The sequence below is a fragment of the Haemaphysalis longicornis genome, unplaced genomic scaffold (assembly GCF_048455015.1).
Source record: "Haemaphysalis longicornis isolate Haplotype H1 unplaced genomic scaffold, Haemaphysalis longicornis Haplotype H1 scaffold_8, whole genome shotgun sequence".
Classification (NCBI taxonomy): Eukaryota; Metazoa; Arthropoda; class Arachnida; order Ixodida; family Ixodidae; genus Haemaphysalis; species Haemaphysalis longicornis.
Window position 1 is genome coordinate 38,929,081 of NW_027526445.1, and position 144,179 is coordinate 39,073,259.

The 144,179-nt window shown below is 46.4% G+C and overlaps 2 protein-coding genes across 2 annotated transcripts in view; both read left to right on the top strand.

The window, feature by feature from the left end:
- The first annotated feature begins 436 nt into the window (after positions 1-436).
- LOC144148256 (vitamin D 25-hydroxylase-like) lies at positions 437-48,115 on the top strand. Its single transcript, XM_077679819.1, has 8 exons — positions 437-677; positions 4,445-4,569; positions 10,583-10,689; positions 16,554-16,858; positions 20,107-20,222; positions 20,916-21,174; positions 39,722-39,912; positions 47,854-48,115. The coding sequence occupies exons 1-8, from the start codon at positions 451-453 to the stop codon at positions 48,042-48,044; spliced, it is 1,521 nt and encodes a 506-aa protein (XP_077535945.1). The 5' UTR covers positions 437-450; the 3' UTR covers positions 48,045-48,115.
- A 53,776-nt stretch (positions 48,116-101,891) lies between these two features.
- LOC144148691 (cytochrome P450 2C28-like) overlaps positions 101,892-144,179 on the top strand; it is a 44,161-nt gene continuing 1,873 nt past the window's right edge. Inside the window, exons 1-7 of the mRNA XM_077680207.1 lie at positions 101,892-102,168; positions 106,010-106,134; positions 118,182-118,288; positions 122,211-122,515; positions 124,762-124,877; positions 127,349-127,607; positions 136,944-137,134. Of these exons, the coding sequence (XP_077536333.1) occupies positions 101,942-102,168; positions 106,010-106,134; positions 118,182-118,288; positions 122,211-122,515; positions 124,762-124,877; positions 127,349-127,607; positions 136,944-137,134 (1,330 nt within the window). The 5' untranslated portion in view covers positions 101,892-101,941. The remainder of the gene's footprint in view (positions 102,169-106,009; positions 106,135-118,181; positions 118,289-122,210; positions 122,516-124,761; positions 124,878-127,348; positions 127,608-136,943; positions 137,135-144,179) is intronic.

Genomic DNA, 144,179 nt, shown 5'->3' on the forward strand with positions numbered 1-144,179 from the left:
AAAAAAACGCACAGCAAGCTATAGAAGTGGCGTCATCCTTCGTCAGCACTGAAATCTGAGTTTGTAATATTAGGCTGTGCATATGTATTCGAAAACAGTGAAAAATCCGGCACTCTGAAAAAAAAGAACGGGGATGAGTTCAGCCGAATAATGCCCGCGTGTTACTACGATAACGTACAGCTCACGAAGTATTCGTTTTCGCTGAAGTTGCTTAGAGTCAGGAGGGGTGTTCCCCCTTTTAAGGTCACACGGCGTCAGAAGAGAGAATTTAGCCTAGGGGCATTCGAGCAATCGCCAACGCTAATTAACAGCAAACAAAAAATCAACGTGGAAAGCTGCAATGCAGATTAAATACAACTTTATAAATTTCATGTGTGACGGATTTTTCAGTATTTTCTCACAAACATCGCCTGTATGCAGTGAGTGAGGACAACAACGGAATCAGGTGTCATGGGATTCACTGCATCGGTGGTCCTCAGCCTCATCCTTGCATTCCTTGTGTGGCTCGCTATTCAGTTCTTAAGAAGGCGCCTTTTCGGACGTGAACTTCCGCCCGGTGCACGCCTACCACCAATGCCTCCCTCCAGTAGTTACCGGGGACACGTGGAGATACAGGCACATGATTTCTTCAAAACAAAAGCCCTTGAGTGGGCCTCACTGTATGGGCCTGTTTACAGGTACGTCTGAAAAGGTTGCCCCTTTGCGTTAAATAAACCATAGTTAGAGGCAGCGTAGGCTTAACAAGGGTGCACTGGTTGTTTCTCTTTATATTGCCTGTTGGCTTAGATGTGGTTGAAGAAAATCCGCCCTACTCTCAATTCTACACCTGTTCCTCCGTAAGGCATTAGTGACCACCCTAATATGTTTGGCTCTGGTCTTATGTCAATTTCAGTGCTGTTGCAGTGTAGGAGGTTAGTGGGCGGGAAGATGCAGGATTTCAGGACGCTATATTTGGCTGCCCTATATTTGTCATACTTTTTGATTTGCGGCTGGGTAAAAAAATACAGGAAGGCCTATAGATCACGCAATGCCCTCGTGTTGAATTACGAACGGGAAGGTCACGTCAGTTTTAGCTTTTCTAAAATACAATCGGTTTTTCAGAATGAAGCTGCATAATGTTTTGCCCTCTTTGACTCGTAAAAAAGATGGGCTCCGGAGACTGGAAAAAATTGCTAGAGACACCCAAAGATGGGACGTTGGCGTGCAGATCGGCATATAAAACATTAGAAAAAAACTGCTTGGCGCCGAAAAAGGAAGAATCGCAACGTTAATTATGATTTATTTTCGTCTTGGGTTACCAGTATACCAATACACTCTTCCTTATGCATACACAAGAAATAAAAAAGCACCATTGTTAGTTTGTTTTTAGGAACCTGTCTGTTCAATTCTTAGGAGGTTTACAAAAAAATGGCCCCGTATAAGCTTGTCTAACTGCCACTAAAGTCGAAAGACAAGAGCCATCTCGTGTCCCGGCCCGACACTCCTTCTTTGCTCTTGAGTCCCACCCCTCGCCAGCTTCGTCTCTGCTCTGCATCTCGTGGGTAATTGAGTGTGCGTTAAGTGCACTCCAAGTATCTCAAATTCGCATTGCTCGCGCACCACCTACTGGACAGCGCAGATCTATTCTTTTATCTTTGGTGTATTATTTGCCTGGGGCAGCTCGTGCGGAAGTTGCGCTCTTTTTCCCCTCGCTTTTACCTCGCATGTGTTGGAGCCTTTTTCTGTCATTTTGGACGCGGGCTTTTAAGGTGAAGCTTTCTTTGCTCCTTCGATAAATTCGGAGGGGGCTGGTGTTGCTGTTTCAGACATCTTGCCCTTGGGACAGCGAGGAATTACCTTACACTCAACTGCAGCTAGCCTGAGCTGATCAGTCAGCGGGGCCGACTAAACGACTACCAGTAAAGGGGGCGGGAGGGGAGGCTGCGTATGGTGAAGTTAAATCCGAGTTACACGGACACCCTATAACCCTGGTTAACCTAAGAGCAGTGAGACGTAACCATAGTCGGCCTACGTTACACTGTAGAGCAAAACTGCAGTTAGCCTGGTAATGACCTGCGCTAACTTCGGTTGCCCACCTATGTTTGGGATCGCAAAAAACACACATAGCATCGACTGCGACTAAAGTGACGGCAGAATTCTGCGCCGTGGCCGAAGCAAAGCCCATGTTGTGCACAACGGAGACGAGCAAGGTGCTGACAACACCATAATATATGTGGCGATATAAAGCAAACAAGGCACACTAAACCGTTCACGAGGCGCGACTCAGCACCACGTAGCAGACAGGATTCGGGAGGGGGGCAAAAAGGCAACAATACGCGGTTGAAACACTGGGTTTGGCTGTCCTCGGCTCATTGAATGGCTTTGTGAAGTGTTGTCGCGCTCTTAGTGCTTGGTGAATAAAAAAACCTAAAGTGGTGCGCTCAAACAGATAATGTCGCAACTGTTGATTTGAATAGTTTGTTACAAACTTGTGGTATTTCATTTTCTGTTGTTACTGTAGCTTCAATAGCTTTAATTTTTCCACCGCTGCACAGGCCACGTGGCCACTTGACACGCAAACTCAAAGTAGTTAGGCGGAACAATATTTAAGTGTGCCCATGAAACTAGAGTATCACACCACATAAAGCTATAGTTTTCAGGGACCACGACGGAAAGCTCGGCTAGTGCGGAAACCTGATTTTGGGGAAGGCTCCTGGGGAACCCGGTGTGAGCCTCTCTGATGTTGGCGCTCGGGAAGTCTTTCCAAGGAAGATTAAAACTTCCAACGACTCATCGTCTCAATAATCAGCAACAACGCCAAGCTGAATAACTCTAAAAAAATGTTAAACATCAGTTCATTTCGACACAAATATTTCATGGTAAATGCTGCATGGGAACTGGTAATTGTTTTTATGTGCTATGGGAAACCAAATAACAATGTGTTAGAATAAAATAGCCCAAGAACTACCGGTGACTAAAAAAATTCTGTCTGAACTGGGCCGCGGGTTTTTTCGCGCTACGTAATGGGGAAATGTATGACTTGCAAACGCAGGTTTACGCAGGTTTAGTTGTTTGTATTGGAATTGCCTATATATACTTTATGAACAATCGTTGTAGCTTTTGGACGGAAGGCTGAAGTGATGGATATACTGACAGATAAACCGAAAAAGCCCTTCGTATTTTAAAACTTGGTCGCGTATCTGCTCGCGTATTTGTATAAAATTGGTCGCGTTTGAGTCTTCTGCCGCTCGTGGCACGTAATTGCCCTGCCACCCTCACCACATGCAACTGACGATGTTCCCCTCTAATCTCCGTTCATCCATGATAAACGCAATGAGGCTAAACGAACTCGGTTTAGATTTGAGTACACCCACTTCTGGCGCCCCCTTCGTTGGGATTTGTGTTATTGTTAGGCTTGGTGCCTCGGCAGAAGCATAGGCTCGGACGTGAGCTCTTTTGGTATTGTATAGCCAAATATGGTGTTCAACGAGTTTTCCTCAGCGATATGGCAAAAATTTCGCCCACGTCTATGTGTGCTAGAAAAACTGCCAATATTATTTATAAATTATGGTGGACTCAAATATCCTTGATGTTTTTAGCAGAAGAATTCATGCGATTCAATTTTATGCTAAAAGATTTATACATTAGAATTGTTTTGCCTATGAAACCCCTCATTCAAGAATTCTGCAAAGTTTGGCTGGGCGACTCATTCGGTTTACCGGTACACAGACAGACAGACCAAAATATTCTCTTCGCAGTAGCTAAACCAAGGACCCGGTGTCTAGCCCATGCTTAGTGTGCTGCTGGCATTTTCAGTCTCCTCTCCGTTAAGATAGCGGAAATGCAAGGCATATACCAGGCAGCTGACTCTCGTTTCTCGCAGAGATTGTTCCTCTTGGGGGTCACCTCTTTTTTATATATTCTTCTGAATACTTTCGAATTTGTGGGTTAACCTATGCTTATCTGTGGTTCGTTTTTCTTGCCTTTACTTGCTATGAACGCCCCTCGTACTCTTAATATTATGGTAAATATTGGTTTCGGAAATTCGGAATTCCCTAAGATGAAAATGTATTTACCGACCGCTTGTGTAGCTGTAGTTAGTATATTTGGCCGACTACGGAGCTTTGTGGTGCCCATTTGTTTCAATTTCTCCCACTAGTTCCTCTACACTCCTATACGTATAGAGTTTCTCTACGTGTAGAGAAAAAGGAAAAGGGATCTAAGAAGGTTATAATGGTCCTTACGCCATCATGTCTACCGAGCAGGTGAAGCCTCCTGCAATATCAAAGAATGAAAATGTAGTTACTATGGAATCTCTAATAATTAGGCTGTTGCAAGAACTGAAAGTGCTGTGACTATTAAAAATCAATACTTTTGCGTTAGAGAAATTTTTGCTAGAAAGTCGTTATGAAGTAACGGGCAACATATTGTAGGAATTGTATGTGTCCTTTCGTTGTTTTTCCAGGCTGAAGTTTAACGGTATGAATATTGTTGTAGTTAACGACTTCGAGAGCACAAGGAAATTTTTAAACACTAACGAAATACTGTATCGTTCGAAAACCCTTGGGACTCATCGTGAATATTTCGCAGGTAAGTGCAATGCTTCTCAACCCAAATATTTTGTATGAAGAACACTCTGCCTTTTTCGTTATCGGTTTCGTAGATCGTGCCAGTACAACAAAAGGACATATTGGAAATGCAGTATTTTTGCAGAATCAAGTATGCAGAAAGAGACAGTTAGACAGCGACCACATTTCTCTTCCAAAATTACGAAGCGGTGTAGGAGTGCCTCGTTTATTTTCTGGATAGCAGTAGTTTGTTCAGAAGAAATCTCTCATTTTCGACGAAACGGCACTACGCATTTCTTGTGTACATTAAAGAATTGAAAACATGCTGTACAAGTGTACAGCATGTTTTCAAGTGTACAGCAAGTACAAGTGAACAGCATGTTTTTTTTGTAAAACCCACTCCCCTCTTCAATGCCTCTGGCCCGGAGGGTACATTAAATAAATGGAAGTGTACAAGAGGGGTGGTGTGTTTATTTCTTTTGATTTGTTCACTGATTGTAACAAGTTGAAGCTTTCTATTTATTCTGTATGCTTTCCAGATTTGGAGCGCCGTTGTTGAGGACCTAATGTCAATGTGCCCAAACAAATTCATGTATATTTGGTTTCTTAAAAAATGAATGATCGAACTAGCACATAAATCCTGTGTAAGTCTGCGCTTGTAAACAAAAGTAAGGTTCGTGTGGTAGTCGTAATATGTTGAATAGTGGTAGCATTTCTCGTAAATTAAAGATACGCTTTAAATTTTTGTTAATTTTGTAATGCCGAAACAATAAAAACAATAGATAAATAATATATTGTATATTACATTGTACTTTTGAATGTAACAATAAAGAAACGCTATGAATTTTTTTCTCCCGAGGTTATAAAATTACATGATATAGCATGTATGATACAAGGCACTAGGGCAGTTTAGCCGCGAAAATTGGAAAACGCAGTTGCAATTATTCATAACACGTACAAATACTTTGTATCCCCAGTAGTTCCCCATTAAAACTTACTTTTAAAAGCTGGCCTGATCTTGCAACAATGCCTCTTGTCAGAAAGTATGCACGGTGACCGACTCCGTTTCTTCCCAGTCACACCTACCTGCTTCCTAGTCACACCAGCATACGTTATGTAGGAACGGCCACTAGCGCCATTCATTTTTATCTTGGAGGTGGTCACGCATAACAGCGAAGTGCGCCACCCACTGCGTTCGCTGCAGCATGGGCGAACGGCCGCGCAGCGGAACCCATGCAATCGAACCTGAAATGTATAACACACCAGTTCATGTCAGAGGATAAAACAGCGGGTGTGGTGGTTCACCTCTTTAATTTCTTCGTTTTTTTAAGGGCGTACGTGATACCGGCAATGAAAAATCGAAGCTCTCTTGGTGTCACACGAACTCGCTTAAATGTAGTACAGCACTGGCCGCTGCATCATATATGCTACATCGAGATACTTTTATTGCCTATTGTGTCATATATTATACAGTCAATTTCGATCACTGAACAGCGTCGAAGCGTCGCTTCTACACGGATGGCCTCGTAAAAATCAGTCATATACCTTCCATGTAACTTGTAGAGTCACGCCGGAACCTTACTGGCACCGAGTTACCTTGCGAATTAGTTCTGCACCGCCAAGCGTGCCCACGATGGAGGAGGCCACCTTGCGAACGGTATTTGGGACTACAAGCGGCCAGTTACAAAACTATAGTTTTTTTTAAATGCTCAGGAGGTAACAGAACTGATACAGTGGAAACGCCCAGGTGAGAGTAAAAAAGAACTAAAGATTGCGTATCTTGTGTGATACATTGGGAAGTACAGGGTTAAAATAACGGCATTGCTGTTTAAAATAGCGCACCCGTTTCTAGCGATGTTACGTTCATTGGTAACTACTGTCTTGGTATAGCCGAACCGCTGACCATACATGCTATTGTAATTACCATGCTCGAAAGCAGCAGTCGTAAGGAGTGTAACCACTTCCTGTATAAATAAAACAGGTTTCATTGCTGACCACGCGGCCAAAAAGAAAAATTGGCCGCGTGGTCAAGTCGTAGCGTCTTAGGTTCGTGTTGCGGTAGGTGCCCGATTGCATCCCATTGCTCGGGATGGCTTGTGCTTTTTCTGTGACTCGCTTCCAGCATTTCGTCCTTGGGAAGTATCGGAGCGCACCGACCGGTTGCGGACAACCGTTCGTCCGCTCGCACATATTCCTCGAAGGGTTGAATGAATCTAGGAAATTCAGTTGGTCCTCCAGAAAACCACCGTTAGGTCCTTTTAAATGCAAAGCATTTCAGTAACTCACGATGTCACCCGCGTTAACGTCCGTAGTCCGCACCGTCGTTGTCCATACTATATAAAAAAAATACTATCCGGCGCCCGGTTTCGATCCCTCGACCCTGCGGGCGGAACGCAATGTACATCGTTCTCTACCCACTGCGCCACAAAGCCGACACAGAATGGGAGGCTTCGAACGCGCCTTATATCCTTGACTCATTCAAATTACTGCTGACGAGCGCTCTCTCGTCAGCAGTTGCCACAAGTGCAACAACATTAACGCAACGCAAACTACTTAACGTCGTGCGCCCCCGAAAATGCTCTGCATTTGATCGTGCCTCTCGCGAGGGGGATGTTTGACGCTACCTCTTGCAAAACCGAGTGCAACCGCCGAGAACAAGGTCCCACGAGCGGCGCGCGCGCCGTGGACTGGTGGCGCCATCTTTTGCCTAAGACTACTGCAGCCCCCTCAGAAAGCAATAGGTGAAGTCATGGTTCAGGAAATGAATGCGTGTGGCGAAGCCGACGGGAGACAAGAATACATTGTTAAGGTTTTGCCGCCATACACCCCCGTGACGGGTTTATTGAAGGCTCTCCCCGAAGAACTCACGCCACTAATGCCCCACTTGAAGTTGCGTGGAACCAAGTAGGACAAGAGGGCGCGGGAGGGGTATGGCCTTCTGGTCTCAGCTGGGCATGAGAGGCCGCGCACGTGCTGGGGATAAGGAGGGGGTTATCGGCTGGGGCTGGTGGCAAGTGGCTTGCTTGAACAGAAAGCGTGTCGTGTATTTCACCGCATATTTTACTCGTCATAAAACCAGCCACCGCGGCCGGGTTGGATCCCTGCAGCAGTGTTTGCTTATCTGATGGAGGCAGTCGAAAAACGAGAACGTTCGCGCATCGACTTGATGAAAATGAATGCGGAGCACTCCACTATGGCGCGCCTTCTAAGCAACGTGTATTAGACACAAAGATGAGACGCCGATCTGCTAAAAATGTAATTCTTGACGTTTAAACGTCTAGCACGAAAGCCATGTTTACTATGAGGACATCGCTAGATTTGCTCCGTTTCGAGCAGCAAGCGTAGATAGGGTGCAGGTTTCCGTTGTTGCGCTTAACTGTGTTAGGTTGGCCGGAATGATTATTGATTTTATAAGTAGCCTTGATGCTGTCATTCCTCTATTCCGATGATTCTTAAATTGTCCCAATCAATCTTATGGTAACTGGTGAAACCGTGTTCCGCTAAAGCGTTGTTGCGACTGCTGTTATTCACGTCACGAGCATGCTGCTGCAATCGTTTCTTAAAATTTCTGGATTCCGTGGTGTAAACACCATTGCAACCTGCGGAAACCATTTCGTAGAATATTCGCAGAGTTGTCTAATGGATATCTCACACAATACTTCTTTCGTTTTGCAAGAATCGTGGCAACGAAAAAAATGAGGTCATTACGGCTACATCTGGAATCACTAATAACTCACACCACACAACTAACACAGTTAATCGCAACCTCGCCACCACTGAAATCTACAGCCGATCTAGACTCGCAGTTCGCAGGAATTACTTGAACCATTTACATGAACCAAAATTGGAAATGTGTATGTCTTCATTGGGAACAAGGCTTCCGTGCTAGACGCCGGAACTTCAAGAACAATTTTTTAATTGATCGGCTTCTCTTTTTTGCGTCTAATGTACCCTCGCGGCCGGACGGGATTACGTGAAACTGTGGACTTACGTCACAGTCTCGCTTGTTTTTATTTATTGCCCGTTTTTACACTTGACTAGGGTGTAGCTTCAGCGCGTTCAACACCATAATTTCATTTTTTTAAATGAATCATACAAGCCTGCAAAAAAGGTTGGCTGAGGCATTGTTTATCTGAAACAATGCTGATTATACTTTGTGGAGGCTATCGTAGAATGATTCCTTGAGCAAAACTACTACAATTAAACCCAGATATAACGAAGTCGACAAAAGCTTCCAATTTTGCGTCCCATCCAGGTTTTCGTTGCATGCAGTGTTCGAGGTAAGGCTAGCGTGGATTAAGCAGATGCGAAAGCAGAATGCTTGACATTAGTGAAGGTGAACGGACCTTCAAGCATTTATTTCACAGTGAAACGCTGCGTGATTTGCGCCTGCCGCTTTCGCACGAGCTCAGGCACTACAGGGTGCTTCAAAGAAGCTGGGTCACTTACACCCATATTCACCAACGTAGCTTAACCATCACTTCTGCCTTTTAACACTTTTGGGTTCCAGACGCGCTTCAAAAAACAAACTAATGCTGAAACTGCGCCTTTTTGCTAACTTCGTGCTCTCTTTCCGACTCAAGATTGTTCAGAGGGTGCTCGCTGGAATACTGTACCGGGAGGCGAGGGAATTTCAAAATGCGAACTTCTCTTGCAAAAGAGAAAACGTACCGTTTTCTGGCAACAGGACTCATCATCGCAAACCGACACCACAGGTAGCATTGAAGACGCGTGACTACAGGTCGATAGGAAGACCTAGCATCTCAAAACGTAACGCTCGAACCGACACCGCACTTCCACGTGGCAACGCACGGTAGTGTGTGGTACGGGCGAAAAAAAATTTAGTGACCGAAAATTTTATTGAAGTAGATATACAGGAGAGGCATGTGGGAGACAAGAATGAGAGGGGGGGAGAGAGAAAGACTGGAGACGACGCAAGTCACCCCAAAAAATTGGAATGTAGTTACCTTTTCCCCCTGGTGTCACGCTACACAATGTAAGTTTCGTGTTACGTTAGCCATGAGGTGGCGCTAGCCGCTGCTTTCATCAAGATCATCACGACGACTTTTGTTTTTGGCGATTCTAGACGACTTCATTGCTGCTAGTTCCTTGAAGCAGTGCTAGCATTTGGCAAATTAGTGCATTTCCTCTGGCCGATGATTTAGCAGTAAAAGTGCTAAAAACCATGGCTGTTCAGCTTAGACAGTTCGTAACATCAAGGTTAACCGCCGCAATGCCTCCGTTTCATAGAGGTCGCAAACACATGGGCTTCTATGGGGGTGGCAATGAGGAATTTAAAAACGTCGTTAAATCCAGGAATTCGTTAAATAGAGGTTCGTTACATCCAGGTTTAGCTGTACTACAATTTGAGCCTACCGTTATATACGATAAACTGGCAGGAATAGTAGCTCATGTATGTACACATGAGAAAAATCTCTACAGTTCTGTGCACCACGTAATGGTACCATAGCTATAGATCGAGAGGTCATTCAATGAAACATCTCTGAGCGAGGTGAGTGCGCTACAACAACAGTCTTACGAATTAAAGTTTTGTCCGATGAAAATTTCTACGTGCACATTGTCTTGTAGTGAATTTGAAAATTATTATTTTAATGTATTCACTTGTATATCCACAAATATATTCCAGAGAGCAATTTTGTATGTGCGACGTAGTGCCGGTAATTATTTCCTTCGCGTGTAAAAAAGAAGCCTTCCAAGTGCGAGCACTTGGTTTCAGAGCTGGTGGCTAAAATTGTGGCAATCTACGATAGCATTTCTTTTTGGCGGATATCGAATGAAAATGTGGCATTGCTGCTTGAACGAAATGAAAGAGAAACTGCCGACGAAATACTTATGCTCAGAAAAGATTACAAATTAAAAAATCGTTTGCTATGCTGGAATTTTGTTTTCAGATAAGTAATCATGTTTACAAACACGTTTTTATGCAATACAGATAGCGTGTGTTGGTGCATATTTAATTAAATTGTCTTCCATTGCAATAAAAACGAAGAAAACCTGTGAATATTTTTTTCCAGGAGTTGGTAGCCTTAATGGCAAGCTTTGGAGTGCAAACAAAAAGTTTTGCATGACGATGTTGAGGGACTTGGGCTTTGCCAGGACTACCATGGAAGACAAGATGATGGTGAGACTCTATTGTTGTTTGCACAGGCACCTCGAGCAATCCTTGTGACGTAAGCGGCGGCACCATGTATTTTGAGATCCACAGTTTAGGCCGCGTAAAACCGCGACAAGTCCAAATGTCCAGAAAAGAAACTGCAAGCGCTGGCTGCCGGTGTTCGGACCGAGCCATGTCCGGTGGCCTCTCTGCCTGGCTACCAGGCAATTATTTTGGGGTCCTTAGGGAGAATCCCAGTAGCATCACGTGCTTTTGTGTCCCTGTCCTACATTTAATTATACTTTATGTAACGTTGAATTCCGGGAAGACATGGCTTAAGCATGGGGAGTGCCTTCAGCGACGTTGTTGAAAAACGTTAATATCAGTCAACCGTGGCGAAAACTACCACGCTCTTTTAAAATGTAGTCGGTCAACAACAAGAAACTAGCAACTACCAAGTCAGGAATGATCGCTCTGTTTGGTACTTGCGTGCTCTTGGCAAAACAAGTATCAGGAAACAGCTGTTCGTCAAGCGATATGTATTGAAGTCATTGAAGAGCTGCGAGAACATTTCCGTCATAGCGGACACGTTTAGAGGAAGCTATGCGAATTTCTACATTTCGGCAAGACGAAGGACTGTAATAGATCCAGTGGTCAAGCCTCTTTGGCCAGATGAGCAACAATTTAGCAATTTTTTTGTAGATATAGACCCTTTGCAAAATACTATCAGGCATAGCGGACAAGCGGAAGGCCAGTCGAGCAACGTTGCGCGCGGCTAGGATGAAGGAAACAGCGAGTGTGCCGGCTGCTCGGCTCAGGGCGCTCACGCATCGCCTAAGCTCGGACATGGACTCGCAATATTGTGGTACTGGATGATATGGCGTCTTCGTCGTGGGGATCACCGGGTGGGGCACCAACCGCGTTTGAGCGACGAACGCACCCGTGCCGTTTGCAGAGAGGGACACAGCACTGAGTCGGCATGACTCCTGCAGAACTTGTAACCGCATGTGGTGATAAAATCAAAATAGCAAGCAAAAACTCAGAAACCTATCAGATCAGACTGCACGCCGAGGTGACGGCGAGTGGCTCTAAGAGAGCGCCGCGCAGCCGCGGTATGATGAAGCCGCGATTCCTTTATCATGTCCGACGTTTGCGAATGACCTCAGTGTTGTCATTGTGAAAGCTCGCGTATCTACTATGTTGCCAACTTTTCTGAAAAGGGTCTATCCACTTGAGCATGGGCCCTGCGATACATATGTGGTGCAGGCTTGGAACCTCTGTCCCCCTCACACTCACTCACTCACTCGAGCGTAGCAGTGGCTTACCTTTCCAATGGCCAGATGTAAGTGAATGTCATCAGTCAGTCAGCGTGTTACGTAAATCCTTCACAACCGCGCGTATAAAAAGCAAAACCCACAAATGGTGCACCATGGCTCAGTATCAGTACAGGCGTGCGAAGCAACATCATCCGCGGAAAACGTCTCTTGCTCTATAGCTCTTTTTTGTCCGGCTATCTATGCCCTACCCATTCAGGTATGGAGTGCTGCCTGCTCCGTAGGTAACCATCACCCAGGGTACCCAAGGGACTACAGTAGAAAGGTTCAACCATGCTAGAAAGGCTCTTAGGGACACAAACTGCACTATCTCACCTGAGCAGGATCTTGCCACCCTTGTGTAGTAGTTGGGCGCAACCTCGCAAGTCTAACAAACTTAACTCTCGGCCCTCAATCCCGAGCAGCTGTAGAGCACCTGTTCGTGCTCGCGGTCACACAGCGATACACCAGAAGGTGCTAAGAATCTCTGGATCCGGACATGCCACCTTTGAAAATTGACCCTGGCAACGTTCAACACACGCCCCTTGTTAAGTGAGGGAAGCTTAGCCGAACTACTGGTGGAGCTCTTAGAAATTAGGTTGCATGTTATAGGGTTAAGTATGTTAGAAAGACAGGAGAATGCTTTGTGGAGATAACTAACGGTCATATTCGATACTACAGTTGACCCCAAGAATAGAAAGAACACGGTGTGGAAATTTTAATACACAAGAGAAATAGCAGGTTACGTGGAGCTCCTTTTTAGCGTTAGCGAGGCAGTCCCGGATGTTGTATTCAAGCTAAATGAGCGATACAGGTTAACGATAGTACAGGTCTATGCGCTAAAACCGAGCAGTGATGATGAATACCTAGATAGGTTTTACGAGCAAGCCGAATCAGCAATGAAGAAGGCCACAATGCAGTTCACGATTGGGATGGGAGATTTTAAAGCCAAGGTCGGTAAGAAGCAAATAGGAGAAAGGTCATTGGGAAACGTGGCGATAGACTATCGCAACAGTCGTTAAGATGTACTGGTTGAATTTGCAGAGAGAAAAACCTTAGGTTTATGAACACATTCTTCTATAAACGAAAGAACACGAAATGGACATGGAAAAGTGCCGATCGTAACACCAAAAACCAAATCGACTTCATTTAAAGTGACAACCTGGGTATCGTGCAAGACGTAGATGTACTAAGTAAGATTCAGAGCGCGCTTGGCAATTACTTGGTGTTTGTAACTGCGAACACAAAAAATTGATTTTAAAAGAGGTTTGCTGTCCAAACAAATTGACTACATTTTAAGTGACAACCCAGGTATTGTGTAAGACGTAGGGGTGCTACGTAAGCGGAGAACCGATCATAGGATGATGATAAGCAAGCTAAGGTTGAATTCCTGAATAAAAGAAGCAAACTCGTGATAACCATGAACGCCGCATGAAGTCAGTCAGAGCCATATCTCAGGAGTTTAAAATGACTCCTCAAAAAAAAAAATCTCGCTGCTTTTGAAAGAGCAGACGGGGGTTAGTGTAGGCAGGCTAAATGACAACCTAACACTGGCCCTCCGTGAATCAGCCGCAGCTACGGGAGGTAGAAGGAGTGGGAAACAAACCTTACACATCTAGTCAAGAAAACAAAAAAAACTCTCTGCCAAGCGTAAGAAGACGAAAGTATCAAGTACGGTGGATATCACTGAATTAGCTGATCCGTGGAAGCTGATTCACAGAAGTAAAACAAACGGCATTCGTGCATATACCATGGGAGTGTTCGAGGAAATGCTTCCCACAGGGGGAAGTTAAAACGCAACTAAGAGAAAGCTAGCCATCGGCAAAGACAGGATGAACCCGCTCACACACGAAAAGGGCAACATAACTCCCAACGTGGTCGAGATTATAAATGTAGCAGAATGATTCTTCACCAGGCTGTACGCCAGTGACGTGAGACAAGGGGAAACTACCGAGAGTACGAACTCAAATTGCGATGTCCCACAAGTGACTAAAGATGAAGTTGGAAAGGATCTCAAAGGCATAAAGATAAGAAAAGCTGCAGGAGACGACATCATTACCGTAGATCGTTTTAAGCAAGCAGGAGATATTGTACCGGAAAAGATTGCTGTACCATTTTGAAAATGATTGAACACTCTATATGTGACCATAGCCTTAAAAACGCCAACATTATTCTGATTCTTCAGAAAGTAGATCCGAAAGTCATCACGTATTACAGACCCATCCGTCGATTTTAGTTGTGTACAAGTTGTTCACTAAAATAATAGTTAGCCGCATGGGTGCCAGCCTGGATTCCCAACAACCTCAATAGCAAGCTGGGTTGAGAAAAGGGTACTCATCCATAGATCACATCCGTGTCTTCAGTCGAGTGATAGAAAAATCCGCAGAGCACACTAAACGCCTGTACGTGACATTTATACATTACGAGAAGCGTTCTGTTCCGTACTAACCACAGCCGTTTAAGAAGCACTAAAAGACCGGGGAACAGATGACACCTGCATAAGACTTCTAGAAGACATATATAAGGAATGCAGGGGAGGATAACTCTCCACAAGGAAAGCGATAAATTTCCTATCCGGAAGCGAGTAAGACAGGGAGATGCCATCTCTGCAAAACTTTCACAGCATGTCCGGAGGGCGTATTGAGAAAGCTCGACAGGGAAAACTTAGGATTAAGGAGGAACTGGGAATAATTGAGCCATTTGAGGTCTGTTGACGGCATAGTCTTGCTTAGTGATACTGCAGAACACATACAAACAATGCTTCAGGAACTACAATTAATAAGCATGGCCCACGGCACTGGAAATATATAAGAATAAATAGAAACTAACGAGTAAGCTTCATGCCACAAACGTGCTCAAGAGCTTACGAAACGGAACGCCTGAAAAAATAAAGAATGCAACTAAGTCGAAGAGATGGTTATTGCTGACCCTACGATGACAGAGAAATCCGGCGCCGAATAGGGACGGGTTAGGGAGCACTCCGCAAGCACTCCAAAATAATGAAAAGTAAGCTACTTCTGTCACCCACAAGCAAAATGAGCAACCAGTGTATACTGGCGGTGACGGCATACGGGGCTGCAACTTGGCGCCTTACTAAACAACTAAAAAGCAAACTTACGTCAGCTCAATGGGCCTTTTAATGAATAATATTACGAATACTCAGGAACAGAAAACGAGCTACCTGGATCAGAGAAGAAACTAGAGGTGACGATATCATAGTTCAAATAAAGAAAAAGAATTGCTCTTCGGCTGGCCTTGCGGTGAGACGAACCGAAAATCGGTGGACAATTAGGGTAACCGAGTGGATACCTAGCGGTGGGTGTAGAAGAAGGGGAAGGCCAATAACACGATGGAGGGGTGAAATAGACAACTTCAGGGTGAACTGAGGACTCGAGCAGGACAACACAGAAGCGCTTGATAGTCAATGGGTGAGGTCTTCTTAGCGCAGTGGACCTTAGAAGACTGATGATACTTATGAATATGACGGGGATGATGACACAAAGTTCAGCTAAATAGCGTCGAAATCACAAACGTATTGCAACTTATACGCAATTCGTTGGAAGGTGTCAGGTCGAAAATCTGACTGATGAATGCAACTATCTCCGTCACGCAGGAAGGATTGCGGGACCAGGCTGTCACAGCTCTCGGACTTATCATGACGACCAAAGACAGACAATAAACAAAGCCTAGCGTCCTCAGTAATGCTACCGAAGCAAAATCCCCCCCTGGGTTACCTGACATTCATTTGCAGCCGTATAAGCCTTAATGGGAGCTGTAGAGGAAATCACAACAAAGAAGAAAACAGCTTCAAATGCGTTTCTTATACGGCGAGCAGATTAGTTTGCGCCATTCTGTGCTTGCAATAGCAACTGCTTATTGAGCGCCTCCGTGGAGGTGCGACATTAAAAGCATGTAGCGCAACAGCTGCAAGGACAATTTCTTTTAGTCATTTAGTGGTTTACCTAACCTATGCAGTGGTCGCAATTTTCTGAATGTTTGTTCCTCAAAAAAACTTGAAGTAGCAGGCAGCAACGTCGCCAGCATTGCAGGCATTGCTATATTGGAACGGGAAATATTCATAATTAAATGTTTCAAAATGGTGAAATGGCCGAATTTTTCTTGATTTGAGTTTCCCAAAAATACCCGGACTAGCACGCAGCAGTGTTGTGTGCTTTGTAGACATTGCTACGTTTTGAACGGGAAATAATCATATTTAAATGTGTGAAACCAAGTGGAAGACAAGAGGGGTACGTGTGCGTATGTTAGCACAAGAAACCTTTTCGGCGCAATAAAATAGACATCACATCATATTACAGCAATTATAAATGACGTCACGACGATCCGATTAATTCTGAATCATCATAGTGTCAAGCGGTGAGTCGACTAAGTAACTACGGTTCGATATTTTGGCTTCCATTCCACCAGTTGAAGCAAAAGTTCCGATTTACCCTTCCGCCGCTGTGGCCCCGAGAAAATAAACGATAGCTCAACAAAATGCTAATTAATTCTCAGTCATTTCTCTTAATAGTGATGCCGTAGCGGTTCTAGTTGAAACGCTCTTGCTATTGTCAAAAACAGGAGGAATTCAGCCACCTCGCGGAAAAAATCAGAAATACGAACGGGGAGCCTATCAACGTCAGAGAGTACATCCAGCCCTGCGCCTCTAGCAACATCGCTTCTTTCTTCTACGCCCGTCGTTTACCGCCAGACCACCCCAGTCGCCAGAAACTCCAAAACCTCATTACGGAGCTGTTCGTTCACTTCCAAGCGGGACCCTTGTACCACTTCTTTCCGACACTTCTGCGCCGAATTTTGGAGCGGCTGTCTGCTACGAGGCTTGGTCGGATCAGTGCCAGCATGACTGCCTTGGAGAAATTCACAGAGTAAGACCCAGTTTGTCATCTAGGTGTTAAGTGTGAGGGTGTCGTCGACCATGGTCAAAGACTCCGTTGTCGAGAAATGCAAGTTTTAAAATGTCACTTGTTTCCGTAGTGATCCTAGCTGTTTACAGCGCCAGCACGAAGTGAGGCATGGCAAACGGGGGCTTGGAAAAATAACAAAACTGCTATTCGAGTTATGCACGGTAATTTTACATAAAGGCACTTGTATTAGTATGCGTCACAGGTAAGTTAAGTTGGGCAACCCAGACAAATTTTCTTTGCGCTTTCGAAGCATGGCACGGACATTCAACAGTTATTGCTCAATACTATAATTTCGAACATTATAGAGTGGCAACCATCTGGAGCATATGAAGCGGCTGTTTATGGAGGGCATCTATCATGCCCAGGTTGGAAGCTAACTTCAGATACACAGGGTAGGTTATCGGGATCATTTACTTCAAAGAATACCAACAAGGAGCTGCCCATAACATACAAGTGGTGTGGGAATGAACCACCATATAGGGCAGAAAAGTCTTGGGCACATTGGGAGAAAACAGTAACGCTTACTAGGCCTGAGGGTGGATCATTACATTTTCTTGTGCATTACGAAGCCGAAGAGGTGAGTGAGGAAAAGCAGTACGTTGTGGTTAAACAAAAATAGATAAATTTAAACAGAGAAACGGGCGAGTTTAAACGATTTCACAAACGTGCGTAGTTTTTTAACGCTTGCTCCCAAATGTTTGCAGAGTGGTTAGGCCTTAGGATTGGAATATTGCACACTAACGATCCCCATAGTATTTATTTCAGAGTCAACTGGGAGAGTCTTAGTAGAAGCGCACGGCACAGCGCGCACTAATTGTACTGTCATACTGGGTCGCCTAGTCTGAGACGTATTGCGGACCCATTTTTTTTTGGGGGGGGGGGCGCTTAAAGTTGTCATACACATTTCGTTTAGTATGTTTTACTATAATTTAAGAATACTTGAAAAAATGGGGAATATAGTTATCACCGACGCAATATTCTTTTTTATTGTTCTTTAGATCAGTATAGTGCACGTACCTAGGTACCAATGTTTCGAAGTTTTTACTGCCTGCTACCCCTACAGTTAATCAGGCCACATAGAATACCTGTCTTAGACTGAACGCTAAACTCGCGAAAGGGCAATATAACATTACTTTTGCTTTCCAACCTTTTTCGTTTATACATCCTTAGGTGAAACCTAGGAGGAAGCAAGGGCATTCTACGAATCGAAAGTACAGCCACCACTGAAAGCCTCTTATGATAAGTAATGGGAGTTAAATACTTTAATAAACCATCCTTCGAAGGTGATTGATTTAAGAACATCTATTTCAACTTAAAAATATAAAGCTTGCGTTATAGACCTTCTGCAAAATCAGCTGCCCTGTCGGGGCCCTTGCGAGCGCGGCCGCCAAATTTAAGGGTTGTTCCGGAAAGTGGAACAGCTAACTGAGGAGAATGTTGGGTGATTTGGCACGTGCTCTCGTCCAGCGTTCAAAAACAGGGAACAAGGTTGTTCAGGAGGCAGAGGAAATAACTTTGGAAGTCAAAATGTTATTTATTGTGTCATCGTAGCTTCCGCAACAAGCGTGGACCTTGATACCTTTTTCTTGTATGCGTGTAACGCGTGCTGCGAATCATACGTTTTTACCTTCGTTCCCATAACTGTGAAAAGGAGAAATTTTGTCCATGCAATATGCAAGGTGTTACCAAAAAACTGCCTGCTTGTTTCAAATTTGCCAGCAAGTTCGTGCTAGGGCAGCGGCGACTGCGGGCTTCAAGTTCCGTGATCGTGCGAATGAAAGTAAGCTCCAAAACGATTTAAAGTGATTACGCAATGGAAAGACTATGGCTCTCTATCTGAAATGGGTTAGCGTTCGCTTTCGCTTGTTCGGGGTTGAATATTATGTCTTTCTTGGCAAGGCAAAAAATTTCAACTGACGTTTGAACAGGGCGCTGCAACAGCTGTATTGACGCACATGCTCTGTGACACACAGGCTTAGCCGCTACATTCGGGGCTTGACGTTCTTTATGTGCGTTTGACAATACCAAGCTTTTTACCTGCCCATGACGAAGAAAATTTCCAGCAGTAGGTTTCGTATGCCATGTAAACGTTGCTTGCAGCACATTGCGTGCGTATTGAGCTCAAGCGTGCGCTTGAATTAAATCTGTGCTGAACCACGACCGATGGTGGACCTGTGATTGTTCTTGCACTGAATGACGATTATTGTGTACACTTAAACCACAAGAATGCAGAATATACCCCCAGCGTGGAAAAAAAACAGGCTGTGCAAAGATGCCCTGTTGCGGAAATGAGAACAGGAAATTATGGGACAGTTTCGGTATATATGCGGTTACGTCTGGACCCTTTATTTGAGGGAGTAGCTCAGTAAAAAAGATTTTGAAGAACCTTTTCAGTGCTGAGTGGAGCAGGTAACGCAAAAAGGAGGGAAAAGGCGAGGGGTGGCTGTCTCTTTGACTGTGTGATGACCTCCGTCACACTCGGGTTCATTCTACCATGCTTCAAGGAATTAATCAATCATACCGTAAATGCACCTTCAAGCTCGCAAAAAGTTTCAGTGAGGAAGACAGAACATAAACTAGTGTATTTTTGCCTCCCTCAGAACGATCATAAAAAGTTTCAGTGAGGAAGACAGAACATAAACTAGTGTATTTTTTGCCTCCCTCATAACGATCATATCATCAACTCATATTGCCAGGTGTCATTCCACGGCATTCGTGATGATGTAAGCGCACGTATGGCATTGCCGGAGGTAAACAAACAGCCTGAATTTGTACAAACCACTTCACCGGATACTATTTGTTTTATTCGGTGGCAAACTTGCAACTCCACCTTTGGTGCTGCTGCGATTGCGTTTTGGACGGATAAGATGTCACCACGAAGCCGTACTGGGACGGGGGAACCACTTACAAGTCCACACGCACCATTCAGCAGTAATTATGCACGATCAAACAACACGAGGTGGGCAGTGGTCAGCACGACACCAAACAATGCACGTGCAGCACGCGTGTTCACAGCCGCCGTAATCCTTTGTTATAGAGGCGAAAGGAGATATCGCTTTGGCTCCGACCGAGGGCAGAACTTTTGCATAAGGGCTATAGTAACACAACCACATGGCTTCACAGCGGAAACAATGCCTTCTACTCTGCCTCAACTAAAATGTTTGAAATACTAAGTGACATTAATCACCAGCAACGAACTTATTTTGCAGGAAGCAGATTTTAGATTACAAAGCTGAGCAAACTACAGATGTGAGCCGTGATTTTATTCACCAATACATAAGAAAAATCGAAGAAACAAAGGAAGACTCCAAACCCTTGTTTACGCGTAAGTATTTTAGGTGGTAGCTCCTAACGTGGATTAATCTGCTTTGACATATTTTTCCCGGTCTTTATCAGTCCCTGATTTGGGGCAGGTGACACTTGTATTAATGGCTGATCATCTCTGACATTTGCTGACCATTCTAGGAAGGAAAAAAAGCTGTCGATTTAACCATTACTTTGTGTTAAGAATGGCAATTGCCTCTGCAGCCAAATTCATGAACATGCATAAAATAAATGACTGTTTCTGCCTGCGTCCCACAAAGTGTCTCGGCAATCACGGAAATATTGTATTTGATATGAAAAAGCAAGGAATAGAAAGTAATTTTTCGCACAACCCGAATAATCGTCCAGGGTGTACATTTTAACGCGTCGTTTAGAATAGAATCGGCAATGAAATCGTGGGCACGAAATATTGTGTGATCGCCAAAACGCAGTCAAAATAGCATATATTCTCCGAAGAATTACGGGGGCGGTTGGAGGTTCATGGAAGAGTCCTTCGTCCTGCTCTAGACCTAGTAGGATGTTGATAATAATGGTGTAATAATTAAGTACTTTAAAGACTCCTTACATATTTTAGTATAGCAGGATTTTCTGGAATGAAATGTGTGACATTGCTTTGTTGTCAGTAAGTATGGTGATATTTAAACGACAACCTATTCACAAGAACGGTGTATTTCAACCATGTCCATCGATGTAGACCGCTACCTGGTCGGTAACGTGAACGCCTTCATCATTGGTGGTACCGTCAGCACGACCAACACAATGTGGTGGCTTTTGCTGCTGTGTGCAAAATACCCCGACGAAATCCAAGCTCGAATTCAGCGAGAGATCGATGGAGTGGTCGGGCCCGACCGAAGGCCCACATGGGATGATCGAAAGCAAATGCCGTATACACAGGCCTGCATCTTGGAGGTTGAACGCTGGAAAACGTCAGCTCCACTGGGAGCACCACGAGAGTAAGCAAACGGTTTATTTCACTGATTCCGCCTTTAATCTGTGCTTTCTCGGGAGTCTTCTTTACCTGGAGTTTGCCCGGAAGGACCTATCAAAATTGTTTTTTTTTCGGAATATGTCACAGGAAGAAAATCAAATATAATGGTTAAGCCTGCTCGATGAAGCGGAGAAATTTTCAGAGACTCTGAAAGATTCATTGACCGTAATGGATCACAACAGGCCGCAATAATTTTGCGCCGAGCTCCAAAGCTAACTGTTGTACTCTGTCCTTTTGGGGCGTAAGTGTTAAAAAAACGCTTACTGAGCACGGCTGACCGAGCTAGAGGGGACTGAATGGGGTTCAAATTGAGCGGATGGCGTTTTACGGATTTTCTTCTGAATAATTAAAGAAACGTGATTTATCATTTCATTTTCGGCACCGAGATCTGTACTCGTTAAGGATGGGTATCGTTAGAGGAATTGACGTATCCACATTTTGACGGTGCCTTTTCTATTTATCGAAACATGCATATAAAAAAGAATCATTGGTGTCCTTGAGACCAATGACATTAACTGAAGTGTAAGTTCGATTTGATGCGGGTTGGTTTTCTAACATTCATCAAAAGAGGATACTCCGTCTAATCACCCAGCATAGGAAAGTATACTTTTCATCAAGCACTTACCAGTGCTCGCAGTCACTTATCAAGCGGGATTCCCACGACGGAGAAACCCTCTCTTTTTGGCCCGCGGGACCCGCTCACGTGACCGGTTTTAGGCTCCGCCCCTAGGTGGGGATAGCCCGCGGTGGCTCCGCGAAAGAAAATGCCTTTGCATGTTTTCGCTTGACGGCGATGGCCCTCGGCGGGGATTGGAACCTGTTCCTCGGCGCTGTCGTCTGCTAGTCAGTCCGCGTAGCTCTGCACGTGTGGATGCGCCGCCAGGCCGGATAATCCGGTCACGTGCAGTTGACGTCACATATCCGTCCGTCTCCGTGAGAGGGTTTCTCCGTCGTGTGAATCCCGCTTCACTAACGTTCACCACGCAAGCCCGTTCCAACCGTAGGGTTTGTGCCTAAACATTTTGTACTAACAATAGCATGTAGATTATTTGCAGCCGCACAGACCACTCGAATCCGCCCTGAAACGCTTTCGGTCAATGCGATCCTCTGGCCGGAAACTCACAGGGGCAAACCCCTATACCCAAATGCCCAGTCGTGAGCGGGGCTTGAACCGGCAGTGAGAAATGTCTGGGTATAAGCCAGCAATAATATTTTTCTGGGGCCAATCCAGAAGTGCGGTGCTACCGCAGAAGACACACAGCCCTATCAGCGGGGAACGGTCTCTCGCAGAGTCATGCGGGATCCATGCGTCGGAAATCCTCACGGAGGTCCCCTCCTTTTCCTGCGTTACCGTGTTTTAAGGTATATTGTATGGCGAGCTGTAATGCAGCATGTTTAAAGTGGTAATGCATTAGCAAGAAATGGTGATGGCCGAACCCCACGATCAATCAGATGATAGAGAAGTGCGCGGAGGATACTGGCCCCATTATATAGCGTTCATAGATAATGAGAAAGCATTTGACTCGGTCGAAACCTCGGCAGTCATTCAGGCATTACGGAAGCTGGGTGAAGCCGAGCATTACGTAATAATGCTAGAGAATATTTACGATGAGTGGACAGCTACCGCCATTCTCCATAAGCAGAAAAGTAAAATAACTATAAGGAAGGGCGTAAGCCAAGGAGACACAATCGTTTCAATGTTATTTACAGCATGTTTACAAGAAGTATTGAAAACATTGAATTGAGGAAAGAAGGGTGTATGGGTTAATGGAGAATACCTCAGTAACCTCAGATTTGCTGATGACGTTGCCTTGCTATGTAACTCGGGAGACGAATTTCACAGCATGCTTACCGCACTGGACAGAGTAGAATCGTGGGCCTGAAAACTAATACGCAGAAAACTAAAACTAAATCAATAACCTCGGGACAGCACAGCGTATTAAGATAGGTGGCGTTGCAGTGAAAGTGGTAAGAGAATGTATCTACTTAGGCCAAGTTGCGACCCCGGATCCCAACCATGAGGCAGAGATAATTAGAAGGATAAGAATGTGGTGGAGTGGATTCCACCGGTATTCTTAGATAATAGATGGCAGCCGACCATTTTCCCTGACGAAGAAAGTGTATGACAGCTGCATCTTACCAGTACTTACCTAAAAGGCAGAAAAGTGGAGGCTCACTAAGAGGGTTCAACTTAAATTGAGGACGACTCAGCGAGCAATGCGACTCAGCGAGATGATAGGAGTAAGATTAAAGGACAAGAAGAGAGCGGAGGGGGCTAGGGAAGAAACGCGTGTTAAGGATGTATTAGTAGAATTTATGAATGGACGTGGGCAGGGCAGGTAATGCGAAGGCAAGATAACCGTTGGTCATTAATGGTAACAGAGTGGATCCCTCTTGAAGGCAAGCGTGGCAGCGGGTGGCATAAAGTTAGATGGGCATACGAGATCACGACGTTGGCGGGCATAAATTGGTCGGTGTTAGCACAGTACCGGTATAATTGTAGATTAATGGGAGGGGCCTTTGCCCTCCAGTGGGAGCACATAGGCTGGAGATGATGATGATGAACCCTTCTTGATGTAATTATTATATGCAACAGGGTTACAAGCGCAACACAAAGCTATGTATGATTTTATAGATATTCATAATAGAAACAAAATGAATAAACGTGGTGCAGGACTTTTCAGTCTAGATATCGTTTTTTATATTTATAAGCCCTGATGGGATATCAAAGAATCCTGCAAATACTCATGCTTTCACATGTATTGCCACTGCAAAGTATGTTTAAATGTTCCATGAAGCACATTACCATTCTGTCCATGCTGCCTATCGGAGTGCAAGATATGTCAAATTAGACAATACACTACCTGCGGTGAAAGTGAATGACATAAATAACGTGTAAATGTGTGTTTGCATCTCTGCGATTTTATAGTCAACGTAATTACACGTCGAGTTCCAGGTTCCAGTTGCGGCCAGTCGGGACCCAGAGATTCTTAACACACTCTCCTGTATCATGCTGTGACTGAACTTCCCAGCGCTGTCCCCAATGTTGTGACTGTGCATCCCACCGCAGTTACCAATGTTGCGAATCAGCCATCCCGACGGGGTCACTACTGTTCGGACTGGGCCCTTTCACCGCAGCCACCACCGTTGCGACCGGCCATCCGAGCGCAGTCACCTGTGTAGCGGCGTTGCCTTGCTCTGTCCGCTGCCGACGCGGCGCAGAGCACCGCGACGAAGTTCTCGAGCCGACGAAGAGTTGAAGCAACGTTTATGTACAGTATCTTCAAGGGAACAAAGTTACATGGCTCGCGCAAAGGTGACAGCACCTCTCCACTTGGTGCATCCGAAGAGACTGGTGGCGATAAGTGCCGCTGAAGGATGCCGCGCTCGCTCTGCCTCCGGGCGGGTATTTATACTCCCGGGAGTCCGTTGTAGGTTAGAGCGGCTTGAATCGCTGCAATCGGGACTCTCGCTGGCCGAAGCTTGAAATCCGACGAATGGAGGTGCAGCGGTTTTGTCAGCCGAGCCACCCCGACGGGGAAAAGGGAAGGGGACGCCGTCGCCGTCTCACCGACGCCGCCTCCAAGCATGTAGTGGCAAGACGGCCACCGGTCGTTCACCCGAGGGATGATTCGGCGGAGCCGCCGCGACGGAAAAGGAGAGGCGACTCTGCAGCAATGCATGTTTTTTTTTGTCAGCCGCGGGTGGTTTGGTCTGGTTTGGTTGAGGCGTGAATCGTCCCCGCTGTCGGCACGTCGACCCGTGCAACGAATTTGGGCCGGGCGCTGGGGCACAACAATCGCTGTTCGTATGTTCGCCGTGGACTGGGTGTTCAGGGCTGCAAAGATCGAGTCTGGGTTCCGTGCCGGTGCAGGTTGTGCCAGTAATATTTAACGTTAAAGTGCATATAGACCTGTGCTTTTCTAGTGCCCAGATAGCAAAGAAATGTTACAAAACGTTCATGCTTAGGATACCCATGACGACAAAATGGCTACAAATACACTCGAACAAAACACCCACCGTTGGAACACAACTTATATCTCTTCTAATTTACGCCTGGGTCAAACTTTTCTAGATGGCCTGAATCTGGTTTTGAAAACGTCGAGAAAAATCCGGTTTTGTATTGGGATTAAAAAGGACCTGGGAAATTTGTTTTCGGGGAATTACTGCATCGGCGTGTGAGTCGTCCTCTAAACGCTTTCAAAATTCCGCTTTTAATCTCGTCGATAGGATACCCTTATTATATCTTTGTTGGCTTAATGCAGCGGCATTTCAGTAACCCGATAGGCGACCATCTTGTGCCTTTGTTCTGGCTCTGCACGCCTTTGTCGAATAAAATAACCGAAACACAGCAGTGTGTGACAAAGTAGAGCGCACCGCACGGCATGCGTATTACCCAATTTTCGGAGCATTACAAAAGCAATCCTTTCGAAGAATTTTAGTTGGTTTAGTGCAACACACTTGCAAACACTGGAATATATGAAAAAAGGTTTAATTCTGATTCAGAATGATTAGTGTGCAATGAATATAAATTTATTGACAAGATGCTGCCCTGTCTCGCATCGATCTGTCACTGTCGCATCGATCTGTCGCATCGATCCGCAGTGGCGACAATTACATGGCGAGTTCCTCTGAAAAAGGTGAACGTAAAAAAATGAGATTCAGCACAATGGGGTGCGAAAACACGAGAATTTGAACCTCAAAGTAACACTTTTGAAACCGTTCCGAAACACACTAGAGCCTTACCAGGAAAATACAAATGATGCCTGCCACTCCAGCCGCCAGACGTTGCATATGGCTGAAACGTTTTCAAACCCGGGTCCTGTAGAACTATACAACACCGCCACACTGGGGCGCGAAGAGCACAGGATTCTTAACAAACCGACGCTGTGGCCGCATGTGCAGTCTGTGCTCCTCTCGCCCTGCCGGTAGACGTGTCATGCATGAATGCCCGTTGCGCGCCACGTCTACGATGGGTGGCTGCTCGCTCCCGCCGGCCGGCACTTGACGATACATTCACCGGTTGATGCGCCGCCGCTGTGTATGAAGTGGGCAGGGCTTGTTTTGGACTGCTCGCGCAAGCGGGGCGCGTCGCAGCTGATTAAACGTGCACGGACAAGCGGGGATAGAATATTTCGGACCACGCGAGCACGTGGCCAAAATCGTCGCTGCTCACTGTGGACCCCAATAGAAATTTCAACAGGCCACAAGGCTGTTGGCCTGATAGCCGACCCGGAAATTCGCCATGTCGGTTTCTCGGCTTATCGGCATGTGTGGCTGTAAGCGGGTTATTCGGTTGTTACGGCAGTCAATGCAGTGGTTTCTTGGTCTGGCTATCATTGTAGTAGCCTGTTGGTGCGGATATGGGTTTGTTGGTCAGTCAGTAAGTTTTAAGGTTTTGATGGCCTGATAAGTCTCATGGCCAGTATGCAAGTTGGCGTGCACCGACCCACTATGGAATGTGGTACTGGTTTATAGTACACAAGCACTTAGGCCTTTCAGACTGGAAGACGTAACACCAAAATAGTGAATGTTCTTTTATTCACCTGACTCTTAATTTTCGTGCTGTGCCGCCCAGACTTCGAGCAAGGCGCTTTGTAACCGCCCTCACACTCTTTCCGGCAGGCTTCGCAGATGCAGTCTCTTCAAACACCGATTATACTCCGTTCAGGCCCATACCACGGTCCCCAAGGACTTCTTGTTGAGCCATATAGCGGAACCCTTCTATTCGCATTGAAACTGGACCCTGGCAACATTGAACGCACGCACTCTGTATAGCGAGGGCAGCTGAGCTTTACTACTACAGGAACTCTCTGACATTAAGTGGGATATTATGGTATTCAGCGAAGCTAGAGGGGCTGGAGAAGGTTTCATCGAGCTTACTAGAGGGCATATGCAGTACTACAGTGGACAGGAATGAAAAAAAAGAACAAGGGGTTGGTATTTTTAATCGACGAAGAAGTAGCAGTAAACGTGCCGGAGTTTTTCAGCATTACCGAGAGAGTCACCGCTGTCGTGATCAAACTAAAAAAAGCGATGGAGGTTAAATATAGTACAAGCCTATGCCCCGAAAACCAGCTATGCTGATGAAGCCGTACATAGGTTCTACGAAGACGTCAACTCAGCAATGAAGAAGGCAAGAACGCAGTTCACTATCATGATTGGAAATTTTAACGAAAATATCGGTAAAAGGCAAACGGGAGAATGATCAGTGGGAAACATTAGAATCGACAATCACAACTGTCATGGAGATACACTGGTGGGATTTGCAGAGAGACATAACCTAGGGTAATGAACACAGTCTTCTACATACCAAAGAATACAGAATATACATTGAGGACTCCAGATGTTGCCATCAAAAACGAAATTGACTTCATTAAAAGTGACAACCCGGGTGTCGTGCAAGATGTAGAGGTGCAAACTAGGATTCGGAGCAGCGACCATAATGATGGTTAGATGCAAGCTAAGGCTGAATACAACGAAACTCATGAAAACTAAGACCCCCCATGGAATCAGTCAGAGCCACATCGCAGGAGTAGAAATTAACTCTTCAAAAGAAATTTTCTCCTTTGAATGACCTGAGCGGCACACACACATGGAGCGAGAGATAGATCAAACTTTATTTAAAGCGGATCATGTCCAGGCTGCCAAAAATGGTTTTCTGGTGTACCTGGAAGGCGTTCAGGCGGGTATTCTTCTGGTGTCAGGGCACCATGCGTGGGCAATATGCCGGGCGAGGCGAGGACAAAGGATGGGGCGAAAATTGGCGTAGGAGCGGCCCAGCTTTTCCATGAGTATGGAATGTGGGATGGTAAAAGGTGAAGATTAAGTGAGTGGGGTGATAGCCTGCGCGAGGACGAGTCCAGTAGGTATGTTTAATGTCGGGATAGGCACCATACACCTGACAGTGGGGCGTGCCATCTTGGGTCATTATATAGTGAAGGATTAGGTCGCAAGGGACGGAGAGAGTCTGAGCCTGGCGAATGTTATTGCCTCCGCCGGATGTTAGATCAGAAGTGGGAGGAGGAAGATTGTGGCGGGAACTGCCAACATCCTGCAGCTGTTGCTCCTATAGGCGGCACGTTTTGCTTTAGGGCTGTAGTCCTGGGGCCACGGTTGAGGGTTGGTCGCGTTTCGATTCGCACAAGCAAGGGGATGACCGCTTTCATTCCCTACAATAATCTGGTGTCCGGGGACCTATTCTAGAAAGACGTGCAGAAATTGGGAACTGCCATGTAGTTGTGAGCTCGTGATGAATGTGCACAGGTAAGAAGTTAGTTGCGAATTCTCGGAGGGCTCCTTGACTGTCCGTGTGGATAGTAAATTGGTGAGTTGAATGGTTCTCCTCTATGATCGAATCGGCAGTAGCTTGTATGTCATCGGCTGTAGGAGAATGTGCATTAAAATGTTGACGGATGATCTCTTCACGTGGACCTACCGCGACAGCCTTGGATATGTTGTCAGTAAACGGGGCGTCTGTGTAATATGTGTCACGTGATGGGCTGGAAAGATGAGGGCTCTGCTACGGTGCCAGCCGTAGTCTGAATCCCCCTACGTGATCAAGCAGAATGATGTCAGTGTAGACCGGCCAACTGACAACCTATCATCGGCACTCAGTGAATCAGCAGCTGTGGGAAAATCAGCATATATCGAACGAATGGGAATACTACCTAAGAAAAATGAAGGAACTAATTGCCAAACGTAAGGATATAAAAGTGTCAAGTACCGTGGTTCCAAATAAATTGGACGAGATTTGAATACTGATTAACAAAACCAAATCAAAAGACGTTCGTGCATATAACATTGCAGTGATCGAGGAAACGCTGCGAATAGGAGGAATATTGAAAGCCACTAAGAGAAAGATAGCCATCGGCAAAGAGAGGATGTACGCACTCAGCGATGGGCAGAGAAACCGTACGCACAACATGAAAGAGATAATTAAGGTAACGGAAGAAATGTAGACAAGGCTGTATGCCAAGGACGTTAAAGCGGGCAAACAACTGAGTATACAAGCGCAACTTGGGATGTCCGATCGGTAACTAGAAAGGAAGTTGGAAAGGCTCTCAAAGCCATAAATAAAAAAAAAACTGACAACGGCATAACCTTCTGCTTTTGAAGAAGGAATGAGATATTGTACTGTAGAAGATTGCTGTACTATATAAAGTACGATTAACGACTCAAAATGTACCCATAGCCTAGAAAAACGCCAACACTATTCTGACTCAGAAAAACGGACATTTTAAGGAACTTAAAAATAACACACCCATCAGCCTACTCTCAGTTGTTTACAAGCTATTTATCAATGCTATCGTTAGCCCCATAAGAGACAACTTGGATTCCAATCAACCCAGAGGCTGTGTTTAGGAAAGGGTTTTGAACCACGGATCACATCCGTGTCGTCAACCAAGTGATAGGAAAATCCAGAGTAAACAAAAACCCCTCTACATGACATTTATAGATTGCGAGAAAGCGTTTGTTCCCGTACTCACCGCAGCCGTGCTAGAAGCACTAAAAGACCAGCTAATAAAGGAAATCTACTTAAGCGTAGTAAAGCGTCAGGTTTAGTCCGGAACAGGTATAACGAATGACATATATCACGGATGCACGTTCAGAATAACCCTCGACAAGCAAATCGATAAATTTGCAATCCGAAAGGGAGTAAAACAAGGATATACCATCTCGCCAAAACTATTCAGACGATGTCTGGAAGGGGTATATAGAAAGCTTGACTGGGAAAACACAGCATTAAGCATAAACGGGGAATGATTGGGTCATCCGAGGTTTGCGGACAATATACTCTCGCTGAGTGAGAATGCAGAACACACGCAAACAATGCTTAAGGAGCTACAAAACGAAATGCCCTGCGGATAAAAATAAATAAGAATAAATCTAAAGTAATCAGGAATAAGCATGCCAAGATCGTCTTCTTCTACGTAGAAAACGAAATGCTAGAAGCAGTAACAGAATATAACTACTTAAGACAAATGGTCAGTGCTGACCCCAACCTTCAGAAACAAATATGGTGAAGAACAGGCATGGGCTAGAGAGCACTTGGCAAGCACTCTCAAATAATGAAGATTAAGCTTCCTTTGTCCCTAATGAGACAAATCTACAACCAGTGCGTAGTTGCGGTGATGACATACGGTGCTGAAACCTAAGGCTTTACTAAACAACAGAAAGCAAACTTAGGTCGGCTCAACGGGCGATGGAACGAATATTGCCAGAAATGTCAGTCAGGGACATTAAACGAGCTACCTCGAACAAAGAACAAACTAAATTTGACGATATCGTAGCTCAAATAAAGAAAAAGAAAAGGACTTGGTCCGGCATGTATTGAAACGAACGGACAATCAGTGGACAATTAGGGTAACAGAGTGGACACTAATAGAATAATGGGAAGGCCAATAACACGATGCAGTCATGAAATATAGAACTTCGCGAGTAAAGAGTGGACTCGAGTGGCGCAGGACATGAGTGGTTGGAGGTCAGTGAGAGAGGCCTTCGCCCTGCAGTGGACCTGAACAGCTTGATGATGACGGCGATGATGATATCATGATGAGAATAATCATCATCATTACATGAAGGCACTTTCTAGAACTAAACTAAAACAGGAAGTTTGCAACTTAGGTTTTCTCATATCTGCAGGATATTTTCTAAAAGACATTTAAACTCGCAAAAGCACCTCTACTGGCCACGCCATTTATTGAGCCTATGCCCCTTTTTTGCACCTGGCAAAAATGCGTCTTTAATAAGAGTCCCCCATTTTACAGTTTGGTGAATTTGTTGCAATGGTGGGCAAGCCTTAAAATCATTGAGGCCCATTGTTGGCAGTGTTTAATATCGCGAAAGGCTGGCTGCCAAGCTAAAGCAACAAATTCAGCTGATGTTGCAGAGCTCAATAAAAGTTTTCTCACTGCAGCAGCGTACAGCTGTATAAAGAAGGTTTTCTAAAATAGACGAAGATACGTATACCGACTTCTTTCTTTTGTGAAAGCCTAAGCTACTGTGATTATTCTGTCACCATGATATGTATCTGTCTCCGGTGCCCATCGTAGTTGAGTGGCTGCGGTGTCGTGTTAAATGGGGTTCGCAAAAGGATTCCTCATAAAGGCATCCACAAGTGTTTGCCTTCGTGGAGTATATAAACGATGTCTTAACAACTCACAAGCCACAGTGGTAGCGGCTTTGATCCCGTTGGATAAGTCATTTTTGGAACTTTAATTACGTTAGAGAGCACCCCAGGTAGAATGGTGGAAAAAGGGAGGCAAGGTGGCAAACATTTGTAGGAATGGATTATGTGCTCGTCGCCCCTCCCTCCCTTTGAAAAAAAAGGTCACATTGAGCGCACGAGAGCAGAGACGCTGTATTGAGACGCTGTAAAATGATCGATACTACGCAAAATTGTAAACCAATATGCGGATGCTATAAAAGCAAGATTTCGGAGCCACCAAGGCAGAAAAGTTGTGATACTTTCAAATAATTCTTTAAAAGAATGCTTTGATGCAAAAACATCCTCTAGGACAACTGCCCTGCCTGCGACGTACCGGTGTTCACATACCCGGAGTATGGTAATCCCCATCCCCCACCCACACACTTGTGCTATTCTATTGCCCAGATCAGTAGCAGATCAGTAGCATAAATTTTGTTAACTTGCTTATACTTACGCTAAAAAGGACGTCAAACGAAAAAAACCCCTATTATACCAGGATTTCACCCATTCATGCGCTACGAAAAGGGGTATCGCTAATCTTGCTTTCCTGTATGTCATGCGAAACGCATGACACCATACTATCTACTCAGGTGTAATAATCACACGGAACAATTTCTTTTATCTGGTTTTGGACTAGCCATTTTATCATCTCTGGCAGGCACAACCATCAACTGCATGCAAACTGCATAATATTTTTGCAAAGATGATAAAAATACAACAGTCAAAACAGAAGCAGTACCTCGTGTTTTATTCCGTTTAACAGACTCCGTATGACTGAATGGTTCACGCTTTTTTAAAGCGACACTTATTGCTCTTCCATTTATTTTTCGGGGTTTACTGCTCTTGGTGCTGTTTGCTTCGTTCTGACCGTGATTCGCTGTTTTGTGGCCGCTGTTGATGCTGCCTTCTAGCCTTGGTACGGTTTCCGAGGCGTGCACGCCTCAGCTTATCTCAGCCGCCATGACTGTCTAGCAGCTCTTCACATTTTGTGTGGCAACTTTGCAGCGCGGGCGCTTTTTTGATGCAGGCGACAAGCGAAAACGCCAGTGTTCACGAGATTTCGGATCACGTCAAAGATCCCAGGCAATCAAAATTAATCGGGAGCCCTCCAATACAGCGCGCCTTATCGGCAGTGCAGTGTCGGCGCCTTAAACCCTACAATTAGAAATGAGCTTTGCAACTTTGCTGAAAGCACCACTGGGTTTAATCTTCCAGAAGATAAGGCTGGACACCGCGCATCGTTCCCGCCATGTTTGGAAAGCGTGTCCCAGGGGGAGGCCTTGTAAGTTGCGAATAAGTTGCGTACCCTTCTCTGGGGTCGGCCGAAAAGCGACCGTAAAAGGAAGAGGATGAAATTATCCATTTACATGTCGTATCTCTCGGAGAACATATCCGAGCCTCACCATTTCGAGAAATCAGCAACTACGCAAAGCATATTAGCACTGTAAAAGCACAACATGCAACTCCGCGAAAGCTGTGGAAGGTCAGAGTTAAAGCTCCGTGTCATGTCTATTGAAACCAATGCGTGGCATCCGGCAGTTTTTAATATAGCTTAACATACTTGCCAATGCTAAAATTCGCTGAAAGCCTTCTGCAAAGCCGCAAAATGTTCACAAGGTAGCGCAAAAATGCCGCACGGAGCACGGGAAGTCGGTGTGTGGCGTTTTGGTTCCTGAATACATTTGTGAAGCCCGAGTGGTTATAATATAAAGTGAAACAGTACCGCGATAGTCTTTTGCCTGGTAACTGCCCCAAGTATAGGTGCGTGCCACAGTTCGACCCGTGAAATGTACGCTGGAGGTCTGAATATAACGGATGCAGAGCTGATTATTACAGCAACTTCGGACTGTGTGGTTGCCCTCATTCTAAGCCTCTCACATAGACAGCCCAAGTTTTTTCACACATCTTCAACAGGTTGCGTCGGAGGAAAATGTAAGAGGGCTTGGAGTGGGTATCTGTGGTGTGTAAACATATGAGTTCGCGTGTACATATTAAATGAACAGCAGAAATCAGCCGCTGAGCAGGGTTCCTTGTGGTCTGTCTTTGTATAGTATTTACTATGAAGTCCTCGATACAACACTAACCTTCCCAGGTGTGAGCACTTTGAGAACACTAGTTACTTCTTGGTGGTTTGAAGACACATATTTATGCAAGCCCATGAAATGATATTTGAGAAGTGTGATAAATCGATTGAACAAATTTGACGCGTAGGGATGTTTGTTTGCCGAATATCTTTCAGTAGTTTTTATATACTAATCCCACAGATTCACTGATCGTATACTCCCCTAAAAAGCTTTCATCCCACGGTGTAGAAACAGTGCTCCAGGGTTTAGCTCTCTCTTTAGGCACAACGATCTCATCGGAAAAAAAGGTTTCGTCTTTGTCATCCAGCGCCAAAATTACTCACACCCATTAGTAGAAACACGCATCAGAAGCACTTCGTGAGTGTCAGATATTGCTGCATTCCCTCTGATACTGTTCCTACTGGTTCTGCTATGCACAACCTAAAATCCCTTCATGTCGATGGCAAACCGTTGACTGGTTTAGGCGACACAAGTGCGCGGTTGTCCGTCATGAGCTCATATCTTCGCCAGCGGCTAAGGAATGTCCTGAACCCGTCCGCGTCCCGTGTTGTGAGACTTCTCGATGACATATGATTCTGTAGGCTGAATGTGTACCGCTCGGATTGACGATGCTAGTAAAACAATTCTCGTTATTAGCGGTTTTTAATACCTTCCCTTATGACGTGTTAATTGCCCTTGACTATCTCGTAGACCGTGGTGCCGTGATTGACTGCAGCTCACGGATTCCTCTTCTAGAGCTGCTACTGGCACCTGCTACTGATGGAATTTTCACACCCGGCTTCGCTCAACTGATCAAATTCGGTTGAACGACATCACCACATCTCCAGTATGGGGATTTTATCGTTTTGCCGGTAACGGAGAATCTGCTCAACCGCACCGTTCCCCTCCCGTTCTCAGGCATAACGGTAGAGAAGACTCGAGCAAAACTCCCATTCCTTTACTTCGGGCAGTCGACACGCATTCTCCTCAGAGGAATGCCACTTGCCTTATTCTTGCCCTCAACATAATGCCTACTTTCCACGATGACAGTCTACCCTTCTTTCCCCGACTAAGCAAGTAACAAGGACTCTGTATCACATGCTGCGTTCACTATAATGATTGTGGCGGAACATCCCGCATTCCAGTATTAACAACTAGGCTGTCTCCTCACCACCTATTCTGACATGTGTTACCTCAATGGTCGCCCCTCAGGCCGCGCTTATATTGCGACGAATCGTATAGAAATCGGCAATGCCAGTCGTCTTCGTGGATGCCAGTATGGTGTCTATCTGGGCCAAACGATGTATCATCACACAAAAACCAATGAAGTGTTTCGGAGAAATCTCATTTAACCTTAATCTATTCTAACGGCGGGATCAATCCTCAATGTTAATCTATTCTAACGGCGGGATCAATCCTTAATGTGAAAAAAAGGACAGCCAATGGTGGTTTGGGGTTTAACAAAATTACAAATGAGTATATATATCCCATCTGTCGCGTTGATGACGCTCTCGAGTGCTTGTTTGGTGCCTCAGATTTTTCATCAATTGACCTGCAGTTCGGGTAGTGGTCAGATTGCTGTCCAGAAAAAAGACCATAAAAATACCGCGTTCGTAAGGCGTGGCGGATTGTCACAAGTTGAAGACATGCTATTCCGACTTTGTATTGTGCAAGTCCGTAAAAACATTAGTACTCCCTTTCACGCTTTTAAATCGTCAGCGTGTGTGTGTAATCTTGATGACTTTGTTGCATTTTGTCGCACATTTGAGACCCACCTTATTCCATGTCTCTAGGACATTCTTGGGGTTTATCAGCAGGGCAGTTTCTAACCTAATTGAAATTACAGTTTCGGGCACCGCGAAGTAAAGATTCCTGGCCACCTTGTCGACTCCTCTTGTGTTCAGAGTGATTTCGAAATGATAGGTTTCGTGAAAGACTTCTTTGTTCCGCGTTCCATGCACGTCGTTGAAACCTTTTCAGGAATGAGTTCCTATTCGCCGTTTTTTAAAAGATGTACTTGTGTGGCTCGCCCACTGACCGATGTTCCTAATATTGCGGATAATTCACTAGCGGACAAGAGCAGGTTGCCGCATTCCGCAGCAATGCGATTACTCGGCTCCGATGAAAGCTCGCATGAATGACAGCGGCCATGAACCAGTAGCTGTGTTCGTCAAAGGGCGAAGCAACAGAGGCAGGGTGATGTCTTACGGAAGCACTCTTTTGCCTCAATCCGAGCGCAACATATTCGATCAAGCTCCAATGCCTCACTCTTTTGTAGGCCATAGGGAAAATTTGTACCGTATGTGTATGAGCGGCCCTTTTGAGTGGTAATGGACCATGGGGCAATATGCGGGCTTTCTTTACTGGAATACCCAACAGGACGGTTAGGTCGCTAGGCTTTACACCTGCAAGGGTATCAATATTCAGTGTCCTACAATGTTTTGTACTGTACAGCGACGCGGACTGCCCATGTCGTAACACCGTCGAACAACTTGACGCCGATGAGCTCAAAACAAATGCCTGTCTTTGCACTGTCTGATCCACACAACAGTGGTGTCCAGCAGCGACGCGTTTCGACGTTTTGATCGCTCATCAACCGTCTCCACTCAGCATTAACACATCCCCCCTTAAACGCGTACGTTTTTGAGGATGGTGTCCTATTTCGCCGTACGTTTCGTGCTGATGGACCTGACATGCTCTTCGCAGTGCCCAAACAACTTTGCATAGATGTCCCCAACCAACTCAAGGAAGCTGCTATAGTTCGCCACCTGAGCGTGTACCAAACATACGATCGCGTCAGCCGGCAATTTTAGAGGCTAGGTATCAACCAGTCTCCGTGCCGCTACGTTGCATCCTGCGATTGATGCCAACATCGCAAAACGCCCCCGTAACGTACAGCAGGCCCCATTACAACTGAGCCATTTCATCTCTATAAAACGGATATCTCAGGCTCATTTCCAGTATCCCTGTCTGGAAAGCGCTGGTAGCGGTAACGATGAACTGCGCTACCCGCTACGCCATTACACGGGGTTTCCTACAAGCGATGCAACAGGGGTCGCGGATTTTAAGGGCGAAGCACCATAGAACCTCAATTTGTTCGTGGCTTGTCCTTGGCATCTCTGTACACAATGTTGAGCAAGCGCGAGGAGCATTGAATTAGATTGCATTGTATTTTATTGTATTTGTTTTGGATTGGACTAGAATACACTGAATTGTATCGCATTGGATTGGATTGCGATTGTATATTCTGTACACACGTGTTGTGGTTCATTTACATGCGCGAGTGGACACTTTTAACGGGTGATTATCGGTAAGAACGATCCACAGTGCTTCGCACTCTCGTCATGATTCACTTCGTGGAGATGCGTGAATTTTTTTCTCTTAATTCTATGATCTCCCGCTAGGACACTCGCTGTCAGCTACTTACACACCGTGGTGCCAAGTTTCCGCCAGATGTTGTCATGACCGCATATCATCCTCAGAAAAATCACCTTACTGATAGGATCAACAAAAGGCTGACCGCTATGCACAGAACTTCCGTGTGTAATGAGCACCTATATTGGAACGATATACCCCCTTTGTGGCTTTCACATAAACGTATACCCGACTGTATCGCACCGGATATTCACATTTACTCCTCCTGTTTGGACGTGAGCCTACCTTAACTTTGGAGACCTTTGAGTTGGTCAGTTGAACGGAGATATCTGAACATCCTCGCGACACCAAGGCAATGGTGACCTAGCGTTCCAGCTAACCCACGAAAAGCTCTGAGCTGCTCAGATGTATCCAAAATCTTGTTGTGATGGACGAGTCCGCACCTAACTTTGTTCCGGGCTTCTTGGGTTTAGTTTGAACCCCTTCTCCCCGCATTGCGCGTCGTAAGAAGCGCATGTCCCACTCCACTGAACCTTATTGCATCAAGCATGACGTTACCCCTGTAACGCACGAAACTGCGTATGTTACGCCACCGCCATTTGTCCGTGGTCCCTACGCCTGCCCTTATTCATGTTAGCCGACTCAAGCATTGTGACACACGGTACACATCTTCATCTGACCCTTGTTCACAACAAGCACCGGGACGGTGCTTCTGCCGTCGCTGGTAAGAGACGGCGGGCGTTGATGTCACAGATAATGTGCAGTCTGCGCAAACAGCACGAAATAATTTTGATGATGTGGAGCGACAGCCAACCTCCCGTTTTGTGGGAACGTATGACTGCACTCCACACGCAAAGCGACAACTGTATCGAAGTAGAGATGGAAGGAAGAGAGTGCTCGGAAATCGGTTATACAAGTTGTGTGCCACCAAGCTGCCGCAGTGCCCGCGGGCTGTATAGGATGTTTCTTTGCAATTATACCTTTTCACACCTCGTCCCTGTTGTGCAAGGCGACAATATGCAAAGAGGTATTAGGCATATAGTACTTACGAAATTCTGATTTAAAGTATTGTCATTTGATAACACCAAAAGCCTCGAAGACAACTTAAGTACGTCCTAAGCGTTGTGAATGTGAAAACATACACGTCCAACTGATCGTCGCTTTGTGCTTTTGGAGTTTGGTCGCTGGGAGTAACGTTTCTGACTATTCTAAGAGGCATGCTTTGTAGCTGTTTGATTTATCTTCAATTGTAACTAATGAGGATTTGTGGGCTTGCATGTTGGTCATAGGCAGGAGTCATTAGGGCCGTGTGGCTTACTTTTTAAGTACCCCTATCCTCAGGGGTACATCTGGTAAAGACAACCGGCAGAGGCAACCAGATATTTTCTTTTTTGTCACCGTAGAACGGATGAATAGCGAGGAGCGGTGGACGAGTAGCCGTTGGGTGCCTAATCTTCGCGTTTCAGCGCCTTTGCCATAGTCAGTGATTTAGGGCAATGGAATTCGATCCCGCATTGTATTGCAATGAGTAAATATCGTTAAACTTTGATCCCTTGATGTGCTACGGCGATTCCTCAAATCGTTCGCCAAGAACCACTCCGGCATTGCATGTTACGTGTACAATGTATTGGGGCGAAGTTGTGTTGCATTTTTCTGAATTCAGACATCTTATGGGGTGTTCTGGCATGAATAATCCCGTTTCAGTACTGCCCAAGCGGCTGCCGCCGATCATGCACATGGTTTCTTCCCTACAGAAGTGCAACGCGACCTGGCGCAAAGGGCACCTGGATTCCCCCTAAACGCTCACCAACAGGATGTCGATTACTGGCTAGGGAACACGTCGTTGCAAATGCGACTGTGCATGCCTTGAACAGAGGGAGAAGGTGTTTTCTTGTTAGGGGGCATTAAGAGTTCGCCATACACGTTGTCACGTATGCGTTCCATGTCGTATAGGTAAAAAATGGTTCTGGTATATTGACAAGTTTGTTTGATACATTTTACGTTGGAGGTAAATCGTGTTAGTGAATCGGCCTCTAGAGTCGGGGAGAATTGTGTGTGGATGTAGTTAACTCTGATCCAAATGGAAAGGGTTTGAACAGCTGGTAGGTACTGATGGCAGAGGCCATTGACGCTGTTCATTTCGCCTCAATGAGTTCTTTGCTTTGCCGTTGGCGCTGATACCGCACTACGGCATTTGTGCTCTATTGGGCCTCTAGTTGTGTAGGATAAAATATTTATTATTGTTTTTTAAGCGGCCTTTTAGTCTACACGCCGTATATGTGATTATCGAGTAGCTGTGCAACAGCGCCCTGAAAAGTTTCACCTTCCGCTTTGAAAGGGGATTTAAATAGATTGGACACGCATTGTTTGAGAGTCATGATTTTTAAGAGACAAAAAAATCCCAAAGCACGCATGCACAGAAGTATCCATTCGTAGGGTTTGAGTAAACGATATAATAATACTTGACCCTGGTAAAAAGCGAAGCAAATGTTTTTAGTTGTTCACGGCTGTTTGATTATTGTGTATTTGGGCACACCGCGGCTCGTCGCAACATATATTGTTGTATCAAAGTTGACATTTCACTTTCAACATGGTTTGTAAATAATGTTTACTCTCTGACAATATACTCGTTTATTGAAACATTTTACACCTAAGAGTGTCACTCTCCCTTTGTACGTCTTGGCGTTTCTCGTAGCCTATAGTTACAAAGCAGCTCCTGTGTGTTCCAAAGCACACTGTGCTCTCTTAGGACAGAAATATCAACCATTTTCTCTATCGTAGTTTCTATCGCAATCGCTATCGCAATCGCAATTTTTATCGCAATGGCAATTTATATCGCAATCGCAATTTCACTATCTTTTCAGGAGCTCTGATGACGTTGTAATTGACGGCTACTTCATAGAAAAAGGGACAACAGTGCTTCCAAATCTATGGGCTATTCACAACGACCCCACTCTTTGGCCCGACCCCTACAAGTTCAACCCTCACCGCTTTTTGAATGATGACGGAACTATGACATCGCACATACCTGAACAGCTGGTACCTTTCGGTATAGGTAAGAGGGTCTAATATTGTTAGTAATTTGGCACTTTTACATCACTTTTTAAGATGAATTTACTTCAAGGGACCGAAGCTAATGAACCGTCATACGACGTTTTCAAGCGGTTACGTCAAGAATGGTGTTGTGAATGAGTCGTAAATTACAGTTCAATTATACTTCAGGCAACGTGTGTGGCCTTCATTCAAGATAACATATTTGTAAAGAAATGGAAACACATACGCACGTTTGTTCTCAAATAGAAATGTAACCATCTTCGTTCGGCCGTTTAATGATTATGTACCCTCTTTAAGGCAAAGAAGCCTCAGCCAACAAGTATGCCACTTAAATCGCCGTATAATTCAGGATCGTAAATCGCGGAACCCTCTCTCGAAACTTGCGTTTTTCTACGACAAATTGCAGTATATTCTGGATATACTGCACTGGCAACAAATGCAGCGGTGTCAGCATGCTACTAGAATATTACACCAAGCGACACAAGGCACGGCGAGCACACTGCTTTTTTCTGTGAATTTCATCAATAAGGCCTTGCAGTTCACTTTTCCTCTTTATCAAAGACACGCGTTCCTTACGGCATAGCTTTACACCTGTAATATATGCTCATGAATCGCTATGCCCAGTTTTTGTGTAGTGGGCGAACTTTCACTGAAGAGTCACGGTTTTACCGATGATTTCCCCTCAGGAGGTTCGCCCACTCATCATCATTCACCCCGTGGATATGCTGTGAATTTTTTTTTGGTCTTTAAAATACTTAGACCCAAGTTTTACCTCACACGTCACTTTCGCCGTCAGCATCAATTGACTGCTTCCCGATTGCTGCTCACAATCAAGGGTTAAGGGAGCCAGAACGCAGAACATCCTTCCAATATAACAACTAAAGGCATTTCTTATCGTCCTCTTTTTGGTTAAGACACTCATTCCTTCTCCAGAATAACACAAAAGTTCTGTGCCCGGAACTTTGGCGCTTACAAGTTGGGTTTTTCTTTTTCAGTAGTTTTTTTGCACTCGCGCGAAAGACATTTTAATCAGGGTAAGCCCCAGCCTCTCATCAATGCTCTTAGCTTGCCGAGAACTCGAACACCTGGCGCAATGATTTGGGACCGAATACAATAAGATTGACTTTATTTTCAGTTCCAGGCTATCTATATCCCTTTCTTATTGATTCGCTTGTAGAGGAATGCTTGTTTTTTATCTTATTTTTGTGGCAATCCTAAAACTATATCAATTACGTTACGATATTCCAAGAAACCATTTCCAGGTATTTTTCCGCATGTTCGCCTACATGTTTCTTTTGTACCTTTGTTGGATATTTATTTATCGAAGTAGCTGGTAAAGTATGTTCTTTTTTACTTCGAAGGCGATGATTAACTATCCTTATAGAAAATCCTTCGTCCAGACTACACAATCCTGGCGGTGGCTGGTACACAAATAGCCTGCTGATGCACTAGAAAATGGCGTATTGTCTGAAGAATAAAAGAGGGTCATTGAATGTGAAAAAAGAGTCACATTTCTCAGAGAACCAAATAAAACAAACTGTCTTAGTGAGATTGGAGTACAGTGAATAGTATTTACGCTGGCCGTTGTTTCAACTGTGGTCCTACGGAGTAGCAGATTAGCACGGAACCCCTGTACGACTAGCGGTCGATGATGACTTACAATGACCCCAGAGACAACTCGCACAACGTATCGTGCTTCCGATTATTAAGCAGTTGGTTAGGTGAATTTTCATAGAGGATCACGTCATGAAGCCTCAAATGGACATCGCCAGAGACGTCGCTGAGGGCAAGTGCCCGCGTGACTGTACAACGCATCGAATAATAAGTTGCGACGGCTGTTTACCAGTTAGCTTAGTTAGATTCCTGGAAGAAACACAAAGGTCGCCGCCCATCCAAAAAATGCTTCAGAAGGAATGCCCAATCACTACGGATGCCTTTTATGGACGTATTAGGGAAATAGGTGTCAGCAAAGTTCGAGGGGTCGACGTAACATTGTTGAGGTTGGTAAAGGCGTACCCAGGAAAAAACTAGAATGGGGCATGCTGCACTTTTATACTAATGCATTCGTCATTTGTAAAACACCTACCTACCTGGTGTGAAACGGTGGGCCCACCTATACACATAACTTCAAAACTAAAAAGGCAGTTTTTGCTTGTATGTGCTTCGGCCTCACGTAAGAAGTCTGGACAGCATGCTAAATCATTTATCTAAAAAGCATGTATATTACAGCGTAACGCTTCAAGTTCGTCGGCAATGTTAAAGCCTGTGCCACACAGAGCAAACAAGAAAAAAAAAACATGGGCAATCTCCACTGCTGTGAAACCTGGGGAGGGGCTAAGCATACAGTGTATAATTGTATTCTTGGCGCCTCGGCGTTTCTGCCAATGGAGATGAAAGAGTTTTGGGGGTAGAGGTATAGAGGTTTGCTACTAAAGTATCGTGTCTTTGAAGCCCGAAGCGTTCTAGCTCGAGGCGTAAAAAGTGTCTTGTTGCGTTTTAAATACACGTTACGAAGCATTCTATCGCGAAGCGTGAACGAGTGCCTCGGTTTTGTTGAAGTGCAGAGCACAGTAGCGACGGATCTTGTCCTCGTAGCTGGTTCGCTTGAGCCAAGTGGAGCCAAACTGCGTACCATAACGGTGTTCCACAGAGGCTCGTAGAGCGTTAGACACCTGATGGACTGCGGTGGGTGGGAGTTGGGTTTGTTTTCGCACGTGCAAATTTGTTTTCGGATTTGTTTTTGCACGTGGAGGAATCACAAGTGGGAGATCGTCACCAACATTCGAATATTCCAATCTTCGGCTACAATGCAAGGTTAGAAAAGAAGTGTTAGCGGAGGTTACTAGTTTTCCGCCTATGCTAAGACCTCAGCAAATGGGAAGTGAAACATTAGATTTCGGCACTTGTAATTGCGGACGATATAGCGCTACTTGCAGATAGCGAACATGCCCTGCATAAGCTCATAGATATATTTGGGGAAGAACCCATGGATTCATCATTACAGTTGCGCGCAGGCAAGTCAGGAGTTTTGTGTTTTAAAGCAATATACTCGTAACAAATCTAAATTGGTTCAACAAGAAACAATACGCAGGGGAAATTATAAATATCAAGAAAAAACAACAAATAATGGGCAGTCCTGTCGGAATCCACACAAAGAGCATCTGAGACCAAAAAAGAACACCCCAATAAAAAACCAAAGCAGTACGCGGATACAACAAATTTGAAGTCGAGAGAGGCGCACGGTCGGGTGTGATGGCCTGGGCTACACCTTTTTAAGAGGAGTTGTGTGTGGGAATGAGAGAATAAAGCAGGCGTTGAGTGATCCATAGGGTTATAGCTCGATATCAATTAGAGCGCGTAGTAAAACTAATGAGGCACTGCATTTGAAATGCCGGGGCCTTTTATGAAGTGGGAGAAGTGCAGCGCAAAATATGTGTAAATGGCCCGCTTAAACTAGAGATGTTGATTGTTGCGAAAAGGAAGAGGATCGATGGCCAACGGGCAGATCATCATCATGAGCGAGTAAAGAAGAGAGGATTAACAGAGGTGTTCTCAGCAGAGCCATGGCGCGGGTCTAGTTCCTCAATATCTTTGGTGCCGATCAACCCGGGAAATCGCCCTTCGGAGCATCTCCGCATGGCTTCGTCGATCGACCGCCTTCGAAAGACTCGGGGCGTTGTCAGGAGCGGTGTCACGCGAGCTCTCAACCAGCTGAACGACCTGCTGCAGCAGCCCTCTCCCGACGCGGCGACCCTTAGCTCCCACGTCGACTACATCGTGCAGCAAGATGCTGAGCTCACAGCGCTCAACGGGAAGATCGCCGAGGCAACGGATGATGACGTGCTGGAGCAAGAGCTCGAGGGAGCGGCAGAGTACAACCGCAAGGTTTCGTACGCCGTCTCTCGGGCACGGTTTCTTCTGAGAAATGCCCAGCCGAACGCTCCCGTAGCCAGCGAAGGCGGGACAGCAGCTGCTTCAGCCCATGATCCGACGGGTACGTCATCACGCATCGCGCCTGCGTCACGGCATCGGACAGTCGCCCTTCCGAAACTTCAGATTCCAGCGTTTTCGGGAATTCTGCACGAGTGGCAACCCTTTTGGGATCACTACAGCGTGACCATTCATGACAACGTCGAGCTGACAAAAATCGAGAAATTCAAGTACCTGCTGACGTACTTGATCGGCGATGCCAGGCGAGCCATCGAGGGCATCCGACTCTCGGAAACAAACTACGACGTTGCGGTGAGCGCCCTCGTTCAACGCTTTGGCCGTCCAGAGTTGCTCATTAACGAGCATATCGATCAACTGCTGGCATTCACACCGATACGTAGCTCGACGAATATCGACAGGCTCCGCGAGTTGTACGAGAAGGTACATTTCCGCGTCAGCGCCCTGGAAGCCCTGGGAGTTCCGCAAGAGCAGTATGCCGTGGTTCTCAACCGCGTGCTCCTGCGATGCCTGCCCGATGACATAACCTTGATGTACCGGCAGAGGGCTAAGGAATTGGGCCAAGGGTCGACTGCTGGATCCGCGACGGAATCTGCAATAAGTCAAGGACAAGGTTGCCAGGTGAAGCGACTACTGGAGTTCTTGAGGATCCAAATTGAGATTCGCGAGGAAGGGAAGCAAGGGCAGCCTCTATCAACCGCAGCTCGTCGGTCCGTCCAGAACGCCGACTTGAACCCCCCAGGACAATCGGAGACACCCGTTCCCTCAGCACTGGCATTGACCGCGGAGACCGAGTCCCCAGCCACCCCGGCGTGCCCCTTATGCGACAGCCGCGGTCACAAGGTGGCGGACTGCCGGGTCAGCCAGTCGGCGGCCGAGAAGAGGGCACGATTGCGCAACGCTCGCTGCTGCTTCCGGTGCGGCAGACGCAACCATGTGGCTCGTCAATGCAGAGCGTCGCGCAACCTAACCTGCAGTACCTGCAACGGGCGTCACCTCACCGTGCTGTGTGACGTGCTCCGGCCGTCTGACCACACCACGCCCAGACGAACGCCGCAGGTACAGGCTGGACAAGGTGCACCCCCAACTGTGGTGACGGCTTCGAGCGGGCACTCCGGAGCAACGTCAGTTCTGCTGCCGACGGCTCGAGCCTGGGCAGAGGGTGCTCGACGACGTTTGGTGCGAGTACTTCTGGATACCGGAAGCCAGCGGACGTTCATTCGTCAGGATCCGGCTAAAGTCCTTAAATGCACTGTTCTCGACACAGAAGAGCTAGCGTTGGTAACGTTCGGCAGGACAAAGGCTCACAAGATATTACGTTGCCGACGAGTAGAGGTGACGCTGCGTGGACAAGCTCGTGGAGATCGGGTCACTTTGGAAGCCTCAGAGGTCCCTAAGATTTGCTCGGTCACCAGTCCGCAACTCGATAGCGCGACAGTCAATATCCTCAGTGAAAATCGGTACGACGTTGCCGACGTCTGCCAGCCGAATACATGGAAAGAGCATGAAATCGGCATACTGGTTGGATCGGATGCCTACTGGAAAGTGGCCACAGGCAAAATAGACCGAATCAATGCAGATCTCACAGCTACAGAAACGGCTCTAGGTTGGACAATTCAAGGAGCACTCAGATCTACGGCTTGTAGACTTACTAACGCCATGGTCCTCTCGGGTGGCACACGACGGCGTTTAAAATTTGACGCACGTGCTGTGTGGCGACGGCGGAACTGCTGTTCCAGTTCATGCAATGAACCCGAGTCGCCTAATGCCTACCCGAGCACTTGCAAGGGATTCAGTACCAAACGCAAAGTAATTGAAGACGTGACGGTGGAGAAAGGGGCGGAAGGAACGGATAGCTCTAGCGAGCAAACACCGAAGGAAGAACCTGCCCAGAAGATGCCCACTTATCAATCCACACGAGGACTGAAGAAAAATCGATCCCCCGAAATGGCCCCGAAAGAATACGCACCTAAGGATCCGACGTCGAACCCGAGCGCGTTATCGAAAGAGGGCACCGTAAAGGCATGCTCGAGACGGGTCAGTTCTGGAAGTCCAGCAAAGGGGGAGACGAAGACAAACCGAACGCCCCATGCGTGTTCAGCCAAGCGTAAACATACGCATGTGGAGAAACGCCAGAAACGTAGCTTGAGCAGCAGCAGCGAAGGAACCAACAGGCAGAGCGTAGAGCGCACCAGCCGTTTCTCAAAGCAAACCGAGCCCAAACAGTGTGCACAGCCATTTGTGTCTACGGAGCCGCAACGTCAGGTTTCGGGTGGCTGCAGGAACCCTCATACGCGGGCCTGTAACCGGAAGGTTTTCACGCTGTCGACTCCATTCCCAAGCGAAGGAAGTCACACGTCGAATACCGACGATGGAGTTGGACGCCATCGCAATCGTGATCCTGGGCGACAAGGCTCTTCAATTGCAATGGGGACTTCGCCAAGTGTTACCGCCACATGAGATGTTTCATGTGCAATCTTCCTGTGTAATAACTGCACGTTTTTGAACTCGCCGACTGACCATCTTGGGCGCGCGGGAAGATGTTGCAAATGAAGAAGAAGGGAAAGCGGGCAGGGGCACGCGGCGCATTATCATCATCGGGGTGTGGTTCGATGACAGCCAATAAAGGAACACGTATCGCTCCGTCTAGGGCTCTGGGCCGTGACTCGCGGTAGGTTCCGCGACATTGATAAACCAGAAAAAGACGGCTAAACTGAAGCAGTAACCTTGCATTAAAAAGGTGCGCTCGCCGCAGAGAAAAAGGAGCAGAAGGTTGAGTTCAAATATATCGAACTTTTCACGCAGGAGAATTAATCAGAACAATTTATATACAGTTAAAAAATCAGTGACCTGGTAAATAGGCTGCAAGAAAATAGCCATCGATGGCTGATAATTTTGGAAGCGGCCAGTTTTTTAAGAAAAGGTTGTTTGATAGTCATAATGGAGTGCATTGCTTCTGGATGAACGGGCGGGTTTCTTGCGATTAAAACCGCTTATGTTCGAGAACCTACTCGGAGAATTGTTTGGAGTTACGTGATGATATCAGACACCTTGCGATACATTTTAACAGAATACAAAGATTCACTACCTGTCATCACCGCGGGGATTATCCACGAGCAGCCAGAAGTGGAAGTCTGTATACAAAAAGAAATTGAGGAAAGCTACGCAAGTCCAGCCTTACAGATGTTTTCTGTTATATGCGTCAGAGGAAAGTGAATCAAAAAGAAGGGAATGTTAGTAGAACCCAAGCGTTTTGGTGAAAAAAGCAGCGCAAAGGCCAGGAGGCAATCTGATACGAAATAGGACAGATTACCCTAACCTACCCCAAGGGTTACTCTTATTTTATTTCCGAAGAGAAGGGTAAAGTATAGTGGCGTTAGGTCACTGTACCGCATCAACATGTCAGAAAGGGCAACCCGCTTAACAAAATCATGATGTCAGTGGCAAAATCGAAACGCATTTATTATAAAACGGAAAGAGAAGCCTGAGGAGTAGCAGGCGAGAATTCAAGAGGCACTTGGCAGGGACGACAGAAGAGTATCTTGTTTTTTGGACATTTGGAGTAAAGAAAGAATATATGTGACTGTTATTTAACTTTCGGGCTCTGACTCAGGCGTCTACGTGTCGGAAGCCGTAGACAAGTTTGTAACTATATTATGATACTGGTGGCGGCATGTGTACCGCGAAATGATAAGTCGGAATTGGGGCTCATTCCACCACTCAAGCGAAAACCAGCAATAAAGAATGAAATGTGAGCTGATGGCTTAAATTCTTATGATTATGTTTTTATTATGATGGCCCCTCAACAAGCCCCTCGTCATTTCAGTCTCTAGTCTGGTGCATAATATTTGTTTATACATATATTTATATGTGTGTGTGTTCGTGTATGTGTGGGCTTGTTTGAAAAACCGTGGAAATATTAAATTTCTGCATGCCTTACCGGAAGGCAAAACTATGGCAGTCTTCTAAATCATGTTTACCTTTATACTCCTAGGCCGTCGGTCATGCCCCGGTGAAGTGTTCGCCTCGATGGAGATCTTCTTGATGGTGACATTTCTGCTGCAGAAGTACCATGTTGTCCCGGAACACCCTATTCGGACAGATTTAAATGATCCCAATCTTCGTCTCCCCCAGCAGGTGCCCAATAAGTTGCGGTTCCTCCGTCGCCAGATTTCGAAAGCTTGACATATATTATTCCTGTTGTTTAACTTTTGCTGTTTATTTCCTAACCAGAAAAGGGTGCGAAATAAAAGCCCTTATGTACCACAACAAAAAAAATGTGTCTTCGATTCACTCAGATTAGATGTCAATGCAAGAAGAAAGGAATTGTTACAGCTTCAAATCGCATTGAATATTTGGCATTTATGCGCCGATGGGTTTTTCTTTCTTGGGCTACTTAAACCCAGAAATTTTGGTCTGTCTGTATGTCTGTCCGTATGTCTGTCTGTGACTCGATTCAGCCACCCGGCCAAACTAAAATAATGCTGGCTCAATAGTCTTATATAGTGACAGCTAAATCTACCCGTCTAAGTCCGGTGTATTGTTCATACCTGTCAACATTGTTGAAGAAGAACAAGCCATTACGCAAATATAAGAGAACAAATTAATACAGAAGTGATGTTGGCAGTGTTCTTTTATAAAAAATCATATATGATTGAATTTGGCGGAATTAAATACTTCATCAACTCCAGGAAAAAAACTCACTTTGCCGTCGCCTGCTGTCGCCCGCGCCACTATGGCTTCTTGCGGTATTTTAAGGAATCAACCGGCAACAGTTACGAAAGGTTCCACTCATGGAGGAAAGAATACCCATGAGAGGCCCCTAGCATCCCAATGCATTGCGAAAAGTGTGGAGGAAGTTACGTAATTTTTCTTGAGCCCATGGACAATGTTGCTTACTTGTTTACAACTGCGACGGCCAAATTTGGGCAAATAGAACGGTCAAATTTTTAAGGCGCTTAGTATGTCTCTGCCTCGCTACGCTTGCAAACCAGCGCAGTCGCCAGGACAAACTTTTATAGATTAGGCCAGTTTGAAAACTCCGCCGTCGGAGGCGGCCTTAACTCGTACTGCGGCCGCAGAGGCGCTTACGTCGCGTCGAGATTGGCGGAGCGAGCCGCTGCCGCCGCCGGCGACCTGCCGGGTAAATCCCCTTCGCTCAGCGTTGGCGAGAGCCACAGTTCGTTCTTTGCTCACTTTGTGTTTCTTCGTTATGAAGTGAAGTGAAATTTATCGCTGATGTGACGTAGCGCGCAAAGACCGCAGTGCTGTACGACCCCAAACAATGCTCCCGTCGTCTGCGTTCGCCATCCCGCGAGCCTGTTGCTATGACGACGACAAACGCTACTTTGCCAGGATTAAGAGCTGAAAAATCGTCCTTCTATCTAAAAAACGAAGGCCGTTTTTCGATTGAAACTTTGGGTGAGGGTTAGAATGGGCAAATTGAAGGCGAAATCAACAGCTTAGAACATGATACCGCACCGAGGAATTAGTGACGAAGCTGTTTTCGCTTCGAAGCCGGACGGCAGGGCGACGCCATGTTAGTCAAATCAAACCGGAGGCAGCAAAGGATGATGGGATAGAGTGCTGGGCTCCGTGGGCTCAAGCATGATGGCTCAAGTCATGGCGGGATTCGGCTTCACAAATGTGACGTCAGGGCCTCTCCTAACCTTTTCCACTAGATAGGTTCCACGTTCTGCTTGCAACGCACGTGGAGTAGGGAAACGCGGTTATATAAGCGTTGAAGTAGGGCGCCGCGATTCACGCGCGTCTTCGACGTACGGCAGCTTTGGCATCGAGACACCCGGTTTGAAGCAGTGGTACGCGGGAAATTTAAAATGATTTAAGCAAACCTTTGGCGTCTTTACCTTGGGACTAGCGCGACACAAGAGGAATAACATTAGAGGTGAGCGGGAAAGCGAAGGGAGGCATTTACTTGGCAAAAGTAAAGAAAGATTATCGTCTTTTGATGACATTTGCGACGAAAGAAGCAGATACACGGCCAATTTTTACAGTTACTATTCGTTTGGCAGCAGCACCTCCGGTATGGTGGAAACATATCTTGATGCCAAAAAAGGCCACAGCGCGTTGTTAGCGTGGTGCAAACGTTGCTTGCTGTGAATGTACAGGGGGGGACCTAACATTCCGGATCTCGCGAGCGCGTCGATAAAGCCACCGATGCGCACTCTAGAGGCCTGGAGCCTGTTGTCGGCACCAGCGCGGGACGAATGCGCGTCCTTTTTTTACTCCCCGGCACGGTGATTATCTCGCTTCCTGCAGTGGTTGTACGATGGCCGCTGAAGCACGGAATAGCGACGCCTTTGTAGCATTTCTTTTATCCTGATGGAACATTTGTGGACTATGTAATGATTCCTACGGCTTTGGCGCAAGTTCTGTAAATGTTTACGGGGACTGTTTTGTTTGGTATGTTTCTATTTTGTTCTTTATCGTCAATACACGCGGAGACTAGTGGCTTGCAAACGGCGTCGTCGAATGAAGTGTGCGTGAAGCACAATCACAAGGTGCTGCGCTATCGACAACGAAATGCCAGAGAGATGAATCGCGAACGTTCATGCATTTTGTGTATTTTGTATACTGCTCGACCACTGAACTTGTCAACTTGTCTTTTAGCTCGCTTTCCGCTGCCGATAAAGTAGGCAATTTTGTAGTTTAAATAAAGAAATTATAAATCGTATATATATATATATATATGTATGTATATATATATATATATATATATATATATATATATATATATATATATATATATATATATATATATATAATTATAAGTCGTAAGAAGTCGTAATATGTGGCCATACCTAAAAATGATCCACGCACATACTCATTTAATTTTCTGTTCGCTCTGCACGTCGGCATTCGTCAAAATGGCACCTCCGGTTCCAATCGCAGGACGCCCTAAGATTATCCGCTACTTCTTGAAGGTATTCCAGACAGGGAAATTCGGCAGCTCATTCTAAGATTGAGGAATGCTGTTAGCGAGCATGTCATGCCTACAGCGATTAAGAAGACCGGCTTGTAGATGGCCAGCGGAACAGAAGGATAATGTCCTAATCAGAAGAGGACAAGCTGGTTGTTGCTGCAGGGGTCGAAGACCGGCTCCTTAGTGCCAAATATATTCGGGAGGCCCTAAGGGAATAATCTTACGGGGACAAGACGCGAATATTCTGATAGAGTTCATAAATGGGAACCCGAGTTGCCATTTTGAAGAATGCCGACGTGCAGGGCGAACAGAAAATTCATAGGAGTATCTCTTTGGATCAATTTTAAGGAAGTATGCAACAAAAAAAGAACCGAAATAATTGCTTTTACAGACTTTGGAGAATGTCTTGTTTAGCCGGAGATGAGAGCATGCCCAAAGATAAGTTCAATGATCAAGGGGATTACGAAATGAAGATGACGATGAAAGGCTCGTGAGTAATCTCCCCGGCATTTCGTTTTCGATAGCGCGGCACTCAGAAATTGCGCTGCATACACGCTTCGTTTGGCGACGCAGTTCGGAAGCCGCTAGTCTCAGCGTGTATAAACAACAAACAACAAAACAAAAATATAAAACAAACCGTTCCCCCAAAGCATTTGTCACGATGCAAGAAGGATATGCGCCAAAGCTGGCGCAATTTTCACATACGGCCGCAAATATGTCAGCGTGACGAAGGGAATGCTACAAAGGCGTCGCTCTTCGTTTCTTCAGTGACAATCGCAGTACCGCTGCAGGAAGCGAGAAAATCAGCGTGCCTGCGAGTAGAAAAATTAAAGCCGTTCCACTCATTGCGAAAGCTGTCGGAATTGCAGAGCAGTGATTCGCCCGTTATCCGCTGCCTGCTACCACCCCGTGGAAATCAAATGTCCCACCTTCGAAGTGCTGCCGCGCCCCCCGCCGGAAACTGCACCAGCGGGAGTAAGGTTCTCTTTGTGCTTTTCTTGCCGCACGTGCAGGCGTTGCATTGCCACATTTTGCGGAACGGTGAGGATTGGATTGGATTACATTGGATTGTATTGGCGTGGCTTGGCTTGGCTTGGATTGGATTGGATTTCGATTGGATGATAAGCAGCATTACGCATGATAATCAGCTAATCCTAGACAACCAGGAGAGCTAAGAATAACCAGCTGAATCTTAGCTCACGCTAAGTGTATCCTGACGTAGCCGAGTTAAGCCACTGCTAGCGCCAGCGGTTCACGCGTTTCGAGCACTTATGACTATAAAACCGCTTCGCTTTCGAAGCGTCTGGGTTACGGCGCGGCAAAGGGACCGTAACAGGCTACACCGTAGCGCCGTGGCGATATGCTTCGTTCTAGGACAAGCATATCGCCACGGCGCTAGGCTAGTCAGCTAGGACAAGGCGAGCGCCTAAAGTGGTCTGCACTTAAAAGGACGTGCATGCTCGCCGGGCCGGTCTCGAAAACAGGCGCCAGGCCTCCAGAGTCCGCATCACTGGATTTTGCCACACGCTCGCGTGTTCCGGAATATTAATTCCCCGCGTGTACGTAGAATGGAGCTGCAAATAGTAGTTCATTATGGACAGCACAACAAAGGGTACAGGAAAGTAGCATAGTTGCTTTGGAATAAAACCATTAATCATCGCACACGTGTCAATGCGTTACAAGCCCTATCGTTTGAGCAAATTATTTTTTGCGCTATTTCGGAGGTGAACCCTAAGTGCCTCGTTGAACAAGAGACTTTTCTCGTCGAGCAGTGCAGGAAGAGCTGCCGCTGTTTAGATGAAAAAATTCCGCTTGCTACTTTGCCTGCTTTCTTGCGGCAAGCCTGGTTTCGGGAAAGAATTCCAGTGTTCGGTTCAAACTGCACCGGCAAGTATAGGCCGGTTTTCTTTTTTGTAATCACTGACAGAAGAATTGAAATACTATGACCGAATCTTTCTGAAGCTTGCTGTATGTTTAACCCGCACTCCACCGTGCCAGTCTTACCGCTGGCTCCTACAGCCACTACAATGTATTTTTGTGTTTTTGTAGTACTATCAGGCCCCGTGCAAGCACAATAATTTCAGTTGTGAAATAATCCCCACTCTACGCAGGACGCAAAAGGTTTAAAGCTAAAGTTCGCCATGTATTAGGTGTACATTACACCTAGATACTGCTGCTCTTAAAAGAGTTGCCAGTATTTTATCCTTTTCTTCTGATTCCTCTGTAGTATTTTTTAGCAAAAGATTGCAATCTTCGTCCGGATATGGCAAAGAAAAGAAGACGGGAGCCGAGGCTTCGCAATTATTTATTTCGGCCTTGTTTCTCTTATTTTCCCCCTAATTTATCTTGTAGCGCCCTTTTGTCAGCGCTCTTATCCGGCGCCAAGGTGCTGGCTATTAAAGACGACGGCAATAAAGAAACGAGCTGCGCGTGCTGGGTGCATGAGCACGCACTGGCAGTTCGATTCCAAAAGCCTGCCACCCTGGTACTCTCTCTCTTGCGCCGCGCTGCTACCCCGCGGTTCCCGACAGTGGTGACCCGGACTAAGACATGACCGACCCCAGCAACCTCGCGCCATCGGGCCCTCGTTTGCCGGACGCTTCCTCGCGGCCGCCGGACGTCGCAGTCTTACAGCTCCGTCTACCCACTTTCATGCGCAAGAACCCGCACGTTTGGTTCGCCCAGGTCGAAGCCGTCTCCGATCTGCACCGCGTCACCTCGGAGACTACTAGGTTTCGCCACTTGCTTTGCAACCTGCCTCCTGAGGTGGCTGATGAAGTGGCAGACGTCATCGGTGCACCTTTGAACGATGCTCCGTACCAGCGGCTCAAGCAGAGTATTCTGGACCGAACTACGGCGTCCGAGAGCGCGCGCCTCCGGCACCTGCTCACCAACGAAGAGCTTGGAGATCGCCGCCCTTCCCAACTACTCAACACCATGCGACAGCTCGTGGGCGCGGGCAACGTGGACTCGAATGGTGCGCTTTTAAAGGAGCTCTTTCTGCAGCGCTTAGCACAGTCCACTCGCATCGTTTTAGCTGCTGCAGGGGACTTGAGCCTCGACCGCGCCGCCGAGCGTACTGATAGAGTTCACGACGCGACTTCTCCCTCCGTCGCCAGCCTCGCTTCGGCAGCAGAGTTATCGGCCGTGTCCCGCTTAGAGACTCGGATCGATCAACTTGCCGCTTCCATTGAAGCGCTTCGGACATCCCCTGATCGCCGATGCGGCTCCTCCCCACGTCCTAGCCGTCGTTCGTCTTCCCCAGGCGGTTCTTTCTCGCGCCGCCCTCGAAGGTCGTCTATCTGCTGGTACCATCGCACTTTCCAGCACCGCGCCCGTAACTGCACTTCCCCATGCAGCTGGTCGGGAAACGCGACGCGAGATCACTGATGGCGGCATGTGACCTCGCATTACAACCTGGCCGCCTTTTTCTGGTCACGGATCGCATTTCTGGTTTGCGCTTTCTTGTGGACACGGGTGCTGAGGTCACTGTATTACCAGCCACCAAGGATGATCGTACTTCTAAGTCACCTGGACCTACGCTTCGTGCAGCGAACTCTACCTCTATCGCCACGTACGGTATGCGGTCCCTCACCCTCGACCTCGGGTTCCGGCGCGCCTTCCTGTGGGTCTTCGTAGTAGCCGACGTCAATCAGCCCATCCTCGCTCCAATTTCCTCGCCCATTTTGACCTCGACGTCAGCAGGCGTCACCATCGCCTGATTGACAGCAAGACACGCCTTTCCATCCTGGGCGTACTGTCTACTGTCGCTCCAACTGGCATCCGCTCGCTGCTTCCCTCGTGCCCGTACGCAGTAATCCTCTAAGACTTCCCTGAGGTTACGAGACCTTGCAACGTAAAGCAGCCGCCCAAGCACAGCGTTACCCACCACATCGTCACGCGTGGTCCACCAGTCACAGCTCGGCCGCGCCGCCTCTTCGGTGAGCGTCTGGCGACTGCTAAACGTGAATTCGAGCATATGCTGGAACTCGGTATTATCCGCCCATCGTCCAGCAACCACGCGTCTCCACTGCATATGGTTCCAAAGAAAAGTGGAGACTGGCGCCCGTGCGGCGATTACGGGGCGCTCAACGCTCAGACTGTCCACGACAGCTACCCCTTATCCCACATCCAGGATTTCACCAGCCACTTGGAAGGGTCCATAATCTTTAGCAAAGTGGACCTTGTCAAGGCGTATCACCAAATCCCCGTCGAGCCTGCCGATATCCCGAAGACGGCCATCACTACACCTTTCGGCTTGTTTGAGTATGTGCCCATGCCCTTTGGGCTACGCAACGCAGCTCAAACATTTCAAAGGTTCATTGCCGAGGTGACGCGCGGCCTTCCGGCTGTATTTGCGTACATTGACGACATCCTCGTCGCGAGTCGCACTCCCCAAGACCACGAGCGTCACCTCCGAGAACTCTTTGAACGCCTCCAACAATTTGGCCTGGTTGTCAACGCCCAGAAATGCGTCTTCGGGGCTTCCGAGCTCGAGTTCCTGGGCCATCACATCTCGGCGCAAGGAATTCGCCCTTTAACCTCTCACGTTCAAGCCGTGAAGGACTTCCCTGAACCTACCAGCCTCCGCCAGCTTCGTGAGTTCCTGGGCCTGGTGAATTTCAAGCGACGCTTTATACCCCACTGTGCCGAACTTCTGCATCCACTGACTGAGCTTCTGCGCACAACCAAGAGCTCCTCATCCGCGATTTCCTGGTCTCCCGAAGCTCAGTCGGCTTTCAACGCTGCTAAACAAGCCGTCGCCGATTCGGTGCTTCTCATCCACCCTAGAATCCACGTCCCCACTCGCATCATGGTGGATGCTTCCAGCGTTGCAATTGGCGCTGCTCTCCAGCAGAGAATCGACTCCGAGTGCACCCGCTGGGTTTCTTCTCTCGGAAGCTCCAACCTGCCTAGACGCGCTACAGCGTTTTTGGTCGTGAGCTGCTCGCCATTTACGCCACCATCCAGCACTTCCGGCACAATTTGGAGGGCCAGCCCTTTCACGTTCTCACGGACCATAAGCCTCTGGCGTACGTTTTCCGTACGAACTCCTCCAAATACGTCGCACGGGAGCTCCGTCAGCTCGGCTATATTTCGGAATTCACGACGGACATTCGGAACATCAAAGGTACCGACAACGAGGCTGCTGATGCACTTTCACGCATTACCTCCATCGGCAGTGCTGCATCTGCTGTGGACTGGGAACGCCTAGCTCAGGCGCAAATTGAAGACCCTGAGCTGAAAGCCCTCCGGAACCACCCGGGTTCCCTCCGTCTACAACTCATGCCTCATCCGTTCGTTCCTGGCTCACTGTGGTGTGACATGTCAGCGGCGGCGCCTAGACCCTTCGTTCCGGCTGCCTTTCGTCGTGCTGTTTTTCACTCGCTCCACGACATCTGCCACCCCAGCATCCGAGCCACTCAGGGCCTCGTTACACTGCGGTACGTCTGGCCGAGCATCAATGCGGATGTCCGCCAGTGGGCCCGTTCGTGCCTCGCTTGTCAGACAGCCAAGGTGACCCGCCACACGAAGACTCTCGCGCAGCCTTTTTTGCCACCTAGCTGTCGCTTTGACCACGTGCATCTCGATTTGGTCGGGCCATTTCCTCCCTCTCGTGATTGCCGCTACATTCTGACAATGATTGACCGCTTCACCCGTTGGCCCGAAGCCGGACCGATTCCGGACATCACGGCAGAAACGGTCGCAAAAGCCTTCGTTTCGGCATGGGTTTGCCGTTTCGGATACCCCGGCATTGTTACCACGGATCGAGGCAGGCAATTTGAATGTACTCTGTTTACTTCCGTCAGCCGCTTGCTTGGCACAAAACACTGCCATACCACGGCGTACCATCCATGTGCCAACGGCATCGTTGAGCGGCTCCATCGCCAGCTAAAAAGTGCTCTCATTGCGCGTCTGGATCGACAACACTGGGTCGATCACCTTCCCGTAGTGCTTCTTGGCCTGCGTGCCGTCCTTCGTCGCGACCTCGGCTGTTCAACTGCTGAACTTGTCTACGGCGCACCCCTGCGGCTACCTGGGGACTTGTTCGTCCCTTCGGCCTCCTCGCCCCAGCCGCTTGAGTACCTCCAACGCCTACAGGACTGCATGCAGCACCTGCGACCGGTCCCGCCTCGGTCTTCTAACCACCGCATCTTTGTGCATCCCGACTTGGCGTCTTCGACAAACGTTTTCCTCAGGCGAGACGCTGTAAAGGCGCCTCTTACTCCCTCCTACGACGGGCCGTACCGTGTCCTTAACAAGACCCAGAAGTCCGCCACCATACTGTTGAATGGCCGAGAAGAAGTCGTCTCGTTGGACCGCCTCAAACCGGCTTACCTCGAGACGCCACCCAACGAACTCCACTCAGACATAACAGGCATAGACACTCAACTCCTCGCCCCCAAATCCAACGTTCATCTGCCTCGCCGTGACGTGAGGTTCGACATTCTGTCTGGGCGGGGGGCCCTGTAGCGCCCTTTTGTCAGCGCTCTTATCCGGCGCCAAGGTGCTGGCTATTAAAGACGACAATAAAGAGACGAGCTGCGCGTGCTGGGTGCATGAGCACGCTTGGCAGTTCGATTCCAAAAGCCTGCCCCGCGCTGCTACCCCGCGGTTCCCGAGAATCTATAGACAGCTAACGTTATCTGATGCTCATCACCCCCCCCCCCCCTCGCGGCGGGTGTTTTTGCAGAGAGAAAGGTGGCAGAAAATAAGGAAAAATACGTGTTTTGGGTTTAAATTGTACCCTAGTATCTAGAGCCGGGGCCCCGGGCGTTACAACCATGATGCGCTGCCTGTATAAATAAAAATACCCCCTTATGTCTTATAAAACATGAAAGGTTCACAGGAAAAGTGATTGTCGTAGCCACGCACACAAATGGTACGAAAAGCTTATGGCTTTAGCGGCAGGTGGTGCGCCTCAGAGGAGCAGAATTTTGACCTGGTACCGTAGCTCTGTTGTGGTATGCGCTGATTGCAACTCGTAGTGCGTGTGCTGGTGTGGCATACCACACCGCGAGAGCCGAACGGGAAATGCGCAGTGGAAAAGAAGCACTCTAAGAATCCCTGTGGGGCGTTTTAACATCAATGATCTGTAATGACCCATCGAAGTGTCCTAGAGTGCAGATAATTCAAACGGCGTGGCTGAGCACTGATTTCAAATCGACAAGAGCATCTGGGCAGGCAAATTGGGCAATGCGAAACGCCATTATCCTTTGCGCGTTGTCACCGCGCAAATGCACTTCCCTTATCAAATCGTATGTGGGGCTTCATCATACACCGAATTTGCACATTTGGTCACTCAAATAGGCCATTCTGGAGCTCTTTCTTGAAGCCTACCCACGGGGACTTCATAGAGCGTGGGCTGTGATTTGTTTCGGTTCTTTTACATCTGGTAAGTGTTAAGTGTGTCAGCGGAAAAGCACCGAAACAGTGTTAAAAGACCCTGTAAGGGTAAATGGGGCGTCCGACATAGCCCTGGCCTAATGATGTTCCGAGCGCACTGGAAACACGCCGAGATATTGCATAAAACCACTCAAATAACAGTGCAGGCGAAGTTTACTCAGCTCTTCAGTACAGAATGAAAGCAAGCAAAACTAGTTTGGCAAGAGACTGAACCTTTCTCCTGCAAATTGATATTCCAGCGAAGGTCTTTTGTGCTCTAGCGACGCTTTTATGTATTCTACAAGTGATGGGACCGGTAAATTTCTTGCTGCTTCGACTTGGAAACGTCATTAGGAACCTGGTTTGGGGCCTACATGAGTTAATTGAGCGCGCCACATACAAAAGTAGGAAAACTCGCGTACACGAATACCTAAAATACCCGACTCACATTGGAGGAGGAAGTAATACCTGTTCTACATGTCCCTTTCAAAGCCTTCCGAAGACCGTCGAACCAATTGCCTATCGAGTGCGCCGTTGCAAATACATATTGTGCACTTCCAATGGCGTATTCAACTGTAAATTGAAAGTTCCCGTGTAGCGCAAGTATAAAAAAACGAAGTACTCCCGTTCGATGTGATTGTGCCATACCACAAGCGCTTCCAGAGAGATAAGCAGCAGATAGGATTCAGCATCATGGCAATGGCAATGGTAGTGACAGGACACAATCACGCAACTGAGCGGATACAAAGTTATATTGAGCTTGGAACATCAAACAATCGCAAAGCATGTTTACCCAATTCCGAATTTCTAAAAGTGGGGTTCAACATAGCGATTGGCCGCGACTCTGGCATAGTGGCTGAGAAAAAAAAAATAAAACGGCCCGAAGTACAAATGTTCGTAATAATGATATCACCACAGAGTCGAACCGATGGAAGCCGACAGGAATAATGTGTACATGCTGCAGTTCCAAAAATTGAGTGGCATGAAACCAATCGGCATCGGTAATTCACAGTCCAACACTTCGGCATATGCCCTTTCAGAACGCATCACCGAAATGGGCAGCCACTTTCGACCCGGCTTCATCATATTACATGCGTATGCCAGTAATCAACCCCCGCAACCCCAAGCTCCTATCTGTGCGAAATTTGTAGCCATTAAAGAGACTCTTTTTAACCGGAATAACTTTGCAGCCCGGGGCACGCATCGTAAATTGTACTGACGCCCTCCAAGCAGTCCGTTTACTTCGGTTAGTTAGTCGTAGCCGTATGCTGCCCCAGATTGTTCATTAACTTGAGGCCTGAATTTCTCCTACATTCATGTTGAATAGTTACCGCATGACAGCCCACTGGAAGGCAGACGTCGAAGCTTGGCTTGCAGCCTTTGGTCCTTTCCCGACTTCGATGTTAGAGATGGTTGATGCCAATGTCCTGCTGGCGAGGAAGGAACATCTCCAGCGCCGCACACGTGCTCTAATTCCACCGAGTGTTGTCAGCCTCCCCGCGGGACTTGCCCATGCCGAGGAGGTTGCGCTTAGAAGTTGGCTCAGCTTTGTGTGGCATTACGTTCCGCTGTGACCAACCAACGACCACTTTTGAGAGTCTTTTGCAGCCCTGGGTTGCCCATTCTTCAACGCAGTGATGCAAAAGTATACCTGCAGATATGCGGTGGTCCTGGCTTATCTTTCGTCTAAAGACGACGCGATATCTTGCGGCGACAAGTCTTCGCGTACCCGATGCGCCCCCATACACCGCTTGGATTCATGAGCCCCATCATTGTTCTTGACCTCACCCGCCAAGCGAGCATTCTCATGTTCATCTAATCAACTTTCATCCTCATCAGTTCATGCCCGTCTTCTATGTTCATTGGCAAAATAACCACTGTAAATTATTACAAAGGCAATACAACTTGGGTAGCTAATAGCGTAAGTGTGCCAATTAAAAGGTAACTCGCCAGGCGTGACGCATAGCAGAATATTGAAGACAAGAGCGAAATTGCAAGAGATTTCTCCTTAATAATGAAACGACAATTCCAGCACTGTACCTAATTCTATTTGTTTGCAGTCTTTACGTCGAATGGCCCTAAAGCGTCCGCTGCTGCTGTGGATCGTGGTAGCTAACGGAAATCCACCCCAGTAGAACATTTCAAAGAACGCATAACTGCCCAATTCTATATGTGACGGTAACTAGCACCTCCTTTTTTACTTGAGATTTCATAATCCGCAAATGTTTCTTTATTTGTTTCCACATTGTAGGCAGCCATTTCACTGTTATTTTATCAGTTAACCCCTATAAGCCAGTCCTACAATTTTATTTGGTCATTTCTTCCTCTTCCTAGGGGCTTTTTATCCTAGGCTGAGCTAGCAAACTCCTTTCAAGCATTGTTCGAAGCTCTAGTCTCTTGTCATTTACTGATTCAAAGTTTGTTTTCCTTGCTTTTCTCAGTTTTTTTTATTTATCCCCTGGAGCCGCAGCGCATCCTCCATCTCACCAGTCTGGGATTGCTGCTCTTAACCGTACTAAGCATGCCTAGCACAGCCGCAACTTCTCTTACGTTATGAAAATTTCCTCTCATGTCTAAATTTACTTTTAGTTTCAGGGCTTGGACATCGTCATATTCATTTCTTCTCATTGGTAATGAAGGATGTATTTCATTTCCACTTTTTAAAAAGATCTTCGCCCCGCCTTTCCAGAAACCTGTTACAATGTTCTCATTGCGAGATCGCCAACCCGGTTGCAAACGAGTGTTCGAGGTATATTCTCGGGTTGCGTGAGTATTGCGAACAGGCTGATAATTGAAGAATGAGTTACGCGGGTGGAAAATTACATTTTTGTAAATGGCCCATTTGTTAGTGAGGCAAACAACGGTACGTACAGTCAAGAACACATAAAATGAGAACACAAAAAAGTCAACCCGAACATGGATTATCAAAGATAACGGATAGTGGAGATATAATAATGGCTCACTCACGGTATGTTTCGAAATACAGATTTTGAATCCTTCTTACAGTAAAAAAGCCACGCGACAACTTCACTTTCACGGAAAGAAATCACGCTCTTTGCGTGTTCTGTTTCATATTTCAGTGTTCGCGTTAAATTTGCTCCTGACTGTGCGTACTCACAGTAAAGGTAAATAAAAAGCGCACAGGAACTCAGAGAGGGAGAGAGAGAGAGTATGTATTTTAATTATTTATCGAGCAGCGGCAGTATGTGGGCCTTTCACCGTGGAAGGTGTTCCTAGTCCGGGATGCCTTGACATCGGCTAGGCGTCTATGCTGGGGTAACCACTCCAAGCGGGATATCCGGGCCTGCGGAGGCCAGGGAAGCCATCCAATGCTCGAAGGTGGGGTTGGGAAGCGAAGGCAAGTGATAAGTACGTTGGGACTCCCATATAATATGCTAGAGGGAGCCTGACTAGGGACAGTGAGGGCAGAGGGAAGGGTGTTGGGTAAGGAAGGTGAGGTGACGGCGGGTGGGATATGGGTAGGTATTCGTTCGGAGCCGCCGTCAAGTTGTAGCTTCCTCTCTGGAGAGGCGGCAGTGCGGCGGTGGGAGGCTGCGGGGAGTTTGCCTGTAATGAACGAGAATCTCTCTGTAGCGAATCAGCGGGTGGAGTTGATTTTGAAGGGGCAGATATTGGCCACCGTCGGCAATGGCTCGGTGTATCAAATCGGGAGCCGCGGCATGAGCCGCTTCATTTCCGAAAATTTTGGTGTGGCCAGGAGCCCAGACGATGCGGATATAACGGGTTGGCGAGCAGTGTTTGAGGATGAGGAGGGCTGATAATGATATGAGAGCAATCTGGCAGCTTTGGCAGGCTGTTTGGGAATCGGTGAGGATAGTAACTTGATCACGGCGGGTAGTGGAGACCAGGGTAAGGGATATTCCTTCAGCGACATCGATTGAGGTTGTGGTAGTAGTGGTGGCATTGATGCATTGGCCAGTACGCGTAACTACACAGGCTAAGTGGCCGGCGAAGCCAGTGTAGGGCGTAGCATCCTTGTATAGAGCGGCGGGGTCGTTCCCGTATCGCACAGTAAGGGTTCGAGTACGAGCAGCCCGGTGGCCAATGTGGTAGTTGGCGTGCATATTGCGAGGGATTGGGGCACCCAGATGCAATGGTGCAAAGCTAGAGGAATGCGTTTGCTTTGTTCCGTCGGAAGTATCGGGTTCTACCCTAATGCTGTAAGGACTTGTCGACCTGTACGAGGCAGTTGCAGGCGCCGTAGTTGTTGTGAATGATCGGCTGCTCGCAGTTATTCCCACGTGTTGTGAGCTGCCAAAGCGAGTAGTTTCTAGGTCGCCGAGACAGTGAGGCGGCCAAGCGCCGTTTTGTACGCTTGGCGAATCAGGATGTTGAGCCGAGCCTTTTACGTCGTTTTGAGTGTGAGGTATGGGGTTCCATAGGTAATGCGCTAATAAGCAAAGCTTGCACAATTCGTAGGGTTACTTGGTCTTTAAGACCATCATGGCGGTGGGAGATGCGTTGCAGAAGGTGCATCAGTTACGACAGGTTTTTACCTACGGGGAAATAGTGTGCAGTCCAGAGCCGTTTTTGGGTATTGTCAAACCCAACACTCGCAGGTGCGAGACATTGGAGACTGGCTGCCCTGCAATGGTCAGCTGAGCTGCAGTCATACCTCTAGCCTATTTGTGAGCAGGCTGGGAGTGCATTGTCAGCAAAACCAATTTTTTAGGAGTGCACTGGAGGCCTCATGTCTGGAGGTAGAGAAGGGCAACGGTCGCCGATTGCTGCAAGACCTCTTGCGCTCCCCAATGGAGCTCTTAGGCTTTTTGACGGCAAGGTTATCTGGGTATCACACCTGTTTAATGTGGAAAATTGTCTGCATTTTTTGTTGGGGGGTCCTTCATGGCAATGTTGAATAACAGCGGCGAGATGATCGATCCTTGCCAGGTACGTTCCGCTTGAATCGTGAAAGCGGACTACCGAAGATATCTAAGACCATTTGTCGCAGTGCAGTCCCTTCAGAAGGCCCTTACCTACTCACACATGCGTTACCTACATCCGAGAGATGTGAGTCTTGCAAGTATTGCCGTGTGTGATACGTTATCGAAAGCACCCTTGATGTGTAGTGGGAGTATGCAGCGCTTGTGGGATGACGTAAGTCGTTCAGTAATGTCCGAATTAAGCTTTATATAAATACCCCCCGGAAAGATGGGATCGAAAGACAAACATGGTCACTGGGAACTGATCATTATCCTCGATTTAGGGCATACCCGCTTCCGAGCAGTTATGCACTAAATTTTCCTACAGTTCCCAGCCCACGATGTCAGTGAGATGGGGCGAAGGTTTCCTGGAGTCAAATGTTTCTTTTTGCTTTGGAATAAGAGTAATATCCTCGTGCTGCCAGAGTCGTGGTAGAGTACCCGCATTTCATTGTACTAAGCAGCGCTAGTATTAAACCAAGAGTGTAAAACATGGTTATATTAGTCCTTTTTGGTAAGATGACATGTTATCACCCCGCTTATGGGGAAACGAATAGCAATCATCATCATCATCATCATCATGTTGATGTACTTTAATAATGCTTCAAGGGGAGCTGTATTGAGATTACGCAGGTATTTGTTCTGGATGTAGTCTTTACCTTGTGTGGGATTGTTGGTGAGGCTTCGCCCGACTGCCTCAATTCCAGGAATGGTGAAGGGCGCACCGAGGTCAGCTTTTGGGGGGCCTGCGTAAGAAGCATGGAGCAAGGCTGAGTCCCTGTATGGTAGTGCCCACGGTTTTCTTAGCATGTCTAGAAGTTCTTGTTCCATGCCGGAATTGTTTCGAATAATGCTTCGAAGTTGGTGAGTCACTGCTGTTTTGGTTTATTCGTTGCCCATTAGCAATCTGAGGAGATGCTATCTTTATAGCGTTCCTATGATTACGTGAAGAATAATACAAAATTGAGCGTAATTTTGCTTGCTACAATGCTATGCATATTCAGCAGCCTCCTTGGTCAACTTGGTCAACTTGGTCTTTCGAGTTTTCAATCGCTTGAGTAGACCACGGCGGGCAGCCCAAAGATGAGAAAGGTGGGCATCTACCACCGGGTTGTCAGGGGGCAGCGGAATTTGTTTTGTGTACTTCGGTGCTGTGTCCAGAATGGCAGCTGACTATTCTTCGATGTCATCAACAGATTGGGCTGGGGTATCATGAGAAATTGTGTCCAATATGTTAAACGTGCAGTGGCAAGACGAGCTTTTGTAGGTTTTGTGCGACGCAGCTGGATGCTGATAATGCGGTGATCACTCCCTACTGTGTCTGGGAGGCATGTCCAAGTTGGGTGCATAAAATCCCCCCTGAACGCAAGCACGTCTTGTAGACGACTAGAAATTATCTTCTGTAGCTGTTCAATACATCTTGATCCTTACATTAGGACAACTACCACACTTGAAAACGACATCTTCACAAGAGGTCCAAGATGTGTATGCAACAACTGATCGAGATTTGCATAGACATTTTCAAGACGTGATGTAACCATCGTCTTACGCGCCGCTATGCCTGAGCTACAAGACGTCTTCAAAATATCCTTCATGACATCTCAGACTCCTCTAAATTGCAACAAGACGCCTACAGGACAAATACTAGACACCTCATAGCTGTCTAGATTGAACGCAACACAACGTTTATTCTTAGTTTTGACGACGTTCTAAAAAATCTTGCATAGCTCTCTACGATGCGACTTCTAAGCATGTCAGGCAGGGAATTAATACTTCGTAAGGATGCTTTCTAGTGGGGTGGCAAGATGGCTAGTTGATGTGCTTGCATCTTAGGGAACAGCCCTCGTACAGCAGTTTACACCAGTTTAATTGTAGCGATTTTGCTATAATCTTATCGAGATGTAGGGGCAGTCAACGGCGATTGATGATGGGAGCGGGCAGTTGGATATATATTTTCAGTGGTTTTGCAGTGCAACTTATACAAGATAATATTAATACGCCCGGGTATGACAAGGTCAGGCTAGCTGTACAAATTGGTTGCACGAACTAAAAAACGTTGCTTGATAGCTATTTTAGGCAAAATATTACAGAACGGAATCATTTGAGAAATTTCAGCGATATCGAAGCAAATTTAAAGGAGGTGCAACGGAAACACAAGGGCGAGGGATATTTGCTGCATTCCCTTCCAGCCTACCACACACAACGCAACTTTTTAAGTGCGAATGCACTTCTTAAGCGAGCCTGAATCGTCCGCCGCCGTCGTCCGCATAGCAACAGCTGCGGGTGCGCGCGCTCCTCGTCTTCCTCCTCGTCTTCCCTAGCAACGGGGGGAGATGGGCGCGCGCTACTGTCCTCCTCCTCTCTCCGCTTAGTGACTGCGGGTGTTGGGCGCCTCCTCTCCACTTCGGGCGGGCGAGCTCTCGCTCGCGTAGCGGGCGCTCCGCATTCCGACGCGTGAGGGCGCTCGTGTAGCTCTCGCCGTAACGGCGGGCGCTACTCTCCTCCTCCTCTCTCCGCTCAGTGACTGCGGGTGTTGGGCGCCTCCTCTCCACACCAAGATCACGATATCCACCGTAATCGCGCAATCAACAACCGTGAATTCGCACTTACGCACTAACTTCACATAGGACTGTTCGTTTTCTGGCAAAACCTGGCTCTACCCTATTTGTACGCCGAGTCATGTGTAAGGAGAATTAGGTTAAACCTGATTCCCCCCCCCCCAATAGACGTTTTCATAGTAGCGATCTGCAAAATCGTGGGCAAAGAGCTCGCCGTTCTCAACCAGTACTTGCTAGAAACAACCCCCAGAAACTCAGCTTTCATCCTCATTGAGTACTGGCTTGACTCTACTGCTCACTACGCCAGGCTGGCAAACGCGGCTCTGACAATCTTGTGCCTCGCTGATGGAAACTGGGATATCGAGAGGACTTTCTCCCAGCTCAGATAAGCTCAACGATCCTACAAATCTTTAATGGAGACCAACATACTGTGCACCGATGATATGTACATATACAAGGACGTGTAAAAAACGATAACCAGGTTTTTGTGGCAATGCCGTATTTATAAAAGTTATCAATTCTTTCTACTGTCGTCATTAGTGATCAATTTCCAAACAAATTCAAATTTCGGAGCGTGTTCGCAAGAAAAACTTGATGTCCCCCGATTACCAGCATAAAACAAACATCATTTTAATGCGTTAGAGTTAAGAAGCTCCCTATGCCTACGATAAAATTAAGTGACTGTATTGAGTACATCTACAGATTTAACCAGAAAAAATATAAATATCAGAATAACTTTATAAAAAAGCGACATTTGTCCCTGATTATGAGTATAAAAATAGCACCTGATTTTTCCTCCCATTTTTAACGAAATACAAAACCCGAAAAGGAACAACCCTTACTATACCGAGAATTGTCATAATGTGGGCCGGATGTGGTAGCTCAATAGAAGAAGCGGTAAAAAAGGCAATTTTTTATATCTTGGACTTTCTGTTTATTTGCTGGATTACTCTGAACACGCTTCCAGCAAAAAAAAAAACAAAACATTGTCTAGAAGCTAGTGAAAAACATGTTTGAATATGGATCAGAAGCTGGTGAACATGTGTGTAAAAGGTTACTAGGGATTTAAGAAGTCTTGTTAGTTCACTCACATTTTCACCATCTTTACGCAGCTTTGTTTCTCTGGATGCCTTTCTGGCTGGCGTTGTAGCTACTTTGGAAATAGCCAAAGCCTATTTCTGTTTTTGTTAGGGGGAAGGGAACGTCTTCGTGCACTTCGTGTTTTAGACCAGAAAAGAAAGAGTTTCCCCGCCCGTTTAACGCAAAAGTAGTGAGCCTTTTACTCATTACGCAAATGTGGGATGGCCACTGGCTTCTGCGGCTTTATTTGCAACGTTGATTCAGCTCTTGTACACCTGTATGAAAAATACAGAGTGGGCAAAATAAACTTTCAAAGTCCCGTGCCTCTTTTAGCATTTAGAAGCCTGGATAGGCAAATCTTGAGCCAGCCTTGGATAGCTACTTGGATATTTTGAAGGGAAACAGAATCCATTCCCTCCATCAGTCATCTTCAGAGGTCTTCAATCCTTTGTAGAAAGTTAAAATTGTGCTGGGTGTTAAGTATGCGTTTAAACAAACGAATAGCATTCACCAGTTTTTCAAAAGCTATAGTTTTTACTTGTGAAACAAAACAAACAACGCAAATTTAAGGAATTTTTTTAGTCAAAACTAAACCTGGGCTACGTGGCACGTAATATGGTTGGCTCTGGATTCATTACAATTACCTGGAAACATACAACAAGCGCAAATCTCAACACAGGCATTCTTTTTTGCTTCAACTACAAAAGTGACTGATGTGGATAGTGGTACACCTGCCTCCGTGGCCTTAGCAGTGCAACATTTTGGCCACTACAGGCCACCGTTACTTTGACATGATGGGCACATAGTGCAAGAGGTGAACTCAAATGGGTGCCCGTCCTCATCCTGGGCTGTTCGAGAATTTTGAGCTGAAGTTTCCGTAAAGCGCCACTTGTTAAGCGGCGGACTTTCAATTATTTATTCGCCTTCGAATATCGTTTTGCTCACAGTTTCTCTTCGTCTCCCCAAATCGGTGGGTCGTTACTGCTGCACGTGATTTTGAACACGTGCCTACCTTGCGATGATTTCCACCGGACATTTTGGTTTAGCACAATCAGTCAGCTTCATTGGGAGCTCAAGCTGGGGATGGCGACTTCTTCAAGCCATCACAACAGTGTCATCCTCAGATTTTCTACTCAGCTAACAAAACGAAGAGAAAGTAAGTACACCGTCATCAGCGAGGGAATTTTGTCTCGTGGCTGGGCGACGTCCTGATGCGCAGCTTCGAGAGCGGGCACTGCAAATTCGGCGTCTGTTAAAAGGACTAGTTTTCGTCTTGTTCCTCTCAAAGCGATCTGCGGATGCACTGTAGCCGACACCTTCTCCCACGACTTGTCCCTGGCGTCACTGATTACCGCGCAGCAGAAACGCTGTTTTAAAAAAGCTCTTTTTGTCGAATCAACACAAACAAATAACTCGATACCGTTTCTTACATCGAGAAAGCGACAACAACAACGCTCAGATAAAACAAAACTTCCAAAGTGCACCCTTTTGGTGCATTGCGAAGAGAAAATAAATCTGTTTCTCAGGAATCGTATTAAGTGCGTCTAACTTGGTCGAAAATCTGTTTCGACCAATGTGCCTCTTAAATAAACGTTTAGGAGACATTTTGTACTTCTTGGGTAGGAATCAGCCTGAACTGAACAGGAAAACATGAGCAATAATAAAAGAAGCAAACATGTGACATCGTTAAAATCTTTGTTCGTTTTAGCTGACGATGTCCAGAAAGCTGATTGTCATACAGTGAATCCTACTATGAAGCTGAGATAGTGCCTTGCTTAGAGAGGAATAATGACTTTGTAGGCGCGTGCGTTTGCCTAAGCTTTGTGTATGCGCCGCTTTCACAGGCCACTGCAACTGAGAACATGCTTCGAAATCGGTCCTTTAAAAGGATCAATTAGGACTCAAACAGATTGCAGCCTGCAGTATATGACCAGTTTGCTGAGAAAAGGAGAAGGTGGTCATTTTTCTGATGTTGCCTTCAGCTGTGATGTTTCTGGTATTTGTGCAGATACTCACAGCTGAGGATCAGGAATTGCGACACAAGCGGTCGTTCAGTTAGCGGTGTCACCTTTTTATTCAGATAAACTTTTCAAATGTCCGGTTGTTTGTACCTACGATGCACGTCAGGCGATTCTGTAGCAATCTGTCAGGATGCGAACACTGGCTCAATCACGAAGCGAAGAACAATGGGATTCTACGCTTATGTCCTTTTTTTCCCGGTGTTGTCGCACGTCGCAGTTAGCAAAAAACACAGCGAAAGTTTAATGTATAGAGCCCATTAAACGGTTACGGACTGATGTGTCAGCCCAAGTCCACTTATCGGCCTATAGAAACCGATAACCTCGCGTCGGAGGTAGCCAACGCATCACAGAGCCGTATCGAGGTCGCCAGCTGCTCTGTCAAATGACTGCGCTCCGCTGCAACGAATAAAATGGTGGGTCATTCCTAAAAAAACATCTAAAAGCTGTTACTGCGGAAAAGCTAAAAAGGCATCCCCACAGCAGAAAAGGTGCTCGGGCGAGGTGAACCGAAAACGAAAGCTCCGCAGGATGCGTGCTGTGCGTGATTGCACAGAAACTTTTGTTGTGTTTGTTTTTAACTAAAAAAAAACCAACTCATATATTGGGGAATTCTTGCTGCGCGAAATGTTTCCAGCAATCTAGTGTGGCTACCGCCACTTATTCCCGCTTCCAAAGTTACTCTGCTGTAGCGATATCGATAGCTGGTTAAATTACACCAGCCTCAGAGCAAATAGTAGGACATCGCTCCTAGGGTACCCAGAGGGAAGCATCAACAGCGGCTCTCACTAACGCAGGCGACCTCCCTTGTTCCAATTCCAATTTACTTCGTTTGACTACCGTCGTGGGGCCGATTATTTATTCGCTGTATGCGCTAACTGTGAAGCGAAACTTGACAGTGGGAAGGGGGGAAAGGCTTATTCACGTAAATGATATATTGTTGGCTTTTAATATAGTTTAATATTTTTCATCCTGGGAGCTCTGCTGTGTCTGCCACCAAAAACATGTCCTAAAGGATGAGCACCATTCCCTTCTTTTTTGTTGATAGAGTAGAAGTAATGTTCAACTGTGTTAACTTCTTTCCATTTGTACTGTTACGAGTTTCAGAGGAACGGGGGATAAAAATCTTGGGTTTATATATTGTAATGTACCCTTACTCGGCATTCAGATAGACGAAAACACAGTCAACCTATGCGCCGCCCCCTCGCCTAAACACGCATTAGTTTTTTTTTCAAAAGCATTGAAGTCCTTATCCTTGCCAAAACATCATTCGCAAAGAAATTAACTGAGAAAGCTTCCAGCGCGCTGCGCTACAGTGCGGACCAGACTTAAAAGCTGGACACCATAGTCTCACAACAGATGCGTCTCGAACCACTCACATGAGGCAGCTTGGGATAGAAAGAGGCACAAGCGGACAAATCTTACGCTTTCATCGGTTGAAGTAACAAGGCTGGAATTCTTTCATTAAAAACTTACCAGCATCTTGAAGGACCGTTGTGAAAAGGTAGACGTTTGTACGTCGTGTATACTTGTATCATATCATGTTAATAAAAAGAAGGCGGGTGCAACCGAAAAAAAAAACACTTGGCGCCGTTTAAACAAGTGGTACAGGGTAGGAGAAAGAGCAAAGCTGGTCACGCCTCTCCCTTCGCCGGCGGAGACCCGGCTGTTGCAGCTGACATGGATTACCGAACTTGCCGCTGAAAGGGCTTCATGACTGGCAGGCCCGTATAGCTTTGTCCGCAGGCTTTGAGATCTCACAAAGTGAACCGCTATTGCACGCGCTGAAACCGGCTGCAACCAGCTTCGATAACTCGGCGAGAACTGGCCAAGCGAAGAGAACCCGAGAGACCATACCACGAACGATGGGCAGAGTGTTCTCGCTGGTGGAGCTGACCATGGTGGCCGCTCGGTATTTTCTGTGCTCGTACTTTTTCTTTTCTTTTTGCGGGCCCGCACGTGGAACAAGGCCACCCGCAAGCCTGGACGCCGCCGGGCGCTCCTCCCGTGATGCACTCTAACGCGCGCTCCGGATTTTCTTGATATTGTTCTGTGTATAACGGCGTATTCAAGAGCTTAAACACGTCAGCTGCTAAAAAATGCAAGCCTATAACAAAAATTCCGCAGTACGATAAATGTATTTAGAGCTGGTGTCGAGGCTATTGCAAATAAAGGGTGGTGCAACTGGCCGACGTTGTCAGCAGTACACAAAAGATTTTGTTGTGGCTCCTTTAATCTAGGCACATGCACACTAAGGGACCAGCACGTAATCAGGCGCATCAAGGTACTAATGAGCCCGCACCACAAAAATTCCTAAAATTATACATTAGAAACGGAAAGGTTATACAAAGTCTTTCGAAAGTGTTCCGCGAGAGACTTTTCACAGAAACGGACACACAAAAACGTAAAATTGGTCATAAAGGCGCCGCAGGGACAACTCTGACAACTTTTGTCAGAACGCCACCTTCAGGACCAAGTGTGCATTTTTAACCGTGGAGCTGCTTAGGCTTGGCTGTCATCCCTGACTTGGGTTGCTAAAAAGTAGGCACAGCATAGTGAAGACAGGACAATGTTACTCCAAGAAATGAGATTGGAAGTGTCAAGGATGCAAGGATACCACCAGTAGGTGCGGGGAGTGCGGGTCCCGGTGCGTATGCTCGGGTTGGGTGCCACGCGTCGGAGATCGGGTGCCCCTAGGGATGAAGTAGGCTCTGACGTGCCAGGAATTCTGCTAGTTGAGCGAAGCGGCGTTCGCTCGGTGCCTTTAGTATACAATCCGCCGGTTAGATGGGGAGACCTGAAAAACCCAGGGTAAAGCTTGTTATTAACATTAGCTCTGCCGTTTTCCCAGAATTCTCATCGCAATCGCGAAGTTGGCTTACGTTGAACAGCTGAGCTGTTTAGGCGCTTTGTTGCGCCATCCAGGACAAACATACCGAGAGCCCGTGAGCCTGCGTTCTGTGCGGAGCGTCCGGCGTCGTCCAGGCTTGCGCGTTGGCTTGCGCGACGTGAGGGGATCGTAAAAAAGAAATAACACCGATTGCATGTGAGCGTGCGCGTAGTGAGGAGCGACCGGCATCGTCCAAGTCTACTTTCCAGAAAATTCTTTGCAGCATTCGTGTACTGATCTCTCGCGTGCTCTTCTCTTCGCAAGTGAACTATTTTTTGTTTTTAACACGAAAGTGTTCTTTGGCGGGGTGCACCAAGATCTGACTGACGTGATATACGTCACGGGAATGCCATCACCAGAAAAGCGGCTGAGCCGGGATATGCACCACGAACTCTTTAGCCGCAATGGGAGGTACGAAACGCGCTCCCGAGTGCGCTACGAACAGACGCGTAAACAGGAAGACAAATGCACCTTATATCCTCTTCTTCGGATGGTGCTGCCGTCTAGGAGAAACGAAGCGAAGCAGTTCATCATAATGCTAGTGAGCGTCGACAGTTGACGCTTCGATACCAGCGTCTACATGTACGGGGGACGCGCAGCGTAACTTGAGGATAAGCCTGTAAGGCAACGACCATGGAGTACACTGGATGCCGACTTGCGAATGTCGCGCTCGTGGCACGGTGCGCTGCTCTTTTCGCGGCAGTGGACCGTGTGTTCACCAAACGATTCGCTGACAACCCATTTGGTTTCATTCGCACGGATGGTTTGCGAGCGCCTGTGGTTTCAGTCGGATTTACGCAATGCTCCGGTATCTGCAATCCAGTGTCTAATGTTGATGCGTATAACAGTGCCATACCAACGAAATATAAATAGCGATATGCAAGTTCATATCGATGCAGTATAAACATTCAACTGCTCCTGTGAAGGCCCATTCCACTTTCGTTTTTACCGGTTTCTATGAAAGGGGGATCAACCACATTTTTTGCGATTTTCTGACGCGGTGCAAGCCGAAGCACAAGCGACGATGCCAGGATACAGGACAAAACTCAAGCTTGTCGACTTCCGCTGTGAAGAGCGTCTCAGACAGGCTTAGTGATGGCAGTGAGGCCTATGGGAGCGAGCAAATTGCGGCGGACTACGCAGAAAAGCCAACAAAGAGACGCACACACAGCGCACGAAAAAAAAAATTGCCGGTAAAAAAATTCGCGCCTAATGACAAAGAAACAAAGAGATGAAAAAGGCATAAATACTACATTGCACAAATAATTTTTTTTTATAACTATAGGCAATCTTTCGCGTTTAAAGCACGTCAGCAGATTTTTTGTCGAAGGAATTTTTCTGTAATATTTCTGGCAGAAATTCCCACACCCAATTGGCTGTCCCAATCCCAGTTCTGGGGAGGCTTGGGGCTCGTGACATGGCGACCATAGCGGCGGAACATTGGTTCGTGTGATGCCAACGGAGACCTTCACAATGACATGGTAGGCGCTTAGAGTTGGCATATAAATTGCACGTTTTAGCTCTCTTTGCCATTCTTTTCTCCCAAACTTCTGAACGCACTCGACCCCGCCGCGGAACAAAGCTTATAAGTCGTTATTGACCGAGAGCGGGGCGAACTGTTTTTGGGAGGTAGTGGAAGATGGTGTCAAAAGGACCCGTGTTTTTGTGCAAAGTAACACATACAATGCACAACGTGAAATCAACTAACTTGCACTTGATTCAAGGCATATTTATCATGTTTATTGTGCTTTGGCTGGCTTTATATACAGCTGTCTTGTAAGAGCTGGTAGTTCATGAACTGAACGTTACAGTGCAAAGAGGATTAAGAGCAAACATAAGCAAAATTCTTTTGGATCTTTTCCTCCCCAATTTCAGTTCAAGCAAGCACTTTTCTACGCGAGCTTAGAAAATATTCAGGACCGCAGGTGATAACAAGCACGGTTTGGGGGCAACGGTACCTGCCAAAATGAATAGCGCAGTGCATTTTGATGCGTTTGGTGGTCACGTGAAATGTTGGGAAAACCGGCACTTGTGTTCAAGCAAATATACGGCTGCAAAGGCCGATTCCCCTGGCATGTAGTCACGTTTTAAACGCTGGTAGTGTCATTTTTTGGGCTAATTATTTTTCTTGGCTCCATGCTTACCCTCAATATACAGTTTATTTTTGTGACGGCGACCGAATGGCTTTTTTATGGTAACGTTCTCTTTTATGGTAATGTAGTCGCTCTCTAGTCCTCGTATTTTGGCGTGTAGGTGCACATCCATGGAGAGGGGGATATGCCACTCTACTTTTGCAAGAGGGTGGCTGCTGGTTGCAAGACCAAGGTGCATAAAAACTGATAATGGCGCCCGAATTTTCAGAAGAGGTGCTGTCAATTCTTTCGGATTCGACCTCTGTAGAAGTGTTTATCGTGTTCACTGTTGTTTGAAAAAGTCTCAATGCCAGGCCCGCACCCAAACCTAGATTGGCTAGACTGGCATGTTCTACAACAACGAGGAGCACCGTGGGGGAAAATTACCGATGGTTATACCTTGCTACCTTCCTCTCAAATGTGCTGTGACGCTTTCGTTATAGTACTGTAGCCCCAATCTGGTATCTGTAAACTGTTCGTGGCACCTGTTTTTCGATTGGCCGAAAAGCAAAATGTGGATTTGTGAACCGGTATATACTTCGAATGAGTCCTTGTTGTCCGCGACGTCAGCTTCCACTATCCAGTACTTGTTGCTCCTAACGCCGACTTGAGAGGTATGGAAATAATCATCAAATGCATCTTTGCTGCCTTTGATAAGTTTACAGGTCTCAGGACAGCCTGCATGTATCTGGTGGAGCAGGTACGATACGTTTCCTTTCCTCTTGTGTGTTGCGCAATGCCTCTTCGTTGCGGTAGGTCGTACTTTGTGCAGCGTTTCTGACTATTGTCTTCTTTGATGTTTTTGCCTTTCGGTATGAAAGAGGACCTGCAACGGCAAGGATGTAGCTGTCCGTAGCCCTCCAGACATAGTTTTGCTGCGCTACAGTTTCGGTGTGTTGCAAACTTTTCCTGTCTTCAACAGCATCCACTACTTTTAGGGAAGCAGTTTCTAAACAACTTCCCATTATTCCAGTGCAGCACTATTTGATACCCCATCGTGAAGCACGCTTACCTAACCAGTTGCACTGCATCGCTTTTTTGATGTCTACTACAAACTTTTGGAATGGCTTCCCTACTTCGCTCTCGTTCGACCGAAAGAGACGCTGTTTTGCACTTCGTATTTCAACTTACAATAGCGCGACTTTAACTTCCACGTCATACTGTTTTCGGAACCAGAACATGCTAAACACGCCGCCTACTCCGCTTGGAGCACCACTGTTGCACCTTCACTGTAAGGTTGCTCATTCGCCGTGGTATCTAGGAAGAACAAGTCAAACCTCCGTTTGAAGTTTAAAAACATGTTCGGGCATGCTCCGTATATTATGCCACACAAGTCCACGACGGTAACTACTCGCTACACCTTCGGAGTGGTTTTGTCACAACACAAAGCACCCGCCACTACCACCAGGCATGCAAAGCGGCCTCTTAGATAGTACCTTCCGTTTATCGCCCCATTCCTGGCCCTCAGAATCCACAGTGCACAGCGCGCCGGTATGACCGCTCCACAACGCATTTCTGAACCCAATGTGTTATTTTTTAGGAGTAGAAAATTAGGGCACACTCAGCTGCGCGTTACGTCCCGGCTTTGGAATGTAGCACGTGTTGTGCGGGTTCCCCATTCAAGGCGCCATATGACATCTCGCAAGTTCAGGGTGCAAGCGGTCCAGGTAAATTCGCCCGAACTTGCCTTACTCATGCAACTGTCATAAGAAGGGGGCACTAGTGGCAGTAAAACAGCGGACATAATATCAACCGTGCGGTGATCTGAAATATCTGCTCACAAAAAGACCAGTGACAATTTTCCACAGAAAGCTACAGATACCTTACCGGACGCTGGTATGCCTTCAGCGGGGCGACGTTAAAACAGCGCGCTACAAAATCACACGCGATGGGAGAGCATCGACATAACTGCACAGCGTCCAAACAGCGCGTGTAAGAAGGGCATGCGACACAAGAAAGATCTGACAAAGCGCGCACCGGCCAAAGGGCACAACGACTTAAGAGCGCTAGTTTTGAAACGTCTAAATGGGCAGTAATTTAGAATTTTTCGTGTGGGCATGAATTATTTACTGCCCAAAATATACTCTATACGTTTCTATTCATGTTCCGGTACTGTTTCTGGAAAAAATTATGTGCCGATTTTATGACCAGGGAGAACACAAAAGCAAAGCATTAAATGCTGTGTTTTTTTGTTATTGTTGTAGCGTATTTTACTTATTTGTCAGCATAAATAGAGCTCGTGACTTTCGTTTTGGGCTGAGCGCATTACAACATACAACATTTAAATGCTTGCTGCTCCTGTGGGAGGAAATACATTGTTTGAAATGAATAAAAAATTATGTTCCTAAAGACAAGTTGTGTTTAAATAAATATTTAGCGGCAAAGTTCAGGGCCCACATCCAGGAGAAAGTGTTCAGACGCCGAAAGAAAACTCACTTGTCTGGAACCACAAAATCAAAAATAAAATGCAAAAGCGAAAGATTGGCTGGCATAAATTCTGAGTTTGCCTATAACAAGTACTTAGGAAAAGTGGTGCGGTCGGTTCTGGAATTCTTTTATTACAGGGCGGGGTTTACTCCCTTTTTGCCAGCGCTATGCTTTAGCTCGCGCAAGAAAGGGCCTAGAGTACCCACATTTCGCATACAGTCGTTCCGGAACACAAAACAAGTTTGGTTTCTTTGCAAACATCAAAGTTTCTCAAAACGATCAGTCACACAAAATCATTGTGAAAATAACCCCATTAATTGTTCAGTATATCATTATAATAATATTATTTAAATAATAAATCACTATCGACCTACTTTCTTGAGACCACCTTAACTGTGCTCATCACAGTTCTTTCAATTCAATCCGAATATTTTACAGCCTTAAAATCCCGATTGTATGTGGAGCTGCCCCGAATTTTGGAAGCTCGGTTCCGTCTCATGTGACTTGGAGTGGCCTACAGAAATTATTAATAGTTCAAAAAATTGGCTGAGCTTGCTCTAGTCGCGCAAGGCTGGAGACACAGCGTCATTGGCTGCCCTTCTCCCATCTTTGGACACTCGGCTGTTGCCTCTCACATTTATTTCCGGACTTGCCGCTTAAAGTTCTCTGTGGCGGGCAGGCGCGGATTGCTTCGTCTGCAGCCTTTCACATCTCTTCCAAAGTGGACCGCGTTAGCTGGCGCTAGAGCCCGCGGCTAAGTCCAAAGCCAACGCCCACGCTATGAACACAAAGGAGATGCAGTGCGCCCAAAATACGATAAAACTCAATCCGATAAACAACGGTTTCATGATGGGAGGAACCCAGGTTTCTGAGTCCCTCCTCGCGAAGCATTTTAGATGCGAAGCAGCTTATGGTGGTGCCTGTTCCCTCCGCCGTTGTGTGGGCGCCGTTGTGCGGCGTCCACACCACCACTGCGCATGCCTGGCCAGGCACCGCTTATGATGATTGTGGCAGGATGCCCCTAGGGATCGGCCAAACAAAGATTCCGTCACGAGATAGCTTCGCGTTCAACCACCGTCGTCGTCTTCCCGTAGGGGAACCTCCTCCCGCAACCCCACCGGTAGCGCCACCTGCAACGCCAGCGTCAACGCCAGTGTGAGCACCGCGGACCGTGCTGCGGAGAAGAGGGAAGAACATGAAGAGCAACAAGAAGAAGGAGCAGCACCTCCTCCTGCCGCGATGGTCCACCCGGAACACGAAGACGCCGAACTCATCCTGAGCAGAGACTTGGTGCGCCTGATCAAACGCGCGAGTCCGTACGCGGCCGTGCACAGGCGCCAGGACATCATGGACCGGGACGAATACTACAACTTGATGAGGATGACAAGCGCGGAACAACTTGAGCTACTGCGCGAGATCATCCACCGGCAGACGACGCCGTCAACACCTGCGTTACGGGTCTCCTTCACCGGGCCGGCCGGTTGCGGCAAGACGTTCATCCTCCGGCTTGCCATGAACCACTACAACCGGTACAGCAACACCAGCAACAACGCCGCCTACAACGCGTTCGTCATCTGCGCGAGCACCAGAAAGGCGGCTGTGTCAGTTGGAGGAACCACAGTGCACGCGGCTTTCAAGCCCCATCAAGGACGAAGGCCTCAGCGGCAGCGAGTTGACCAACTTCCGCGGGGCCTTCCCCAACTTGAAATGCGTGATCATAGACGAGGTAGCATAATAGCACATAAGGACAACCTAAACGCAGTCAACTTGAGTCGACCCCATGGCTGCTTCGATACTCAGTGTTCCCTTTCGGGAAGATGGTGAAATTTTGTTTCTTCTATTGGCTTCACATGTTTTTATTTCCAAGTCGCTGATGACCCTGTACACCTCAGGCCTTCGTGGTAACCCAGTGGTTATGATGCAGGTTTCATGGTGTAAAGTGCCTGGATTCGATTCCCACGACCTCGGTAACCCCATGTTTTTTCTTGATGATTTGAGGCTTTTTGGTGCAACGCAAAGAGAATGCTTGACCAAAACCACTCCGCTGTGAAAGTGACTGTGCGAATTTCCTATCATGCGCATGCGTAGAGCCTCAGAAAGATGGTTTTTTCGTGTCATTAGATTGCACATTATACTCCCGGCAAAGTCGTGAACTGTACCACAAACTCCATGTAGTTAACCATTGCAGGGCGTGTCTAGAAACTCACTTTGCTCCATGACCTGACGCGGTTCATCAAAATAAAGTTGTCCGTGCCTTAAGTTTTATTTTTTACTCCACAGGTATTACGTCAAAATTTTAGCGGACACTCTAAGGCTTTCACCGCGAGTCCGTGAATACGCAACTAGGAGAGCATTTTAGGGACAATAACTGAACTTTTGAAACTTTGTAATGTATTTTTGATCTTTTAGGGTGTCTATGGCTCTTCATTCCCATGAAGTGGAGCAGCCGAGGGTTCATTGGCTTCCCACTCCTACGCTGAACCAACCAGTTAACCTACCTACCTACCTATGTATTTTGTAGCACACGTAGATGATTCCTAGGCGAAAAGCTCTAAAGATAGCTGGACTGAGGCCGAGGAACCAATTCATGGCGTTGATTACACTGTATAAACATTCAGTGTCGAAGTATTCAGAATAAAAACATTACGATGCTTCCGAAAACGTGTATCCTGAAATAAACATTTCCAATTCGCTAGATACAAGAATGCAGAAGGTACAGCAACAAACAAGAATACGCTGTTCATGCTCCCTAGAAACATGGGCCTGGAATAGGCCTCATGATGAAAACAAACACGCTAGATTTTCGACAAAGGTTAGGGACCGCTCGAAGACGGTATGGCCGCATGCTACCGATTCACAAAAGGTATTGACGATGAGGCGAAACAGTACCAAATCTGTGGTGCGCATTTAATGAGGACGATGAAAGGTTGACACTGTCATCTCACGCCACGTCACGTGCTTGAAACCTTAATTATTGCTTGAAACATTCACTATTTATTTCACCCAGTGTACTTTACAGATTATGCACACCGGTTGGGGCACTCAGCATCAACCTGAGCCCTGTTGAGTATTTTGAAGTGAACATGCTGTAGAAGGCCAGTGGTAATTGTGGGCTTCCAACTATTCATTAACTTTCAACTGTTTCCTAATGACCAAGCCGGTTCTGTGAGCTTGTTCTGTCACTAATTTCCACCTATTTTACATCAGAAGAAAAAAAAATATTTGGAAACGATCAGCGTAATCTTCGTCGGCCTAAATTAGCGAATCGACCCCGTCGCACCTAATTTTAATGCATGCACACCTCTCACGCACTTGAACCCAGACTGTTTGCATAATTACTTAACTTGGTTGGAAGCCCCGGTTGAGGATGGTCACGCTTTCAATGCATCAGAGTACTACCGCCAGAGCTCCTCAACGTCTCTCGCACTCCATAAGGAGTGCGCAGCAGTCCTTGGTGACGTGGTAACATAAGCGGCTCGTCGCACATGCCACTACCACATACAATATTGTCACCAGCTTTGGTAGAAATTTTTTTAAAACTCCAGCCACGGTCGTTTGTAGCAATGCAAGAAATAAGAAAACGGACGCTCGGGCATGATGCCGAGCTAGCGCGGAACGAATCCCTTTATTGACAGCACAGCTCGCGTAGTTCTCCAACCACACAAACGAAATCGGCTCCACTGTGTGGCTGTGTGGCCAGCGCATACACCGTATAAAATACAGTACAGCACGGATATGAGACACAATAGGAACTCAATTGAGCGTGCCCCCTTTTCCAGGTAGCGGTTCAACGTCAACCCACCACGGGCAGCAAGTAAACAGGCAGCGACAGGATGCGCACTGGCGTGCACTGGAAGTTGATTGAGTCGGTGCAAAGGCTGCTGACCAGTCAATCAAGCTGATGTCGGGTATTTTACTTTTCTATAATGGTTCTTTTGGCAGCCATTCTTAAGTTTGTACTTTTTCAAAGCTTATAAGGTATTTGTCAGGGTAAATATTTACCTTTAAATAAATTTTCAGTGTATCAGTCTTGAAGGTTTGCAAAAGCACTTACAGAATAAAAGTATTCTGGGTGTTATTTATTGTTGCCCTTTGACATACGTCAGATTCTCATATTAGGCCATAGTCTTTGATGGCACTATAAAATAATTTTAGGAGGACAGGGTAAGCATGTGCTTATGTGTGCCTAAATGAGCGGTCTCCAATCGGTTTTCGAGGAAAGACGTGATGCCATAAACACTTTGAGACTTTAAAAAGGCACTGTCTGCCCTGTTGGTGTTCACAAAGCTCAGCGTTTTGGAAGCTGCAGACCAAAAAGAAAACAAAACAAAACAAGCGCAGCACACATCAATGTTGGAGAAACAGTGATTTGCGCCTCTATCTTGGTAAGCATCTGGCAAAACCATTTATGGCCATGATATATTAACTTTGAATAACCATCAACAAACAAAATTTTTCATTGGGAAAAAGGGCTTGACATAGTGGTTACAAAAAGGCATATCGCCCCTGTTCTTTAGCTAGCCGGTCATCTTGGTTATTTTTTGTTCTGTTTGGTGTTATAGCATTCTGCAGCAATGCATCAACAGGCTCAAGCAGTGAATTTATCAAAACCGGAAGTATATTACCTAAACAAGCAATCTTGCCGATATGACTGCAAAATTTTAGCAGCTTCAATAACGAATCAAACTACATTTTGCACCGTAGTCATGCCCTTGATACTTAAAGGTTATACCACGCAAGAGATGCTGTGTTGGGTGCTAACTCCGATTGTGCGCAGTCTGCTTTACGCACATTGGGAACATTCAACCACCTCAGCAGCTGTGCACCAGGGGTGGCTGCCTCATACGCTTATTTCAATGCGTTTGGTTCTCTTCGCATTGAGCTGCCTAGCCTTATTAATGTAGCCTTACTAAGATTACGAGCCTTCCTGTGCACATGGTAGGCATAAAAAAGAAGTGCAACACAATTTTGCGCCCGTGTTTTCGTTGCAAGGTAAGGGGCCTTTGGTTTTACAACAAAGTAAAGGTAACACAATTTACAGAGCATGCGGGTAAACGTGCCGCTGAAGAGGACGTCGGGCCAAATAGAATCACAGAACCTCACTTTCAGCACCATGCACACCACGACCATGAGTGCTGTATCTAAGGTGTCTTCTAGCTAGACCGAATATTTGTTGAACAGAACTAAAGACGCACCGACAACTTTTTATTCTGGCTCTGCAGCCAGGCAGGCTGCCAGCAACTGGTTACAGCAAGTAGAAAAATTAAATAGAATAGAGTTTTTGTAAAACAAGGTCACAATTGAAGTATTGGGTATGATGCTATATGTGTACCATCCTAAGCACAGTATGCTTATAAGATAGGATCACCTGAGTAGTTAGAAAATAGGATGCACCTAGATGCATTTTTTAAAATTCCTGCATTTGAAGGAAGGTTGCCTGAAAGACTTAATTTTGCAATAAAAAATTTGCGTTCAAACCTGCCTTTTAATGGTTTTATACCAAGCTGCAGTTGTTTATGCAACCTCTGGTTGCAATATTTTCTAGTGTTTGCTTTTTCAAGTGAATAAACTCTAAAGAAATCCAAGAACTGCAGCTTTTTAATATGTTTGGTGCAGCGAGAAAAAGTGTCGCTTATGGTATTAGTTAGAATATACCTTGCCTCAAGCCTGCGAAAATGCTAGTGTATAATTCGGTTTTTTATTCCAAAATAAACTATTGTCAACTTTTTTGGGGGTACTTCAAAGTATTCCTGAATTTAAGTTTATTTACTTAAAAATTTTGATTTTACAGGGGCCTTGATGAGAAAATGCAAGTTTGTTTTATGCTTAAAATTGATGTTTTATGGTGCCCAAGGGCTTGTCCGACATCAACAAATGCTTCATTCACTGAGAATATCAACAATTTAAAGGGGTCAGGAAGAGATTTAAAAAAATTGTCTTGTGTTGTTACCCTACACCTGTGGAACCATGGTAAACAAACAATGTACACCCGTTTTATTGCCCAATATTAACAAATAGAGAAAAACTTGCAGTTACGGTTTCACCGAGGCTTTCCTCCTCAACTTGTGGAGTGACGTCTTTGTAAGGAACCAACCACAGTTTCCCCTCATCTGCACATGTCGGCATAGAGCGAGCTCGCAAAGGGTCAAATAAAGCGGTCAAATGAGGGTCAAATGAAACTCACCCTGCAACTGAACGGGAGAAGTCTAACCTCTGATACGACTGATCAACATGGTCGAAATTTCAGTCAACAACGCGAGTGAGTGGCACAGGCAGTAGTAGCCTTGTTTACAGCAAACCGGGAATTTGTGAACTGTTTACGGTATTTCGCACCAGTCCAAACTGCCGATGTCTGTCTCACGCAGCCTGTAATGTTAATTGCGCGAGCATGAAACCTTTGTCCTGACGAGATAATTGACCGAAAGCTTAAAATGAGCATTTACTACATAAACACGTTTATCGAAGGAACTTTGAGTAGTTTAAAATTAAAACTAACCCGTCATGTGCTCGTCAATCGCAAAAATAACTATTGGCAATCCGAGTGACTGAGTGCTGAGTCGTGCCAATTCGCCGAGTTCCAGCATCACGAAATTAGATTGCTTTCGGATTTCTTCCAATAAAAATTATTTTTAATACTGTTAATTTGATTGGATATGCTCCCCTTTGGCTCACTGCAGAAACGTTGGAGTAACTTCACGGTTAAAGCTACGGGTTGATTAGAATTTATGAAAACAGGCCAGAGCGCTCGGTTAAAAACTCGAAGCAGCTTTTACGCCGCAGTTTTCTGATGATCACACTTCTCGCATCGGTAGTGTAGTAAGTAAAGCGTGACTTCAACGCAGGGTGGCCGTAACATTGGGCTGGCCTGGTGGCCACAAGTTCGAATCGCACACGGGGCACTTTTTTTGCTTGAACGGTTTTGTGACATGTGATGCACAAAAGCTATGACTCCAAAGAGAATTCGGCGAAACAACGTGACCTATAGCAGGGAACCTGGCTAGAAATTGTTCAGAGACAGTAGATCTGAGTTCTGCAACAATGGTTGCCAGACAACTGAAGCGGACGCGACTCCCGTCACGTCAATAGAAAACTGCTTATGGCAACGAATAAAGGATGCATTATTTTTGAAATACCAGGTTTCCACTTGTACAGAACAATATATACAGAAATTGTTTAACTTTTTACTGTGACATCACTGCTGGTTGCGCTACTGACCGAGGATGAGCGTGTGATCGCTTCTGATACGCCCCAAAACGAGAATTTCAAAGACTTCTCCTAAATTCTAGAAACTATGAATTGTGAAAATATTTAGAATTTATGTTTTTAATAGGTCGCTCAAGCAAACAAAAAAGACAAATGCATTTTCTCTTAGGCGGCCCTTTTAAGACGAAACCTTGATTTTCGTGCTGAATCGTGTGTTTCGTGACATGATTAGGTTACCAGAGCAAGTCTTTAAGCGAACATTAGTAGGCGGACTAGGGCTGCAATGTACAGCACAAAGCCTTATTTACTGCCCGTCCTCGTAGGTTGCACCACAATACCAGTGAGGACCACTATCCACACTCGCTCGGTTTTTGAACAGATTTGCACCTGGTTTATTTTTGTTACCCTTGACAGTTATTGTTTCGTGAAACATTGAGTAGGCACTGCAAACAGGGTCACGTAAGAGCATGTCACTTCATTGTGCAACTATAACAAGCATAGTACATGCAGTACAGGCTCGTGCTTTTATTTTTACGTGTACTAGAAGCACCAGCACTGCGCGCATCGTGCTTGTTACACCTGCAGAGCGCAGACGGGCGCTTTTGGGGTTGTCTCACATGACACTGACCAATTGGCATGAGCGACATTGCATTACGTGACCCTGTTTATCGAGCATAGTGAATGTTTCACGAAACTATTCTGCCAACCACAACAAAAATAAACGAGGTGCAAAAATTCACTCAAAAACAGACTGAGTGTGAACAGCATAGTTTTGTAGCTTCCGTTGTTTAGCCCTACCATTGTTACTGTAGTAGAAATAATATATATTTAATTTAAGCGTAATAGGCTCATTCGGGAAGCTTATCAGCCTGGCCTAACTTTTGTTTGTTTTTGGTGGCCTCAGCAAATCGCACGGCTGCCCATCATGCGTCATAGGTTCTAGTGCAGGAAATTAGCTACTGGGTCATATACCCATTCTCTTTTTTTCTACTTATTTAGCTTATGTGATTGGAGTTTGTATAAAAAGGCAGTGTTATTTTCACGAGGCATTCAAATGAACCAAAACTTCCATTCTACCTTCATGCCTCATTTAAAGTAGAAGCACTAAAATAAACCATATGCATAATTTGCTCAGTTTCGACAAAAAAAAACTATATTTTCAGGAATAAAGAACCTTGGGGGCCTCTACGGCCCACCTGAATAATGGGAAAGAGCGTTACTGAATACTCTGGCTTCTCATTTAAATATGTTTGAGTGGGCCGATTTTGATGTGTGCACATGTCCGAAGTATCAACTACGTGCCATGTGCAGCAAAATGTGTGGTTAGCCTTTTGTCTATCTTTTTTTCTCTCTCTTGTTTGCTTAGTTTTGTGCAGCCGTTGAAGATAACGGAAATTACGTGTGATGCAAAAAAATCTAGTACTAGAAGCTCTTTATCGGTTTTTTTCTGGTTATCTTTGTGATAACTGTGTTCGCTTTCTCACGACGCTGCTGTTTAGTAGAAAGGGGGCTGTGGCCTTGTGTACTAGAGGCTGTGGCCTTGTCTACCATCTACTAGAGCTTTTTTTCCATCACTCCCTTTTTTGTCTGAATTTGTGAAGCAGAGAAAGTTGTAACACAGAAAAATTAAATTTAAATTTGTGCGGAGTGGCTAATTGCTGTTGTGTTTCCTCTTCTTTCTCTGTTTTAGGTGATGCCACGGAACAAGGCAGAGGGTTCAGTTGGTAAAAAATAAATTGTATGTATTTGTGTTCAACTCAGCATGTGTGATAAACTTTTGCAGACAGAGCTACAGGCTCTGCCTGCGTGCATACATATGGTGAACGTGCATGATCAAATGTATTGGGCTCACATGGAAAGCCTGTATGTTTTAGACACCTTTTAACACAAGCCGCTGCGCAACCATGATTTATACATAGCGGTTACGGGATTGTTACCCGAGAACAGACACCTTACATTTCAGTAACGTAGACAGAACGGGTGCTTTCTGTAAAATTCTAGGTTACAGAATTTCTACTAGCAGAAAACGAACACTTTACGTTTTATCTTGCACGGAAGTTCCGTAATGGGTCAGAAAGTCCGTGTTACAGAGTGCCTTTTTTGGAAATTACGGAAAGGGGTCGGACTACTTCGGGTTGTTCCGTAAACCAGAGACATTTTTTGAACTGTAGCAGGTTGCAAACTCAACAATTTAAACGCAGACAGTGTGCGGGAAAGAATGTAGTTATTAGAGTAACAAAAATTATTCTTGCAGAATTGATATTCAATGCAAAACCTTGCTTTGTGTAACACTTCAAGTTCAGTCGTTGCTTTGTGAGGTTCCATGGCTCTGAAAACTAGCCGCATTATAATTAAGGGCAGTAACATGAGAAAAACAATTACACAAAAGCTACTTCAAGTTGTGCAAATATTTTTACAGTGTTCAGGCCGACTCCCTGGGTGTTCTGTGTGAAATTTCTCTTTCCGGCTCTGGTTTTGTTGGGTTTCTCAACAGTGAGTTTTTTGGGCGAGAATTTCGAGGAAATTTGTACAATTGGATCATTCCTAAGTGTACAGTTGTGTTAAAAGTGACCTGCTACAGCACCAATTCGCCATATACGGCGACTTTTATATGGCGATTCTTTGAGATTAATTTGCAATACTGCATAGTTCACATCGTTAATTCCTCAATTTTCTCGGTGGTTCTGTCCAGCAAAAGAAGGGTTACATAACTCTAAGCGGTAAATGAAGGAAAGTAAACTTCCACGAAGATTTTTTGCTAGTCCTGCTGGGCTATCGTGCCACACTGTTTATGGTGAATGATGACCTTCTGATTCTGGTCGACGCGGGGAACTGATGCGCAGGTCTTACGATGCTTGTTGACAGCGGTAGACTTCTTGTCACCAAAATCTACGACTAGTAGTGTACCGCGGTCAAGAAGCAGCGTCATATCTGTGCCCGATAACCTTTATCAATTACAGCTATATGATTGACCGTACATTTGAGGATCTCAGCATAGCCCCCTAAGGACACCTTGGTTGCTAACTTTGAAGTTTCAAACATGGAACAATGGTTTTCGATAAACACGTAATGCCCATGTGAACAAAACCAGTTTTAGCTTTTTTATTCCTCACCAAAAGACTTGATAAAACAAAACACCGAAATTATCCCGTCAAGAAGTTAAAAAGTTCAAACTTGTAAATATCTCGACCTAACCCTAGATGTCTCACTGCCCTCTATAGAACATACAGTGTTGTCAGCAGAAAATTAAGGCACTCCTGTTTCATCCTACATCAGACACTCTACCGGTACCTTTATCAAAACCTATAACCTATAAACCTATAATAAAATCTTATAACCTACCACCGACGTCTAACTAATTGCACCATAAATGAGTCCATAAACTTATTCGTATCTTGAACCAGTTATCAAGCTACCGCTCCGAATTACGGCGTTTTGTGCATGCGTTTATCCCCTGCCCGTGGTCGATGCTTACGTAGTCTTCCTTCATGGAGCAGAGTTCTTCCTGATCCCACAAGTCCTCACTTGCGCTCCTGGAACAGGCAGATTCCCATTGCACACACAGACCGCCCAAGCACTGAATTTCAGGCCCCTGATATATTAGGCGAATGTAGCGCTTGCCGTTAGGATAGTGCAATATTCGCGACCCTTTTTTGAGCACGATAAGCAATATTCTCAGTTGTTTTAAGTGGAAAACTTCTTTTTGTATTTGAGAGACATTGTTGTATTCGTCCTTTATTTAGACAGCTATCTTACTCGTCAGGAGAAGTTCTGTGCTGTCTTACCGATGCTGGGTGACATATAGATCCTTCAAAGTGCCATTTTGCGTCCCACAATCTGGCGATTTTTGGAACATGTTTCGAAAGACAGCGTTTATTTTCTCCCTACTACGCTACAAGCTGTCACCAACTTCCCAAAGCACACCACGGCTTTGAACTGCCCGTTTGGTCTACCTTGTCAAAAATTTGGTCTGTATGACCCTGTGGCTGCTGCTCAATTCAACCGCCTGGCCAAAAAAAAATTTCCTTTACAAGACTTTTCTATAGAGAAAACATCTTCTAACTACAAAATCTAGTTTCAGTGTACATACTTTTCGAAATTGTTGAGCAAAACCATAAAGCCGTTCCACTCAATGTGAGAGCTGTCGGAATTGCAGAGCAGTGATCCGCGAAACTGGGCTGTTGCGCCGTTATCCGCTCACCGCTACCACCCATCACGCTCCTCGCTCGCCGCCCTGTCTCACTCCTTGCTTGATGATTAAAACAGAGGTTTGTCCAATGCAATTCAAATTTCCTACCTTCCCACTGCTCGCTTGCCCCTTGCATGAAACAGCGCCAGTGGGAGTTATATTTTTTCTGTGCTTGCATTTCCTCCTGCACGTGCTGTTCAACTGCCACGTTTGTTTGCTTACTATCCTAAAAGCCAACTCAACGAGCGTTCCAAAGTGAGCGTTGGTGCTGCCAGTTAATTAAGTATATTTTGCATCAAATCTACCTGCACTTTTTCCTTGCGCTATGCAGCGGGGTGATGTACGACGAGCGCAGGCGGTTAACAAGTTTTGGGTGGTTATGACTATATAAAGCGCTTAGTTTTGGAAGTCTCTGTGCGACGCAGTTACGACGGGACCCAGCTACGACGGTACGCCGTGGGGCTCTGTTTCGGTCTAGCGAGCGAGCTACGACGACAAGGCGAGCGCATAAACGGCTCCGCCCTTCAAAGAAAACATAAGCCATAGTTTAGGCAAAAGGCCAATACACTAGAGATATTAGCAGTGTAATTTTTGTTCACTTACACGATTGCTTGATATTTGCTATACTAAAAATACGTATTGAAAAGATGTTTGACCCCAAAAACGCAAAAAAACCCTCGCTGTGCCCCAAGTACTCTAGTGCATGACGAGCGAGCAGTTTAACGCGGCAAAATTGTATGGTCCTGAGGAATCGTCCTCTGTGTTTGTCGTGGGAGAAGCGAGGCAGTGGGGGAGGGGGGGAGAGCGTGAGACATAGGTGGGAGAGAGAACCGAGACATTTACATGGCAGTGGCAGCAGAAGACTGTCGTCTTTTGTTGACATTTGCAGCGAGGTGAGAAGATCCTTGGCCAAATATTTAACAAAGTAATAGTAATATTTGGCAATTTTAAGCTCCGATGGATTTGTCATGACGAGGATTTACAAGGCATACATAGAGAAATTGGATGAGGTAACCTAGTGTACGCATTAGTACCACCACAATTAGTAGCCTCTCACCAACCAACTGATCCTACTACAATAGCTGTCACATTTTTGTTGTACTGTTGAATGCAGCAGATCTGCAAACGTTTTTGCGAGTTCGGAAAGCTGACGGTTTTCAGAATATTTCTTACACGCCCCAGTGTTGACCCTTTGTCTAGAGCGGCTTTGGCTAAAGCGAAGTTTGAGTGACAACCTTCCATGTAGAAAGGACAAATGTTGCTACACTATTGTGACACAAAATTGTGCTTTCACAAATACCCACAAATGAACCTGTCAGGCATTTCGCACACGAGAAATACACGAGAACAAATGAACCTGTCAGGCATTGCTCATACGTCCGGACACGAGTGACAGGGATACCTTGATTGAATTTGTTTTTGTATTTGAAAGCCGATAAGACTCTTTGTGTGCTCATAAACATCCAAGCTTTTTCACAAACTAGTGCGTCCGGTCTACGTAGCACAGGTGAGGGTTCTGTGGATTTTTGAGAAAAGTTATAGCGGGCTTATGCACGAAATCCACTGTCATTTGAACAATGCACGTTATTGGGTGGGTTTATAAGTGTTACTGTAGGTATTTGTCGCAAACACATTTTTGTCAATCAATATTTAAATACTTGTGCTTTAAGCTTCAAATGTAAAAGTACCTCAGTGAGAAGAGAATAGAAAGGAAAGAGAGTAGAATAGAAGCAACCTGCTGTAAGCTATGATTATTTCTGCATCACCGTCTACCTCCGAAGTGGGACTCCGAAATGGGCAGTCGGCTGTGGATCTTCAGAAATGGCGCACGAAACAAGCTCTTTGACAGGAGCAAACAGTCATGAGTACTACATAACGTTCGTGGTTTATTTCCGAAATTGATAATATATTTATACACACGGCATTCCCCGTTTTCTTGCTTTAAAAGCGGCCTTAGAGGTGCGGCGCTGCTTATTTGCCCACTGGTATCGGTATTTTGTCCCCGTCATTAGCATAAAAAGTATATTTCAGTGCAAAAGGTGGCAAATCAAAAACAATGCTCCCCTCCATTTAACGACGCCTATGATTGAATGCTAAACTTTATGGTGACTGATTCGTAGCTTGTCGTTTGAGATAGAACGGAGGTGCGACCATATAGAAAGGAACCAATCGTATATACGCAGGCTCTATAGAGCGAAGGACCCAGATTCGACTGGGGCCGCGGGAACCGTTTTTTTTTCTTTCACATTACCCACGATCATTCGTCATCATCGCCCCAGAAAGTTCGCGTTCCTGCTGGGCGTTTTAGTGTTAAAGACGCCATCGGTAAGAAAATCAGCTTCGCTTTAAAAGATTCAAGAAACGGCTTGGCAGAGCCCCTGCCGCTGTAGAGGAGCCAATGCATTCTACGAAAACAGATCATACGTAGAGAATGCGTTAGTTCAAACACAAGAGATATATAAAATAATGAAATCACAATATATTTATTCCAGGTAATGCGCGGCGTTACAAATCTGAGCAGTGGTAAAGAATATGGCCCCCTAAGTCCTGTTTCAATGCCTACATGATCCTGGCCTCGTGCCACATCTAAATAGACAACGCGCACGTGCTGTAATGCAAACCATTACTGGGCACCCTCCCACGGGTGCGTCGGTTAGAGAAAGGCCCGCTGGCAGTGTTTCGTCTAGTAACTGCGTAGAAACATGTCATCTGATGCCACTGGAATATTGTGGCTCACACAGAGCGCCTTAACGCCCTCTCTCGACACGCCGTCTGACGTGATCAGATGTTGTTATCGATGCTCATAGCTCATTTTGGACACATCGATGACGAAAACTCTTGCGAAATGGCTCATCTATTTCTTACAACATAGGAACTTTAGAAGGTATTTTTCACACGTTTCCCGCCTAAAAATGGCTGTGGTTTGGCTTTGGTTATTCCTAGTGGAGAGCGAAAGCTTCACTGCCCTGGCTAGGCCTATTTTCGGGTGTGGTCGACGTGTGGTTTCGAAGTGATGTACCTACATAGATGTTTGCAATAAATAGACGCCTCACTGCGTTTTTTAAGCCCCGCCGTTGTACGAGCGACCACTGCCGGACGTTTATCATGAGCTATGGAATATTTTCAAACCGCTACCAGGGCCCACTTGGCGCCCTGTTTGTGTTTACCTCATTCCTTCGTCCTTGTCTTCTTGCGCCTAGTAAAGATGTTCATCCCCCTCCATGCACACGGTTCTGCGTCGCATGTGGCCTCTTGGCCTTCTTTTGAGGCGCTTGCTTATCGCTGCCGCGGCGGCCTTCTAGCCTTCCTCTTTCGGGTGGCGCACGTGTCTCGCGCACGTCTCATTTTCGTCCTCGCCTATCTCTCCCTTGCCACCTATCTCTCCCTGCCATCGGGACGCTGATAAGTGCGGGGTGCTCCGCCAGATGGCAACATAGGTCCTACGCACGGCGTCGTTCTCTCCTCGCCTACCTGATTTATTGATTGATTGATTGCTTCCTTGCTTGCTTGCTAGATTGATTGATTGCTTCCTTGCTTGCTTGCTTGATTGATTGATTGATTGATTGATTGATTGATTGATTGATTGATTGATTGTAGGGTTTAACTCGCCGACGCAACGCAGGCGCTGAGGCGCGCCGTAGTGGAGCGCTTCGGATTAATTTTGGCCACCTGAGGATCTTTAACGTGCGCCCAAATGTCGTACACACCGGCGTTTTTGCTTTTCGCCTCTATCAGTCAAGTGGCCACCACGGCCGCCTGTCTCTCGGCAAAAAGGTTGCAAACTGCGCTAGTTGAAAAGACAAGCTCCGATGAAACCAGCGCGCACTTAAACAAAGACAAAGGAAGTTTAACACAATTTCTATCAATGTAAGTTTAGAAAGCATGAATTGTCAGTAAAGGGCCCCATCAACCCATCTTTCTTCACATTTCATTTCATTTCATTTCATTTCATTTATTCAACCTTAAGGGCCTGAAGGCATAACATAAGGGGGGGCGTACATCGAAGTTGGAAGTTTCATAGCAAGGTAACAATATGAAGGTACACACTGATTGCAAGAAATAAAGAAAGAACAAAAACGAAAATAAGACGCATAACAACACATGAAAATACATTATAGGCGATAAATTCTGCGAGCACAGTAAAGACACAACTATAAATGCAACAGGTAAATGTGCTGTTAGGACGTATCATTTGTATTTTGAAAACGGTTTGTTTATCGCGAAATATTTTGCGGTCTCTGCAAGAAACAATGTTATCTGGTAGTGCATTTCAAACTGTTATGACATGGGTAGCATGGGGGAAAAATGAGCTGCTCATCACCGCCGTCCGGCATTTTATGGTCATCAAAGGGTGCGTATGGGACAGGCGAGATGATGTTCTTAATGGGCATTTTAGGAGAGGATGTCCCGATCTGCTGAAGTAATGGAAAGTGTGAAGGAGGCAGACACGAGAAGTTATGCGACGTGGAGCGAGCGATGCGAGTGACAAAGTTTGTTTTAGTGTGGTTACGCTGATGTGTCTTGAATATTGTGACGTAATGACTAAGTGCCGCGGATGTAAACGTAATTTTCCTGACACTGACATTTTATTTAGGCTCCGTAAACCAGCGCCCCACAAATTATGGAAGCGTTCCACATAGCAGGAAGCAGAGACAATTGCGTCAGCCAAGCAAGCGTTTGTACTCATCCCAAACAAATTGCATATATGGGCGGGCCCTGACTGTGGCCAGTGTCTGTGGAGTTGCCTCATCACAGCGAATTTTGTATACTTGTTTTGCTCATGCGCACTGTTTTTTATTGTTTCAAAGCAAAGCTTTCCACCTATAGCAGTCAACGCTTCTTTCGCGGCGTGCGGGATTATAAACACACAACACGGCGGAGGCGGCATAGGAGAGAAAGGAGGTGACGGCGGCGCAGGGTTTCATTCACTGAGCACTGTAGATGGCGCCGCGAATTTGCCAGCGTTCCCCGTGCGGAGGTGCCTTCTCGCCGGCGGGCATGTCGGCGGTACGGCTTTGTCGTCTGCTTTAGCAACGGTTGTTTTGGGCCCGTTTTGGCTCTGCTCTGCGTCCATCTCGCGCTTCCTTCGCAGGCCTTGATTAACTTGTTTGACAGCACCTCCTGGGTAACCCAGACCCGGCCGAATTGAGTGGTCGTACGGCAAAGTTACGTTAAGGATTGGTTTGCAGGGCGGGAAAACAAAAGGTGGAGACCACATACGGACATGTGGCCGCTAGAGAAATGCTACCTTTTGCGCACTGCTTGCCACGAAAGAGTCTCCGTTTTCTAAACTGGTAAATGCCTATTCGGTAGAGTTTTAAGTTATTTCGAAAGGCGAAAGAAGCAACTTGTTCTGACAACTGGCTATTATGAAAGTTCCCTCAGCTCTATCGCAATTATCAAATATACTAAACTAACTAGTTTAAACCGGTATAAAATGGAATCACTAAACTCACATGCCGAAATTGTTTCGGTGTCTGCGCTTGTGTCGCGCGGTGGTGCGTACCCAAGCTCGCACATCACCATGGCTAGGTTCCGCTGTCTCACGCTTCGAAAGACGCTCCTCTCCGTTTTCTTTCGGACTACGCTACGGCGTTCGGTTCCCGCCGCTGCGAATTTCAGGTAACGGCTGGCAGGAACTCTTATTTCAGTTTTTGTCGAGCCACGTGTGGGAATTCAAAGGACTTCGGATGGGCAAGTCTTGTGGGTGTCGTTTAAAGCTTTGCTTTCCAGCCACCTTTTTGCCAATATTTTTGTTTTAGTCTGTATATTCACCCTTCTTGATATTAAAGTTCAGTCTTTAGACCATCGGCTGTCCTAGCGTTCGACATCCTTTGTCTTCGTTTACGTTCGCGCTGGTTTCATCCAAGAATGAGTGTATCTCTTCTCTGCCGCCTGTCTCCTCACCATAAGTCGGCGGGTCAGTGGCGGGCGCTTAAGGAAGGGGGTGTGGTTTGACCTTCAGCGCTCACAGGCAAAACTAGTACCCACGTGCAGTCTCCCCGAGGTAGCGTAGTGTTGACTTCGCTACAAAAGTACAGTTCAGAGGTAGTGATGTATCCCTCCTTCAAGATATACACCTGGGAATAATGATGGTCATTTGAATGGAGCACTAGAGTCCCAGGTACCCCATTACGCCGACGGCACAAGTACTTTTTTTATAGAGGGCGTATGGCGATGTTTATACTACAAACGATAGTGTCGATTGGAGTATATGTTGAGCAGGATCATCCCATGTTTAAGTGTGCACCGGTCACTGCACTTGGTACAATCACTGAGTGATGGATACAAGCGGTGTTCCCTGGTCAACCGGGTAGCACGAAGACGACGACTTAAACGCGTGCTCCGGGGCCCGCGTGCTAGATTCCGCCAGCCAGTTTCGCTAAGATCTGATGTGCTGTCTCGCCCCTCCGTTTTAGCGGCCGCGCCTAATAAATAGGGCAACGCCGTACAGCCGAGTTTGACTGCGTCTATCGGGACACAACAATATATATACCATGAACAACTTTGCTCTGGGTGCTGCTATTCGGATAGATGTATTGGTATTTTCAACTTAAGAGTTACCGTAGGCTCTTGTAAAATATTTTTTACCTAATACAATTTTATTAACACGACCGAAGTAACAACCAATCGTTTCCAAATCGCCAGCACGGATGCCACGTCCTCTTTAAGTGTGAAGTTTTCGCCGAAAAGCAAAGCTGCGCTCTACGTAGGCTATACGCATAGTGAGAAAGCTAGAATACAGCGTGCTTTGATTACCAAGTGTAACGCAGGCAACTTTTTGAAAACGTGATTATCCAAATCCGGTTTATATACTTGTAGTAGCTTAGGCTAACTTAGAATGTATTTATTTCGGAACAATTAGTGTTATATTGCAGAACGGATAGGCCCATTTTTTGTGCGTGATGATTTTGTATGACGCAAAACAGTGAGGCGTGGGTAATTCGCCATGCAGGAGCTTTTTTTGCGCCCTCATATTTTGGGCACCGGTGTAACATCATAGATGTTTTGTATCTGTTGTTTGAGCTACATGCCTCTTATTCTTTGGTGATAGTGTTAGCTTAATCCTTTTCGGACTTCCTGGCTTCCCTTCCATCCGGCTCCGATGGCCCACTATATGATTTTTTCTTGGTATAAGATTCGCAGTCACAAGTTGCTGCATTTCCAGTTGATTTCGCTGTCTTTGCCTTGCGCCGACACCGCAACGTTTTTTAAACGCCTCATTGCAGTCGCGAGATACCACGTTTCACGGCTGCTGTTTTTGTAGATGGTTGGGAGTACACCGCCGTATGGTCGAGGGATACGAAATTGTAACCAGTGCCGCGTGAAGGGCACGGCGCTCATTTTATGTTCTCTCAGGATATAGTCCCTGCAATGACGCCACCTTCGGAGCGCCTCCGACGCTATGTATCCGTTAGTGCGATACCTTCCTCTCATTATTAAAAACTTTATTGATTGAATACACGTTTATAGCAATTTGTTGCTCTTGGGCGGTGCTATGGATAATCATTGGTTTGTATCTGGTTGGTAGAAAAGGGAAAGTGGAAAATAATAATTATGCCGCCATATACTGCGTCTGTGGCATGGACGAAACACTGGGGTCGCCTGGAGTTGTAGCCGTTGTACTGTCCTGCACGTCGCCGCAAAGCCGGTCCCCAACCACAGTGCTGCGGGGTGCAACAGAAAACGCAGCAGGGCGCGCCACTAGCTACTAGCGTACCCAGCAGAAGCTTAACACAACCCGCCCATCTGCCTTATAATATTGTAGCGAGCATTCCCCAGCCCGGTGTCTCCTGCCCGTGATCCGATGAGACTAGCCGACCTAACTAGCTGTGACCCGACCAGAAGCCAACGACATTCTCCTGCCCAGTTCTCCGTCAAGATTCTAAGTGCTTTGATATTCCTTCTTGGCGTCGGCGGCATCGTTATTGTGGGGCCCATCTTCATGAACCCATCAACATTATCAGTGGCGGCAAGTACTTCACAGTTTATATTCATTTCATCATCATTTCACTGGTTCACTGACTGCGATCTCGACCGGGACGGTCGTTTTCCGATGAGGGGGGGGGGGGACGGAAAGAGTAACGAGAAGATGACGAAGTGGACTGTTCAGCCTAGTGCGATGCCATCTTCTACTAACGAAGACGAAGACGGTTGCTGCAGCGTAGTGCGATGGTCCTTTTTTTACTGACGAAGACAAAGACGGTTAGCGTGGGTCATGATCTGGCTCATTTTGCACCTTAAAGATAAAGACTATATTGGCATTTAGACGCTACTCGTTCAGACTGACTTTTATTACTTGAAGAGTACCAAAATTTAAAGTTCGGGTTGAATGTTCATTTTTGTGGTTCTCGGCCATTCGAAGTGACCTTCACCGAGCTGCGCTGCAGGATTCCAAGGCTTAATTTCTATCTGTTCAGATCAGGACGGTAATATGTGTGCCGTGCCAGGTCCCTGAAACAATCGAGCATTTTTTTCTCGACTGCCCGCGTTTCTCAACAACTAGACAACTGCGTTTGAAGGACCCAATAAGTGTTTGGTGTTGACTTTTTCGATTTCAGTTACTTTATCTATTGGCGCATCAAATTTGGGGTTTGCAAAAAAGGATATATATATATAATTTCATTCAGAATTTTCCTTCGGCTTCAAGTTGTTTGCATTGCTGAAGGGTGCTATTAATTGGGTAATTCAGGTTTTATTCATAATTAGTTTTCTTTTACGGCCTCTTTCCGGAAATAATTTAGTATTTTGAGGTCCCCACGTATTTCAACAACTGATTTAGCCCTGGCCAATCAATCCCTCTTGTGGGTATTTGCCAAACTTTTTGAGGACATCATCATCATCATCATCATCGACTCGAGCTGTGATGCCCGCATTGTAAATAGCCTGCGTCTTTTTCGGTAAATAATTCGCTTCAGCATCGACCATATTTTATGTCATCCGTCCTACCGCCACGTAACATGTTTTGGTAGAGGTTGCGGTTCTGATCCCCATCGTAGACCTCCAGCCACACCCGTCTCGGTTCCTGAAGCGACCACCTCAAGGAGCGAGGATCGCGTCTGTCCGCCCCAGCCCCGGTGAGCCATTGGACACGTACACTTTGTAATTATGTCCATCGCACCTTTTTGTAAATAGTCCTCTTTCCGCCAACCATGGATCGCCTCATCATTTCTGCCGCAACGTTACAATATAATGCAGTGTGAACACGATCCAGAACTTCTTCCTCTTCGATTCCCTCTTCCCACCCCTTAGCTGTGGGAGAACCTGGTGACCAGTGGCCATCTGGACGTCCAGCAACTCCTTGTATCCAGAGTGAAAGCTTCCCGCTCACTTCATGGAATCCCATAATAGGGAACCACTCTTAATTCGGCGGCTGAATTAAGCGATTCTCTCCATCTCTCTCTTTCTCTCTCTCTCTCTCTCTCTCTCTCTCTCTCTCTCTCTCTCTCTCTCTCTCTCTCTCTCCTTACCAACGACCAGTTAAGTCTGGCTTGCGTCTTTTTGTTCCTTTCTTTTGTTTACTCTTCTTTTTCTCGGGGATTCGAGGTAACCACGTGGAGGGGACGATTGCTTGCTTTTTTTTAAAGAATGTAGTATTGCTTGGCCTACATAAACCCAAAAATTTAGCCTATCTCTATGTACATCTGTTCGTACTGAGATGGTGCCGTCCAACCAAAAGTTAGCGAATCTTTGAACGCGATATTTATACAACCAAAACATTATTGAAGCATTAAACATAAAAACGTACTTCATACTTGTCAACGAACACACAGCTTATCTAGTGAACAACATTATATCGTTACTGATATTGTAAACATTTTTTAATCTAGTATACAAGAGTGCCTGTTTTTTACGATTGCACGGAAACATAGAGGTTTAAACAATACTTTGACACCAAAACACATCAAACTCGTGCTAACGTCCACCTCGTTGCGGTGATCCAAGTTCAACAGTACCGAGAGGTTCTAGCATAGGCCGCGAGCTGTGCAACACGGTAAAAGTGAATTACTTTATAAAGCTCCTGTGGGTTTATCATGAAGGGTCCAAAAGCAAAGGAGCCTTAAAAGTGGCGGGGAAGAAAAACCAGAAATTTTAGGGGCAGATGCGGCAGAAGACACCATCCTTGAGGGTATTTGCTGTGCCCTGAGCATTACGCGGCCAATGATCTTCGCTTTCTTCTTAATCGCACTTGTGGTGTACGAAATACATATGCTGTGGCCCAAACCGCCGCCTGCTATGTTATATTTATTGAGTGAGCCAAACTTGCAACTACAAGCCTCATATTATATCTCTTTAACGAATGACTAAGGCGAGGTTACATCACATTCACTATGGGACGCTGGTCTAGTTGGTTCATTGGATGGATTGAACACCCCTTAAAAAAGGAAAGTAAAGGGTAAAAACACGCGAGCTAACAAACAGCTCCTTATTTTTTAAAAGATTATTTATAGGGGAACAAAACGAGCATAATTATCTGTGTGCGTATTGCGGCACGCGGAGAAACAGATCAAGCATGTTGTTATAGTGCGCATCGAACAAGAACGTGGTCTTTTATGAGCGAAACTCTTTAGCAAACTGTTTTTTTTTCTGTCATTGTTTAAAAATACCGAGAAAAAGCCGAACGAGCACACGTTACCGCATGCGTCACGGCGACCGAGCGGTAGCTAAGAAACCAAAAAAATGCCGACCACTCGTGTGTGCGTGCCCCGCGATGACAGCGCCGCGTCTCCGGCACGAGCCTAGCCAAGCCAAGCATATCCACGTAGGCGATTGGCCAAGACTGGCAAAAAAAAAATATCCGGCGTTCGCCGTAATCGTGCCAACTCTTGTTCGGAACGACAAAGACACGTCACAGCGTACGCCTCTCCAAGGAGATGCCCATTGATTGTTACTTCAAAAAGAAAATGAAGGAAGCTCACACTGATACCAACAGTAACCTACTAAAAGTCGTTTCGGAAGCAAACAAGCGAATGGGCAGCAATCGTGTATTCAAACCATCGTAATGGTCGTGAAAGTTAGGTACAGCTTTGCTATACTTCAAGTCTTACGGATAAGTGAGAGCTTCTTTCATTCTTTAGGAAAACCGTGAAGTTGTCTTATTCGCAAATTATGTGATTTCATTATCCAGAAGGGCAACAGAAAATGTGCTTAAGCATGACAATCCCCTGCTGCGAATGAGGAACGTTTCGCATATTGTACGTGCGGGCTGGCTTCTGTGCCTCTTTAAGATAAGGCATGCGTCAAAATCAGGCTCACAGAAGTTCCAAAGTTTCACATGCGGGCCAAGCCTGCTTCCGGTTCCGGTCCTGACGGAGTTGACATATTCACGTGGCCGATCGTTGATGCACCGTCCCGGCTGGGCAATGAGAGATTTTTTACAGGACAGTCGAGGTTCGTAGACTACTGCCTGACCGCGTTTGACAAAGGGTGTTCGTGACTTTCGTACAACTCTTGCGTGCTTTCTCTTGATTGAATCTTCACACAGCCCACTCACTTTGTTGGGCACTGCAAAAAGAGGGTCCACACTTGAGCGGCCAACAATACTTTTCAGGTGGTGGCTTACGCCGTGGCCCCGACGAAAATCCTGCAAGAAGGGAACAAAGAGGGGGAGGTCACCCCCTACTTACACGGCGTTAGCCACCTCCAGAAAATAATCCTTGGCCGCTCAGTTGTGGATCTCCCTTTTCTTGTGACCAATAACCTGAGTAGGCGGTGCAGAAGTGTCAGCCAAGATAAAGGGCGCAAGGGCTGTACTAATAGTCACGCGACGTCCTTTGCAAATACGATGAGGCTCACGGCTACGAATGTGCACTGTCCTGCAGAAAATTGTTCATTGGACAGGTGGGACGATGCATGAACGACTGGTCACGAGGACGTGTCAACTCACTAGGAGCCAGAACCGGCAGCATGCTTGCAAGATATGAAGAGGTGGAACATTCTGAGCCTGATTTTCAGGCATACCGTGTGTTTAAAAGGTACAGAGGCTACCGCACACATTAGATATACGAAGCATTCCATATTCACAGCAGGGAATTTTTATGCATAACACACCATCCGCGGTCGTGCTGGATAAAGAAAACGCATATTTGTCACAATAGGGGAACTCCACTGTTCAGCCTAAAGACCACATTCATGTTAGACGTGCCGAATCATAGCCTGTTTTATCTGTTTTTCGCCTGCCCCAATTGGCACACAGATGATCATGCTCGTTTTATCCTATAATTATGATTTCTTTTCAAAAGTGCACAGTCGTTAGTCAGAGCCCCTGTTTTTCACTCTCCACTTTCTCACGTCTTAGCGCTGTTGAATCCATTCATTCACTATATTTGCGTTTACTTAACTGGCACCATGGATCACCCAGGTTGTAGTGGTTGCTTGTTCGGCTCGCATTCTGTCCGCCTCTGGATTGAATGTAAGGCCAAAGTTCCCATAGTTTTTAGATAGTGTACTTTCTGCTAACTTTGCCCTTTTCCGGCAATCCCTGTCCCCCAACGACCACCGAGTTTTGCACGAAGGGCCTCTGCCGTAAGTTACCGAGCAAGCGGGAAATTAATTTTGGATAGTCACAAGACGTTTTGGGGTGGGGACTTCCTAGCTGTAGTTGCAGGACCAATCATATGCCCCACATAGCACGCGACCGATTTCGCGGTCCACACATGAACCTACATCCGCACAGGCTGGCACATCTTGTAATTATTTGCAAATGGCATTCACAGAGGTTCTGGTGAAGAGCGATGGTGCGCGGCTTGCCTTTGCGGTGTTGAGGATGAACTCACACTTTCACCGATACATGAACCTAAATTTGGTGCACTGGAAGGCAAGGAAGCAGGTCGGATCGGCTTCCTGTTACGCAGTTCTGAGAGCTAGAGAACGGGGTGGCGGACAAGGCTATATGTGCAGGAACTTTCAGCAAACGGTTAGTCGGGGGGTTTTATCGACTTCATTTACAGACAGCTGCACGTAGTCGATGCCGTTCGCTAAGAGCGCGCGGCAAATTCCGTGCTGGCCGAGGCAGCAGCGAGGCGCTGTAGCGCACACCACGCTCGTATTATTTAGAAACGGCGCATCTGCCGTCGCGCCAGATGAGGCAGGAAGGTTAAAAACAACAGAAAAAAACTGGAAATAGCAAGTATCCGGGGGTTGTCTACATCATTCGTATTGCCGAGTGTTAGTGCGTGTATAGGGGAAAGAAAGGAAACTTTAGCAAATCCTGGCAGCAGCATCAAAACGACGTGAAACACCAGAATGTGTAATCAAGCGGTCTCGCTGTGCACTGCGATACCACATTGCCGGCAATCAAATATGCTTCGCGTATTCTCATTTCAGAAACGAGTGAGAGTTTAACCTGTATCTACAGTCACCGATATACAAATGACGGAACACACACCTAACTGAAGCGCCGGAAATACGCCACCAGTCTATTCATAATGCCCAGGACAACGTCATGAACTGCAATAAGACAAACATTTCCCTCCTTCTTTAAATATGAGAAGTAGGCATAGGAACGAAAACTTTAATCATTTAAACGTCATAACTTTGGAGTAGCGTCATTCCCTTGAATTCTTAAGCGTGCATCCTAAATATACCGGCTGCCAATACCCTCGATTTTGACCTTGATATGTGTTGGAAGAAAGTTGCCGCGAGCACTTAAGAGCACAGAACGTTCAAGTTTTTAAAGGAGCCATGAAAAGAAAATACAACTTCGTGTAATTTGAAAGAACTAGGATTCAGTATCTCACTCAGCTCCATTACAGCCCCAAAAGATGTTTTTTAACGAAAAAAAAGCAAGAAGTATTTATTAAAGAAGTATTAAAAACTTTCAAATTTTGCGCCACAGTGACGTGTTATGACCAAGAATGACGCCATACGGGCCTACAATAAAACATAATTTTCAGTGCTTTAACTACACATTAGCATTCAAGGGATGCGGTTAAACGGAACTAGAGGCCGCATTACAAACGTCCAGTCATGTATCGTCGCGACAGGTCAGTTAAGCGGCCGCCAATCGCACAAACAAGGTTCCGTGACGTCATAGAAAAGTTGCGGGAAATTGGCTTGGGGGTCGCAACTCCTTCACACGTTTTCTTGTATATCTGCGTTATTTTTTCGAAGATTGCGGTGATATTGGTGCCATTGTTATCGAGACTAGCAGTCTTTCTAATAAACCCAACTTGTATTTTGTCTTCATGGCTCCTTTAAAGTATTTATTCCCCCCAGTGCGGATAGTGCGTATGATATTTATTCTGTTCTTTTTTTCCAGGCATTGATAACCACGGAATTATTCTACCAGAACACGGCAAGAGAAAAGTGAATATGATTGAAGCACTCTGGTCACCAACCTGTGCAATGACAGTCATATTGCTTGTGTTGGGGTGGCTGTTGGCTCGATTTTGGTTCCCAGAACTGAGAGTGCCCCCTGGTGCCCGGCTTCCACCAATGCCACCAGCGAGGTCCCTTAGGGGTCACGTAGAGCTAAGCATCGGAAATTTCTACCAAACAAAGGCGATCGAGTGGGCCAAGATCTACGGTCCGATTTTTAGGTAACCCTCGGCAGAAGTGCCGTAAACGGCGCGAAACGATGCAATATTGTACAACTACGCATCAAATATTTTATCAAGCCTGTTGAAGCGGGAACCGGAGCACCTTACTTAATTTGTAAACATTTCTCTTAGACAACGCTGAAACATTTAGCTAACATGAATGAAAGCGCGCATTCTTTTCTTTTTAGAACATTACAATTTCATTTCCCCTCTGATGTCACCAGGTGTCGTTAAGAATAGAGATTGAAATGTGTAGAGGCCATTGAAAAAATTGCGCCCACCCCCCCTCGCGGGAACCCTGGTGTGATGCTACGCTGAGGGGGGTTCAAGCGCAAGCGGAGAGCAACCGTCGACCGAAAGGCCGCCGGAGAGTGGCACACCGGTTATATGCGAAGCGCCCGAAGGAGAGGAGACCGCGGAGAGAGACAGTACTGCACATGCGCAGCACCGCGGGTAGCGCCGCCCACCGGCGCAGTGAGAGTGCGCTGGGCCGCACACCCGCAGATGTTGAGAGAGAGTGTTCGCTCTCACCTGGGCACGCGCCGTCGCCAGTGCGTCTGCCGCGGCTATGAAGTAACACAATCCAACACAATCCACTTTATTCCAATCCAAATCCCATCCAATCCAATCCAAGCCAAGCCAAGACAAGCCAAGCCAATCGAATCCAATCCAATGCCCCTCGCGAGAGAGTGTTCGCTATCGGAGAGGAGAGGGGGCGAGCGGAGGAGAGTGTGGACGCCGACGACGACGGACGCACGCAGGAATGACAGGGCCGCCGACAAGAGATGCTCTCAGCGTCGCATCTAAAAAAATGGCGCTGCTTACACTCATAGTGCAAGGCTGGAGACCAGCAGAGCTTGCGGCCCCTCCACATTAGTCGGTGACCGGGCTGTTGCACTCCCCACAGATTGCCGAACTTGCCGCTGAAAGATCTTTACGACTAGAAGACGCGATTCGTTTTATCCGCAGTCTTTCGCCTCTGCCCCAAAGTGCACAGTGTTAACACGCGCCAGAACCCGCGGCAATCGGCCTCGAAAACAAGGCGTCTGTGCTCCCCACTTCAGCCACGAACGCACGTGAACTAGTGAGGAGAACAGCACGCGAGAGGTCACGCACCGAACGCTGGGCAGAGTGTTCTTGAAGGTCGAGCTGGCTGACGCCCGGCGCTCCCCACCAGGCGCACGTTCACGTGCGCTCGGTATTTCGCTTGGTAATTTTTTGAGCTCCTCACATGACGCAAGCTCACGTGCAAGCCTGAACGATGCCGGGCGCTCCTCACGAGGCACACGCCCACGTGCGCTGGGCTAGGCTGAATTCTCTGGTAACGCTCCACTGCTGAACGAAAAGATTAAACAGCTCGGCTGTTAATAAGCGGAACATCCACGGTTATTTAGTCAAAGCCCAAGATTCCGCCTCTCCCTTTGGTAACTGCCCGCTGTAGACTTTCAATTTTCTTTAAATGCCTGTAGCTGCTTCGAATTGCATGCCTCCCCTGAATTGGCTTCTTTTCAGCAGGCTGCGTTCTTTCACCAGTATCCATATAGTTCCAGAACGTAGGCGGGAGCAGATCTGGTTTGGCTCAAGGGCCCGGTGAACTACTGTTCAGGTTGCAGGTGCAAGAGGGGAGGGAGTTAGCCCCCAGAAAACAACTTATTCTTGGGGATTTACTATATACGTGTATCGAACGGCCCCACAACCCATTGAAATACGAAATTCCGGCACCGACTGTACGATAATCTTGTAAGGAAGAGAAAGTAAAAAGTGGGGAGTTGGACGCTCCGCACGTACACCTATCCGTGACCCGAGCCCAGTGTAGGGCATCGAAATGAATTTACCACTTAGGGATATTTGCCTAGGGATGAACTCTCGACACATGGTGGTTGTGAAATTCCTCCTAAATTTTCCGCGGAAGGGTTGTTTCTGACGGAGGTGAAAGGCAAAAACGCCCGCGTGTTAGAGATTTCGGCGCACGTTAGAGATCCCCATGTGGTCAAAATTAATCCGGAGCCCACTACTACGGCGCGCCTCATCGTTTGTGTAGCGTGGACGCGTTAGAGAGAGAAGCTCTTTATTAAAGAAGGAAAGGCAGAGAGGTTTGCCAACACGCGTACGTCGACATGCTACTCTGCAGGAAGGGGAACGGGGAAAAGACAGATGAGTAGTAAAAAGAAGAGTAGTAGGTGAAAGAGGGGAAAAAAAAGAGAGGGTCATATAAAGGGACATGCGGCGTAGCATAGACTGACCGCTTAAGGGGGGCTATAAAGTCTCGGTGACGCCAATATCTTCAAGATACCCAAATAGCGCATTCAGGACTTTCCGTTGAGATGACGGAGAATGCCATGGTCCAAGTAGCAGGCTCAGCGTAATTGGTCCAGGGTGAAGACATGTGATCCTTTGCTCTAACCGACTCCTTGCGTCAATGTAGGCGGAGCACTCTAGCAGGACATGCTCGACGGTTTCAGGGGCGCCACAGTTGTCGCAATGTGGGCTTGTACTTTGGCGTATGCGATGTAAGTAGGCATTTGTGAACGCCACATTAAGTCGCAGTCTATGAAACAGTGTTTCCCGCCGGCGAGGTAGTCGTTCTGGCAGCCTCACCAATAAATATCCCCCTCAAGGAGAAGAGGAGCTGCCCGTAACTGGGATGAAAATTGCGTCCTTGGTCTGGGCAGCGTAGCACCTTACCCAATAAGCCAAACCGGCTGGGAGTAACTACAGTTTTTAAACCAAATTTTCTTTAGTGGGACTGATGGCGTCCTAATAAAAAAAACATTCTATTTCGCCCTATATGAGTTGGTCGATTGAGAAGCTCTGATAAGAGATCTGGACACAGGACCCGTGTGTGAAACGGGGCTTCCATTGTTTCAGAACGGTTACTTGAACATTCCAAGAAGGAAACGGTTCGCTATACCACAATACACGCATAGATCATGAAGAAAGGGTATAATAGCACACCTGTATCTCATAAACCGCGTATCGGTATACATTTAAATCGTCGTAGATGCGTTGACGTAGTGCGCTAAAAAATCATCGCATGACTTCGTTCTTCGTATGGCGATTTGGCCTTTGAAGGTTGGAAGATGGATTGGATGTACTTTCAACAAAGATTGGACTCACTTTTACAGAAGATTCGAACACACGTTAGACGCTGATTTGAAATTACAAAACTTTGTCGCTTCTCTAAACTTTCTTTAGGAAAGGTTTGTAATTTTTTGTTGTTTCTACGTTTAGTCTGGGCCCTTGTAGATTATCGATTACGAGGAAAACAGTCATCGACAGAACTAGAAGTTCCCAAAACGGAAAACTGTACGACAAGAGAATAACTCACTTATATTCTCTAGATCAGTGGCAGTCTCCTAAAAAATGAAATGAAACGTTTCCTCCCCACATGCGTATACAAAGTTCTAACGAACTAACATGCCTGAGCGGAGGCCTATAGGCAATAATAAATTGTTACTTAGATCTTCAACAACTATTAATAATGACCACGGTTTCTTGCTCCCTTTTTTATATAATTACGAAAGTTTTTTTGGGGGGGGGGGTTTAATCATTCTACCCCAAGTTTTAGAGAAGGTAACCACGTTTTATAGCACAATCTTGAATGTGAGCTATTGATGCCCGTATAGCAACATAGGATATGGCATTGAATGATGGGAACAAGCTGTCGCTGTTACCCTTTTAAATACCTGTAGTTTATTTGCTGATGCACAAGTATTCACTGGCACCATAATGGAAAGTAAAGGCAAGAAGGCAACTTCATAGCCGCTTTTTCTCTAACGAAAAAAACAGCTTCTTCAAAACAGGTGTTGGATTTTTTATGAGAATTACCCTTTTCTGGCAGGTTGAAACTAAATTGTATGGACATTGTGATTTTAAACGATTTGGCAAGCATCAAGAAATACCTTAACAAAAATGAGTTGCTCCATCGTGCAAGGTGCCTCGTGACTGATCGTGAGTACTACAACGGTAAGTAGTCGAAATATGGTTGTTTTTCTCATACTTGAACAGCGCTACGTAGCAATAGTACAGGCGAAGGCCGAGAAGGTACATCAGCCCTCACCCACCGTATTCCGCAAGTCGTCCTAGCCAAGTACCGGAGGAAAATAGTAGTATAAGGTTAATCGGCCAGAAGTGGTCAGGGAGTGGATGATATTGAGCTCTGGTCTCGAAGGCATCTTTCTGGGTAATTCACATATTTAGTCTGGGATGTCATGGCCTTCTACAGCACGAAGAGCACGGGTCAGTAGGTGACACTGGTTCCCCATGTCCGTGCTGGTCAACACGGCCTCCCCAGCTGCGGTGGTGCCGGCAAGGTGTCCGGTACATTTTGTATGCCATTAGGCTTCTGCAGCGTGTTTTTTAGGTTGTTGGGAGTCCCGCAGCAGAACTTTCATTCGTGGCTTAATCATGCGCGGCACACCTTGTGCAATTGTGAGTCGTGTGGAAATAAATGTTCTTGAAATCTGAGTAGTATTGTTGCGTTTTCTATATTGAGCTGTGGATGTAGATGCTGATATTTTTAACCATGTAATCCTCTGATTCTTTATTATTACCCTGCTTTTTTGGGAAACGGGTTCATAGTCTGCGATCCCAGGGGCGAGGTGTTGCCCGAACAAAAGTAATTTAAACTGGTGGGCAAATTCGACGTTTATTTGTAGCGGAGCGTAGCACAAAGTAACCAGACACGTATTAGGGACCTGTGGTGTCTTTCCAGGCATTACACAGGAAGCCGACGGTCTACTATAGGGATTATTAACGAGGAATTAAGGCATTTCACTTCAGCAAAACGGTTCAATCGAGCTACTTATATTCTTAGCGCTGCAGAACAGATCAAGGGTAGGGGGAGTGAAATTGTGGTTCTGTGTGGGAGGTAAATATGCTTCGGTATCATGGCAGAGGAAGGCACTGGGAGAACAAAAAGATGGTTTTGGGGTTCAAACAAAATGTTAACGCGACACTTAGTGCCCAATGTCTATAGAGACGCTGTTGCGAGCTATGGTATTTGATTGCTCAAACAAAAAAAACAGGTCAGACAAACCAGTGATGGAATTTTATAGATCGCTTTAGGATAAAACTTTTCATTGTGCACCAACTGGATTTACATGAGTGTAACCACGCTAAACCGGTACCCTTTTTAACGAACAGCAAAAACTCGGAAGAACAATACTTACTCGAGCGAGTAACAGGTTCGGGCAATAAACAAGGTGTACCATGAAAGATGCTGCAAATTCAGCACAGTCGGACACGGACGGTGCTTTTGAAAACTAGTCGCCACCGTTTGGTTTGTTCGCAATCAGCGCTAAGTTCCCTGCCCAGTGTCATTCATGGATGTAACTTGGAAGTGGAGAAAGAAGCGGCCAGGTTGCACATCACTTAAAAAGTGAAATTAAAAAGTGCGCCTTAGAAATAAATTGTACTCTATTGTAGGGAATGATTATATAACATGATGCCGCAAACCAAACATTTACGATTCCAAATTGGGGATCACAGTGACTACCCCCCCCCCTACACACAAAAAGTTTACGCGGTTTATGGCGACAGTGGCCAGTAGAAATGAGTCTCATGTTTTTGAAATGTTCAGCATTGCAAAGAAGGAAATTATTTTCCACTTCACGGAATGAAAACATGAGTCTTTACGATGAAGGAAACACGTTGCAAAAAACAATTTCGATGTGGAAGAAATAAAGATTCTGAATATTCACGGAGATGAAGTGGCATAAGGCAACACCGAGCTCGATTGATATCACGGAATCACAATACATACGAAATGAGATCAGAAAATGCCCCCGGCACCATTCGTTTCTGTCAGTTTCCCTGTTGTTCATTTCTCTACAGCTGGGTACTTTAATTATTATCATGACGTGGTCTCACTCTACAGCAATTTTGAGCTCATCGTTCTGAATCACTTGCGGAGGAAATGTGGGTGCACGGAGATCTTTTAAACCTGTATTGGTAATGGGCACTACGTCATAAGACGCGATGTTCTGTTCCGAAATATGGCGCTGTACTTCCGTGCTACGGTAGGATATCCTTGTTTCATAAGTTACCACCAATTGGACATTATGACAATCCTTCTATGGCGTAATCAGCATTAGCACAGCCACAGTTATCATGCGAAGGCTCTTCACCGTAACGTTGTTTACAGATACGAATGACAAAAAAAGCTCTCGCGCCGAAGTAAAGAAACATTAAAACGTTTTTTTTTCTCCAATGACACGCATAAAACGTGAATACCCGAACAACTCGCATATGTTACGTGGTCTATATTGTGGTCCGAAATGTCTTTTGACTGCGAATACTGAATTTGATGGACGTCGACGCCCTTCGGCCAGCCGTCGTGAAAGTGCAAAGAGCAGACGCCAGGTTCGCATGAAGGTTTTGTCGGAAACACGCGGGTGCAGCGCGAGCGCGTTCCACCGCTTGGTCGGTGCAGATCAGACTGATGATGCCGCGTCGTCTGCTAAAGCGGAGAAGAGGAAGTTCCAAAACCCTCCCCCGCAAACTGATGATGCCAGTGGGACAGAGTTGAAGGGTATTTTTGGAAGTGGGGAGTTTTTTGCGCTACTTGCTTCGAACTCAATGGTTCGGTAGAAAACCGTCGTCGACTATTTTTATTAAGACTCTAGTCTTTCTTGGGCTACTTGACCGATACAATTTTTGATTGTCTGTCTATCTGTCTTCCCTATATAACGCAATTCAGCCATCCGGCCAAAGTAAAATATAAGCTGCACAATAGGTTTATATACACACAGCTAAATCTAAACGTCTGTGCACGGTGGCAATGTTCATAGGTTTCAACATTGTTGAACAAGAAGACAAGATTAGGCAAATACGAGGAAGAAAATCAATAATGTGGTATTTGCAGTGTTCCGTTATAGCAAACTCGTGGATGCTTGATTAAAATGAAATACTGCATATACTCTATAAAAATGCACTCCTTCGCCTGCTGTCGCCCACACTACTATAGCTTCGACGGGCAATTTAAAAAAATCAAACGGAAAAAGTTAGGCAAGGGTTCACTTGATAGGTTCCACGTTCTGCTTGAAACGCATGTGGGGTAGGGAAACGTGGTTTCAGAAACGTTGAAGTAGAGCGCCTCGATTCACACGTGTCTCCGTTGTATGGCAGTGCTGGCTTCGAGGCACCCGGCCTGGAGCAGTGGAATGCGGTAAATTTCAATTCACCTGAGCAAACCTCTAGCCTGTGAGGAGCGCGACGGGAGAGTAACGGTATCAGAGGTGAGCGAGAAAGAGAAGGGATGCATTTAGTTTGCAAATGTTGACGAAACTCTATCGTCTTTTATCGAAATTTGCAACGAAAGGATCCGATACGTGGCTATTTTTTACTAGTTGTCGGGTGCGTGGCATTTAAAAATTGTGGTAAGCGCTTATCAAGAAATCCGATCCTCCTCTGTCGATCCTGTGCGTAGACGTGTCGGATCACGAGCCATGTAACGTGCGTGTTCTTCGGCAGAAGTGTTGGAAACTCCGGTGCGTTTGCGTTGTTGCTGAATGTCTTGTTGCTGAATGCAAGGGATAATGCTTTTTGATCGATGTACAGTTCACCTGAACGTAAAAGTGAGCTTTTTCCTCACCAGGAAGAGAATGCGCTGCCCGCTGTACTTCGGTGGTGCTTTGTGCTTTCTTTGATACATGTTCTAGTCGTTGCTTCACCATTCTTCGTGGGCTTGGCATCTTTGTTTGGATGTATTGTTAGGCTGTGAAGCCGCATTTTCGTACCGTCAAACGTTTCACCCTATTGACCGTTTTTGCCACCGTAGTGCAATCTTGTGTTTTGGTCCATCTTTGGGAGTGTTCTTTCAAACCGTGTCCTTAGCAATTCGGTGACCGAGCTTTGTTCGTCCTGGCATTTTATGCCAATGCTTTCAAGTTCCGAGTCACGGTTTAGACCTTTCAACTCCTTTTTACCTTTCCCCACCATTCTAACAACGGTAACGCTTCCCCAGCGAATTTTGTTGCCTCCTCATACGCAGAGGTCATTGAATCGTCCAGCCTAGCAATGTTTCCACTGCTTTGAGCGTTGTGGTGTTAGGTTTTAATTTGGCAGTAACTAGATCCCAGTAGCGGTCTGAACCATTCAGGATCAATATTTTGGTATCCTCGAATCGCTGCGCCCTGAGTGCCCGTGTGCCTTGTGCATTTCTCGCATCGTCGTGATAGCTTGTTCGTCCGGTATAGGGATGTGCGCGTTGTATAGTGTGTCGATTTCTAGCTCCAGAACCTGCGCGAGCTTCTCCGCCTTTTCGGCAGCAATAAACATACGTACTTTCGGGGGCTTCTTGTCTCCTTTTGACCTCCAAAGACACCCACAGTCAAGGTGTCTTCTTCTAATAATTCGCATCCTAGTTCCTTGCAAGCATCTCAAAGATAAAAAGGCGTGTCTTTGGCCGTCCTGGAGAATTATGTAGCGTCCCGAGGTTGCACAGCATGAGACTGCTGCGGTAGAAGTTTGCCGCAAAGCTATAAGGCCTGTTTGCATTGAAAGCACTCCGACTGGCGCAGATGTCCCAGTGTTGCTGTTCCTATCGTCTGATGTGCACATACTGATTTCATGCTTGTTTGAACACTTTTCGCACCGCAGACGACCGCAGCAGTCTCTGGATAAGTGATCTTTCTTAAGACATTGAACACATCGGCCTTTCACTGTGAGCAACTGCTTCTTTTGTGTAGGGCTCCATTCTGCGCAGTTGCAGGCCTCTAAACAGCGTTCAGTGGACTGTGAAAAGTAGCAGCATTGAGGATTGTAAGGTCCACTTATGAGATTAGCGGCCAGGTGCCCGGGCTGCGCGTGAGAACGCGCCGCTCTGTCTGGCGACGTAGCACTGCCGACACCGCGCTGCAACCACCGCTAATTCGTCGCGGCGTGCGCGGGAGACGGATTGGCTGGCCCTCCGCATTCCTCAAGGATAATCCCCCATTGAGAAGGCAGACTGCGGCGCCGAATTCCAGGAACGCCTGCCGGACCCGCTGGGATTACCCGTGTCTCTATTGTCGCGCCCTGGTCAGCATGATGCACGGTCGCCGTCTTTCCCGCTTCCCCCCCCCCCCCCACCCGCAGGGTCGCTCGAACTTGCTCGTCTACGAGTGTGCCGTTGACCCGAAGGTCGCTGCGCCTCAATGAATTTTCCGTGGCGTGCTGAGTGACAGCTGTCTACGTGTATTTGGGCACGCCCATACGCTTGTACGAACGCTAAAGGGGCGTTCCCGAGAGAGTGTGATCTCGAGGTTATATAAGACCCAACTTGGCCGTTGGAAATGGTTCTTGTCTGAGCGCTGAGCTGGCAGTTCCCGGCGAGACAAGGAGTCTCGACCGTTAACGCTAGGTTGGGATTTGTGAGCCCCCTGGTCGAGGTTAAGATCGCGTCGGAGGTTTAGGGTGCAGCGCCGCACCGGGCAACTAGACGGATCTTGCGGCGAGACAGAGTCTCGACCGTGGTTTCTCGAGCGGTTTGTGTACGCTCCGAGAGTAGGAAAGTTAGACGAAGTTGAGGAGCTCGAGTGATTTGTGCGCACTCGGAGCTAGCGTCTAGCCGAAGTTTGAAGTTTTTTCTTTTTATTTCTCATGTACCCAGTTTTCATACTGTAAATAGCTGTACATAAACTTCCGTTTCACTTAATCAACTTCAACGCCTCGAGTTCGTCAATTCGACCGCCATCTCCAAGAACTTCAACACCATCACCCAGCCAGCCTCCTGCCAAATCAACCGGAGCCCGGGCGATTGGGTTCCTGATCGACACCGGACTTCGGGGAAACGATCGTTACTGGCGCAGTCGACAGGATTTGGCAGAAGAGAACACCAGGCCACAGCCAAGGGCAGCAGGCGGACGCAGGCCCGTCTTCATCGGCACCAGCCGAGCTCCGAGCGGAGTGGAGCGGCAGAGCCAAGCCAGCGCACGGAGCCAGCGACGCGGCAGCGGACCACCGAAGGTGCGGGTGAGTGGGATTTCTTGCGCTTCGTTGTGGCGGTGTAGGCTGAGTCTTGAGTTGCATGGTAGTCACGCGGAGCATGCTGGCGAACATGGCGGCAGGAGGGGTGGTCCAAGTGGAGTCCGAAATAATGATTATTAGGCGAATGGAATTGGAGTTTCAAGAGCGAAAGGAGAAAGCAGAGCGCGAAGCGGCAGAGCGAGAAGAGAAAAGAGCGCGTGAATTCGAAGAACGAAAGAGAAAAGCCGCGCAAGAATTTAAAGAGCGCATGGAAAAGCTGAAGCTCGAATCTGAAGAGCGGTTGCGAAGGTATGAGTTGGAGCTGGAGCGGAGAAGGCAGGCGCCCTTGCGCTCGGACACCCGCGAGCAGAAACAATGGGGCACAGACCCAGCTAGTTGTATAGCAACAGCGAAGTTGAATGGTTCAGGCCAGTGTTTGGAGGTTGTACATTGCGATGACAAAACAAGCAGCCGTGACTCCCTACACGAGGCCAGCATTTCCGCCGATGTCGAACGCGCGGAGATGGACATTGGGATGAGGAGCGACGAGGTAGGCGCGGCCAGTGATACCGTAGAGCGGTGTAATGAAGTGATGCTCGAACATGACGAGCAGCCTCGCAGGCAAAGTTTGGGAATGGAGCTGCAGCGCATGAGACAGAACCCTTCGAACAGGCCCAGTTACGCGCTGACAGCAAAGTTGAATGGGTGCAGCCCGTTTTTCAATTTGAAGCCGCGCGAGGACGAGATAAGCGGCCGTGGCTGCGCACGGGAAGCGAGCGGCTTCGCCGTGAACAGCTGCATGGAAAAGAAGACGAGCACGCGGAGCGTTCAAGCGAGCGCGTCCGGTATAGGAGCAGAGTCAAGGGGTAGCCCCGTTGTTGCGAGTGTAGAGCCGCCAGCTGCTTTTGCGCCGCACACTACGCTAATGCATGCGGAACTTGCTGGCACGGGCAGTACCCAAACTCTAATCAGTGGACCGGAGGAGACTGGAGTCACGCAGGAAAGTCTCGGGGCCCGCCGCGCTCTAAATTCCGCTCGAAAGTTGCACGAGAAAGTGAACGCCGTGTCGGGCGTTCAGGCGCTCGCCCAGAGGAGAAGGGAGAGCGAAGACGAGAAAGCATGTGATGAGACGGAGCGAAAAAAAGACGGAGCTGACGGTCGGGCTGAGGAAAAGAAGGCGGATAAGGGACCTGAAAAGGTAGGCTGGGTTGCACATGTAGAAAATGGAAGAGGAAGTGAGAGAGAACGCGAGAAGACGGAGGATGAGGAGCTCAGAGCGTTTGACGAGGGTAGGAACGATACGGAGATGTCGCGTGGGTTTGGTAGTCTAGAGGGTGAGAGTTCAACCGAGGAGGCCGATGGAGAACACGAAAACGCAGGCGTGGAGACTGCGAAACCAAGAATGAGAGCTCCCGAGGAGGTTGTGAAGGAGAGGGAAAAACCATGTGAGGAGGCAGCTACAGTTGAAACAGAGGAACGAGGCGCAATCGGTGATCTCGCGAAACCGGTGTCTGAGATAGAGCTTCGTAGCTTTGGTGGTGGTTGCTGCCATTACCGAGATTTACTCAGGAGCCGCGCTGGATGGGTTGACGCACTAAGTTCTGCGACCTGGCAGTGTGTCACAGGCCCTAGTTCTGAGTTGTGCCAGGATGAGTGCGTGCTGGGGCAGCCGAAAAACTGTCTTTGTCAGGCCGCTGCTCAGAATGCACCTAGCGTGCACGAGCGGTTTTTGGTAGTGACAGGTGCTTGTGAGGTTGTTGTTGTGGGCCAGTCTGTGCGTAAGGGAAAGAATGATCCCGAGAAGGTCGTCGCGTTCGCGGGCCGCCATTACGCTCCAGCTTCAACCCTGCGCTCACGCGGCCAGCGCGCAGTATTGCCTTACGTTGGGGCATTGGAGAGGCATGGCCACTTGGCCTATGGGACAGGAAGCGAAGTCGCATTTTGCGATACCACTCCGTCTTTCCCGAAGTTGTGTTCGCCGGCTAAATTGTCGAAACTTGCGTTGACATTGCAACGCTACGCGGTCTGGATCATCTGCAGAGGGGGCGGGAAGTACGCGAATGCACTCCCCTGCTTTCAGATTGTTGTTTGGGGAGGCTAGTAGCCTTAACACCGCCACGACGGACGTGAACGTGCCCGTTCACCCGTCCTTTTTCGTTGGTGGTGTGTGTGTGTGTGTGCCGTGGTTGTGCGCGACGAAATGCCTCGGGTGCTCGATCCGTGCACTGAATTGATCGATCCGCGCACCGAACTGAACTTTCTGTGCACCGCAAGTGAGCGAAAGCACAGCTGGACATTCTTGAAGGAACGTTATCATGCTACGCCGTCACGGAGAACATTGGCGCGCGTGCGCATAGTGGCAATGCAAACTTTCTTAACGTTTTATTTTTGTTGACTGCAAAGTTGCCCGTGTTCTTTACCAGTTCTTATTCCTTTTGTTCTTGTTGTCGAGTGCCGGAATGATTGTGCGTGTTTGCGGTTATAGCGCGCATCAGTGTTTTAGGTTGAGTTGTCTCGTTGTTCGTGGCGTTTACGCGCTCCGGAGACACGACCCAATTTCTTTTACCGGCACTTAGAGTTTTTAGCATTTTTGGTGTGTTTCCGGTTTGCTAGAGTATTCCGTCCCTGTGGAACGGCTAGGGAATAGGTTGTGTTGTAGTTTAGGCGAGAGAGAGTTCGGTTCAGCTGCAGAAATGGGAGGGGGCTCATTTGTGGTTATACCCAGCTCCTTCCACGTGTTTTTTTTTTTTGTTTGTTTATGCCGCTGTTATTGCGGAAGGAGAGATGAAACGAGTGGCCCTTTTAAATTCTTTTCGGATTGACTGAACCAAGAGGTCCAGTAACCCTCTTAAAGGGGGGAGCTGTAAGGTCCACTTTCACTGTGAGCAACTGCTTCTTTTGTGTAGGGCTCCATTCTGCGCAGTTGCAGGCCTCTAAACAGCGTTCAGTGGACTGTGAAAAGTAGCAGCATTGAGGATTGTAAGGTCCACTTATGAGATTAGCGGCCAGGTGCCCGGGCTGCGCGTGAGAACGCGCCGCTCTGTCTGGCGACGTAGCACTGCCGACACCGCGCTGCAACCACTGCTAATTCGTCGCGGCGTGCGCGGGAGACGGATTGGCTGGCCCTCCGCATTCCTCAAGGATAATCTCCCATTGAGAAGGCAGACTGCGGCGCCGAATTCCAGGAACGCCTGCCGGACCCGCTGGGATTACCCGTGTCTCTATTGTCGCGCCCTGGTCAGCATGATGCACGGTCGCCGTCTTTCCCGCTTCCCCCCCCCCCCCCCCCCACCCGCAGGGTCGCTCGAACTTGCTCGTCTACGAGTGTGCCGTTGACCCGAAGGTCGCTGCGCCTCAATGAATTTTCCGTGGCGTGCTGAGTGACAGCTGTCTACGTGTATTTGGGCACGCCCATACGCGTGTACGAACGCTACAGGGGCGTTCCCGAGAGAGTGTGATCTCGAGGTTATATAAGACCCAACTTGGCCGTTGGAAATGGTTCTTGTCTGAGCGCTGAGCTGGCAGTTCCCGGCGAGACAAGGAGTCTCGACCGTTAACGCTAGGTTGGGATTTGTGAGCCCCCTGGTCGAGGTTAAGATCGCGTCGGAGGTTTAGGGTGCAGCGCCGCACCGGGCAACTAGACGGATCTTGCGGCGAGACAGAGTCTCGACCGTGGTTTCTCGAGCGGTTTGTGTACGCTCCGAGAGTAGGAAAGTTAGACGAAGTTGAGGAGCTCGAGTGATTTGTGCGCACTCGGAGCTAGCGTCTAGCCGAAGTTTGAAGTTTTTTCTTTTTATTTCTCATGTACCCAGTTTTCATACTGTAAATAGCTGTACATAAACTTCCGTTTCACTTAATCAACTTCAACGCCTCGAGTTCGTCAATTCGACCGCCATCTCCAAGAACTTCAACACCATCACCCAGCCAGCCTCCTGCCAAATCAACCGGAGCCCGGGCGATTGGGTTCCTGATCGACACCGGACTTCGGGGAAACGAATCGTTACTAGGATGATTTGGTGAATTTCGCAAAGTTGCCACGGTGTGTGCGTGGAGAAGTCTTTGAGTAGTCGGCCCTAATAAAATCCCACCAACATCCCGGGTCTTGATTGATGGTAGTTCCTCTACTGCTTCTCTATACTGGACTTGATCGTCGACAAACTCGACAAGCTGCTGAAGCCCTTGTTGGGGTTGTGTCGTCTGGTGCTGTGTATCACTCGCAGCCTGACTAGAGCTAGACGTCGTTGCTCAAGATCTCTATTTGCGGAAGCGTTCGCGAACCTTTCACACCATGTCGCACGGCAGCTCTCTCACGAGGATATCCCGCAGCACTCAGCACCAAACGGTGGGATTGCTGCGAAGTGCCTTTAGAGTTTGCACATATACCCGGATTTTGCCGTAAAACCGCCGAGATGGTGCACACTTTAATACGACGAAAATGGTTTTAAATCCAGACTGAAACTGAGGTGATCCTAAATTTTTATTCTCTCTCAACCGATGCGCTTTTTCAAAATGTCAATGGCGTCTCTGCAGCCCTCCTCACCGGCCTAACGTCCAAACATAGTCGATGTGGCAGCTGCAGTTACGAGGGCGCTTAGGTAGTTGAATGTGTCTGCAGTGCTCGGGTAGTCGTTTTTAAGCATAGCCGACGACAACGGCACCCAAAAACGCCGCTAGCCTTTCCGGTTCCCATCGAACTTTGCGAGCGCAAGCTGAGGGAACTTGAAATTACGGGCGTTGGATTCTGGCAGCAGCGTGGTCGTACAGGTGTGGTTGCGAGCGCGCCTTGCAACAGAAGCGCGGGGCCGTTGACGTGTTAACTTTTTGGTCTCCACATTTTTCCGCACCTTACGTCTCGCTCTCAGGCGAGTCGTCCGGCGTGTTGTCAAAGATGCGGTCAAGTTTCTTTACCTGCTGGTGAAGCACCTTGACTCGTTCAAGCTTGACGCTCATCTCGGACGGTGGGAGTGCTGGTTAACCCCGTAAGGCTCCTCCCGCTTCGATTATTACGTCGGAGTAGCCTTTCACGACAGTTAGCTGACTTCGTGGAGGTGTTGGACCAAAATCGCAGGCGTCGCTCGTGTTCACAGGGATTGCGTGCCTCCGTGTGTCGACGAGGTTAGTGTTCTCTTGAGGTCCCGGATTTCAGCACCATGAAATAAACCTCGACGTCCTCTGGCTGCCAAGCCGTCGCGACAGAGGGGAGAGGACGCGTCATGTTCAAATGAAGGCTTTAAAGAAACGGGCTTGGGTGCAGCAGGTGCGCTTGCCACCGCTCAGTTACTGCTGCTGAGGCTGGTGATGATGCCGCGTGGTCTGTAACAGCGCAGAAGAGTAAGTACCAACATCAATCATTTGGGAAACAATACACAGCTGTTCATTCCGCGACGTGAGCTTTGTATTACCAGATCACTATGAAATTCCAGGAAACATGGACACATTTACCTCCAGGCCTTCGGAAATATGCAAAAAAGTTTTGTTTAGTCAAGGATGTCGCCGTAAAACAACTGTGCGTTGTTAGGGTTGCATAATTTCCACTGGGCCGATTTTTGAAAACGGAACTATGAGAGTGTGGCCAATTCCCATTATTTCATTTATTTACATTATGCAAATACTGCAAATACCCAGCTCGTAAAATGTGTGCTACAAGGTGTGGAGAAACGGGGGTGTACGTAACCCATCTTGACTACAGCAGCCCAGCAAAAAAGAAGAACGAATAAGCTTCTGCTGTGCCGTCAATTTAGTCCTTGTTTATTGCTGCGCTGCTGTGTTGAAGTGTGTTATATGCTGCGCAAAATGTGCAACCGCCGTTTTGCCGAAGGAGCATATGCAGCAAAAAAATGAATCTTTCGGTTTCCTTTCACAAGCAAGTGACGTCTGCGTGTAGTATGCAGCCCACCACCCGAGAGAGGGTGCGCCGCCCAGGGCAGGACTACTCGTGATACAATAAGACACATCTAAGCGCCCTCTTACCAACAAATTCCCGAATTCACCTGATTTCAATTTCAGGGTGGTGCTATTTACTGATTTTCTTGACATGTGTCTGTATTCCTCCAATTTTCTTGCAGGAATAGGAAGCCTGAATGGTGAAGAATGGGACGCAAACAGAAAATTCTGCATGAATATGCTACGAAATCTGGGATTTGCCAAAACTGCAATGGAAGAGCGCATGATGGTAAGATATCAACCTTGGTGAAACATTGTTTTTACTTCTTGAGTTCGGGAACAACCTCTCCATGCAGAGTATTTTAAAAATGGTTCAAGCGGAGCCGTCTTTGTTTACGGAAATTCCGTGATTTTCGGTGCCGTCAATATTCGTTAGCACAAATGTAAAGGTAGGAAAGACAACCGGCAAATAAACATTGACTAATTGCTTTTTCACTAGGCGACGGCGTTAACAACATTATCGATTACACGTTTAAAAAGCAGCAAGGAAGTAAAATACGCTTCATATGGCTTGGAACAGCTTCACTTCTTTAACTTGTCTTCAGATCGTGACGTGAACTACCTTTGTGTATCATCTTCACAAGAAAAACAACGTGCCATACGGTAATCATATCCCAGGTGTTGTAGTTTGTACAACGTGATCTCCTACTATTGGGGAACTGCATCTCTTCGCTGTCTCGTGGTTTTTCAGCGTACACCGGGGCTCGGCAAACCTCGAGTCCTTTGGGCTACACTTTGCGGCGAATGTACTTTCATTGCTGTGTGTTTCGCTGGGAATACAGCAACTGGTAATTTTATTTGTCTTTAAAAGGGGAAAGTGTAAAAACATGTGTGGCCCTTATGTGTGGTAAATCAAAAAATGGAAGACAAAAAACATTCCGACGAAAAATTTAGTGCACAGGGTAAGGCACTATTAAAAAAAGACTTTTTTTCTTCGCAATTAGGGAAGTTCAGTTCCTTGTGCATTTTCATATTCACACATTTCTTAGAAACTCGCATTTCTCGCACAACAACACTTTTTCCGTAAGCAAGCAGCAAGTGACCTCATCCTTTTTAAAAGAACGTTCTCCGTGTTTATTGGTATTTTTTTCACCAAAAAAATTCTAGTTGCAGATCACAATGCATTTCTGAACCCAGAAGTATTAAGAAATTGCTTAGCAACCATTTAACAGCCGATTTCTCAGCGGAGGAACTCCAAAAACCGTGTTGCACGGTTTTTCTACATTTGTCCTTCGGAGCCGCTCACGAAATAACGTATTTTTTGGTTTCAGGCTCTCAATATTCGAAGATGGTGTGCTGTTCTTTCATTCGATGATGATGGCAACGCACGAGCCATCATTTTGAAGTCATTCGCATTATATCCTGAGTGCAACGACACTATCAAGTGCCTGAAAGAGGTTGACCACAAGTGAAAATACTTTGCGAACATAGCTGTACGATAGCGCACATAATAGGCAGGGAAGGGCAGATGACTGGCTGAAAACCAAAACAATGATTTCGATGGAAATTACGAAGCTTGTGATTTTTAAATAAATCGCTGCGGTGGTGTTTTCTGCGGAAAGGTGTTATTTTTCACGTTTTTTTACTTTAAACTAAAATATCTCAAAACAATGTTTTTTTTATAACAGAGGTACCTATATTTGGTATATCTTCCAGGAAAACGAGCTGATTTTTTCCTTACATAGCGTTTCACACCTACTGTACCACAATTGAAAATATGCACGCAACCGTTTTTTTTTGTTACACATCTTTTATTACTAAAATATTGCCAAAATTTTGGTACTACCGAAAAAAAATCATACAAGCTTGAACTTTTAGTGGTTCTTCTTAATTATGCTACCGTTAAAGCGCTTAAAATCACCAAATATACTGCTTAATTCTGCTACCGTAGATACCTTTATTATATGCCGAGAAAACTGTACCTCAAAATGATAAAAAATGCGTGGAGAGTATAGGGCTTACCCTGTGCCCTTAAAGCGGGCTCATGTACTCCTCAAACTATGATAATAACGTTTAATAAAGGGCATATTTTCTGTCATTTTCGCGTCAGAGTGCAATGGCTTGAAGCGATAGTGGCTTCAAGCGATAAACAAACACCACGTTTGAATAACAAGGGAATTTGTTTCTCAAATGGCAGTAATGGCATGTCTAGGGTTACCTGATTGTTTATGCATTTTCAAATATACTTACAACGTGAAATGTTCACGATAATCTCCCAGAAGTCACAGAAACCTACGCGCAATTAGCCCATCATAAATGTCACGGTAACATAATAAACCGACTTGAATTCTGCGGTTCAGGCGGACGTAATAGCTATACGCTGCTCTGCGACGCATTGCGCGTAGTTTTATTTTGTATTTGTTCATCACGCCGCCATTCAAGCCATGTACTTTGGATTATATCTCGACTCTCAGCAATGATGTTTTGAAGCTTTTTATCTTATTTTCTTGACAACCATGGCAAATTTATTCAGATGAAATCAATGATGCAGCGTTTATTTACTTGCTTACATTCTCCTGAAATGGCTTCTGAAATTACCCTTTTAAAAGTTGTCCTCCTTCGCGAGTCCTGCCACCAGCGGTAGTTACGTTGTTAGGGTATGCTAATACGCGATACGGATTCCTGCCGTTATGGCAGAAATACTTGTACCAGGGCCATTTGAAACGGCTTGAGCGGACGCCAACACCTCGAAGGAAAATGTTGCCGTATTTCGTTATGATAAACGTTCCGTATAAAAGCATATGACGCGTCTGCTCGCAATTTTATTGCGTAATAAAAGAATTCTCAGCCCCAAAAAACTGCAAGGCAATTTCTAGACTTTATTTTTTCTCCTTTATGACAAACGCTATTACAAAGGCGAGTTAAATGGCGAGGAGTATACGCCAGTACTTCTGTCCAAACAATATTTACGTAGTGTAGTTTAAACGAGCTTTAAATGGCGATATGCCCAGCTACGCTCTGGAAATATCCTAAAGGGGTTTACAAAAGGTGAGTAATTGTACTAAAAATGTCCTTCCTAACATTTTACCTGAGAAAGAAAGGTTTTATTCCTTCCCCGGGATTGAAAACGCTTATCTCGTATTCGTCAGGTGAATTTACTGTTGTTGAGGTATCATGCGTTAGAAAAGGTGGGTCTGAAAAAATATTGGGAGCGCCCAGACCATATGGCACGCACTCTGTGGAGCAATATACATGAACGGGTTTTTTCTTTACCTTGGTCAAGGCGAGAGATTGAGGTATTTCTTTTACATTGTTTAGCATTGGTGGACAAACTCTGCAAGTGTACGCAGATTGGGATCATCCCTATTCAATAAACGAGTAAAAAGGCCGAAGAATTAAAATGCAGCTCCCGTGCCCTAATAAACACACAAGGAAGGAGAACTATGTGTGCATAGGAGGCTACTCAAAATTGCTAAACGTCGGAACGAATTTGACGAGAAAAATCAAACACGGAGACATCTGTTCTGTACAAAATGTACATGCGGCAATTGCCTTCAATATCTGAAGAAGGAAAACAGTTCTTCGGGTAACCAAGGTTAGGTGCACGCAAGCAGTTCTACGTGGGAAACAATTATCTGTTGGGCACATTATTGATTATTAGTTATTGTTATCAGTGCAGCACGCCACTTATTTACACAGGCTGCATTTCTATGTAGGAAAGTTGGACATATCCACCTGAACGCAAACAACCGGCTACAAAGGAAAGCTATACAGCTTTCTCAGAAACTGCGCAGTTGAAGTGTAAACGTACTCCACCTTGGGGATTTCCGCTAAATCTGGTCGATTACTCCTGTCCATGACTTCGAGTTGTTGATCAATTCGCTCTCGCGCTACAAACTTCTAGCCTCCTGTTTAGCTCAGTTGGTAGAGCGACTGCTCCGGTTAAGCGGTGGTCCCGGGATTGAATCCTGGACCGAGACAATTTTGTCTTCAACTGCGAAGTTTCTGAGAAAGCTGTATAGCTTTCCTTTTTATCCGATTGGTTGCGTTCAGGTGCATGTCAAACTTTCCTTCATACAAACTTAATCCACCTTAAAGATTTCCGCTGAATCTGGTCGATTTGTGACAATTAGAACCGTTAAAAATGTCTCTACGCGAGTTTAGCAGTATTTCCCTGAATTGTTATGGATTCTGTTTCACAATGCTTTTAGGAAGAATTCCGGCGCCTTAGAGAAAAGTTTGAAGAAACAAATGGTGAACCCGTGGATCTACGTAATTACCTTCTGCCCTGCGTCGCCAACAACATCGCCTGCTTTGTTTTCCCACCGGAGTTGCCCGGCCTGGAAGGAGCTAAGCACCAGATGACCTCCGCAGCGGAAAGCTTGTACAAGCTGTTGAGTACTGGGCCAGCCTTTGTGATGTGGCCAAGTCTGGTTCGGAAAGTGCTCCAGTTCATTCCGTCCACGAGAAGCTGGTTAATGAATGCCGCTTTCAGCAAGATGGACGAAACAATACAGTAAGCCAAATCGTACTTCTCCTTAACGTTCCTCTCAACAGGTTTGAAGGTTTCACCAATATACAAAGATCTTCTAAGGTATTGTGTAAAATACCGCGGCGCAGAGGTGAACCCGACTTTACCCTGTTCGTTGAAGCTAATCGTTATTGTCATCGCAGTTTGGTATATGCCAGCTGCACTATTACTTTGAAAACCAGAGAACAGCTTTCATAAAGTATTTTTTAAAGTTTTTGGAACATTTAAGTTTTTCCAAAAAACTTTCTTTCGCAAAATCAACGCGCACGTCATCTTAGCAAAGTTTATTGGCCAAGAGTAGTCAGGCAAAATATACATTGAGCTTTCTCTACGGCAGAATTACCGTCGAGGAATATTTTTCATGTGGTTCGTCATATATTAGTTCTGCCATTGAATTGATCAATAAATCTATTACGCCATCAATTTTAATATTCCAAAGGAATAAAGCGCCTATAATAGCATGACCGTATAATATTAGGCACTGTAAAGTTTTGGAATTTCGTCTCTTCCAAATTCATTTCCACCACTGCGTCTTAGTTGCGACGGTTCGTTTACTGTCACACCGCTGAGTTTAGGGGAACCAAATGATTTGGCGAGAAATGCATTTAGAAAAACCACAAAGTTTTCATCAATGCCTCAGTGGAGACGCGCCTTTTGTGGCGGTTTGAAAACAACCTTACATTTCGCGGAGAGCGCTGATGCCATGGAAACTATTGGACACACATATGGTAAAAAGGTGGTGTTCGGAAATAAAAAAGGCGGCTAGATTTCGCGATGAATCATTTATTAAATTGACGCCATTAGATTGTATTAGTTCAAAACGGGGCGTGAGTAGAGCTGAAATAATTGTGGGTTGTTGGTGTTCACTGAATAAATTTTGCTTTTGAAAATATTTGTAGGACACAACAGTTCCGTATTGCATCTTGAAATATGCCTTTTGTCATAAGTCCAAAATTATCGAGCGCCTTGCTGAAGGTTTCTAAAACAGTGTGGAAGAAAAAGGAATACTGATAGCAATCGAAATACCTTATCAATTTCTTACAAACATTTTGTAAACGTAACACTGATATTTATTCACGCTCGTTGTGCCTCTTGCAGGCGAATGCCTTTTAAATTTTTAGTACACTCAGCTTAACGGAAGAGATACTCCTAAATAGGGATAATGGTTTGTGGAATGGCGGAAGAATATTACCCCAACTATATAAATCTGCCGTTTATGCTGCTTATGGATGGGTGCGCGAAATATGCATACCTGCCTTTGCGGCATTTCCCCTCATTATAAACACGCTGTCAGGCAACACTTCCTGCGAATCCAAAAGATTTTTATATGAACAAACATTCGCCGAAATACTGGTCGAATCTTTTCCCAAAATTTCATAAGAACGGTGAATAAATTCTCACTTGCTGTTGCAAAAACTGTTGCAAGAAAATATTTGCAGTACTAAGAGTTAGCGCGTGGACTTTAAACCAATTTAACTGCCACGTGTTTCGACGGTGCATTGTGGAAAGCCCTTAGTAACCTGTGTATTGTAAACATAAAATGGGGCCGTCTGTAAACAACCAAACGTTTATTTGAAAATGTATGTCCCTCCTTACCGTCATATGCACAAAAGAGCTACCCAATTAACCCCTCAGCATTGCTTGCGTTGTCGAAAATTTGGATACTGGGAAGGTTTTGCAAATGCTTGTAATGCGGAAATTGTGCATCTTATTTCAACCACTTCTTCTATGACGCCAGTTGTGGCATGTGATGAAGATGTGGTGACCAATAAAAAATTCCGCAAGTAAGTTCGAGCTGGTTATTGGGAACATCAAAAAAACTAGTGTCATAGTTATCGCTCCCAGATACATTCAATACGGTAGGATGCACAACTTTGTGTACCCGACGAAATGCGGCAAGTTCTTAATTCAAAGGTAATGCTTGACATCGATGAAGACCTTGCAGCAGGCAGAAAAGCGTGCTACATTCGCTGCCGCCAGGGAGTGGCCGCTCACGTATATTGGAAACAAGATCACAATACCTTGTTTAAAATGCTTTCGTTTTTAGCAACCCCAATTTTGAACTTGGTTGAATATCCGCGAATAAGTACCAAAGTTCGAAAAACAGTTGTTAAGAGGCACTAGCTTCAGTATTTACATTAGCGCCTAAGAAAACATTATGATATTTTTGAAATTGGTTTCTTTAGAAGGTAGGTTATCAACCTCTCAAAACTCAAATAATTCCCTCGCAGAAACCAGATTCAAGCCTACAAAGAGCACGTGACAGAGAACTCGCAAGAAGATTTCATTCAACGCTACATAAACAAGATCCTTACAACCAAGGAAGAACGCTCCTCTCCCTTTCAAGGTAAGCTGTGATTTGCTCCAAGGAAAAGAAAACTGCATTCGTTGAGGCGATCTTTTAACATTGGAGGTGTCTGGAGATCGCAATGTCCGTTTAGGGTACCTGTCACGCCAGGCAAACGTACCGCGTTGGGCCGACAGATGAGGCAACCTCCCGGACGCCGTCCAAAGCGCGATCTCGGCTCGTGCCAGCTCACGGGATGCGTCAACGTTACTAAGCTGCCACATCCCCCCTTACCCGGAGAAGTCAGCTCACTGTTTCATCAGATTTAACAGGCGTTTCACGGGCTTTTTGTTAGGGTACTGGGAAAATTTCCTGCTTCGGTGATTTATGACTGGTCTTGAGAAAAATACAGTAGGCATTTGTATCATTCAGGAATTTATTTCGACTTTCTGATGCATCGTTTCAGCAACAGCCCCAACCGAATCTAGCTAGCCGCTACCGCGGCAGATTTAGTGTCCAAGGGGTTGTGCTGCTCAGCCGAAGAGCGTGGGTTTGTTCCCTGCAACACCGGCCGCTGTACAGGCAAAACCGAAAAGATAAAACGCCCAAGTATTCGACATTTCGGCGCAGGTTAGAGATACCCAGTTGTTCAAAATGAATCCCAAGTCCATCACTACGGCGCGCCCCACGGACAAGCGTAGCTTCGACCAGTTCAACCCCACTATATCAATACGCCTATTTTGCGGTAATAGCTTCTCATTGTAACCTTATGAACCACACCGGGTGCAATTGCAGTGTTACAAGGGGAAAGTGGTACTATACTGTTCGCGATAGCCATTCGGAAGAGCCGTAGAGCCGGCCGTGCTTACCACGTGCCTGTAGAAGTGAAGTAATACCCGCCAATCCAAAATGAAGACGCAGCAGCCAGAGGGTCCGCCCCCTTCAAGCTGGCATCTGTCGCACTGAGGACGCTAGCGTTGAAAGCTCGAGGAGCGCGGAGTAGTCGTTGTTTTTTTGCCGCCTAGGATGACTAATTCCATGAGAACGCCAGAACTACCTACAAAGTGAATGGAATTTTGTGGCCATTCGCGGGCATGGTAATTCGCGGGCATTGCGAAAAGTTGAAAGGAATCTATTAGCTGTTGCATATAACCATATGAACGGCGATGTGCCAGCACCAGCAAACGCCGCGTAGTGCGTAATTGTGGGGAAAAGACATACAAAATATACTAATCGTGCAGCAACAACGCGCATAGGTTGCAGACAGCCACCTAAGTGGAGCCTGTCTTGCTCGGTGATGTTACATTCTCCACTTCGAGAGCATGAAAGGTGAATGCACCAACTGCGTTCCGAAACTCCCCATGAAACGTTCGAAGCAAACCACTTTCAGTTTGGTCAGATGTACCCGAACGCAGACGATTTGTATACGTTTTTGTAGGTCATTTTCTTGCGATTTACCGGAGCCTTTTTGTCCTTCAATGGCTGCCCGATATTTGACGAAGCGATCCAAGCGCGGCCTACCAATGCAACGTCGAAGGTTAACTGCCCGAAGAGAGCGAGCAACCGCGTCTGTGATGTGGCGCCAAGTTAGCGATGACGTTGGCGGCATAAATGGCACCACGTTTGCACGGGTCCCCGCCAGCTACGAGAGGCTGGCGAAAGATGGGGCCGAAGAGCACGTGAAAAAATTCGGAACAGTGAACGCTGTACCCCTGGCCATTACCCCCGAGGGAGTACGCGGGAAACACTTCAAACGCATCATTATCACCGTCCTCGTCTTCTTTAGAGCACGTTGACAAACTCGGCTTTGTCGGAAGGCAGTTCGGCGTGCGCGACCACCAGCGGCGCAAGTCAGCCAATACAAGTTCTGCTTGAAAATTGTAGACATGCGCCACTGCTCCACTTTTTCGCGTAAATGAAGAAATCTGCTGAGGGAAGTTTACTAGAGGTATTCACGTAGGATCCCCCTTAACAGCCCATAAATGTAGTATTCATATCCAGACAACGCTATTTCAGTGTTATTACCTGCATACATGCGCTGCTACCTCACTTTTTCGAGTAATAAAATCTGTTCAGGGACGTTTCCAAGAAATTCCCACGTCGGGTCACCCTTCCCAGCCCATTTCACTTTTTTAGATACTTTCAGATAGAGCTTTGGGCCTTATTTATATGGTTTGATCATTGCCGCATAACGTGGACCGTGTGTATCCAATTTAAGAGAGACACTTAGGGCTGCCTGCAGGTGTGACGGCGTAATGCATTTTATTTTAAGCTGTGCTATTTAACTTACGTGATGGCTTCTGAAGATGCGCTTGTGCTGGCACAGCATTTATACGAATGTGAGCTACAATAAAGCCGGCAGCCACAGGAAGTTTCTCAAAAGCAATACAGGAGTAGCCTCGCCATGTCCGCTGTTTTTTCGAGCATGCTGTTTAGACCTTTCCCTACACCCTACGGTGGCTTCGCCGAAACGCTACTGGCTTCGTTACTTAAGATTGATTGATGAGAAAAAATCTACTGTCTTTCCACAGAGCGCTTTCTCGTGGGCAACGTAGAGGCCTTCCTCATAGGGGGCACCCTAAGTACGGCCAGCACGATGCAGTGGCACCTGGTGTACTTAGCTAAACACCAGGACACCCTTCAGGCACGGATGCAGAAAGAGGTTGATGATGTGGTCGGCACGGAGAGGCTGCCCACTTGGGACGACCGACGACGCATGCCCTTCACACTCGCCTGCATCTGGGAAATGGACCGATTGAAAACGGCCATCCCTCTCAGCATACCCAGAGAGTGAGTGCACATACTTCCTGAGAAAAAGAAATTGCGCGATACGGTGTCTCTCACTTGATCCTAAATGATGTTATGCAAGCGAGAGAAAATATGTAATGCGACACACGCGCGTTACATATATACACCTGAATTTTTACAAATAGTCGCCATTGATTGAGTCAGGGGTACAGTGCTTAGGGGATCGTGATATCTACTTTCTTTTTATTTTCGCAGTACTTAACGTTGTTAACCTGGTCACCTGATTTAAATCTCAGTTGACGTGCTTCAGAAAATATTTTGTAGACTATGCTTAAGCTGCCTAGTTGTTTCGCGATAATGTGCAACTGCCTATTTCAGTATTTATTGCATGGGTACATATATTACACTTTCAGGTCATGGTGTGGAACCTCATTTTCGATTGTGGGCTTTCTGCATTCCTTTGTTTATTTGAAGAAAAAAATCCCGCTATAATTATTTGCAATATCTAGAGTACATACTGCACCAAAAATACAAAACCAAGCCAACAGTAGCCCAATTTGCCTACGAGAAATATGAAAACTGCCCCTGCTGTAGCAGATGCGGCCTGAGGCCTCTTTGTGCACCTTTTCCATTGTTATCCCTTGCTGTTCTTGATTTATCAAGCCATGGATTGAGCATTCTCAGACATATGGCTTGTGTAAATAAAATATATCATTATTATTCCTAGTTGTTTGTTGTTGCAGTGGTGATAAGTCATGAACTTAGATCTTGGGAATACAGCGAATAGTGTTTGGTTGCAAAAACAAAGAAGATCGCCACGCTTAAGCATTGTCGAATTACGTGAAAGTGCCACAACCATCATTATATCATTGGGGGATCTTAGGGCACTTGTTCTCCTTAATTTTGAGCGTACACTGGCTGAATGAAGTTTTTTTGCAATCCCGTTCCGGCGGTCTCGAGATTACACATACCAGTAAGTCGCCGCGTCATACGTAAAATGTTGCAGTTTTTGTAATGGCATTATTGCTTTCGAATCAGTAATACTTTGATGCTAAAACGAGATAAGTAAATAAAATGACTTAGCAGATGTTGTGTTCAGTGCGAAAGTTCTGGTTCTCTTGAAGGAAAATTTCTAACGTAATAAGCTTTCAATTGCAACGCAACCTTTGGACGGTAAACCTAAATCAACAAAACTGTTTATTTAACCGTTGTCAGATTTTATCGGCCAATTTAAAGCGCAAACCATTTCTGTGTGTTAATGAGAGCAAATGTCTGAAATATTTAATCTTCATCAAAATAGACGTGTAAGTAATTTTGTTGTCGCTCGGTTAGTCGCGAAAACTTGTGAGCAGCGTCAGCGTTCTGTGCGCGCACGTTTCAGGTATAAAAACACATTGGAAGCATAAGTAACCGCTGAGTCAATTATTCTCCATAACGAATAGGGAAAATATATTTATTACATCCAAACTGCATTCTCAAGTTAATAATATTAATAGTAGTAATAATAATAATAATAATAATATTAATAATAATACAATTATTATTAATAATAAAAACGACCAATCAATCAATCAATTTATTTTGAGTGCCCAAGAACGACGGTCACGTATTAGTGCTGGTACACTAACAAAAGTAAAAACAAACAAAAGGACATAATACATACAACACGTATCACTAAAAGAACGCTACTCTAATACAAGCACAAAGAAGGGTATTAACAATAATATCACACTCTATGGGAGGAAGAGTTAGCCAGAAATGTTGTACTAGTTAAGTCAACACACACACGATTAGAAGATAGTGAGGTAAGAATAAAGCTGTACAAATGACAAAAATAAAATCGAGTAGGAGCAAACAAAGGAAGATGGCATAGCAAGATTGTGTGAAATACCGTTAGCAACGAACAGCACTACTCAGCCCTGCACGAAACTGTGCCAGGGAGCCATTAAAAACATCCAATTTGTCACGAAGAGAGTTGTACAGACTTTGTAGTCGGTGGACAGGCGAGTGACGCCTACTAGTTGCACCAGTATAAAATGGATAGCGGCGCGATAGCGTGCATTTCTTGGGAACTCGGTGCTGGGACAGAACTTCTGGGCAGGAAATGACTCCGTGTAGTAGCTTGTCCACAAATGAAGATCAGCTATATCACGCCTAGAACTGAAGGGAATAAGCTTCGGTACCTGATGTTGACTGGATGACGAAATAGAACTGCGTCCTAGCTGGTGTTTATATATTGACGGGAATTTTTCTGCACTCGTTCAAGATACTGGTGTTTGGACTGGCAGGTTCCATTCCTAACGACAGTTGAGTATTCGAATTGGGGGAGGCAAACTGATGAGTAAAGCTTTAAAAGAGGAGCAGGAGAAGTGAAATCTCTTGTAAACCTGCACACCGCACTCCGACAGTGAAGGGCCCGCCCGACCATCTGTCCTATATGGGGAGTGAAACTGAGGGAACTGTCGAACAGCACTCCAAGGTCTCTAACTTCGGAAACTTTTGACAGACGAGCATTATTAAGCGTGTTATTATTAATACATAGACATTATTATAAGCCTTAGCATTAGCATTAGAATACAGAGACAGCATTGATATCAAGGATATTCGGTTTAAAACATGGTCGCAGAAAGCAAACTGAAAAAGACACTCGTAAACAAAACAAAGGTGGATCGATTCGCTTCAATCATAACGAAAACAAAGGTCCCCTCAGATAGCATACCAGCACCGCACACGTGGCGAAATTGAATGAGATTGAGCCGAAAGTTTTACTGTTAATAATCCGAGCAGGGAAAAGGAGGACAAGGACGTTACGTGGCTGCGGCAGAAGAATGCTGTTTTGATAGCAACGGCAGCTGAGAAGTGAATATGTTATATATGACCTAAAATGTTATTTCTGGCATCCAATACTACCTTTACACAGTACGAAATAATAGAGTAGAGTAATAACAGCGGGAAGTATGGTCCCAAATTTGTGTAAATGTCATCCTGAGAGTGTGAAAGTTAAATTCCGAGTGTATATTTACTGACCGATTTAGTGAAATGTACACCTTCAGATTGCCAGTATCTTTTCTGTTATCAACATTTTAAAATTACGGATAGGTAGGTAGCTTGATAAAACCTATATCTTACAAAACAAGAAAATTGTGCGCCCTGCCAGTACAAGGCGCCGAATGCTGCCGCTGCTCCTGCTGTCTGCTGGGAGGCTGACCTCCTCTTCCCGGTGCGGGCTGTCAAAGTGCGTTAACACATCTTTGGAGAGGCAAACCATTTCGAACCATTCCTTGCTCTACACTCACTAGAGGGCAGGGCAGGGAATGGCATAATTAAGGCATATCAAGGTATGTTGGGCAGTGGTAGAAGAGGCTTGACAGTTCGGGGAGTTATACATGAAGCGTGGGGTTGAGGGGTGAATTGAATGACCATGGTGTGGCTTTCGTCTTTTCCGGTTTGTAGGCGGCGGCAAATTCCAAATTCTCTGATAGAGCGAGGTCAATCTGGTGGGGATTTCTTTGGCAAGTGTGTATCTCGTGGAGTAGGGTGGAAAAAGGCCGACGCAGAGACTAGGCTGGCTAGCTTTATAGAAAATGCCTGGAAGCGAAGCTCGTGGTCCGTAGCATGTGCTACTTCTCTCCTAGGTAGTGGGACAAGTCACGGGTCCATAAGGCATTCATTGTGCTTAGGTCAGAAATGACTTAGAGTGTCTTGAGCACCGCCGGGGCACTCTTCCCAGAGTCGATATCGCCCAGGTTGCTAAGAATTGGTGCGTCAGTGCCCACCGCGAGGTCCATGGCTGTGGCATCGGCAGTGGTGGAAAAGATATTACCGAAGGTACTTGTGTTCAGAATCCTGCCATCGGTTTCGTTGAGTGCTAACGGCGAATCTGGGTGTGGGGTAGTTTGGCAATGTTGGTGTAACGAGTGTCCCGTGCCAAGGCCTTCTTCCGTCGGGGTCGACTTGGGGTGTATGTGACTTGTAACTGACGGCGAAGTTTTACAAGGTAGGAGTGTGGGAATGGGTATGAAGTGTGCAATGGGGTTGGGCATGAGAAGGCAATTCCACTAAGGGAGTTGTTCGACCAGTAGGAGTTAGTGAGAGGCGTGCCGATTAGTTGCGCCCCTGAGCAGCTCACCGTTAAAACGATCCAACCCAGTTGGACGTAATTATGGTATGAGGGCTGCCTGCAAATGATATTTTGTACGTCCTGTAAATAAGTGCGTATAGCTGGTTCAGTTTACGTTTTACGTAGTGGTGGCCGTATGCGAGGTGGCTAAGAAGAAGAGGTGTGGGTGAGGGGGCAGTTGTCTTGTGTCGTCCGGCCGTGTTTGTGTGCGTGTATTCAAATGATGAACTGGACAAAAAAAGTTGCTGATAGTGAGCACAGATGTTGGGGGTGCCCTGCTTCTCCCAAACAAATTTGTTTCAGCATGCGTGCCAACTATATGGCTAGACCTATGAATCCTTGATTGTAACAAGAGGACCTGGAGAGGCCCACGGGGGTTAACACAGCTTTGGGCGCGTAGTAAGAAAAAGGCAGACTTTTGTACAGCACAAGTACAGCTTTAGTGAAAAATAAATATGATTTTTCATCCAAACGCTGGGAAACAATGTGCGAAATACTAAACTTAAAAGTCAACAGCTTCCAGAGGGGCCGCTCTTTGGTATCCTGCAAACCTTTATTTACCCGTACTAGTATATCATCAGCGCAAAACGAGTGGCAGAGATTTAGTATAGCAAAAAGTGGGTGATACCTGCTAGAGTGGTCAATTGAATATTAAGAAAAAATACAAGGATGAATTTGTACGGCTTTTAAAAAGTGTGGGAGTTGAGGTTTTTACTACAGATAGTTGGGGTATGGCCGGTGACGAAGGCGCGCGTAACCAATGTCCCGGAGTACCGTATTGCGTTGTCAAGAGCACTTTTATTATTTCGTCCTGTTCCATTTTATTAAATGCGCTCTGGACGTTTAGGGTTGAATGGTGGTGGCGCAGCTCTGGCTCAGGCAGTCGATAACTTGCATTTTAAGTGATATGAACACGTCTTGAAAAAATAAGCAGCTAAGATATAAAGCATATTTGGGAGACAGTTAAGAAGTTAGACGGCAACGCACCGAATGTTCGAAAATAATTTTTTGTCCCTATGCTAATGGAATTGTTAGAAAGTTGATGGTAGAAAGAGGCATGCCGGGTTTGGGATTGACACTAATTTCAGTATCACGCCATTAAGGGGTGAATGGCGCGTGCTGCCCAGTGGTCGGTACAAAGAGGGAGAAGGGCCCATCACGCTTCCTGGATGAGCTGAGGCTGATTAACAAACGTTTATTATAGAACAAACGGGTAAGTGAAGGGGATGTAATCAGCCTTTATGTCCAGGAGGCCGCGAGAGTACACCGCCGTCACCGCCCGTTCGACCAGCATAGCCAAACTATCCCAGTCATTGCTGATCAGCCACCTCTCCCACTGCTCACGAGAAAAGGGGGGGTTCAGTCGGGGAGGTAGAGGTGAAGAGTGCGGGCATTCAATGATAATATAAAAAGTGCCTATTGGGGTATTACATGGTTGACAAGTTTTCGGGCAGAGCTTTGGAGCAATGTGGTGAAGTCATGCAAAGTTGTAGTAAGTAGCTGTTTGTAGGCGTCGCCAGGTGAATGCTTGGGCGTGCGTGAGAGAGAGATGCGGTGGAGGATATCCGTAGCGCAGGTGCCTTTAATGCGTGAGAATGACTTCAGTGGTGGCTAGGGGGACGGTGGTGATGTCTTCCGTGGCTGATGAATCGGATGCTCAGAATACCCGGTTATGCCTCTCGTGCGCGACAGCAATAGCTGTTTCGTTCTCCAGCAGGCCGGTGTGAGCAGGGGCCCATAATATTGTGATGAATAGTTGACGGGGAAGCTTTTCTAGACGAAAAATGGCTGCGGAAGGACCTTGTTCACTACGGTAGTGCGAGCATGCCTGGAGAAAGCCCGTAACAATGATGGGGGGGGGGGGGGGTGTTGACTGCGTTTCGTGATAGCGGCGTGAACTATGGCGATGGATTCAGCGGTAGTGAAGGAGATTCCGTGATACGTGGTAGCCGTCGTTGTGGTACGCGTAGAATGGAGAGCCACAATTATTGTACGCCGGTCATGTGAAGTACACGCAATATCTGTATATCGGACATGTGTATCCCTGTCCAGTCTTCTTTGCAGCGTTCGGCCTCGAGCTAATCTCCTGCCCCTGTTGTGACTTCGGTGCGTGTGCCTCGGGATAGGGGCGATGTGAGTTCGTGACACATAAAAATGGGGATCGGGGTGGGCGGGGGGGGGGGGGCGTGTCCTGAGCTTTGGGGTGTCATGTCCCAGAAGACTGAGCAGTTGTCGTACTGCTGGAGTAAGTTGAAGGCGATGAATATGAGTCGCGCGTTGTGCTTCAAGAAGCTCCGCAACGGTATTGTGCCAAACCCATTCGAAGAGTTTTTGGGTTGGCATAAAGGGTGGCAGATGAAGAGCCCTTTTGTAGGCTTCCCGTACTAGTACGTCAGGTTTTCTCAATTCGGCGGCTTTGAGTGCAAAATATGGCGCCCCTTAGGTAATGCGAATAGTAGCAGAGCTGTATGAGCTTGTAGGATTCGTTCCTCATAAGCCTTGCCTGTTGGTAACTTACGCATTGTATCAGCGGGATAAGCTTAGCGCAGAACATTTGAGTTGAGGGATAAAGGCGGCACCAGAGCCATTGTGATGGAGAGGTAAACCGAGAATACATAAAGTAGGCACCTGGGGGAGAAGAGTGTTTTGTATTTTCATATTAGGATTCATTGGTGGTTCAGGATGTCTACCTCGTGTTCGCGAGCGAAGCGTCGGTACTGCTGACTTTCGGCTTGACAGCGAAGCCTCGTAGTATGAGATACGTATTGAAGGTGTTTATGGCTTGCTGTTTGCTGTCTTGTTGGGCTCTGACTGACCCTTGAGTTGTCCACTGCGTGATATCGTCGGCATAGAAAGCATGGCGAAAGCCTGGGATGTAAGTGAGCTCTACGGGCAGATGAAGTAAAGTAATATTAAAGAGGAGAGGAGAAATGGCGGAGCATTCGCGTGTGCCGCGCGCAGGCACGTCAAGAAAAGGGGTCGAGTGCAGGCTGAGTCGAAGTTTGACCGTCCGGCTGTGCAGGAAATCCTTTATGTAATTAAACGTTCCATGCCCGCTGTGGGTAGGGGCAGAATTGTTCAAACTCGCAGAATGGTAAACGTTATCCAATTCTCCCTGCACGTCGAGAGTCATGATCATTTTGCGATGTCTGCGGCTATAAGTTTGCATTACTTGTTCTTTGAGTTCCAGCAGCAAGGTGTGAGTGGATAGTCCAGTACGAAAGCCAAACATGGTTTTGGGATACTGTCCGGTTGTTTCAAGATGCGTGGTAGGACGTCTACGAACTAAGTGCTCAAACATTTTGCCAATACAAGACGTAAGAGAGATAGGTCGGGAATTGCTGATTCCTAGACGTTGCTGGCGTTTCGGTATGAGGTCGATATCCGATCGTTTGCCATTTTAAGGCACACTTCCGGTTTCTGAATGTTGATTGAAAAGGTCAAGAAGGGCTCGTGTGGTTTCGTCGTCGAGATTGCGAAGTAGTCGATTAGTTTTTGGATCGTGTTCAAGGGCGCTGTAGTGTTTTATCACTTGTTGCACCTGATAGAGTTGTTCAATACTGAACGGGAAGCATATCTCTGTGTTGTCGTTTCCAGTATAGTGCTTCAAATCATTTGATGGTGGGCACCGGGATTCGTAGTCAAAGATCTTGCGTCGAACTGATAGTAGGAATTCCTCAGGTGATAAGTCTGAGGTTTGTATCAGGCGGTGAATTTGGTTGGATGTAACGGTGCACGTCTATTTTTTGTGAATGAGAGAGTGCGGTAGGTGCAATACTTTCTTTGTGCTTAGCGTGCCTTGAATCTGGTTGCAGAAAGAAGTCCAGTTCTGTTTCTGTAACACGTTTTAAAGTAGTCGGGGGCTTGTTGGTTTAGGACAGCAATATGTTGCTTTAAGTGTTTTTTCTGCTTTTGTTTACCCCACCACCTATTAGGACTCCATCTGGCTTCCGAAATGTGGAGGAGATGCGGGTCTGCTGGCGGATTCCAATTTGCGCCACAAAACATTGTTCAACCGCCACCGCTCTAAACACTGCGACAATTGAAGAAAAATGCCCCTAAAGACAATTAGAACTCGTTTCTGGTGAACGTAACACATAAATTTGAAAGTAATATTGTAACTGGGCAGTTATTTGAACAGGAATTTTCCTTCTCTTCAAGATCGCATAGCAAGGAAGGTCAAGACGTTGACGTTTATATCTTTTTCATTCTCTGAAAACCATCGAGAAATTTTGACTAACTTACTAACGTAGTAGCAGTGGTTTTACAAAAGTAGTTTTTTTACTATACAAAATACCTCCTTCAAAGAATACTGTGATTAAATCAAGTTGCTCACAAGAGAAATAGGGCAGACATGCCCAAATATTTATGCACAAATCTGGTTGAACGAAGTAGCTTGCGGCATACCGGAGCTCTCTTGTGTACCCTTTAGCTGTTGAGTTTAAAAACGTTCCGAAACGTGCAGTCTTGGTTCTCGCGTAGGTCTTTTGGTATAGGTTTTTAGCTCTTACAGCTATGAAAAACATTAAAAAATTAGTTTTTTTTCTTAGGCAAATTTCTGAAACTTATATGAGCCCTTGGAAACTCTAGAACGCCATTCGTTCGTCAACAAGAAAAAAACGTTTGGTTGTTGGCACGTGGTGCGAAATACTAACGCTCCATCAGGGTGACGTTCACATATCTGACAGAAAGTTTGGGGTAAAGTTTACGTGGCTAGGGTTTATTATGTTATTTATGCGGGAGACCGAAAACCCCCGGTGCTCCACATGTCTTTGAACGAAGTAGCATTCAAAAACGCGCGATGTTGTAACATGTACGCTCCGGCAAGTGTGTAATTAGCACACATTTACAATGATACTGTCACGCCCATGAAAACAAATAATGTAGACTTCGAGCCGCTCATTTTATCACTTTGGCTAACCATTTCAGGATTTGTTCATTTCAGGATTCAGGAGTACCATTTTCAGGATTTCTTGAGAACAGACCATTGTGTGTGCGTGCATTTAAGTCTTTCCTAAGGGATGACCCGACACGACGCTCAGGGAAAAAACCAATTCCTTATAAGTTTTCCCGGCAAGGCGTCAACTTTATGACGCGCACTGAAAACTATCCCTGATCATACCTCTTATGGAGTAGAAATTCTCAATTTTCTGTGACATTTTCCCATTTTCGTATGATAAACAAGAAAACTTTTAGTGCGCATAGACATTGTGAAATTATCTTCCTTACCTTGAAATTTGTGTAAATCTTCTTTGCAGGTGTGCAAAAGACGTTGTTATTGACGATTTCTTCATTCCCAAAGGCACAGTGGTGATTCCAAATCTTTGGGGAGTTCTCCATGAACCAAAAGTCTGGAACGAACCACACAAGTTCAATCCAAATCGCTTTTTGAACGAACACGGCTGCATACTTCCAGAGAAACCAGACCATTTAATACCTTTCAGCATCGGTAAGTTTTAGTAAAAAAACACTGGAACAACGCAGATTAATGGTTTCACTATTTCCATCGTGCCTGGAAGCACTGCGAAATCTGTAATTATTGCCAGCCCAGGGTGGGATTGTGTGATTCGCTTCTCCGGAAGATAGGCCTTCCAGTTTCGGCGATGTATTTTGGAATTGCTTCAGTATTTCCCAAGTGTGTTTAAGGTTGCAACTGAAAGGATGACGTCAAATAACGGCAATAAATCGAGATTGACTTCACTCAAGCCATTAAAGAGTGCCCTACTGAGATTTAGAGAAAATTTTTGCGAGCAAGTCTAAGCGTTGTCGGAAGAACGTAGAGCAACCATTTTTTCTCCGTAGGTTTTTGCCCTTGCCAAAACTGAGTACTGAATGAGCTTGCTCGCTATATTCAGGTAGTACGGCATATTTACAAAAAAGTAGTATTAGTGTTGCAGTGTCTCCTTTAGGAAAAGCTTATTGTTCTGAAAAGTGTCTCCGTGCGTCAGTCGCTATAAAACTTCTCAAATTTCAACGGAGCGTGCCAACAATCCACCAAATGACAATTCGACAGTTAGATATGCAAAGAAAAATTGCAAAGCTGTATATTTGCGAGGGTTTCTGTTGCCATCTCAGTGCAAAGAAGGGGCTGTAAGACTTCGTCTCGAAGGCCATTTCCAAGTACTAATAGTTTGAAGGAAGTAAACCCGCTTAAAGCATTCATTACATTTTTCGCAGGACGCAGCGAGTAGACTGATCTATTACACATAACCTTCGCATTAAATCTGTTTTGGCACCGCTCTAGGTTGACTGTTTCCTTTCAAATATGCAGAGTGTCGGTAGCTATTAAAAATCAGAAGGTATATCAGCCATCGAGCAGGGCATTGCGATATTTTTCGTTGTTAAAAACACTGAGAGTAACCAATAAGAATACTATGTTTAAAAAAAGCGCAATTACCCTGTGGCTCGGATGAGGCCACACAAAATTCTTTTTCATAGAGATATCCTGGTCGCTTACGTGATGCCACATTTGTAAGTGCGCTGAAAAGTTCATGAAGAATTTATGTCGACTACATCAAAGTTCCGCATAAAGAGCACTGTTGCGCATAAAGACTAAAGTGCTACATACTAGATTCTACACTCGGTTTTGTTAAAGAACTGTTGCTACGTTCCCTTCCCACCGCTGGCAAGCCGTTGTTAGATACGGGAACGCATCCCCGAGCCGAGCTGCGTCACCTTCGTCATGGGAGGTCGCGGGTTGAAGAGCGGCCAGCAAGGGTAGCTACCTTGGTGACGATGACAAGAAGCCTAAGGGAAAATTAAAACTTAACTGGTTTATTGCATGGGGAGAAACAATCCGAAAAAAATCAGTAACAATGCCCTCACTGGCGAGGTTACAGTACATGACTCCAGCAGAACGATGGCATTGATGAGCCGCTCCAAAACGAATAATCTTCTGCGCTCAGGGCCCACCGTATTTATGCCCAAAGCGCTAATGATCAAACAAGTTCCCCTGCTTTCGTGCACGGCGCTAACATAGTACAGACACACATTACGCTATTTCCAGAGTCTGTGACGGGCCGGAAGTAGCAGCGCACGCTGAGTCTGACAGGGTGGAGAGAGGAGGTCTACGACGCGGCGTCCGTGTCGTTCGGGCGTGTCTCTTCACGTCGCGTTTGCCGCCGCCGAAGTTTGAATATCGCCGACATCGAGGTGGCCTTGCGCCTGCCGTTCCCAGGCACATTGCCGCTTGTCCGAGGCAGCTAGCACACAAGGCGACTGCGCAAAACTTTGCAGGACGCGCAAACATGGTAGCGGCGCGCAGAATCACAACAGCTTCTGCGCCGGGGGCATGAGATCCCGATGGATAAAGGTCCTCAGCCGTTGTCCAGAGGGATGCTATCGAAGAGAAGTGCTAGGCACACGCTCGACTGCAGGCCTGGGCTATACGACACCTGGGTGAAGCTTCACCGGGCTGGTCACTGGACGGATAGTGGCTCGCCAGAAACCTCTCTGGTTTGGTCAGGCAAGCAACAGAACAACACAGGAAGACACAACCGCATCGCCGGCAAGTGCGAAGACAAATCCACACTGAATCTTTAACAGGCTTTTAATTGCGACAAAAATACACTAATAACTAAAAACACCCAAGCGCACAAACTCGAAAGGTGACATTTCGCATGATTGGAAACATCTGACGCAAAAAAGAAATGTATTTTTTTGCGAGAGTTTGCCTAACGGCATAACAGTTATATATACAGCATCACATTGGTTTCACGCAGAAACGTCAGCAGAGACCGGTACCTAGGGCCCCATATCCACCGCTGTAGATCAGGGGGTCTCGTAAAGGGCAAAACCTTGATCAGGAAAAACAAAGTCAACGACAAAGTCTGGCGTCAGCAAGCCATTTCTCGCGCTGAGACCAGCGATTTGAGCCCTCATCATTGCCCTGAGTCTGCCTCTTTTTAAATAGCAAGTTAGGCGCGCCCATTCTCTGAAGGCTGCTGCGACGGCGTGAGAGGACCGCGGCCGTTTTTTTCGATCACGGTCGAGCGCACGGAGGAGCGAACGAGGCTCTCCAGCGTTCAAACGGGAAGAGCGCCCCCCTTTTTGGAGGCGGCATTGTGGTGGCGCCACTATCATCATCTACATCATTTCACAATCATCATCAGTGGTGCTGGCATTGCAGCGTCAGCATTTCCATGCGCCTTAGGGAGATGGAACACGACTGCGCACCTGGGCGGTCACTCGTCTTCGCCGCTCTCACTTCTGGCCGGGCCTACGCAACGCCTAAATAAAATGTAGGAAGCCGCATCCGCTCCAGGTGAGCTTCCAACGCCTTGGCGTTATGCGAGCTGACGACTTTGCCTCTCGGCGATCCCGCGCTGAAAAACACGGCGCAAGTACGCGCGGTAGTTTTACCTCTCTCCTCGTTCCTCGCCTTTTCACGAACGCCTTCGACAAGCAAACACCGGAACGCGTTTTCGTACTCATCTGACCTCCCCCTGGTCGGTTTCCGACTTCTGCCCAGCCACAGGCGACAACGAAATCTCATCTAGCTTAGCCTATTTTGGGCTATCGTCAGGAGCATCAGCTGGGAGTTACGGCTCGACGTGCTCTTTAAACGCCTCGTAGCATCCAACAGATCTTCCTTCATCGTCCCTCGCATTTTCAGCAACACCCTCAGTAAGCAAGGGTGATCTCGTTTTATTTTGTCACTCTGAGGACTAGCCTACATCCAAACTGCCCCGTCTCAAACGATGGCACAGCCGCCCGCGACACCAGAATCTCTACGAGCTCGGCTGGCCGTTGCTCGAGGTCGGTTACCTGAGCTGGCGGCAGGACGGAGTCGGCTTCCTCAGTGGCGAGATCGTCATTACTGCTACCTGAACCGTGGAAACCGTTCGCTGCCTCAGCTGCAGGATTTGCCACTACGTCTCTTTTCAGAACTGCCATCCGAAGAAGAACTCTCCGTTTCAGCGGACTCGTGGGGCCGCTCGATAACCTCCTCGTCTACGCATTCCTGCAAAACGTCGCTATCTCGCAAAATGTTCATGTTAAAGTCGTAGCCGTTCCCAAGGCATCCTACGAATGTGAACCGTTGGAACATTCTGCCTAGATCTCCAAAACAAACTCCGACACATTAACGCGCTCAGTGGACGTGTACTGCCCTTTAAAGACAGTCTAACATCATGCGACTTGTTTATCTCTCCCAGCCACGTGGTCATATTGCTTGACCGCAATGGTCGGTTCCGACTCGGGCGTCTGGGAGGGTCTGCTCCTGACAGCAGCGGCACGGTGCTCTTCTCATACACGAGGCCTCTTTCGAGCAACGATTCTAACTTAGGCTTTATTTTTTTCCCCTGGAGTTGAATCTCGTGATCTAGTTTCTTGTTCTCCCATTGTAGTCTACCTTGCTCGAGCACCTTTCTTTTCTGTTCGAATCACACGAGCTCAAGGTCGTACTCTCACATCCTTTCATCAAGTTCTCGCTGTTTCTCGCTCGAAATCATTACGTCCCTGCCATTGATCAGCTTAATTCACTCCTACAGCTCATCCTCGTTAGCCCCAACAGCGAATATAGCATGTATCACCTCTGGCTTCCTCAGCGCGTCCGAAGTACTTCAAAGCGCAAACCTTTCGCAAGCTCTAACCACTGCGATTTTTTAGCGCCTTCAAATTAATGGCCGGCCTAGAGAACTGCTTTCAAACTGCACCAAAATGTTTTGGCGCGACTAAACCACGCGACAAAAACTCACGCCCTACGAGCTATCTTCAGTAGCCTGGTACAACTCTCTGAATAAATGTCCTACACTCCCCATTCACCGCCGTGAATAGTGCGATGTCCGAAGCCGCCTTGACATCCGTGGTATTGGATCACGCGTCGCTGGGTCCAGTTGTTACGAAGTTGCCATCCCACCGCTGCGAAGGAGTTGTCAACGGCGTGAAGGCGTCCCCGAGCCGAGCACCGGGGCCTCCGTCATGCGTGGTAGCGTGGTGAAGAGCGGCCAACAAATATTGCTGCCTTGAAGATGACAACCAGGAGGCGAAGGCAAAATTAACTGGTTTACTGAATACCGAGAGATGAGCCGAAGAAATACATGAACAATGCCCTTACGGGCGACGTTACAGTACAGGACCCGAACAGAGTGACTGCATTGATTCGCCGCTCCAAAACGAATATTCGTCTCCACTCGGGGCCCACCTGTATTTATACCCAAAGCGGTAACGGTCAAACCAGGCAGCGCAGAGCAACCACCAAACGAACAGAAAAGGCACTGTTGCCTGGACGCTGCTTTTCAACCACGTCCTTTGTCTCGATGGGTGCCATTCGTTATTTTGGGCTTTGAAGCAACCAATGCGATCTCCAGCTGCCTTGTGATTCCGTAAGCAAGAATTCATTCGATAACGTAGGCTTCTCCCCGAGGCAAGGTTTCAATATGGCAGAACTATTGCTCGCCTGCAAAAAGAAAAATAACAATGAAATTGGCTCGTGCTTTTGACTTCACCTGGACATTTTGATGCTAATAACACCGAAAATTTCGTGTTTGTCGAGGGTCTTTGTTTCCGCAACACCCACATGAGAAAATACACACAATAGCAAAAAAAGGAATTCTCGTGAACATCCTGAAAATAATTTGGTTTCGTCTTCGTATTTCATTTCGCCCCTCTGAAAACAGCATGCTGATGGAAATCATATAAGCTCAGGGCATGTGTGTAAGAAGCTTGGAAGCCGAAAGCTACAAAACATTCTCTACTCCCACACGTATTAACCTAGACTGCGGAAAAGTTGAAGAAGAAGATGTGCCGAAGAGTTATGCCTGGCCGCTCGTCTCACCTTCAGGAGGCCCTGGGATCGGATCCGACATCCAATATTGCCCTTCTAATTTTGACCTGCCTTACTACTTCGTCTATAAAAACTTTTCTTGTATATTTGAAACTACCTTGACAACTCCCTCTCTTTTTTCTCTTTTAATTCGTTAGTGCCCTGGTCCGTTTTGTACATATTGGTTCGACATATGTTGCGCCATCTTTTGTGCGAACCTCGGAATCTGAAATTATATAGTGGATAATCGATTGATTGTAGGGTTTAACGCGCCGACGCAACGCAGGCGATGAGGCGCGCCGTAGTGGAGGGCTCCGGATTAATTTTGACCACCTGGGGATCTTTAACGTTCGCCCAAATCTCGTGCACACGGGCGTTTTTGCTTTTCGCCTCCATCAAAAAAGCGGCCACCGAGGCTGGGAATCGAACCCGCGACCTCGTGCTCAGCAGCGCAACGCCTTAGCATAGTGGATAATCGATTTGCGTGAAAAACCTTTTTATAACAAGGCATGTCGATCGTTTTCTTTTCCAAGGAAAGTTCCTCAAATTTACCATTAGCACTCAAAAGTACCGTGGCCGAACCACTCCACGGGGTACGTTTCTTAGAGATAAATGATGGCCTAGAGATGGTACAGTGGGTAAACTGGATTCCAGCTCCTGTGGGATAAATTCTGGTGTAAAACAAAGTGAATTTTTGAGTGGCATTTTTCTAAGAGCGTTAATGTTCGTTGCCTTCAAGGAACACTGAACGGATTTGTACACATTGAAGGATTACTAGCGCAAATTGTAGTCCGCAGTCCATAGGCCATGTTTCGACCACTCTGAGTGCGTTTACGCGACTTTATTCAGTGAAAAATCAATTCGAAAATGCTGTCCTCTTCTCTGCATTCTCGCCCATTATGAGTGGCGTTTTGGTGTGACGTCAGGAGGAGATGACTTGGCTTGACTGCGCTAGTGCACGGCTGCCCGGCCTTCAGACAGAGTCAGTCAGCCCAGCGTTTCGTATGCCGGCCACCGACGGGTCGTCGCAATTCGTTCACTCAGTTGAAAAGAAGCCAGGACACGTTTGTGAATGTAAGAATGTGCCTTTCTTTGTTAGTTTGTACACTGTATCAAGCTTCAAGTACAGCTCGCTCCACACAAGCCCTGCACAGAAGCACATGCGACGCTTCGCTGACTAGTACGCTATTAGGAAACTCTAAGGCCACTTGAAGGCGGCAGAAGAGTCAGCAAAGTCAATATAGGTACTAAGAAAATAAAATCAACAAACCTTTACCGTACAGCGTAAAACTAGGGAGCAGGAATCCCTTTTTCTGCGCAGGGTGAGCAAGCACAGTGGTCAGCAGCGCGACTACGCATCTGCGAACGCTTTTCCGTCTAACAAATGCAATTGCTAGACGTGAGATATAATGAAAATTCGGGGGCCGCTTACTGCACAAGCGCTATACGACAAATAGTCACCCTAAGCTGCTTGAAATGCTAGAACTAAATAAAAGTGCAAACAGGTTCTACATTATATACATTATATTTCCATCAGTGCCAGCGTTTGCCCATGGTCAAGTTCGTTGGAGCGCCCCGTCTGTACATTTTGCAAGTCGCAAGTTCAAAACCCTGAGGGTTCATTCCTTTTTTTTGCAAGTTGATTTTTTCGTTCCCGGCCGATGTTTCCTATACTCAGTTCCCCTTTTCTGAGCCGTAACGTGCACTTCTCCGCGAGCGAGTTCGGAGA

Excerpts from the sequence above, each read along its gene's own strand:
- LOC144148256 (XM_077679819.1), top strand. The coding sequence starts at position 451 with ATGGGATTCACTGCATCGGTGGTCCTCAGCCTCATCCTTGCATTCCTT. Across the intron at positions 16,859-20,106 it reads GCCTTGGAGAAATTCACAGA|GAAGCAGATTTTAGATTACA; the intron begins GTAAGACCCAGT and ends CTTATTTTGCAG. Across the intron at positions 39,913-47,853 it reads GCTGGTACCTTTCGGTATAG|GCCGTCGGTCATGCCCCGGT; the intron begins GTAAGAGGGTCT and ends TTATACTCCTAG.